At 40.8% G+C, this 120,358-nt stretch overlaps 7 protein-coding genes across 7 annotated transcripts in view; 6 read left to right on the top strand and 1 right to left on the bottom strand.

Annotated features, from left to right (window-relative positions):
• The window catches only part of ESCO2 (establishment of sister chromatid cohesion N-acetyltransferase 2), a 7,322-nt gene extending 5,729 nt beyond the window's left edge, over positions 1–1,593 (bottom strand). The window contains exons 1-2 of the mRNA XM_053459711.1: positions 1,428–1,593; positions 1–413 (exon numbers count right to left, since the gene is read on the bottom strand). The exon at positions 1–413 is cut by the window's left edge and continues 341 nt beyond it. Of these exons, the coding sequence (XP_053315686.1) occupies positions 1–413; positions 1,428–1,480 (466 nt within the window). The 5' untranslated portion in view covers positions 1,481–1,593. The remainder of the gene's footprint in view (positions 414–1,427) is intronic.
• A 5,284-nt stretch (positions 1,594–6,877) lies between these two features.
• Positions 6,878–12,329, top strand: LOC128484182 (taste receptor type 2 member 40-like). Its single transcript, XM_053460501.1, has 2 exons — positions 6,878–7,761; positions 12,257–12,329. Exons 1-2 carry the CDS (start codon positions 6,878–6,880, stop codon positions 12,327–12,329), a joined length of 957 nt encoding a protein of 318 aa, XP_053316476.1.
• A 5,220-nt stretch (positions 12,330–17,549) lies between these two features.
• On the top strand, positions 17,550–18,923 carry LOC128484183 (taste receptor type 2 member 40-like). Its single transcript, XM_053460502.1, has 2 exons — positions 17,550–18,290; positions 18,858–18,923. The coding sequence occupies exons 1-2, from the start codon at positions 17,550–17,552 to the stop codon at positions 18,921–18,923; spliced, it is 807 nt and encodes a 268-aa protein (XP_053316477.1).
• A 26,547-nt stretch (positions 18,924–45,470) lies between these two features.
• LOC128484184 (taste receptor type 2 member 9-like) lies at positions 45,471–46,433 on the top strand. Its single transcript, XM_053460503.1, has one exon. The coding sequence runs from the start codon at positions 45,471–45,473 to the stop codon at positions 46,431–46,433; it is 963 nt and encodes a 320-aa protein (XP_053316478.1).
• Positions 46,434–52,419: 5,986 nt separating this feature from the next.
• Positions 52,420–53,375, top strand: LOC128484185 (taste receptor type 2 member 4-like). The gene is given in 2 exon segments (XM_053460504.1): positions 52,420–52,598; positions 52,688–53,375. Coding segments are annotated over 2 exon segments (867 nt in total).
• A 38,276-nt stretch (positions 53,376–91,651) lies between these two features.
• On the top strand, positions 91,652–92,482 carry LOC128484186 (taste receptor type 2 member 8-like; the record flags this gene model as incomplete). Its single annotated transcript, XM_053460505.1, has 1 exon — positions 91,652–92,482. A coding segment is annotated over one exon (831 nt), but the record flags the coding sequence as incomplete, so codon positions are not given.
• A 9,712-nt stretch (positions 92,483–102,194) lies between these two features.
• Positions 102,195–103,157, top strand: LOC128484187 (taste receptor type 2 member 41-like). Its single transcript, XM_053460506.1, has one exon. It carries the CDS (start codon positions 102,195–102,197, stop codon positions 103,155–103,157), a length of 963 nt encoding a protein of 320 aa, XP_053316481.1.
• Positions 103,158–120,358: the final 17,201 nt, after the last annotated feature.

The raw sequence follows: 120,358 nt of genomic DNA on the forward strand, positions 1-120,358 counted from the left end.
TCACCTCGGGGCTTCTCTTCGGTTTGTCCGGAGAACAGAAGGAACTCTCATCGCTCCTGGACGAGGACAGCCGGCTCTGATTAATGATCTTTCTGTCCAGAGGCGTCACGTACACGCTGTCCTTCTTATAGAAAGAAATCGCCGGGACGGCCGCCTTGAACTCGGACTTCGGCGACGCATCGCAGGTGGTAACTTGGGTCGGGGAAATCAGGAGTTTCCTGGCGGTTCTGGATTTACGAGGAGAAGGCACGAAGTTCTCTTTATCCATCAGGTCCTCCGTGTCTGTGAATCCGCACAAAGGCGAGCGCTTCGCCGAGCTGCTCAGATTACAGCTCCGGGTCGTCAGGGGGGAAGAAACAACGTCGTAATCCACCAATAACTTCTTAGTCGGCGTTCCAAACGCAGATTGTCGCCTAAAGGGGTGAATAAATATAAAAATGTTTAGCGATGAATGTATAGATCAAAATAAAAAGCATGTAACGTGTGCTTATCTGTTCTCGTACACAGGAGCTTGCACTCAAACTCCAGGGTGTATGTTCCGAACCCGATTCTCATACAGCAAGTAGGGTTCTACAAACTCTGACTTACCTAGAACCTGCCGGCAGATCGGCCCCATTCTCCCCATCCAGGCTGCCGTTTTTCCTGCCTCGCTCCTGCTGTAACAGCGCTACAGAATCTGCTGGCGCTATAGAAAAGTAACCTAACACTGGCTTATTACCCCTGGGGTGCTCTAGATTGCAAGCTCGTTGAGCAGGGCTCGCCTCACCCGTTTCTGTAAGTCAAATTGTTATGTTATATACTACTCGTTATGTCCCGTCTGCTCATTGTACAGCACTACAGAATATGATGGCGCTATATAATACAATAAGTGATAATACTGCATGGTGTGTGGATGATGGGACTTACAGTCCTGCTCCACTCCTGAAGGCTCTGGATTTGAAGTACACTAACCTGCTGCTACTGCCTAGGAGACCCCAATCCAGCCCATCTTGATCGGTGTTTTTGTACTGCGATACTGCATGTGGATCAGCTGCCTGGGCTCCAGTGCAAGCCCCGCCCCTTGGACTCCGTTACATAACACACGGGACAGGAAGGAGGGAAAGGCATGTACATTAACCCCTTCCAAGCCCATACTGCATGTGCACAGAAGGGGTTAAAGTAGCATAGAGGGTGTTAACCTCTTTAAGGGCCGGTGCAGAGCACTGTTAACCTTTTCAGAGCCTGTGCAGGGCATGACGTTATGAGTGTTAACCTTTTCAGTGTAAACTACAAAAAAAAAAACACTGTTATACACGGTGGGGGTTAATCGGTTAACCCAATGGGTCCCAGAGACCTGTGCACAGAGGCAGCTAAAGATGCCATTGCCCGGGGCACAATCAGACCTGCAGCAGGGTGCTGTGGAGCGGGTCACCCGGTCCCTCACTCACCCGTCGGAAGCGGCAGAGCTGTGCTTCCTTTTGCGGGGTGTCCTGGAGGCCATACTGCGAAGGGTTGCTGTCTGTCGGTGAAGCGGAATGCACGTCTCCGGTCCCGGTGTATTCCGTCCGCACTGGTTTTGCCGCCACTCTGTTCAAACCTCGGAGGGCTCCCAGCATGCCCTGCGCTAGTGAGCCAACCAATCAGCGCGCGCGCGGGAACCTCGGCCATCAGATTGTTAGAGCGCGCGCATAGCAACAGCGGAGAACTACTTCTCCCATCACGCCTGGCTCGCAGAGTGCCGGTGGGGAATGCTGGGAGATGTAGTCCGGCACAGTCACCTCTCTAACCGAGCACTAGCTAGTACCCTCAAGCTGCTGCGTCATCGGGGATTTCCATTATATGTAAACTTTTACCTACAAGAAATAACCTAAAGAACATTTTTTTTATTCCTAAACGAGGCACACATTGCAAAGAAAGATGCAGGGACTTACTTAGCTTTTATGAGGTGGGGTTTGTTTAGTAAATGGGCCATTTCGTCATGGCTCATTTACTGGTTTCAGGTCAAACTTGAGCAAAAAAGGGGCAACATTTTCTGGTGCTTAAGGTAGACCTTGGAGAAGAAGAGGTCATAATCAAAAACAAGAGTGTCCGAGGCTTAGATGTAATCTAAGAAAGTTTTACTCTATTGAGAGGGTTTTAGATAAAATAGACGAAGCTCCCAGCAGAGGTGGTAGAGGGTAATACAGTGAGGGTATTAAACATGCATAGAATAGGCACGTGGCTTCTGAATTTAAGACAAGACCAACAACTGACTACAGGCAGTCTAGATGGGCTGAATGGGTCTGATGTACTGTGATTTCTTCTCCTTCAGCTTGTGCAAGCCCACTGGAACCTTAAGTATGGAGCCCAGCTGGGATGCTGAACCCAATAGGGACTCTAGGAGTTGCCCGGTTTTATATGAGCTCATAAACAGATCTCTGTGATATAGCCCCATGTTATGGACCAGATACCTGAGGGGATTCAGGAATATCTTGAATGAGCCTGGACTCTACTCAAGTGAAGGCTGCAAGTTGACTTTTTTCATATTTGTTTGTATAGACGTTGGAATACGTTTTTTAGGGATAGCAGAGAGGGGAAATTGCCCTTGTTGTTTGGTATACTCAAAACTCATTGAACCCTCCATCCCCTGTTACCTTACTTGGGAACTCTCTGGGATTCGCGCAGAGTCTCCAAGTGAAGTCACAATGGAGACACTTGTGGGAGCAGTGTTTGAGTCACCCCCCCCCCAAACCATGGTGTTTTCCTGCGTCTGGGGCTAGGCTAGCCCCGCACCCAACGTCAGCGGCACAGCCTACCCATATTCTGAAAAGGGATGTCTCCCAGTTGCTGGAGCCTGGATGTTCCCAGTGTTGGAGAACTTCTATACCTTGGGATTCTAAATTATATAGATATCTTTATCAAGCAGCTCAAGAGAAATCACACAGATGTGATACTCTATACAAAACAAAAATAGATAACAAGGACAAGATGTGTTCCCTCACAAAACAGATAACAAGGACAAGGATGTGTTCCTTCACACCTGGTATACCAGTCGCTGTATTATACAGTATGGGATACTCAATAGCATCTTGCGATTACCTTTCACAAATGCAACTTGATGCCGATCATTGCTGTTTTGAATTTGGAGACCAGCAGTATATACGATCTTTTGCAAGACCTTTTCGAATGCAAAGTATAAGCAAACACTAGTAAGTGCGGCTTTGTATGAACGATCCCAGTGCTGTGATTCAGCATTCTAACCTCTCTATGCATGAGGTTTAACAGATGAGTAAATATTAGTGTATTAGAATGGGAACGCATAAGAAGAGTGTGGGGAGATGTGATAGAAACGTAGAAATACTCAAAGGGATTTAACCCCTTCGCGACCTTTACCTTTGAAGGTCGCTAAATGACCTTTGACGGTCCTGAACCGTCATAAAATTAAATAAGCTTAGAAAGTGATCAACGATCACTTTCTTCGCTTAAACGGCGTTACTGTAATGCCTCGAAGTCGAGGCATTCAGTAACGCCGAGATCGGCATCGGGGGCCATGTCTGGCCCCTCCCCGGGGCGTCAACAGCCGCCATACATTGTATGGCGGCGGACGCCCGTTTTAAAAGCGTTTAGGAGGCGATCAACGATCGCCTCCTAAACTTAAATGGTGTCGCTGGAATGCCCCGATCAGGAGGCATCCAGCGACACCAAACACTTACCTTTGGATGGGCTGTGACCGCTCCGGAGAGCGGTCACAGCCGCAGCTGCCGGTGATCTTCGCCATCAAGCAAGATGGCGGCGGCCCAGGAAAATAAACAATAAAGATAAGAGTTAGCTAGACGGTCTCCAGACCCTCTAGAGAACTCTGGCTCCACTTGCTGGTTGAATACAGGTACTGCATTCAACCATGCAAGTCAATGGAGCCCAGCTTTCTAATCACTATGTGATTAGTAAAATATTCCAAAAAAAAAAAAAATGGAAAAAAAAAAATGTGCTAACATTTAAAAATAATTATGCAGTGATGTCACTAGATGAACCATCCAGTACATTGCAAAATGTGTAAAAAAAATATAAAAAAAGTATTAAAAAAATAAAATAAAAAAATAAAGTTTATTATTTTGAGCAAGTGCTAAAATTTCTCAAAAATCTCAACAAAGAGTTAAAATAAAAGCACTTCAAATACCCAAGGGGTGTCTAATATATAAAAAAATGGCTGATGGGGTAAATTGGAGTGGCCAAGCTCAAAGATAGGGCATAGGTACAGACTGACCAAAATGGAGAAAAAAAGCGCACTTCCCAAATGTGGCATTTTAAATCTCAAACAACCCGACAAACCCATGCATGTGGGGTATCGCTGTACTCAGGAGATGTTCCTGAACACATATTGGGGGGTTGTTTGACAGTGACATATACCAGAACCTGTATATCTATAACTAAAGTACAATTTGTGTGAAAAAAAAAATACTATTACAAAGTTTGACAAAGTGTAGTTCTATAATTGGTGCATGGAAAGGGTTAAAATAACAGCATTTGGAATACCCTGGGGTGTCTAGTTTTCAAAAATATATGGTTTGAATGGGTTAAATTGAGTTAACCCGCTTCAAAGATATTCCAAAGAGGAGATGGAGGCAGAATGACCAAATGACCACCTGGATTACGCATGCCCCAAAAGTAGCCTTTTACCAGCCAAACAATCTGACAAACCCATGCATGTGGGGTATCGCTGTACTCAGGAGATGTTGCTGAACACATATTGGGGGGTTGTTTGACAGTGACATATACCAGGACCTGTATATCTATAACTAAAGTACAATTTGTGTGAAAAAAAAAAATAAAAAAAATTACTATTACAAAGTTTGACAAAGTGTAGTTGTATAATTGGTGCATGGAAAGGGTTAAAATAACAGCATTTGGAATACCCTGGGGTGTCTAGTTTTCAAAAATATATGGTTTGAGGGGGTTAAATTGAGTTAAACGGCTTCAAAGATCTTCTAAAGAGGAGATGGAGGCAGACTGACCAGATTTGTTAAAAAAGATTTGGAAATCATAAAACGCTGCTTGTACTTATTGCCCTATAACTTACAAAAAACAGCAAAAAAACATAAAAACATTGGGTATTTCTAAACTCAGGACAAGTAGTAGAATCTATTTAGCTAGTTTTTTTACTTGCTTTTTTAGGTGAGTAAAAGATTTTTCAAATAAAAGTCATAAAATGTGTTTTTTTTTCAATTTTTCACCATGTTTTTTTTATTTTTTCTATAGTAAATAAGATGATACAATCAAAATAATGGTATCCGAAGAAAGCCCATCTTGTCCTGAAAAAAACAATATATAACTTATGTGGGTACACTAAATGGGTGAGGAGAAAATTACAGCTGAACACAAGCACCACAAAAGTATTAAAACAGCCTCGGTCCCACAGGGTACAAAACGAAAAATGAGCCCGGTCCTTAAGGGGTTAACAAAGTACAGGTGTGAAGTTTATTTCAAAGGAGGAGAAATGTGAGAACACGAGGCAAGAGTCTAAAACTAGAGGGTCAGAGGCTGAGCTGGAATGGAAGGAAGTTTTACTTTACTGAGAAAGTAAAGACTGACTAAAAAAGTTGCATTTATTAAGCAATAAAAATGTCATCTTAGAGGGGATATTATAATGTTGTATAAGTATGTGCGGGGCCGATATAAAGAGTGACCTGTTTATTAACAGAAATGTACAAAGAACAAGAGGTCGTCCTCTGAGACTGGAAGAGCAAAGATTTCATAGGCTATAACGCAAAGGATTCTTTACAGAAAGGTCAATAAGGTTATGGAATCCACTGCCAGGAGAGATAGTTCTATCAGACGCAATGGGTGCCTTCAAAAGGGGTAACAAGCAGAACATACAGGGGTGTAAATGAAAGAACAACTTTGCTGCGTTGATTTTAGTCATGCTTGATAAAGGTCCCTTTGCGGACTAAAATGTTGCTTTTTTTTAACATGCTAAAATAAACTTTCATAAGTTTTAAACTTTTAAGTCCTAGTGTGCACCTACTTATCTTGTATATGCTATTTTGAGCTATGGATGTTTGCACCTGGGCGATTTTCTACTATTATATTTACATTTTTTTGATTTTGGGTGTGCATGAACTCTTGCATTTTTATATATATATATGTATACCCTATGTTGTCTGCTTTTTAGAAATGGGTATTTTTGTGCGTCAGTTTGGGACTGTTTGTTCAATTATACAGGATTTGGGAAAATATAGCTTGTATAAAGTAAGGTGGAATTTCTAATACTAACTTGTGAATGCCAAGAGCAGATGAAGAGCCAATGAAGTATATGTATGTATATATATATAGATATATATATATATATATATAAATATATATAAATGTGTTTCCAAACTCAAGGTAACTGAATTTATCCCCAATAAAATTCCCAATTTCTTGACTTGAAAATGTGAGGAGATATTGATATATGCCCATGTACATAGAACGCTGTCCTTTAAATGAGAAAATTAGAATTGAGGAAAATCTTGTTCTCCTGTACAAGAAAGCCTTTACTCTTAAAGGGGCACTCCAGCCATCATTTGCACTTTAGTGGAAATTATAGGTGGGTGGTCACTTTAAATTTGTGCCCCTCGCAAATATGGATTGTGCAGACCCCATTTCTATTTGCACCCCCCTCCCGCAACTTGTATTCCTCATTGGTGAGGCTTCATGGCAAACTGTAGCGTCCCTTTAAAGGTTTGAGAAGTGTAACATTTACATTTTGACATGCAAAACATTTGTCTCGTTCACACCCTAATCCTAGCTTTGCATTGAAATCTGACGCTCTGTACAAGAGGACCACTTTGAATAGCACACAAAGCTACGTATTAGGGTGCGTTTCTAAACTCAATTTGTGGTAGTTCTTCCAGTGAAGGAATTACAATCAAAGTCGATAATAATGGATTCTCCCCTCCGTGTGGCGTTAATATCGGTGCTGTCCATTGAGTGCATTCTGGGGACAGCATTGAATGCATTTATTGTGACTGTTTGTTTGCTGAAATGGCTGAGATGCAAACGCATGCCAAGCAGCGACAAGATCTTGCTATCTCTCAGCTTGTCCAGAATTTGTCTACAGTGGGCTAACACTTTGCACAATTTCTTGCGTGCTTCCTTACCCGCTTTATACACGCAGGTTCGTTTCAGCAGCATCTTCTTGGTCGTGAGAATGGTCTTCAACTACTCCAGCCTCTGGCTGGCCACTCTGCTGTGTGTGTTTTACTGCGTGAAAATTGCAAACTACAGGTCCGCGATATTCACCTACGTGAAGGGCAGGATCTCTGGACTGGTCCCGTGGCTCATTCTGGCATCTCTGTTCATTTCTTTGACTTCAAGTCTTCCACTTGGATGGTACTCTTTTACCCTTCACGACAAAAATTCAACCCACGGCAACTCGTCGAGCCAAGAAACGTACTTGGTACAGAATTTTACAAATCAGTTCCTTCTGTACTGTTTGCGATCTTCTCTTCCTTTCGTGATATTCTGCGTTGCAGGTTTTCTTTTAATTAAATCTCTGTGGGTGCATACCAGACAGATGAAAAACGGCGTAGCCAGTCTCCAAAATGCAAAGTTGGACGTTCACGCCAGTGTGGTGAAAAGTATGATCTTCTTTTTCTGTCTCTACCTCGTATTTTTCATGGTCATGAATTTGATATTTTCTGGACTGCTGCCAGTGGGAAGCGTGTGGATGGTCCTGTGTTCAATTTTGGTTTCTGCGTATCCATTTCTGCATTCAGCCATGCTCATCTATACCAACAGCAAATTGAAAGAGTCTTTTGGGAATCTGTGTAGCGGTGTTGTTAAACACCTTAACAAAGTTAGACGGAAGTAATTCCAATACTCAACTGCTGTTTGATGCTATTTATTATTATTTTTACTTATTACAATTTACTTCTGGTATCAACATTCTATTGCATTTGTAGTCTGTTTTTTTGTGGATAGCGTAATGCCTCCTCTTTTTTTTTTTTTGGAGTAAGTAAATTACCGTAAGATGATAGGGGTGTACCTGAAAACGCATAGCCCTAAGTACACAATTACAACCTTTTCTTCATCTGAGAAAAGGTGAAGCTGTGCATTGACACAACTCTCAGCCATTCTGTTATAACGACGTGGGAGTTTTATTCCAGTGACTGATGTCCCGCAGGGGGACCTTGGTTTAATTTTAGGCTTAAAATAACATGTAATAAGTTTGTGTGGAAAGTGGAGAAAGGCATTGTTAACATCAAAATGCTGACATCTAGGCAATCACCGCTCTAGATTTGTTTTGGAACCTCTCTAAGAACTAGGTAGGTTTTTGGGGGATAGTTTTTTGCATGCTTGAAGTACCATGTGGATACACAAGACATTTCTATCTTTAGGATGCAACGTAGATACAACAGAAGTCTTTCCACGAAGGGAAAAACTTTACATAATGGGCACACCCGGGAACTCTCTGAGTTTAGCCTGGAGAACTCCGGGAGAAGCACTAGTACCCCGGGTCAGCACCAGAACCCACCAGGTCCCAGGGTCCTGACACCCCCACTCCGTAACCATTTTCCATTTAAATGGTGTTTCCTGCGTTGTCAGTGTTCTAAGAGTTTTGTGGAGGCGGCTCCGTGATGGTTCCTGCAGTGTATGTTCCACTATTATTATTATTATTATCTTTTATTTATATAGCGCCAACAGTTGACGCAGTGCTTCATACAATACATAAATTCAAGGGATATGACAAGACGAGAATTGACAGACTAAGACAAACCGATACATTTGGTGGAGAGAGCCCTGCTCGCAAGCTTACAATCTAGAGGATGGCTTAACATGCACTATTTGGGTTAATGTTATTGCCATATTCCCTATTGTAATAGCAATGAGGACTTTGCATGACCTCTAAATCAATATATAAACAAAAAATGTCCTCCTCAACCTCATGTCCTCTACCAGTTGCCTGGTATAATGAGGGTTCTGCGCAAAATCTTAGCTGTTCCTAGCACTGCACTCTTCTGGACGTCGTTCTTTATGTTGTTCCTAGGATCTGTTGGAGTCGCTCTCTCAGAGGTTTTTTTTCCAGTCACGAGGTGAGATCTTGCATGGAGCCCCAGAACGAGGGAGATTGACAGTTATTTTGTGTTTCTTCCATTTGCGAATAATCGCACCAACTGTTGTCACCTTCTCACCAAGCTGCTTGGCGATGGTCTTATACCCCATTCCAGCCTTGCGTAGCTCTACAATCTTGTCCCTGACATTCTTGGACAGCTCTTTGGTCTTGGCCATGGTGGAGAGTTTGGAATCTGATTGATTGCTTCTATGGACAGGCAACTTTTATTCATGTAACAAGCTGAGATTAGGAGCACTACCTGTAAGAGAGTGCCCCTATTCTCAGCACGTTACCTGTATAAATGACACCTTGGAGCCAGGCATCTTGCTGATTGATAGGGGATCAAATACTTATTTCACTGAGTAAAATGCAAATCACTTTATAACTTATTTGAAATGCGTTATTCTGGCTTTCTTTGTTATTCTGTCTCTCACTGTTCAAATAAACCTACCATTAAAATTATAGACTGATCATGTCTTTGTCAGTGGGCAAATGTACAAAATCAGCAGGGGATCAAATAATTTTTTCCTTCACTGTAGGCATATATAAAACGAGTTGATTCACATGAGGAGGATATCATTTTGCCTCTTTATTTTAATGGTAAAATCTGACCTTGAATATGCGTAGCAACTCTGGGTACAGGTCCTTAACAAGAACGTTACGGAACTAGAAAAGGAAAGGGGTTCTTTACAGTAAGGACAATAAAGGTATGGAATTCATTTCCAAGGGAGGTGGTGCTATGAAAACCAATGAATGCCTTTCAAAAAACATTGTTTTTAGAAAAGCAAAACATGCAGGGCTATAAATTACAGAATAAACGATTAATGAGTTTCTTGATCCAAGGAGAAATTTGATTGCCTTTTTGAGTCAAGAAGGAATTTATCCCCCCCTAGGTGGGAAAATTTGAAAAATAGTTTAATTGTTTTTTTTTGTTGCCTCGCCAATGATGCTGGTGTGTATTTTGCATACCACTTGCTATAACTTTTAACGTTACTCTCGAGATATATTTTTCTACAACTCTCTCCCTTGTGATGAATTAAAGTCTGCAGTACAAATATTTGCCACAAGAGGGAGCTCTGCGCCTACTGCGAATTAGACAGTAAGAGCTACATCCACACTACTGAGAAATATTCATTTTTTTCTGCCCATTTCATTGATTTTAGTAGATAACGAAATATGACAAAATATTATGCAATGTAAGATAGGATTAACCACTCCATTGTATCCTACAGAGAGTTATCCATAGGTGGGACAAGGTCTTTGCAAATGTGAGTTTGATAGCTCAAACTCTGCTGCTGTCTGCCAGTCTCCCCAATCTCTGCTGTCATCCGACAGCGTGCTATGCTCTCCAGTTCCCTGCTCCGTACCTCTAGGTGGCTCCTAAGGCCGAAGCTGCAGCAGACATCAGCAAACAGACACTTCTACACCTACCTACCTATCTGAAAGCAGTAGAGGGACTAGGAAAGGTGAGTGAAGGGACCGCGAATCAGTGTATTTAGTAGGGGAACCACTATAAAGCGCAAATATCTCCAAATCTACAAATATAATTGTCTTAAAAGTATTATATTATGTTTTATATTATGTTTTACTTTTTTTATATAAATATCAAGACCTATATAACATTTTCCTGCTGTGTTCATAATTATTATGCTAATAGGATACAGTCTATATAAACAGAACAGTTACAACTTAATGTAAATCCATACATATGTTGGTAATTTAAATAGTAGATTTGCATCGTAACCCAAGCTCTTCAACAGCAGCGACGTTGGAAACCACAACGACTTTGAGGTGTAAAAAGTGCTGAGCGCACTTTGCATTTTAAACAAAATTTGTTGGTGTAAAGAACAGACCCCACATTTGCAATAGTATCTTTTGCCTCAATGTTGCAAGATTCCTTGAATTTCTAACAAAAAAAATCAAGATAATATATATCATCTTGTAAATGGTTTTTAGGTCCTTGTGTATTGAGTGCATTTTTCAGAACCATGTCAACCTCTGGATCACAAATTGCCAACACATTTCTGGTTATGTGAAGGTAACAATCTTGTAATTAATACCTGGGATTCTCAAGTCTTACGTTCCGTTGGTGCAGTTTTAGTTTGCCAGAATTCAACCAATAATGTATTTTAGGATCACAAAATAAAATCCTCCAGTTACTACAAGGAACCCAATCCAGTGCACTAAAATATGCCCTCAAAAGCTAGTAATCTTGAAACATAGCAACATAGCAATAATTAATGTTGAGGTCCCTAAAAAAAATCTCCCAACAGTTAGAAATTCCCCCTTAATTTTATATCAAGTCCTCATATTTGAAGAGGGCGATTATGTGTAATGATTCCCCAACAGAGCAGCTTGACACTTGTTTCGTCTGTCACCTCGTCATCCAGATTTCCAGGTCTAAAGATGATGATATCATCCAATGCTCTAAAAGTATATCGACTAAACATAAGGAATTGTGTTACTGGTTCAGTAGGTAGAGAAATCTGCTCCCTATCAAAAGTTAATGGGGAAATGTTCTTTGGCAAATAGTCTAGCCTGCTCCGTAATACAAAGTGGCCACTGCCATACCAAACAAAAGGCTCTCTGAGTCATCTAAAATAAGCTGACTGGTTGTCAAGCTCTCCTAAGAGTGAATCAATGGAACATTTGATGTGAAAGAAGTCATACCTACTGATGATCACCCTTGGAGAAGAAGAAAGACCTAGAATTATCATAAAACTGCATATAGTGATCACGTACGTGCATTTGCAATGAAGACGCCACATACATTTAAAAGGACAAAGGTGCGGAGTGCATAATCGTGTCCCTAATATTGTGCGGCAGTGATAAACTGTACACCCATTTGAAGGCGTTGTATAAAACAATAAATAATAATAATATGTACTAAATTCATAATCACATCTTTCAGGTCTATGCCTGCTTTCAGAATGGTCAAGTATCTTTCTTGTCTCGTACGTTCATTGTCTCATGCTCCAATGCTGTATTATTTTGGCTTGTTCTATTTTGGATGAAGGAATTCAGATCTATCACTTTGTAAGGCCAACTTATAGACTTTCTTCAAAGCTCTATTTGGGTATGCATTTAGAAAACGTACCTGTGTATAATTGTAGATTCCTTCTCCCTACTGCTATAACATACAGCAGCAAAATTGTGTTGAAAGAGAGCACACAAAAGGATGCCAATTAAAACATTAGCATTGATTAGCCTTTATCACATTAAAAATAAGAAGTTCTGCGACAAGCCATCGGTTTTATCTGTTGTTAAACAAATATTATAAACGTAGCATATCAAAATTATCATAGCTGATATTTATGACACAGAAGGGTAAAACTAGACTATGGTGTAAGTACCTTTCTGATATGTAATGTAAAAGAAACACAAATACAAAAATATGCCAAAGTAATTGCACTTGTTAGCGCTCATACAAACATTTTGAAAGTCCACATCTCCCAAGGACTATTAACATTTCCAATGTCCAGATTTATCCAATATTTTTAAGAGACAGCTAATGGTGTGGTTGAATGTAACCTATGCTTCCATTCCAGTTCCTTTCTAAGTAGTGGAGTATCCCTTTAATTCCATTATAAATTGCAAGAATACCAAAGTATCATGTTAAAAGAACATTTTCCAATAAGATGTAAACGATAACTCAGAAAGTGTAGAAAGGTAAAGCAACCTTGGATGGATAGGGAGGGCTAATTGCATTTGACCATTTTGTAGTGGAACTCTTAGTCCTAACTAGAGAGAAAAAGATCATTAAAATTTGGCATCCAACAACTGATATTAAATCACATTAGTACATCTAAAAATAATATTTAATTTTCACCTCCGCTACACCTTACATAATTTGCAATGTTCTCGAGATGTTATGCAAAACCTAAAACTAACCATTTTTTTCATTTGCATTGGTATGTTAATAAAGTCGATGATACAGAGTCACGCACATTCTTCAGCATCTGGCATTAAACATCCATAAATAACCAGCCATATTAACTCTTTAATGATCTATGATGTGCCAGGCACGTCACTGAAAAACATATAGTTAAGGACCAATGCCTGGCATGTCATGGGGTTAAAAAGCATAAAAAGCACTAAAAAAAGCTGCAGGGGCCCTGTGTGATCGCTCTCAGGAATGGTCGCATTTGCCATATTCAATATGGCGGGGGCTGGCTGGTTAAAAAGAGCAATCAGCGATATGGTCAGTCGATGTTGCTGAAATGCCTCAATATCGAGGCATTTAGCAACACACACAAAAAAATCAGGGGCCTTGTGTGATTGTCTCTGAGAGCTATCACAAGCACCATAGTGAGACGCATCATTTCACCCTCCTGAGAACTGTGAGCTATGCAGGTCAATAAATAAAAATGTAATAAAAAAAATAAGACCAGGGAACCAGGTAGTTCTATTGTAAAATAAATAAATAATAAAACAAATGTTGACGCTGAATCATCCACAAAATTCTAATGGGATGTAAATAAGTTGAATTGGCGAGCTTGAAAGCTGTCCCAAATAAAACATGAACGCAGGATGACCAGATTTGGAAAAAAAATTTAAATAGCAATATACCACTTGTACTCATTGCCCTACAACTTGTAAAAAAATATAAAAACATAAAAAAATTAGTATTTCAAAACCCATATAGGACAAATATTAGAATATATTTAGCAGGTTTTCCATTAGGTTTTGTAGATGAGTAAAATATTTTTCAAATAAAAGAAAAAGTGTGATTTTATTTTCACCATATTTTCTGGAAAGTCTAAAGAAAGCCCTTCTCGTCCAGTAAAAAGAAACAATATACAATTTGTGTAAATGAGAAAGAAGAAAATTATAGCTAAACACAAACACAGCAGAATCAACAGCCTTGGTCACGAAGCGTACAAAATTAAAAAAAACAACTCAGCCCTTAAGGGGCTAAATGTAAGATATCCTAGGAAATAAAACTGATTTTAGGATTTTAACTACAATGTTCAAAATTGGTTTTTTTTGCCATTGAAATAAATACATTTATTTTAATATTACATTTTGGTTAATGGCTGAAAAGATTCCATAAAAAATCAGCCATTTCCAGCTACAATAATCATTTACAACATTAACCCCATCTGCACTGGATTTCTGATCCATTTTTTTATGTTATTTTAACGAACACAATTTGAAAATCAAGGGCCCATTACGTTTGAACTGTAGTGTACTTATAGAGGTTTGGTCGAATATGTCTATATTCGGAAAGCAAATCTGATACAGACTGTAGAAACAGCATGGTCACATCCTAATGGGTATATTACCTGATTGAAATAATAGATTTGCATTGTAACTAAAGCCTTTTTTTTACAGCAGTGATATTTGAAACCACAAAGGTTTGGAGGTGAAGAAAGGCCTAAGAGCACATTGCATTTTTGCCAAAAAAAAATTGTTGTAAAGACAGACTTTTTAATAGAATCTCTAAAAGAAAACCAAGATAATTCAATTACTCTTGCAATTGTCCGTCATTGTGGATTGAGTGTACTGATTGTTGTTGAATGGATCAAACGTTTGCCTTCCAAGCGCCCAATGAAAATATAGTCAGACCTTTCTTTCACTGCTCCACTACACTGCTTTATTTTCTTTGTATCTTTTATTTTCAAGACTATGTTAATGAAAATGATATGATTTTAGAACTATGTCAGCCTCAGGTTGAAAGGTACAAAAAGCTCCAAACTATACAGTTATAATATTTACATTATTATTAGGGCTGCAACAACTAATCGATAAAATCGATAATAATCGATAATGAAATTCGTTGGCAACGAATTTCATTATCGATTAGTTGAATCGATTATTATCGATTTATAAAATGAGGGTTTTTTCAGAGCTCTGAAAAATCCCCCTCATTATATAATCCGTTTAGTCTGACTCACCGTCTCACAGCAGCAGCTCCTACTTACTCCCCCTCCCTGTAATCACTGTGACAACTGGCCCCGCCCCTTCCTTCTCCAGGCCAGAACCACATGGCTGTGACACTCATCTAACTGTAAGTATATGTATATACCGTATTGGCTCGAATATAGGCCGCACTTTTTTCCCCCACTTTAAGTTTTTAAAGTGGGGGTGCGGCCTATATTCGGGCTCTAGCGCCCGACGCCCGGGACATGCAGTCCCGGGCGCCGGGCAGGCAGCGGGGTTAAGATACAGATCCCCCGCAGCGGTGCAGGGGACCTGCATCCTTCTCCCCGATACGCTCAGACAGCCTCCCCTGCCAGCACTTCCCACGGGGGGGGGGTGCCGGCACGGGAGGTTATCTAAGCGTTTTACCTCTGCCCCCCCCTCCTCGACTTACCGGAGCAGACTCCCGGGTGTCTTGCGGGGCCGGCGGGAGACATTTACGCAATACGCGCATGCAACTTCCGGTACCGGAAGTTGCATACGCGTATTGGTCCCTCGCCGGCCCCGCAAGACACCCGGGAGTCTGCTCCGGTAAGTCGAGGAGGGGGGGGCAGAGGAGGACAGCGACAGCGGCAGCGTATCGCGGGGAGGGAGGACAGCGGCAGCGTATCGCGGGGAGGGAGGACAGCGGCAGCGTATCGCGGGGAGGGAGGACAGCGGCAGCGGATCTCGGGGAGGGAGGACAGCGGCAGCGGATCTCGGGGAGGGAGGACAGCGGCAGCGGATCTCGGGGAGGGAGGACAGCGGCAGCGGATCTCGGGGAGGGAGGACAGTGGCAGCGTATCCCGGGGAGGGAGGACAGTGGCAGCATATCTCGGGGGGGGGGACAGAGTGGCAGCATGTTTTTTTTGGTGCTTTTTTAAAGAAAAAAAACTTTTTCTTTAAAAAAGCACCAAACTTTTAGGGTGCGGCCTATATACGGGGGCGGCCTATATCCGAGCCAATACGGTATATATATATATATATATATATATATATATATAATGTGTATGTGTGTGTATATATATATATATATATATATATATATATATATATATATATGTATGTGTGTGTGTGTGTGTATATATATATATATATGTATATATATATATATATATATATATATATATATGTGTGTATATATGTATGTAATATATATATATATATATATATATTTGGGCTACTGAAAGTTAGGGGAGGTGGGGGTTAATTTAGGGGCAGTTATGGTTAGTGGGGTGTTTAGGGTTAATTTAGGGGCAGTTATGGTTAATTGGGTGTTTAGGGTTAATTTAGGGGCAGTTATGTTAATAGGGTGTTTAGGGTTAATTTAGGAGCAGCTGTGGTTAATGGGGTGTTTGGGGTTAATTTAGGGGATGCTGTGGTTAAGGGGTGTTAAGGGTTAATTTAGGGGCAGTTATGGTTAATGGGGAGTTTAGGGTTAATTTAGGGGAATCTAAATCCTGGGGGCAGTGAAGTGACATATCTGGGGGTATAAGGCATATACAGTATATAAGGCATATGTGGGGAGGGCAGTGTGGCATGTCTGGGGAGGACGGAGTGGTGTATCAGGGTGTATAAGGCATATCTGGGGGTAGAGTGGCATATCTGGGGGTAGAGAAGTGGCATGTCTGGGAGGCAGGGTGGCATGTCTGGGGAGGATGGAGTGGTGTTTCAGGGGGTATATCAGGCGTATCAGGCACAGTGGCATGTGGGGGGTAGAGTGGAGTGGCAGATGTGGGAGGCAGCGTGGAGTGGCAGATGTGGGAGGCAGCGTGGAGTGGCAGATGTGGGAGGCAGCGTGGTGTGGTATATGTGGGAGGCAGCGTGGAGTGCTGTGGTAGGCAGCGTGGCATATGTGGGGGGGCAGCATGGCATGTCTGGGAGGCAGCGTAGCAAGCCTGGGCTCAAATGTGCATATATTGGGGGGCTGGTTGGGAAATAAAGACAAGAAATGTATTATCAAAGTTTTTTTTATTCTGCTGTTTGTATTTAACATCATTTGTTTAGTAAATTATTTTAAATAAATGAAAAATTTACATCCATTTTTTTATCCGATTAATCGATTAATCGAAAAAATAATCGGCCAACTAATCGATTATTAAAATAATCGTTAGTTGCAGCCCTAATTATTATATAGTTGCCATCACATTCGCTTGGTTGGCCCTCTTTTATGTCTAATGTATGGTGGTTGGATAAATATTTATCAGATTTTTAGGAGTCTTAGGACGAAAAATTATGACCTTAGATTGATAGGGAGCGCCATGGGATTTGGCCATATTGGGGTAGAACTCTCAATGCTAACAAGAGAGACAAAGACCATTAAACTTCTATTAAATAAATTTAAATAAATAAATAATATTTAAAGCTAAATAATTTACATTTTTTCACCTCCGCTACACCTCACATAATTTGCAATGTTCTCGAGGAGCAGACATTATGCAAAACCTAAAACTAACTTACCCTTTTTTCATTTGCATCGGGATCTTAATAAAGTTGAGGATACAGAGTCGCGAGCATTCATAAAGTTAACATCCATCAAGAACCGGCCGTATGAATATAAGACAGCCTTGGGGAAAAAAACGATTTTAGGATTCACGCCATGGTTTTCCAAGCTGCCATTTTTTTAACTACTATGCTCGGAATTGAAATTTCCATTGGAATAGCCCTAAATACATTTATTTTAATAACAAGTTTGGGTTTGTGGCTGAAACACCGAAATTTGAAAACTATTGACCTAATCCTCGTATGTCTTGGAATGGCTCGATTTCTTCTACTGATCAGTGGTGCAGTAGGTGTTTCGTCTGTACTAGTTATTCATTGGCTTTATAGACTAAACGGGTTTCTTAAAATATTTTTGGCTTTTGCAGACTTTGCTAACTTCTGCAGCCTCTGGTTTGGAACTTTGCTTTGTGTCTTCTACTGTGTGAAGATCACGAACTATAACCACAGGCTCTTCGTCCAGCTGAAGATGAGCATCTCCAGAATGATTCCCAGGCTCCTGTTGGTATCTGTCGCTTTTTCTTTTGTGTCTGCTCTGCCATTTGGATTGTATGTGTATGAAATGCCCTTCTACAACTCCACAAATATTACCGGCGATGCCAACGAACGACAGGATATTTTGGTGGTCAATTACGTCAAGGGCTCCTTGTTTTACTTAGCAGGAGCGGCGGTACCATTGACTATATTTTGTACCACAATGTACGTTCTAATCAGATCATTAAAGAGCCACCTTGATCATATGAACACTATGAATGCTGGCTTCAGGAACCCTAGGCTTAATGCCCATATAAATGCTATTAAAAGTATGCTGTGTTTCTTGTTCTTTTACCTTATCTCTTTTGTAGGTTCATGCTGCCTGAATCCAAGCATAAAATCCAGGAATAAAATATGGATATCTTTAAGTTACATTTGTTTGAGCTCCTATCCGAGCCTGCACTCTATTGCTTTGATATCGAGCCATAAGAGACTAAATCTGCCCATCCGGAGACTCCTTGGCTGGGTAGTAAAAAAATGTAAATTCTAAATCAGAATCCTGCGTTTGTAACTAACAATGGAGAGAGCTAGTTCAGTCTTTGAGTGAATAGATTAGATTCAAAAGATAACCATGGACTTTATAACAGAGTAACAGAGCAAACTACTATTGTCCAATAAATAGTCTATTAAGATGTAGCTAGCAATTTGAGAATTTAAGTGGCATTTATATATATATATCTGCCAGTATAGATTCAAAATCAGCACCTAAATATATATTTGATGTGTATGTTATGCAAATAAAATTATGAGTTATTGTTCTGAGTCTCTGATTCCTTAAAGTCAACAAAACTTTCACATGGAATATATGCGATGTGTGTAATATGCGATTAAAAAAAATATCTTTGCAAGTAACTTGTTTGTCTTATTTCTTTAGATAAACTGTGCTACTAGTGCGAATATAATGACTGGAAAGCCGACGCTTCTAGTTCACCAAACCTAGTTAATTAAGAAGCCAATATATTTGAACCGCTTGGTGTGTGAAGAACTCCTCTGAGACTCAACAGTACAACAGCGCTCAATGAAAGTGGTAGAATCCAGTATGTGGGTGAAGAGTCAGCACTGTAAACAGGGCAGCCGGGTCTGGTACACGAGAGGTTAATGTTATCAGGATAGCCGAGTCTGGTGCACGAGAGGTTAACGTAATCAGGATAGCCAGGTCTGGTACACGAGAGGTTAACGTAATCAGGATAGCCGGGTCTGGTACACGAGAGGTTAACGTAATCAGGATAGCCGGGTCTGGTACACGAGAGGTTAACGTAATCAGGACAGCCAGGTCTGGTAGACGAGAGGTTAACGTTATCAGGATAGCCAGATCCGGTACATGAGGGGTTAACCGAGGATAAGCAGGGAAAGCATGTCTACTCGGCACAATAACTAAGCACTGATTGAACCTCAGTGCTCAGTTTTTGAATTGCCCGCTAGTAGACACCACGCCCATGGACGTGATGTTACGTGAGCGCATTCCCTGCCAACAGTGTCTTGGAAGACATAACGTTAGGCAAGACGTCTAGCAGAAGGCATGTGAGCAGTGGAGGCAGAAGCGGAGGGAACAGAGGACGCGACGCGGTCCCAGGACCCTGACACCAAGCTATGATTGGCATTTGGCGGTGTTCCCAAAAAATCTGGTTAAGGTTCAAAGTGGGTATATGTGTTAAGCATTCGGAGTCCAATAATTCTAACAGGTGCTGCCTGTTTAGGATCAGCCAATGCGAACTCCACATGAAACAATCTAGGCCAGGATGCGAGAAGTTACATAGAGCAAAAGGAAAAAAAATCTATAGTAAATCATTGCAATGAAAATCCTGCCTCAAATCAGAGGATTCTGTTCTATTTTAGGACAGCTGAAGGAGTGAGGCAACATTTTTTTTAAAGACACTGTTTGTTATTTTTGGGAAATGTCGTGCTGGTCCCACAGCAGTAGCGCAGACTAAAATTTCTAAACTAGTAGCGTGAGGTCCACAGAACCCCTGGGATTTTTAGTTTAAGGAAGTTTTTTCTTATTGTCAGGAAGGTTTATTATATGGATAAGTGGAACAGCTCCCAGCAGAAGTGGTTGATGCTATAAGGCTAGGTTTCCACTTGGGTTTTTGTCCTGCGTTTTTTTTCTTGATGAAAAACGCCAAGAAAACTGCCACTGCATTTTCCTGCGTTTTGGCGTTTTTTCTGGAGTTTTTTTTCTGGCGTTTTAGCCTTCCTGTGGAAATTGCTTTTTTTGACCTTCCGCGTGGCCGGAGCCCAGAAGATCCCAGTTATGCATGTAACAATATTGTGAATACTATAATGGTGCTTTGCCCTAGGTCCTCTTAATGGCATCTGTGCTGGCCCAGCATGCCTTATGCTAGAGAAAATAAAAGGTCCAGTGCTGGGCTAGCACAATTGGTGTTAACATTAGGCAGATTTACAGGACCCAGATGAAGGTGGATTTTGGCCCATCGTTTTCTCTGCAGGTGGCCTCTGGTGAAAGGGAAGGCTGGATGAAAGTTTTTCCAAGGACTCTAAGGCTAGATTTCCACTTGGTTTTTTTTTTTGCTAAAAACGCCCATAAAAATGCCAATAGCGCCACCTGGCGTTTTTTTAGTGAAAAACGGCTGCAGCCAGATGTTAGCTGTTCTTCAATAGGAAATCGCAAAATGCCATTTCCACTTGGCGTTTTTCTGTTTGGCGTTTTTTCAGTCCTCTTTGGCGTTTTTCTGCTTTTTTGGGCTCTGTGGCAGTTTTTCAAAATCGCAGCATGTTGACACTCTGGCGTTTTTTGCAAGAAATCTTGGCGTTTTTCTCCAATAGAAGTCTATGGGAGAGAAAAAACGCCATGAGGCTAGGTTTCCACTTGGGTTTTTGTCCGGCGTTTTTTTCTTGATGAAAAACGCCAAGAAAACTGCCAGTGCATTTACCTGCGTTTTGGCGTTTTTTCTGCAGTTTTTTCTGGCGTTTTAGCCTTTCTGTGGAAATAGCTTTTTTTGACCTTAGGCAGTTTTTCCAGCCTTTACAAGTTAGAAGTTTCACCCAGCTAAAAGGGATTAGGATAAATGGCAAGTATCTGCCCTCTCCTGATGTCATTTCCTTGGTAGAGTTCTACTTAAACTCGCCCCGGCGGACCCTTTTGTCTCTTTTCTGTGGTTTGTAAGGCATGCTTTATTCCGAATGTCTGCTCCTCTAGGAAGATTGGCCCCAAATGATGGTGCAAATTGTTTGCTGTTGCTTTTGGCACGCAGGATCCAGTCGGGTACGTTTGTTTCTTCCCAATGGTGTAAAATTCAATATGAACTTTGTTTTGTGTGAAACTGTTTGTTTCCAGCCTATTTCTCGTAGGACACACAGATACTGGGTCCATCCTCTGCATTGTAACTGTGGAAAAAAACGCCATAAAAAACGCCAAGGCAAAAAACCCACATGGCTTTTTCATGGCGTTTTTTCTCTCCCATAGACTCCTATTGGAGAAAAACGCCAAGATTTTCTTGCAAAAAACGCCAGAGTGTCAACATGCTGCGATTCTGAAAAACTGCCACAGAGCCCAAAAAAGCAGAAAAACGCCAAAGAGGACTGAAAAAACGCCAAACAGAAAAACGCCAAGTGGATATGGCATTGTGCGATTTCCTATTGAAGAACAGCTAACATCTGGCTGCAGCGTTTTTTCACTAAAAAAACGCCGTGTGGCTGAATTGACGTTTTTATGGGCGTTTTTAGCAAAAAAAAAACAAGTGGAAACCTAGCCTAATACAGTAATATAATGTACGGGATAGGCATATGGCTCCTGAATCCAAGACCGATTAATGAACCTTTACATCAGATTAAACAGCCAGATGGGCCGGATGAGTCTGATCTGCTGTAAAATTATCTTTCTTATGTTTCTCTACAAAAAAGGAACCATTTGGGGAACACTTTGCCACCAGGAAGGAACATCTTTCCATAATACCGGGTATTGGAGTTAAACATACACTTCATGTGGAGGGAACAAATTTTATCAAACTAATACTTATATATATATACCGTATTTGCTTAATTATAAGACGAGGTTTTTTTCAGAGTAAATATCAATGAGTTAGGTGATAACATAAGCACTAGCGCTAGGGTCCTGTTGGTGGATTGTGAAAGTGTACACTCAGATGTTAGGGTCAGGTTACAGGATGATGATCAGATTAGGTCACTGGCTACTGGTCACTGGTGAGATTGATCAATTATCAGGGACCTAAAGGATCATTAATTATTGTCTACATAGCATTTTATTGGGTATAAAAATGTTAAAAATTAAATATTGTAAAAAATGTATTGTAAGTGACAAGTTTAGGCAGCTGACATTGGTGAAACTGTACAATAATCAGTGACCTAAAGTATAGTTAGTAATAGTTAATTATGAATTGTATGGTGTTGGTTTTTGCAGGTCAATGCTGTTGGAGGCACATTTTATTTCATCATTCAATAATGGTAGTTCTTAGGAGCAAATCATTGATTTTAATTGGTCCCCACAAGCTTGTGGGAACACAAGCATTAACCATTGAAGGCGTTAACACTGTGTGATCATGCTCATGGAGAGACTAGGCAGCGGGGGAAGGTTGGGGCTGGTCCCCGGTTGAGTGTGGAGACCAAAGAAACTCAGGGCCCTGAAGCTGCCTATGGTAGCTGGAACACAACTGTCGATAAATAGCCGATCGCAGGGCTAAGCCTGCATGACTGCTTATGTTGGAGCATGGGCAGTGATCTCTCAGAGACAACAGAGAAAAATGAGTTAGGAGTAATTATTTCCAAGGCGTTAAAGGTAAGCAGGCAATGCACTTAAAGGCGGGGGGGAGCAGAGAGGGGGTTCTGCCACTTTACAGATTTCTGGTAAGACCTCAGCTAGAATATTGTGTACCGTTTTAAAGACCCCAGAGAGTTCCGAGGAGAGCTACAAATTTGAAAGACTGTGTGATCTCAAAATGTTACGCTTGGTGTAGAAAAGAGAAAGAGGGGGTGAGAAAGAGATATTTAAATACATACAGGGCATATATCAATAGGATGGTCTGTGCCAAGGTCCATAAGGTCAAATGTTTTGAGGGAAGGGCAGAGCATCGTTTTTCAAGAACAGACTAAACCATATTCTAATAGCTAGAAGGATGTTTATTTAATAGTCACCCAAACCACATCATACATATTTGGTTATTATATTTGTAAATAGACATTATGCAAATTTTTTAGCCAATACGTTCCTTTTTGAGTCCACATTTGCATCTTAGGGAACGATAAAGAGCTGCCCGGCTCAGACTATCTACAATGCAGGATCTTTTGGAGGAAACATAACATCTTCCTACAGATTGCAGGATACGAACCATGTATTTCCTAGCTACCATTTTCGTTGGAATTGCTATTATAGAAAATGTCGTCGGCATACTCATCAATACATTAATTGCGGCAATCAATATCATTCGGTGGCTGGAATTGAAAAGGATGCAGTTAATTGATGTGATCCTAACATGGTTGGCATTGTCTCGAGTTCTTCTTCTAATCTTCTTAGGAGCTTTCCAAATTCACCAAAGGCTGTATGTATTCAAGAACATTCTTACATTCCTTATACTTGGTACAATGTTTGCGAACTTCTGCAGCCTCTGGACCGGGACTGTGCTCTGTGTCTTCTACTGCGTGAAGATCACAAACTATAATCACAGCTTATTCCTTCAGCTCAAGGTAAATATCTCTAGAATGGTTTCCAGGTTCCTCTGGGCATCATTGGTCTTTTCTGCCATCTTTACGCTGCCATATGGACTCTATAGATTTGAAACACACTTTAATTCAACAAATGTCAACGGCAGTGTTAATGATCGAACACTAATCAATTACCTTATTGGTGTCGGCATGTATGTTTCAGGAGCTTCTTTACCATTGGTTATATTTTTTGTTGCATTTTCTCTTCTAATCTGGTCGTTGTGGAGTCATGGACGACGCATGAAGTCTATGAGTGTTGGCTTCAGGAATCCTAAACTTGATGCTCATATAAGTGCTGTTAAAAATATGCTATCTTTTTTGTTTTTCTACTTAATATTTTTTGCAGGTACAAACTTACTAACACTTAGCCTACAGCAAGACAACCTGCTGTGGCGCTATTTGTGTTTCATTTGTGCCAGTTCTTACCCAAGCCTTCACTCTGTTGTTTTGGTATCAAACCATAGAGGACTGAAGCAATCCATTTGGAAAATCTTCTCTAGGGCAATGAAAAAAGTCACCTTAAGACGTTAATCTAAACGCTAAAAGATGTTCATCACTTGTCACCCAAACTCCCTGAAAAAATGTATAGAAATGTAAAAAATATTCACGTGGCAGACAAAGATAATCGCCTAACATGGCGGACACGGTGTAGCATTACTCTGGAGACCTGGATACGTCAATTAGCTCTGGTGCCTCCGGTGGCCAAATGCGGAATTACATGAGAATAATTCTCTACTGGTGGTTATTATTATATATTATTATTATTTTAAGCAATCTAAATCAAAACGGCTTTTTTGTATTTGACCTTTGTGAAAACTATTAGACCAATTTCAAGAATTTTCATTGCATCACCGCATTCCGGATTAAGAATCTGAAAATCTTCTAATCGAAATCTCATTGATTAGTGAAAAATATGGGCAGAAATTCAAGACAATGCCTAAGGCAAAAAAAATGAAAAAACATCATCACTGTGTTCCTGATTAAGGATTCAGAAGACAAGGTGGACCGGCATTGACCAAGTTGTGGTCAGGGATATGTTCCTCAGCAACGCCGACTCCGATACCCCTACAACTGAAGGGGATCTTGAAACTCTCTTTAAGAATCTGAGATCTTCAGTCATTTGGAGAATAAGAGAGATTGCATGCTGAATGCTCCAGAAAATGTAAAATATCTTGATGGTAACATTTATTTGCATTGAATTACAGCATCACTAGGAAGGTATTGATCACAGGGGCTGGCGTTGTTATATGAGAAAGTGAGGCATCATACAAGATATTGGAATTGATTAGCTTCGTGGAAAGCAATGAAAATGGTCATTTCTGTAACATGTACATCTTTGAGTTTCTTGATAGAGACTGCACACACAGCAAGTGACACCCTGCCAACTTATCTGCTAGGTCTTCTTTTAAAGCGACAACAATGTCATAGTGTGTTCAAATACCAATAACCAAAGTTATGGAGGGCAAATGTGACGGAAAACCCTTCCATTTAAAATTAAGGGGGTAGTAGAAGCATCATTAAACGCTCATCTACAGACACCAGACAAGCCAGAAGGCCTGTTTTTCCCTCAGAAAGCTCATGATGCTGCCACAAGGGATTCTGGGTAGGCACATGCAAATAAGGTCAACAATGATCACCGTTTGCCTCTATATCCACTTTATACACGGATCCCTTGATTCATTTGAGTGTATTCAAGTAAGTTTAGATACTTTTGAGGGCTGAAATTGCTATTCTTGTTATAGACTAATATAAGCTACTAAATATAGAAATCACAGAAGTGGGATAAAAATGGGAGCTTCAACTGAGATAAGAATAGAGGTCTAGATATTTGAATGCGTTTGATAACTGGGTGGTCCTTTGAAATGTTTTGCCCCTCTTTGCAAATGCCTGGGCGAATTCTTCTGACAAATGGTATACTTACCGCCAGTGAACTCTGTGCAGATCACAGACCACATAACGACAGCGTCCTTACTCATCTCAAATGGAACATTTCCAAACTGGTTCCCAAGTATTTTTTGGCACCGGTGGAATTTTTTGGTCTCCAGTTTGCAATTTAAGCGGTATATGCTCCAGACTCCTGAAACATATACGCAGGAGATGGACATTTAACCCTCCTGAAGCCTCATAATGAAGGAGACCATTGAGGTGAAGGGAATTTTCCAGATAATGCAAGAGGTCAAGATCTTCAGGAAGAAGAATCCCTGAGCCAAATGTACCTGCCTTGTCCTCTGTGTGGCGACTGCAGAAAGTTTTCCAGATCCATGCTTAGCTGGGTCTGGCAGGGAGGCTTAAGGCCATGGGCATTTAATCAAGGCCATCAAAGCCTAGACTGGGCTCAAATCGGGAGCAAGTTTTATTAACTTTATTTGGGGTATTTTTGTTGTAAATAAAATCACAATCTGTCAGAAATATTGTTTGTAGTGAGCCCTACTGTATTTCCCCTACAGTACAGTTATGTAGCTATACATATATTATATATGTTTACACATAAGGGGATTCAACAAAGGTCATCACTTTTATAGAGCGTCGGCAGACTCTAAACTAACGCTAAAATGTACAATAAAAATAATTAACCATAACATAGACACTCTTCAGGGCACGTTTTATATAGAAAGAGAAGATTCAGATATTATTAGAGAAGGAATGAGAGAGAAAATGAGGGTCTACATGGGCGAGGATGATTTGATTTTAACGAGGGTCATGTGGAGAAGTTAATCTTCTGCTTCCTGAAGGGCATGCGCTGTCTACTCATTGCCCGCCAGCTCCAGTGGTGGCTTCGGAGAGGGTGCCAGGAGGTTCTAATTAGGGATGCGCCGATACCAGTTTTTTGAGACCGAGTACAAGTAGCGATACTTTTTGTCAAGTACTCACCGATACCAATTACTGATACTTGTTTTTTTTGGGAGCGGCACCAGGAGGCAGGCAATACGGAGCGACACTGACTCTGGGATCAGTCAGTGAATCAGCATTGGTATAGGAGCTGGGTGGCGAGCGAGCGGCACTTGACTGACACTGACTGCGGCAGCATGCGCTCGCTCAGTCATATAGGCAGGCAGGGCAGGACTGGGACTGAAAAGCAGCCCTGGAAACATTTGGAGAAAGGGGCGTAACTAGAAACCTCAGTGCCCCTGTGCGAGAATCTGTTAAGGCCCCCCCCAACCCATCTATCCCTTTCTCACGATCTACCCTCTCCCTCCCTACCCCTGCTGAGCGCCGGCATATGACGTCATATGCCGACGCTCAGCGTGAAGCGCCGGCACTCGAGACAAACGCCTCACGCTCCTAACACTGCACTCTGGGCAGCGCTGAGGCAGGCGGCAGCGGCGGGGAGCAGAGGCATCCTGGATTTCTGTCAGTCAGGGGGGCCCAAGAGTTGCCAAGCGGTCGTTTTCAGCAACCGCTCAGCACCCCTTGGGCCCCCCTGACTGGCAGAACTCCAGGGCCCGGTCGCAGTCGCAACCCGGTAGTTCCGCCACTGTTTGGAGACCTGCCTCATATAGTTTATCTCGCGATTGAGCTCTTATACCCACACGCACCCCTTATACATACCCGAGTCACACTATTTGCCATACAAATAACTATAAAACATTCTTTTTATCACATTATTTGTATTAAAATGCCAAAAAGCAAAAGTGTTAAAAAGCCCCTAATGAAATACATTACACAGAATGGAATCAAAACATTTGCTACAGCGAACATTTTTAGATGAAAAAGTTCTATTTTATTCAGTGGAACAAAAGAGCGATCACATCATTCTTCACCATATTCTGGTAAAACATATTTCTTCATGTAAACTATTTTTTCATATTTAATAAAAGCTATGATTGAGAAATTCTTGTTTTTTGTTTTTATTTCCTTTTATTTGCCAACCTACTAGTGATGTCCGGATCATGAACGAATCGTTCATTTGATCCGGTTCTTTTTAGTGATCCGGATGAGTCGGTTCACTAGACTGAACGATTCGTTTGTAGCGGTTCAGTCTGTGAATCATCATGCAGCTGTAACCTGATCCTAGAGCTGTGAGTCATCTGCAGAGCACTCTAGGGTCAGGTTACAGCTCATTAATTCTCACAGGAACGATGACTCATAGAGTCAGAGAGTCGTTCGAAGAGTCGAATGAACCGAAGAGTCGAATGAACCGAAGAGTCGAATGAACCGAAGAGTCGAATGAACCGAAGAGTCGAATGATTCGAATCTTACAGGGATCCGGATCTTACAAGGATCCGAATCTTACAGAGATTCGAATCATTCAGAGAATATCACTGATACCATACTTTTATAAATAAATACATTAATAATGTTCACACTGCCCCCAGGATTTAGATTCCCCTGAGTTTGCCCCCCTTTACCTATAACTGCACCTACAGTTAACTTTATTAAATTAATTAAATTAACCCTCAATCATCAGCATAAAATTAACCCTTATACCCCATCAACCATAACTGCCCCTGAAATTAACCGTAAAGATCCCATTAACCATAACGGCCCCTGAAATTAACCCTAAAGACCCCATTAACCATAACGGCCCCTGAAATTAACCCTAATAAATTGGTATGGTTGATGGGGTCTTTAGTGTTAATTTGGGGGCAGTTATGCTTAATGGGGTGTTTAAGGATAATTTAGGGGCAGTTATGCTTAATGGGGTCTTTAGTGTTAATTTAGGGGCAGTTATGCTTAATGAGGTGTTTAGGGTTAATTTGGGGGCAGTTATGCTTAATGGGGTCTTTAGTGTTAATTTAGGGGCATTTATGCTTAATGAGGTGTTTAGGGTTAATTTGGGGGCAGTTATGCTTAATGGGGTGTTTAGGGTTAATTTGGGGGCAGTTATGCTTAATGGGGTCTTTAGTGTTAATTTGGGGGCAGTTATGCTTAATGGGGTCTTTAGTGTTAATTTGGGGGCAGTTATGCTTAATGGGGTCTTTAGTGTTAATTTGGGGGCAGTTATGCTTAATGGGGTGTTTAGGGTTAATTTGGGGGCAGTTATGCTTAATGGGGTGTTTAGGGTTAATTTAGGGGCAGTTATGCTTAATGGGGTGTTTAGGGTTAATTTGGGGGCAGTTATGGTTAATGGGGTGTTAAGGGTTAATTTTAGGGGCAGTCATGGTTGATGGGGTGTTAAGGGTTAATTTTAGGGCAGTCATGGTTGATGGGGTGTTTAGGGTTAATTTAATGGTGAGGGTTAATTTAATTAATTTAATAAAGTTAGCTTAAGGTGCAGTTGCAGGTAAAGGGGAATGTAAATCCTGGGGGCAGTGATTATTAATGTATTTATTTATAACAGTATGGTGATATTATCTGAATGATTAGAATGCCAATGAAGGCAGAGAGTCGTTCAAAGATCCGGATCTTACAATGATCCGGATCTTACAATGATCCGGATCTTACAATGATCCGGATCTTACAGTGATCCGGATCACTGTAAGATTCGGATCCCTGTAAGATCCGAATCTTTGAACGACTCTCTGCCTTCATTGACATCACTGGAGGCAGGGGGGAGGATTCATAATGAAAGGGGCGGGGCCAATCGTTAGTGTGCCTGCACGGAGTTACTGGAAAACAGTAACTCCGTGCAGACACACTGAGTGATCCGAAGATCCGGATCATGAATCGGATCATTTCAGTGAACGAATCGAAATGATCCGATTCACTTTAATGATCCGAACTTCCCATCACTACAACCTACCCCCCCCCCAGTTATGCACACCTGCCCCCAGGCTTGCCACTCTGCCCCCAAAAATGCCTTATACCCCCCTATATGCCACTTTTATATGCCACACTTTTATTCTGGAGGGGGTATAGGGAGCCATTGGTCAGGGTGGCACAGTGGGGCAGTGGACAAAAACCGGTAAAATAAGAAAATTAGTCTGGCAGAGGTGTTCAGATTGGATTTTAATGCTGAAAGGTGTGATATTGGGAGGTAGCAACCATCCAGATGGGAAATCAAAAAGGAATAACTAAGTGTTTTAGTAGTGTTTTGTGTGAAGATGTCTCCCAGTTGGCAGGATTTGGTGAATGACTTGATGTGAGGGGTGGTTGGGAGACCAGAGTGTAAAAAAAAACCAAAACACACACATTAATAAAAAATATTTTATTGTTTATTTTTATCTGATCAATGATTGTGGTCATTGATTATTGATTGGAATCAATGTCAGTGGCCTAAATTGTCACTTACAAGTGACTTGATTTATTATTTTAATTTTTAATGATATTTTCAGTCCTTAGGTCACTGAATAGTCTCACTGATCTTGGGAGGGAAAACTTTCCAGCTTATCTTGTGTGTATCTTTTTGAATTTTACTCTCATGCAAGGAGTCTTAAGAAGCCCCTCATTCTTGCCAGGAACTTTGTATAAAGTCCAAAGTAATTTTTGGTCAAAATTTAGTGTCAAAAATGTATCTTGAAAATGAGGAGAGGTTTTAAGGGTTGGATCTTCGAATAATGCGTGGAGGCGGCTTCTATTCTGAATCAATCTATGGTGATACCTGGGAATTCTCCAAGCTTCGGCCGGAGACTCCGGGAGAAGCGCCACTTCTTCCAGTTCTCTGTGTCAACACCCAAATCATCCAGGTCTTCCTGATCCACTCCACTTCCCCCCCTATTTCTCCCTTAAATGGGGGTGTCGTTGTAAGGGATAATGAAAACCAGTTAAAAATGTAACAATAAACCAATATTGTGAAATAAAAACAAAGACACTTATTTTTGGAATTAACAGGCCGTGGACTTTTATTTAGTTTAACAATACTTATTTTACAATACAAACTTTAACGAAACTCTTGGCCCAAACCCAGAGTTTCACCACCATATAATTTACACGATATATATATATATGTACAATGCCTACCGCCCTAAAAGCCAGTAGACAAACCACCACATAACCAGTTCATTCATCCGCCACAAATGGATATAACTCCCATTTGTGGCCCTACCCCATAAAAGCCACGGCCTGTTCCACCAGATTCTGTAAATCCAGGTTAAAGATGTCGCATCCTATATCCGATAAGTGAACACCATCCTTTCGATACAGACCAGCACATTTACCTTCCAGATCAACATGCCTGAAACTAAGTAACCCTTCCATTGCCATAAACTTTTCCATTGATCTATTTAGCTTCCTCCGTGCTCTCTCTAGCGCTTTAAACTCAGGTCTGGATACCCATATAAACCGAGGAATGATTTCTGACCAGACTAACATTGTGTCCTTAAAAAACCTTTTAAGATTTAACATTAATTCTTTAAAGATTAACAACAATTCAATGGACTTTTGTTTTACCCAAATCGTTTCACCCACAGTGAATAACAATGACATCGGGAATTGGTAACATATTTGCATAGTCTAACAAAATAGCTTCTAATTGACATATGCCTAAACCCCTAATGCCTAACCAATACAACTGAACTTTCTTATTATCAAAACCTAAATTCTCTCCGTGGCTCCGTTGTGCTGCTCTTTTCTGCGCCCAGAAAATGAACGAGTGTCCAACAATCCAAACTATAACTGGACGTTGACCTAAAAGAAATTATTATTAGACACAAACTTATAACAAATGAGGCCTAACATAACCTAAATAACGATTCGAGTTCCACCTCCCAATCTTCTTTATAACAGATTGATCCAAACGTAACATCGCAGCTTCCGTTGCTGCCCCAATACTGAAAGAATGTGATGAATAATCCATATCACCCATCCCTAGTCCTACAAATGACTTTTTAAGCACGCTTCTGAATTGATGAACCAGAACTATGAATCAGCCAATTCCCGCTAACCTTTGGCCTAATGGCATTAAATAATTCTGGGAAAAGAAAAAAAATAGTGTGCCCGCTATGTAGGAGGTGAGAGTCGGTTCTCACCCTATTGAGAGTGTGCCTTGACGTGGCAGATGAGCTTAATTATGCTTTGGCCAATTCATATAACCAAAACCTCTCATTTATATTATGTTTATAGATTTGTTGCCAACTTTATTAGGGTGCGAGGCGCAGACAGTTTTTGTTTTTTGTATACATTGTACAGCCAATACACTGTTTCTTGCAGCATGCTTACACCTGTTTGGTAGGCCTCGTATTACACATTTGTATTATTTGAGCCTGTGACTAGCTTAGCGCACCGACATTTTTTCTTTTCCCTGTTTGCACATATTTGAGGTTGTTGGCTCCTCATCAGTCTGGTTGCAGCTTGTCCCACATATCACGTCCACATGTTGCAAACCAGAACCACCTTTTTTGTTGGCCGCTACCAACTCGCTTATACGAAATGCGCCAAAAAATGCAATTATAAAAGCAGTTTTAAATAGACGCCTCTCAAAATCATCCCAACAAACTTCATGCAAAATATTAACAAGCTTTTCTAATATTTCCAAAGAAATAGGCTTTCTGCTATCAATGCCCCTTTTAAAACCTGCTTTACTAAAAACTCTTTAAATGAAGAATTCTTACCGGCTAGTTTAAAGAAAAATGAAATTCCTAATAAATATCTATGACCCATTCATTTTAAAAACAAATTCCAACGCTAACTCCAACCTATTATCAAATTTATCTATAGTTTTTTCCTCTGCAAAATGACACCAGCATTTCCATGCTTTGGTGTACGCACTCCATGTCCCTTTAGACAAAGATTGAGAAATTAAAGAATTTATCTGGGAGAAGTTAATTCCCAAATACTGCCCGGAACCATCATCCCTTCCTTCTCCGCTTGTGGCGCCAAAATTCCGAAACTCTTGAAATCGAAACATGAAAGGGCATCAGCTATTAGATTCTTTTTGCCAGCGATATGTCTTGCTTTTAACCGTATATTAAATATTAAGCACAAATAAACCAAACGTCTTAAAACATTTATAACCGGTAAGGATTTAGCTTTCAGCGTATTTATTACCCATACCACACCCATATTGTCGCAATGTAAAAGCAATCTTTTATTCCTCCGTTGATCACCCCAACATTCCAGCGCCACAACTACCGGAAATGATTCCAGCAGAACCATATTTCTGGTCCAACCTGCTTGAACCCATTTATCAGGCCGTTTATCCACAGCCCATTTTCCCTGCCAATATATCCCAAAACCTGTAGCACCTGCCGCATCCGTGAAAAATTGCAACTGATCATTGCTAACAAAATCATCCTGCCAAATAGCCACTCCATTAAATTTGTCTAAAAAATAGGTTCCAAACCGCCAAATCTTCCCTAATCTGTTCAGAAACTCTGACTCTATGATAACTTTCTTTTTTACCCGCAATGCCTCTACCAATTAATCTAGAAAACACTCTGCCCATTGGCAAAACCCTTGAAGACGAAATTCAATAAACCTAATAATGATTGAAAACATCTAACCGTAACCTTTTTATAACGTAAAATAAAACGAATCATCCATTTTAATTTTTTAATCTCATCAACTGGTAGTCTGAAAATCATCTTCTCTGTATCTATTTCTAAGCCTAAGAATTGCAATTTAGTAGTTGGATACACTGTCTAATCCGCTGCTAAAGGAACGCCAAAATAATCTGAAATAACCATAAAAGAATTTAGCAACGTCAAACAATTAACTAAGAATAAAAAATCATCAAGATAATGTATAACATGCACTAAATCCGAAACTTGTATAGCTGCCCATTCCAAAAACGAAGAGAGAGCCTCAAAATAAAAAGAAGAAATTACCATAGGTAAACATTTATCGAAATAAAATTCACCATCAAACTGAAAACCCAAAGAACAAAAACAAGACGGGTGAATGGGAAAGAGCCGAAAAGCTGCCTCTATATCCACCTTAGCCAGTAAAGTATTCTTACCCAAATATCTGACCCATTTCAATGCATCATCAAAAGAAGCGGAATGCACTGGGAAATCAAATTCATTGACTTCATCATTCAACGATTCACCTTTTGGGAAAGATAAGTGATGTATTAACCTAAAAGCCCCTGGCTCTTTTTGGGGACCAAACCCAGTGGAGATAGCTTGAAATTAACAAAAGGTGGCACCGAAACTGGGCCTTCAAACCTGCCCAAGCTTAATTCCTTTTTAATTTTTTCTTTAGCCACCTCTTTATTGTCTTCTACTGTTTTCAAATTTTTAACCCAAACACATTCGCTTCTCTCAAGCACCGGTACCTGAAAACCTTCAGCAAAACCTGAAAGAAGCAAATTAGCTTTGCGCTTGTTTGGGTATTTGTCTAAAAAGGGGCGCATTCTTAACCAATTCACTGGCGTCTCCGCTTTTTTGAACCTGTTCTTTTGGCTGATGTCTCCGAAAACACCTTGTAATTCTTTTAAACAGCCCACTAAAGAACCCACCAGCTCATTCAATTTACTTAAATTATCCTTTGGGTACTCACCCCTGCTAGACCCAGCTCTGCCTCTCTCCTGTGCATTGTCCAGATCATCTTGGTGCTGTGAAGGACCGGCTACTGCCAGTCCCAGATGCCCATACCGGTCCTGAAGCATGTCTTCTTCTTCCTCCTGAAGCTGGAACGGCTGCTTGCTCTTTAAATTCGCCCCTCCTCTCTGTGGAGAACGGGAATGGGGTCTTTTCTTCCTGGAAGCCGGCTTTTTGCCTTTGCTTCCGCGTTCCTCGCCTTCCGAAGACTTCAAGCATCTTCTACTGCTTGATCTCCGTGACCTCAGAGCAGGGAAACTTGATGCTCGGTCCAACTCCCGCGATACATCGATCAAATCCCGCGATGGTTCCTGCAGCGGAACTTGATGCTCGGCCCAACTCCCGCGATACATCGATCAAATCCCGCGATGGTTCCTGCAGCATACCCGGAACGACTTCTTCTTCACAGCCGACGAAGCATTGAATAGGATCCTCTTCAGCATGGCGGTCCAGACAGCTCTGCAACCATGCTTCTCCTCCTCTTTCCATCGCTTTTTCTCGGAGTTTTTCAAGGAGAGCTTCCATCTTCGCCTGCGGCTCTCCTGCTCAGCCGAATTATCAGCCTTAAAAAGGTCAGTAGCACAGCCTGCAGTTCGCCTTGTGGCATGAGACGCTGCCATTTCGCACCTTTTGCGCAGCGCGAGGCATACCTAAGCGCTCTCGAGGTGTCCTCGAGACAAAGGCGGCAAAACTAAGCAGCGCGCGCACACCCCGAATTTCTAAGTTATATAACCTAGCAGCTTTTTTTTTTTTTTTTAAACTTCAAGCCTGAACTTTTGAACCCTCCATATAACTAATAGCTGACCTTTCAATGAACCCTAGCTCCTATCCCCACAACTACATGTCGCCCTGTGCTATTTAGGCAGCAGGGCTCTTCAATAATTTAATTGGGGACACACTAGGGCCCTGGCGTCCACGCATCCCAACCATTAAGAAGACTCTGAAAGCTGGTAAGAAACTCAGATGGAGGACTGCAGCCCAAACTAGCAGGAGACAAATCTGGAGAGATGAAAACTTAAAAATACCACAAAAATGTGCAACAAAATGTAAATAAATACAAAATAAAAAGAGAATGATCCTGGGGGGCGGAGCTAGCCGCGGGACAAGATGGTCGTGTAGTCTCACTGCTCTCCCGACAAGCCCTACATAAGCGACTGTTTTAGCACTTTCTTTTGCCCTTCTCTTCCCCACGTCTCGGTCAAGTACCGCAGCATGCCAGGGGGCACTCGCAAATCTTTGAAAAAGTCGTCAGTACCGGATATTTTTCACAGAAAACCGACTTCGCCTGCACTTCCCACGCTCTCTCCATCTGCGCCTTCGGGCTGCGACATGGCTGCGGAGACGGCCTGCTCCAAGCAGGATATTGCGGACATTAAACATCTGGTTCTCACGGTCAAACAAGATATCATCGACCAAATACGGTCTGAGCTGAAAGATCTGCGGAAAGACATCTCTGATATCGGCCACCGCACGGATGCCCTCGAACGCACTCATTCATCCGTCCTGAAGGAACAACACGCGCTGAGATCCGACATTGCCTCTTTACAGCAGGAGTTACAGCTCCTACACGACGCCCAAGAGGATCTTGAAAATCGATCTCGCCGTGAGAATATCCGCGTTCGAGGAGTTCCAGAGACTTACCTGAAGGTTGACGAGGTACTGGCCGTCCTCTTCCAGCAACTCCTCCCTGGCACGCCGATGGAACAGATAGCAATTGAGCGAGCTCATAGGGCTCTGCGCCCCAAACCACTCAACCCGGATAAACCGAGGGACATTATAGTGAAACTTCGAGAATATCCCATCAAAGAGGCCCTCATGAAGGGAGCGAGATCGGCCTCTCCTCGCCTCGGGAATTTGGAGGTACAGTTCTTTTCAGACCTGTCACCTAAAACTTTACTGCGCCGCAGAGACTTCAAGCCTCTAACCGACCACCTTCGCACCCAGGGAGTTTCCTACAGATGGAGGTTTCCATTCGCTCTCCAGGCTACGCATGCTGGTAGGAGCATCACTATCAGGTCGTTAACTGCTGCCGACACGCTGCTGCGAGAATTGGACCTGCCACCTCTCCCTCTTGGCCGTAGGACGCAGCGACGGGAGGCGCCCCTTACCAACCCGGAGGCATGGACGGACCCTTCCGCATCTACCACTGCACGAGCCGCTCCTGCTACTGTCGCTGAATCTGGAGTCGCCGCGACCTGATTTGGTTTGCTTCATCAGTTCCTCACCGTTTGCTGCCGTCTGGACTTTTGTAACCCAGCTCTCTCCGTTTACCAGCCGGTTTGACCTCCTCGTCGCCGTTGGACTTTGTTGTCTCCACCTGGAGGGACTTTCTCCTGCTGTTTCGGCGCTGAGTGTGGCTCGGGGCAGCTAAGTATCTGTTTGCACTCTACACATCCAATGTTTTCTTTTTTGTTATTAACACATGTTTTCATTTTGTTTACCACACGTTTTGTCCCGTGCTACTGTTCTGTTGTGCTGTCTTAGTGCCATTTATTACCGGGAGGTGCACTTTTTCACGGTACACTGATTGTTGCTAGGCAGAGAAGGTTATAGCACTACCTTCTCTTCTTCCTTGCTTGGGCTGTTGGGAGGCCGTTGACTCCCTGCGGTTAGTTACTTACCCTTATAGACCTGTGTGGTCATTCTATTGCCTGTCAGTTGCTTGCCCTGACACTTAGTTGGGGCTAGGCGACACCCGTTGCCAGGTGATAGCCTTGTTACCCATATGTTGTTTTTTTGCCTTTTGTTCTTCTCTTCTCTCTCCTCTATTCTGTTCTCTTCTCTCTCTGCTACTTACCTTTCCCTGTCTTGCCTCTCTCTTGGGGTGGTGATGGCGACCCCTCCTGTGGCCACCGAACACAGTCACTCGGGCTCCGTCCGGTCAGCGTCTCCTCCTCCTCCCTGATGCCAAGACAGTTTAAGATTATCTCTCACAATGTCAGGGGGCTCAACACTCCGCATAAACGGCGGTTGGCGTTCCGCTACTACCAGCAACATCATTGCGATATCATCATGCTTCAGGAAACACATCTCCGTAAATCTTATATCCCGTCACTCTGGCACAAGTCCTTTGGGACGCACTACCATGCGACGCACCCGAGACAAAAAAAGAATGGCGTTAGTATTTTTCTGAGAACCTCTCTAGGATTCCAGCTCGCTGAGACTTTAACAGATAAATGGGGACGATTCCTTGTATTAATAGGGACCCTCTGCAATCACCCTACGGTGCTTTTGAATGTCTACGCGCCTTCCGCAAGTGATGCCTCCTTTTACAACCGACTGTCAGATATCTTATTGCCTTATCGCTCACATCGCATAATTGTGGGGGGTGACTTCAATTCAATATGGGACCCGTTTTTGGACAGGAAGGGCCCTCACATCACGCAATCTGCTTCGCCCAACACGAAACACCTTCGAGATTTTGCCCGCACATCAGCCCTGGTAGATGCTTGGAGATTGCTTCACCCTAAAATGCTCGACTTTTCTTTTTTTTCCAATCCGCACAAATCGTATTCCCGCATTGATTTTATTTTTTTGAGTCAGAACATGGTTACCTCGGGCATGTCTTCCTCAATTCACCCCATCACATGGTCCGACCACGGAGCGGTGGAATGCGTGATTGTCTTTTCTGACGCCGCCTCTACTCGTCGCTCTTGGAGGTTGGATGAATTCTTACTGTCCGATCCCTCTGCGGTGGAGGAAATTCAAAGAGATCTTCGGGAATATTTTCGGTTTAACGAAACTCCCGGAGTAGACCCGTCTCTGATTTGGTCGGCGCATAAGGCTTTCATACGGGGCTCCTTCCTCAAGCTGGCAGCGAGACGTAAGCGTGCACGTCAACTCGAATTGCAGTCGCTCACTGACAAGTTATCCCGTCTGGAAGCCCATCATAAACAGACCTTGTGTGCCTCGACCCTTCGGGACATTATTCAGGTGCGAGGGGAGCTGAACTTACTCCATAGCAAAGCGGTACTTCACTCCCTCAATCTCACGAAGCAAACCTTTTTTGAGAAAGCGAATAAACCGAGCACGATGCTGGCAAGGCCAGAGGAAGACTCAAAATATATCTAAAATTATTGACAGTCGCCAACGAACTTGGGTTAATCCGGTAGATATCGCGGAGCAATTTGCTACTTTCTACAAGTCTCTCTATGATGGCAACAAAGCCCCCATCAATAAGACTGGTCCTACTCATATCTCTGCATTTTTGGATTCAATTTCGCTTCCGCGCCTGTCTGCGGACCACTCTACTATTTTAAGCAGATCTATCACGGAAGCTGAGCTCCTTCGTGCCCTCTCCTCTACCAAAGCCTCTAAGGCGCCGGGTCCTGACGGTTTGCCAGGTTCATATTACAAGAAGTTTTCACCGATCTTGAACTCTCGCCTGCTCACCCTTTTCAATGGCTTTCTGGATGGGCGGCCAATACCCAAGGAGATGCTCGCTGCCAGGATCATTGTGCTCCATAAAGAGGGGAAAGATCCGGCGAACTGCGGGAGCTATCGCCCTATATCGCTTATAAACGCCGACACCAAGCTCTATGCGAAAATTTTGGCGACAAGATTGAGCTCCATTATCTCACCTCTAATCCACCCAGATCAGGTCGGCTTTATACCTCACAGGGAGGCACCGGACAACATCAGGCGAACGCTGGATCTGATTGAGGTGGCGGTTTCGACTAATCAGCCGATGATGCTCCTGGCGTTGGACGCCGAGAAGGGGTTCGACCGCGTCGACTGGCATTATATGTGGGAAGTGTTGCGGTTGTTTGGCTTTGACGGTCGCTTCCTTAGGGGTATTCAAGCATTGTATGACTCCCCGATGGCGACGATTGCTCTCATGGGCTACGAGTCGCTGCCGTTTAATGTGCTTAACGGCACTAGACAAGGCTGCCCGCTGTCGCCTCTCCTGTTCGCTCTCTGCCTTGAGCCACTGGCCATTGCGATTCGGTCTAATCCAGATGTCACAGGAGTGCAGCTTCAGGAACGTCATTACAAACTCAGTCTGTTCGCCGACGATGTCCTTCTTACCGTCACCAACCCTCTCGTCTCCCTTCCAAATTTGTACTCAGTTCTTCACTCCTTCTCCGCAGTTTCGGGCTACAAAGTGAATGACTCTAAGTGTGAGGCTTTAAATGTTAACCTAGACGACCAAGTATTGAACTCTATCACCACCCGCTTTAAGTTTACTTGGAGGCCTGATTCACTCACCTACTTGGGTGTCAAAATCACCAACTCGCCTTTGTCCATGTACCACGCTAATTATACGCCGCTGTTGGCTTCACTACGTGCGGAAATCGTCCAATGGGCCAACTATTCCATCTCTTGGCTCGGGAAAATATATGCAGTCAAAATGAACATTCTCCCCAAGCTCCTGTACTTAGTTCGCACTTTACCTATTCCTATTCGCAGATCTGAATTGGATTCCTTCCAAGCATTTGTGTTGCGCTTTATATGGAACTTTAAACGTGCCAGAATCAACAGACGTACGATGTACATGCCCAAACATAAGGGGGGCCTCAATACCCCTAACTTTTACCTTTATTACTTGGCGGCTAGGATCTTGCAGCTGGAATCGTGGTCCCTTCCGGAAGGCACTCTCCCGTGGGTCGACATCGAACGCAGTTTTGTCTCTCATCGTCAACTACAACATCTACTTTGGGTCGATGTTTCAGCTTTACCTACCGCTTTCTCGTTATTGTCGATGAAGACCTCTCTCGCCATCTGGAGGTCATGCCGTTTTACTTACCAACTCACGAGTGCTACCTCCCCCTTGACTCCTTTGTTTTATAATCCGGCATTCCCGGCGGGACTGCATCCGCGGAGCTTCGGGTGGTGGCTGGAGAAGGGAATTGTGAGATTAGGCCAATTGGTCCATCAGCAGGCTGTCCACTCGTTTGCATTGCTTCGCGAGACACTACAGATTCCACCCTCGGAGATATTTCGCTATCTTCAGATTAGACACTTTCTGCACTCCTGTTTATCGGCACACCGCTTGGCTGCGCCAACTCCATTTGAAAAGCGATTCCTAGCTGGTACACGTCTGAAGCACGCTATATCTACCATCTACGACCACTTCCTTGCGGCACGGTTTGGTGGGCCACCTTCATATAGACACAGATGGCACTTAGACTTAAACACGACCTATGCTAGCGAGGTGTGGGATGAGGCAGCCTCCACCATGCATAAACTTACCGCTTGTACGCTTGTGAAGGAACGACTCTACAAGGTGGTAGCTCATTGGTACCTTTCCCCGTCGCGACTGTCCCGTATATTCCGATCCTCAGATAACACCTGCTTCAGGGGATGTGGTGTTCCGGGTACTTACCTGCATGCGTGGTGGTCCTGTCCGCCCATTCAACTGCTCTGGAGAGACTCCTTTCACCAGCTTTCCCAGGCCTTGGGTCTTACCGTCGTCGGGACTCCGGAGGTCGCCTTATTGGTGATGGACGCCTCAGAGCCGAATTTATCGCGTCATAATCATGATCTCATTCATCGCCTCTGCGCTACGGTTAAGCTAACGATTGCTAGGAAATGGAAGGGGAACCCACCTACCTTAACAGAAGTGCAATCCGCTGTGTGGGACCTCATTGTAATGGAACATTTGACTGCTAAATTGAGAAATAAGATGCCCTCCTTTACCGCCGTCTGGGGACCATGGCTCGCTGTTCACACGGATATTACCGCCCAGTCGGCCCTGCTTTATCTCTAACTAGCCACATGTCTCGTGGAAGTTGCCATCTCCTCCTCCTTCTCTTTTCTCCCTTTTTCTCTATTCATCTTCTAGTTCTGGATCCCTTCCCTCTTTCCCTCCGTCTTTTTCTTTTTTTCTCTTTCTCTTCTTTTTCCCCTTTCTGGTATGATATAAAACGAAAACCCGCTGGGGGGCTCGTCACTACTCCTTCAATGTTTGGGTTACATTGTTTGAACTGACATTACTGCTGCTTATCATTCCTGTACCAACATCATTGTGGCAGTTTATTGTATTCGCTTCTGTGATTCTATACGTATTGCTGTGATGTTACATTGTTGTGATACTCATTTGTAACTCATTGTTTGTATCTCTGTGCGCACTGACGCGCCTCGCAGTGGCTAATAAAAACTGATTTAAAAAAAAAGAGAATGCTCCTAATATATAGCAAATAAAAAAAAATAAAGATAAAAAGAAAACACACGTTATATAACTATAACTAATAATATATATATATATTGTCTGAAACAATAAAAAATATAATTTATATCCAAAACACTCACAAAACAAATCAAGAACAGCCCACAATCGAGGTTCCCACCGTCCGTTAGCACCCCAGAATAAACCGTGTAGCGTATGGAGGTGTAGTTCCTGAAAGGAATCCCCTTGTGGAGGTAGCGTTATTCGCTGGAAGCCGACTATGATACACCGCAGCCAATCAAAACGATGAAAGAGAGGAGCGTTCCTTCGATGAGTGACAATGACACGATAACAAATCTGGACCGCACAAGGTCACAGGAGCAATAAGCTGAGGAACTCCTATAGGTAGGAGCCTAGCAGGGCTGCAGGAAGCTTAAAGAAAAGGGCTGCGTTGGGAACAGATAACCAAAATTCACCGTGGAGGGTGGAGGGGACGCTCAATACTCAATACTGACGGTGTCTGTTATTAGCTGCTAGAGAGAATTGATGGGTTCCTCTGTATGTCGAAAGCTGAGGTCATTGATGATGAAATTGCCCGTCTTTCTGGTGGAATGACGTAATGTCTCAGGAGGGCTGGATTAGAGGGGTTTAAATATACTTCCAGCCCGCCCCACAAACGCAGGCAATGCCTTTTACACGTTCCTCTCCTGCACAATAACGCACTGGCTTCATTTTTATTTTAACCTTACAAACCGAAGGCAATGTCCGTCAGCCTTCAGAAAAAACATCTTCGAAATTTCCTTAAATATTTTCCCGAAAACTAATCCTTTCTAAAATATAAAACTTAAATTCACAGACATCTAAAATAAAGGCAAGTCATATGTATGCACGTGTGTTGCCATCTTGCCCCCCCCCAGTAATCACTATTGGTTTTTCAAATGTTATTGGGTTCTATAATGAAATGAATAGAATGAAAGGTAATAAAATACGGTTTTGCATTCTGCCAGAATGGTAAGGTACAGCCAAGTACGTTGGCATGTCCAGGTACACGCATTGGTAGATTTACCTGCTGTATATGAGATTTCTGGTCCAGACTGGCCCTCTGTCTGAGGTGACTGCATCCATACATAAACAGCACTGTGCAAAACTATTAGGCAGGTGTAATAAAATGCTGTAACGTAAGAATACTTTCATAATAGACATGTTAATAGTTTAATTTTATCATTTAAAAAATTCAAAGTGAGTGAACAGAAGAACAATCAAAATTAAATCAATATTTGGTACGAATGCCCTTTGCCTTCAAAATAACATCAATTCTTCTAGGTACACTAATCAGGGGTTTTAGCATATACCGGTAGTTAGATTTATGATTAAACAATTATATCAAACAGGTACTAATCATCAATTTAAAATGTAGGTTGAAACACAATCATTAACTGAAGCAGAAACAGTTGTGTAGGAGGAATAAAACTGGATGAGGAACATCCAAACTTATCCAACAAGGTGAGGTTGCTGAAGTCTAATGCCAAAAGCCATACGCTATGCCGAGACCGAGCACAGCAACAACACACAAGGTAGTTACACCGCGTCAGCAAGGTCTCTCCTGGGCAGAATTTTCAAGGCAGACACGGATTTCCAGATGTTCTGTCCAAGCTCTTTTGAAGAAGCATAAAGAAACAGGCCATGTTGACGCAGTGGCCGGCCAAGGAAACTTATTGCAGCAGATGAAAGACGCATCATGCTTACACCCCCTTAGCAGTAGGAAGATGTCCAGCAGTGCTACCAGTTCAGCATTAGCAGAAAACATCAGGATACCCATCTACCGGTACACTCATCTATCGTGCAGAGAAGTCTGGTCAGAAGTGATCTTCATTGAGGACTTGTGGCCAGGCCTACACAGAACCAAAGCCAAGCGACTCAACTATTCAATAAAAATAAAGAAGAAATCCTTTGGAGTAAGGAAGGAGACTGAGCCACAGCAGCAGGGCACATGGCATGCACGGGCTGATAGACCATCCAACCATGTAGTACACAACTTCCCCAATATTAGAAGAAAGAACAAGAATCGATCCCCCAGAGTAAGAAAGAACATTGAGCCACAGCAGTCAGCAGAGGCAGGGCACAGGGCAGGCACTGACAGAAACATCCAGCCGCTAGACTGAACCCCTCCAATATTTGGAAAAAGGAGGAAGAATTGGTCCCCTGTTTCATTATTTCATTTGATTATCTACATGTCCTAAAATAAATCATTCGGTTTGTAAGCATCTCCTTCTGGTACAGAATTTGCATGGAATCCAAAATGTTCCAGACATGTTTACTGGCGCATGAACAAAATGCCGCTGTGGCGTGACTTTTGCAAAACTTTTGCTTATGAGTCCTGTCAGTGTTTAATTTGCATCAGTCCAATGGCACAGAACATGGTATATTATCAGAGCTCACTTTCATATTATAACACAAGTATATATGTTGTATATATTGCATAATGTTATGCCCTCTAAGATATCTTTCTCTATAGCTAGGGGTCTCCATTCCTTTTATTAACGTTGGAGCTGAATATGCACTTTATTGAACGCTAGAAAGTCCTTTTTTTAAGACCAAGTGCCCAGACTTGCTCTGCATATTCAAGATGGGGGTCGTACCAATGGCTTATACAGGGATGGTGCCAGGGTTTTTGTCACTAAGTGTTAGAGACCAGGAACCAGATAAAGACAGAAAGTATGATGCAAAACACCTTTATTAATATAAATAAATATATAAAGGTGTTTTGCATCATATATATCACTATATATATTTATATCGTGATCCAACATTGTGACCAACATTGTGATCAGTGAAGTCAGAGTCAAAGCCAGGAGCAAGGAGGTTATAAATACACAGGAATACACGCAGGAAATGCACTTATTAGCAGGAAATGCACTTGGTAGCCAGAAACAACGCAAGGGCGAGGAGGTAATGAGCCATGTTGCCTAAATAGCCTGGACTGAGTAGGAAAGGTGCTGGCAACCAGGTAAGTAACCGTGGCAACTGAGAATGAAAAGGGTTGGTCATTATCAAATCAAGGTGAGTAACCCTGACACACACTACCATAGCCAAAGACACATGTTCACACACTAACATACCCAAACATACATTTTCATTAACATACCCAGACACACATGCTAACATACCTAAAGACACATGTTCACACACTAAAATACCCAGATAAACATGCTATCAATACCGGACATACACACTAACTTAACTAGAACACACTGAAATACTCACATACACTAACATCCCCCACACACAAACATACCAGACACATGACACACTAACATACCCAGACACACACGCACATAATAACACACATATATACACTAACATACACACGCACAAATATACACAAACATACCAGGCACATCACACACAAGCATATCCAGACACACACACACATAATAACATACCCAGACAGGAACTACCCCTAACTAACCCTGGCACACATACATGCAGCTCACTTACCCCAGAAAGCCTCGGGTGATCTCTGATGCAACCCTCTGTGGGGGAGTGGGGCATTTATTCACCAATGTCAGCTGAGTGCTGGCATATGACGCAAAATGCCGGCAGGATTGCAAAGGAGTAGTGAGACAGAGGGCCAGTAAAACCAACAACGCCTGTCCAGGCTACCAGAGGAGGCCTATAGGTATAACCGGCCCTGGCCAAATACAATAGCAAAATTATATTTTCTCTCCCTTCAAATCACTACCCCTTTTATATATATTATGTCGAGCTCAGCGTATTACCGTACCTAGGTGTCATTTGCAAAATGCTTCAATGTGTCGTTAAATGCCATGGCAAGGCCATTAATAACCACATGAAATCGCAGTGGGCCAATGACAGAACTTTAAGGTACTCCAAGTGCCACTTTTGTTTATTTGGAGAATTTTTAACTCTCTGAACTCTATCTTTACGCCATTTTTTCAATCCATGTTGGACCTAAACCTACATCTTTCGATTTATAGAGGAACCTTTTCCGCAGAACTGCCGAGTCTCACGCAATCTAACCTTCACAAAATCTCAACCGAAACCGGCTTCAATATTTGCAAATCCCGATTGACAAGTTGATCAGATCGTAAGCAAAGGACCCGTCTCATTAATCATATTCAGCCGCTGTCAGGTTATTCACGCCACTGCTGTCAATCTTCAATTTGCATTAATCAAAAATGTTTGTCCTAATCAAATAAACTCCCCGTCAGCAGTCTGTATTGGGCAATCAACGCCGTAGGACATATATATATCTGTGCAAAGCATCCAGTGTCTCATTGAGGCTACACTGAAATCCATCTGTGACATAAAGCCCACATAGAAGATGTCGGCAATGGCCACCATGACGCCTACCTCGCTTTGGATGACATTTGATATTATCACAACCATTGAAATTATGGTTGGCTTGGTGGTGAACGCGTTTATTGTCTCAGTGATGGTCATCGACTTCTACGCAGGTAGAAGGCTGAAGCCCTGTGATAAGATCCTGGTGGGCCTTGGTCTCTCCAGAAGCATCTTGGATGGCATGATCCTATATAGAACCTTTAACCGAATCTTTAGCTTTAGTGTTTGCTCAAAATACTTTTGGATTTTTCAGAGCTTTCAGTTATTTTGTGACTTTTCTAGCCTGTGGCTCGCGATGTTGCTGAGCCTTTTTTACTACGTGAAAACCACCATCTTCACGAATCCCATCCTTCTCCGGTTTAAACTAAGGATGCCAGACATTATCCTGCATGCGATTGCAGCATCCTTATTGATTTCTCTTATGTCGGGGTTGCTGTTCGCTTGGACCGGTCGATATAATTCAGATATACTATTTTTTGTCCAAGATCCACAAAAAAACAGAAGTTATGAAATAAACCCAACATCCACGGTTCCGGCATTCTTCTTTGGGCATTTTGTTCCCTTTATAATAACTTCCATTACAACCTCCCTTTTAATTGGAAATATTACCGTTCACGTGAAACGCATTAGAAGCACCATTACGAGCTTCAGCACCCCCAGAGTCGGTGCCCATTTATCCGCCATTCGGTCTGTTTGTTTACTTCATCTCATCACCGTTGTTAATTTGATTGCTACCATTGTTTTCCGATTTTTCCACGGCCACCCTATCGCGAGTTATATTAGCAGCTGCATCGTTAATTTGTATCCGACTTTACATTCTGCGGTTCTTATTTTTGGAAATACAAAACTCAGGAGAGCAATGCTCGAAATCCTCCATCATGCCAAGACGCTCTGCGGAGAACATGCCACCAAACCCAACCTCAACGGAAGGACAGTTTCCTAGGGAACCTCTCCTACGATCCTCGGATAAATTATTCTTCAGTTTTTCATTTTTATTTTTTTTCGGCTGCTAATGTATTCGTTTTTTAAATGATTATTTTCATACCTTATCGTTGATATCTATTAAGTTTATCATTCTAATCAAATACAGTTATTTCTTGAGAAAATGTTCTTGTTTCCAGTAAGTCTACCCAAGCTCCTTATCTGATCAGGATGATATCTTACTTTATATCTTACTATATATTTTATTGTGGATTTTTGGTGAATTGAAAACTTTAGAATATATTTTAAATTCCATCTTAAATGTTTGTGTATTCTGTGAAGTATGAGAGACATTAGTAAAGCAATGTGAGAGGAAGATAAGTCTGGCGGCAGCATTCATGGTGGATTGTAGAGGAGCGAGACGGTTAAGAGGGACACCAGCTAAGACAGATTTACAGTAATCAAGACGGGAGATAATCAGGGCATGGACAAGAGCCTTAGTGGTATGCTGTGTTAGGAAGGGAAGATGAGAAGTCCGGTTTAGTAGAGATTGAGTTTTAAGAAATGGGGAGACATCCAGGTAGAGACAGATGCGAGACGCTAGTTAGTGACACGATCTGAGACAGATTGAAAGCCAAAGGATGAGATGATATATTTACTATAAATTTTTTATAAAAGTTTTAGACTTATTACCTACACCTTTAGTATAAATCCACCTGCGTTGTGTCTTAAAGTAACTTAACCAATTTTAGATAACAAAATGCAACATAAATAAATTGTAATTATTTTTTTTCTTCTCGTCAGTAATTATTCATATTCTGTGCTGCTTGTCTCTGAAAGTTTTCGTTCACTGAACCAGTCACTTTTCAGGTCTTTTGCTGCATTAAAATTCTGGAGGTCAGCGGCAGTTTTTGATTCATTTTCCAGAATTTTGATGTATTGCAAAAAATGGTGTGGTGGTGCTTTTAGGTATTATGGGTGCAGATCATACAGTAAAATATATGCAAATACATAGCTACAGACTATAATTAATTTAAATACCGTATTTGCTCGATTATAAGACAACCCCCCCCAAATTTGAATATTAATTTGGAAAAAAAGAAAGCCTGCATATAAGACGACCCTATAGGAAAAAAGTTTTATCAGTAAATATTATGTTTAAATATTACTGGCTGGAAGAATTTGAATATTAATTTGTATGAGATAAATAAAACATATAAGAATATTTGCCTTTATTCCAGGGTTACTGTGAAAAGCCATTGACTGGTTGAGCAAGAAAAAGGATAATCTCCCTCACATTCTCAAGGATGTGCAGACATTTGCTTTCAATAATTTTTATACCAGTCTAGATAATACATATTTATTATTTTTATCTATTTTTATTTAATTTTTTATTATTACTAACCCGGAGAATGGATGTGGTTTAAGATGATAAATCTCTTTTTTATGTTATGTTTTTTTTTGTTTTTTTTTAGTAAATGTGCTATAAAAAAAAAAAATAGCATCAGTAGCTGAAGTTACGCAAGAGTGAAAAAAAAACAAATAGCAAAACAATAAATAAAAGGAAATAAAATCCAGCGTGGATCTAAGAAGGGCTTCACCTGAATTGAAAGCTACTCATAATCAGAAAGCAAAGAAATAAAAGTGTTAATTATCGTTGGAAGATAAGCTGATACGGAGTGGTTTTAACATGTAAATATTTAGAGCTCGGGCAGTTTGCATTTTATTTTGCATTAAATATTTAAATAACGTCCATTGGAATAAACCAGCCTTCATTACTGGTTGATTCTTTAACCTAAGCAAACGGATCACTGAAGGTGGTGGAAGAACGGCAAGACAACACCAATGGAACAAACACAAATCGCTCGTTCTGCCATGACAGTTGCCTTCATTTCTGGGATTCTAGTGAATATTTTTGTTGTTGCTTTGAATTCCGTTGACTGGTTGAAAGGGGGCGGCAAATAAATGATTCTGACAAGATTATCTTCTCCTTGGTCTTCTCGAGGATGTTCTGGAAATTCCTAGCGGTAATTAACCTTTATATATTGAGCTCTTCACACATCGCTCAGTATTTCAATTTATTTTGTGATGTTTTCTTTTTTTACGCCGGTCTGTGGTTTACAAATTTGCTTTCGGTATTCTGCCTCCTGAAGATTGCGAACTACGGCCACATTCTATTCCTGCATATGAGAAGACAGATATCTCAAAGGCTTTCGATCTTCATAGCTGGTGCCATGCTGACAGCCTTTTGTAAGGCATGTCTGCAGACCTGGGCTATTAACAGGGATCCGCCAGTCAATAACTCGACATATTTCATGACGGAGGAAGTCTGCAGGCAAAGACAACCAAAGACATATCAATTTTCCTTATACTTGGTTCATCGTTGATTCTGCTAATGGCCTTTCTGTGCCGTCACATGAAGAACATAAGGGAAAGCGAGAATGGTTTCAACAGGGAACATCTGAACAATTACTGCGTTTCAATAAAAGCCAATATTTTCGTTTTATTTTGTGGCTTTACTTTAGGCGGAGTATGGATACTTACAAGATATTACAAGAAGTCTTCCTAATTCTACATTCTGGGTATCTGGTCTATGCAATGCCAACATTAAGGCTCCGGTTCCACAGGATGGTTTATCACTGGGTCAAATTTAAGTAACCGAGTGAACATTTTTCAATGATTCAGTTTGTTATATGTTTGCTTTTGTTTTCTTTCATCTTTAATAAGTAACCATAGTTAAGACATATATTTGCATGTCTATTAATCTAATAGATAATCATGATGACTTTCGATATCATGACATGTTAAAAAATAGTACAGTTTTGCAGTGGATACATGGTGAAATTCTTTAGAACTTTGTGTGTCTTATAAACCAAGATGTTGAGATGATCATGATATATAGGAATACATTATGTGCTTTATTTAACAATAAAAAATATATAGGCAGTCTAAACAGTGTTACCTTTTGTGAGTTTATTTGTGTGGAACTAGAGCTGGGGAATGGTCTGCTGAGTTAGGACCTGTCAGAGTACCAAGAATCAGAACGGAGACAGGAATACTAGTTAACACACCTGTATTGGTAAAAAAAAAACGTATGTCAAAAGCATAAAAGTAAGACGAGCCAAGATCAGGACCCGGAACAGGTAGTCACAGACGCCAAGATCAGGAATGGAGAGGTACTCGTAGTCAGGAACAGGCAGGAGTCCGTTAACAGGAATCAGGAACGTCAGCGAAGCCCGGGTCATACGCAGGAATCAATACAAAAACCAGGAAGTGTGCTGATCAGGTGATACCATGAAAGGCCAATGAGCAACTGAATCGGCTCAGCAATTATAGCCACAGCCTGAAGGAAGAGGAGGAGCTAGCTGGGTTCAGAGGCTGTAAAGGGAAGTGGGTGTGGCCTAACAAACAGAAACTATGAGGCAAGCATTGCCTTGTGCTGCCCACCGTCACGTTACTGGTAGAGAGTGCAGAACAAAAATATTAAATATTTTAAATTCAGCCCCGACTGACCTATATATAGAAGCAGAAGCAGCTGGAGAGTGGTCCGTTCGGTGTCGGAAGTAAATTCTCACAGTAGGATTCTGAGAAGTTTGTTAATCTACGACTGGATAACTTTTCTGAGTCGTGAAAAATCCTTAACGGCAGTTTGACTTGGAGAACTTAACTCAGTATCAAGCATCAAATTGGTACTAACGTATGTGGGTACGTAGGCCAAACCTTTTTTCAAGTATTTGAGCATTAGTCAAGTTCTAATCTGATAAAATTGATATCCACCATTTGCTTAAAATTTAGCTGTGGCTTGGGTATGAGCTCTGTGATTGCCATTTCTACTCCCCGATTTAACTCTTTTCCTGGGGAAATGAACATTACTAATTTCTCTTGTACAGCTGTTAGTTGATAATTAAACTTTAAAGACAGGTTAGATGTTTCAAAAGTTTCCTTTCATTTAGTGTAGTTATTTGCTTCTTGTCTTTTATAATACATGATTAAGAAAGGAACACCTATCCAGACCTTGACTCTAAAGTTTTTCAAAATCCTCTCTCTTATTCACTCTCACTCACTTACAGGGGAGAGGACATCATTGAAAGCACAGCCATTTTGCCATGAGTTCACATTAGGGCAAAATAAAGGTGCTTTCGGGGATGTCCTCTCCATCATATTGCCCTAGGTTCAAGTTAGGGCAAAATGACGATGCATTTGAATTTTCAGAATCTCAGGAAGGAGTTCATCAACCATGGGTACGGTATAAAAATCACAGACTCTTAAACACTGAAAGCCGTGAATATCCCCAGAGAAAATCTTCTGAGATATCAGCACCCCCAAAAGAGAGATCGAGTACTATTAGTGGTCACCTACAATCCACAAATGGAAGCCCTACGCAAGATCTCGAGGGAAACATGAGCAATCCTACACACTGACCAAAGATTTCGCACAATATTGCCACATCCCCCACTACTTTCAGTCAAACCTCAAACTATGGATTGTGAGGAGCACCCTTCACAGACAAACAACAAATGGTATCTCTCCCTGCCAACGAAAGAGATGTGAGACCCGTGCACACATCCACAGCACAGATAAAATTCCAGGCTCACACTCGAACCACAAAATCAATGGCTGTTTTATGTTCAAATCATCCAACATGGCGGAGCTCGTTATATGTGCCAAATGCCCAACAGCAACGTATGTTGGAGAAACAGGCCAAGCATTACACAAACTGTTTACTATCCATCAGAATGGACACATTTTGGAGAGCATTTCTGTCAACCTGGTCACATCACACGGTATGTGAAGCTTCTGGTACTCATGGGATTGCTCCGCAGCCAGGGGGAGGGAAAAATATGGAGGTCACAATGATATGCTAGTTCAATCGCTTACTCACTGGCCTCAATAAAGACAGCCAATGTATCCCCCGATATAACCTTACAAATGAATAATCCTCTCACAAACACTGCATTACTGCAACCAACTTATTTCTGCTAACATTTGACCCCTTCATGGATCTGGCATGTGTCAAAAGGTTTTATGGCCCCCATCTAACTTGATCAAAGATGATCTGACTGGACTGTATCTATCCATGTTAGTCCGGTTAATTTACCGCTGAAGAAATTCTCCGCACTCTGTGTTCATTTTACCTTTTTGTTAACCTGTGAACTGCTTTTGTATTTAGGAAATTCTGCTTTAGCTTCGTTAGTGCCGGAGGAAGGGACCTAACAACTTGGCCTTGAAGGCTTGCAATTAACCTCTCAATTAGCCAATAAATGGTATCATTTCAACTATACTTTTCCACGGCTAACACGGTATAAACCTTTTGATCAGAGCAGGCAGTGAAAATCTTCTTTATTCATGTATAAACAGACAACTGGACACGTTCAGTGCTTAATCGTAAGCTGGGTTCAAACTCCCCTCAATGATTTATTTATGCATTATGCAGGGCCATCTCAGCTGCAAGGAGTAGCTCATCGGGGTTTGTCCTTGAAAATGCAGCCGCATCAGAATGGTTTAACTCTCCTTAAAGCTTTCACTTTAGTGAACAGACCCCACTGTGTGGCAACGCAAGGAAAGAAGCAGTAGCTCTGTCTCGATGACCACGGCATATATATAATGACTTATTTTTATACCATCTCGCGTGGCGGACACTTGGATCAGCCAGGACGTTCAGTTAGCTGTTCTACTTTCATGCAGCTTTGTAAGAAGGACCTCCTAAAACAACATTTCCCCCCAGAAGCCCCATCTTGATCTGTTCCCAAAGCTTAAAAGTCAACACAGATTTTAAAAATGTATTCCCAACAATCCGTGTCGCCTAACCAACAAGCAAATAAAAGCGAATCTCACTTCCTGGCATAAAACAAACCGATCCACCGCGGTTTCATTGTGTAAATATTAACAGACGGACCGGTTTGCATTCAAATTTGCATGAAATATTAAAACGGTATAAAATGCCCTACATCGCCTGCAGGTTCTTTATCTGAAGCACACAGAGCAGTGAAATAAGTCAGAAGGCGACGATGTCTCTAACGGGACAGTTGACTTCTGCAGGTGTATCTCTTTTTGGAATGATTTTTACGTCGGGGCTGCTGATGAATATCTTTATCACCTCGGTGAATTTCATCGACTGGTTGAAAAGGAGACAGATTCATGACTCCGACAAAATCCTCTCCTTCTTAACAGTTTCAAGGATGTGGAGGCAAATCTTCGTACTACTCCACATGCTTTTTTTTGTTTTTTTTTAAGATCAATCCCCAATATCTTGTTTTTTTCATTGTCTTCTGTGAGCTTTTCTTTTTTTTATGGCGATTCGTGGTTTCTCACTCTGCTTTCGGTTTTCTACTTTCTGAAAATTTCAAGTTAGAAGCACGTCGTCTTTTTGCTTCTGAGAAGGCTGATATCTCAAAGGCTGACGGGCGCCATCGTTGTGACCATTCTGTTTGTTCTTTGTAAGGCGTGTCTGCAGATGTGGGCTTTTTCCCATGATGTACGTTTCAATAATTCAACACATTTTCAGCCGGATGAACCCTGCCATACGCAGCCAGTGCTACATGGTATCACTTTTGTAGTGGGGAACTGCGGACCTTTCCTTATATTCGGCTCCTCGTTAGTTCTGCTAATCACCTCTCTGTGCCGTCACATGAAGCACATGAGGGCAAGTGACAATGGTTTTAACAGTGAACATGGGAACAGTTATTATGTTGCCATAAAGTCCTTGATCATCTGTTTTCTTATTTTCATGTCATACATTTGCTCCAACGTGGTGATGGTATTTTGTGGGTTTTTACAAGACGCCATATGGATGTACATATCAGAGGAAATGTGCCCAGCTTTACACTCTGGGTATTTGATCTACACAACACCAAGATTAAAGCTGCGGCTCTTGACGATGGTCCAAAACGGGGCAAAATGCGTCATAAGAAGGAAAGGTACTCGGTCGCATTCCAGTAACCAATTGGAGACCATTGCTCAGTGATTCAGTTTGCAACGTCAAAGCTAAAAAAAAGTTTAGTCTAAGGCATATGTTTGCAATGGATTATTAATGTCAGGTTTTTGAAGACGTTGGCAAACGATTTGGGCCAACCTCACCCAATACAAAATCTGATGTCACCTCTTGCTATTAGATTGAAGATGTCAACACACAAGGTTCTAAGCCCACATTTTGCCACTTTAAATATGTCACCTTGAAATATGTCACCAGAAAACAGCTATTGGTGGATATCACTCTGAAAAGGGGTACACAGCCACTTCTAAGGATCTGGGGTTCCACCAAATCAGATCCATATTGACCAAAGAAGGATTGACACAGTAGTAAGTATTCCCATGAGCGTCTGTCCCGACAAAATCTCCCAAAGAGCAAGGCATAAAATCATCCAGGAAGCCACACATGGACCCAAGAACACCATCCAGCTATCCTGAGGTCTCTCTCTTGCCTCAGGACTCATGATTTCACCATCATAAAGACAGTGGAAAATATGGGATATATGGCAGAGAAGCCTGGAGGAAACCATGAAGACCATGAATGTTTGTCTAAAATTTACCAAAAACCACCTGGATGGTCCCCAACAGTTTGGGGGGAAATGGGTGGTTTTATGCCTGAGGAAGAAAAATGATTGCATTCCACATTAAGAACCTTTGCGCTTAAGGTCAGCTATGGTGGAGATAATGTCATGGTTTGGAGATGTTTTGCTGAAACAAGGCAGGACCTGAAAACGAATTCTGCTTTCTGTCAGAACGTTCTACAAGAACATTAGTTGGCCAACCATCCTGGTTAGGAAACAAGAAATGTAGTTTCTGACTGGTTGTCTAGTAATGTAATTGAGATTTTGTGACCTAAATCTTTGGTGGGGCCAGAAATGAACAGATAATGCTTAAAAACCCACAAATGTCACTTCTGCACGTATGAGTAGGTACAAATTTATCTACGGTAAAAAAATTACTACGGCTAAAGGTGTCAAAACCAGTCTAAGGGGCAGTTACCTTTACCACCAGGGCATCCTTTAACACTTTAGCTTTGATACTTTAATTCTGTAATTCTGTAATGTATTCACTAAAGTTTGTTATTAGGTATTTGTGATATAATCGATATTTTTTTCAATTTAAACCAAGTTTATTCTGTATTAAAACGAGTAGAGATAAAAGATTACAACCACTAATTTTCTAGTTAGAAAACCCCCTGTCAGGGTCCACGTACCGGACCCCAACGAAGTCACTCACCTGAGTACGCGCTATCCGCGGGTACCAGATGCAGAGGCGCGCCTCCATCTTCCTCCTCTGCATCCGGCGTGACTGCTAAACTTTATGCGTCCTATTCTCCTGTATTCTCGTGTACCGAACCTGGCTATTCCCTTTGACTTCGCTGACATCCAGAACCCTGACCTTGGCCACTAAACGGCTCTCTCGGATTTCTTGCGTACTGACCCCTGGCTATTGATTCTGGACTACACTGATTTCCGTGACCTTGGCTAACATGTACTGGACTACGCTGCATTTAGTGAACCTGACCCTGTTTATGCTTTCTGAACTCCTCCATCTCACAAACCTTACCCCCCATAATACTCTAATAGGAAGATAAATAGGTTTTATTTAACATTTTTGCTAAATAGTTATAGTTAAGTATAAGAATATGTTTATGGAATGTTAGAGCATAGTAAATGTTTGCTGTGGATACAGGATCATCGTTGTTATTCAATAACCTTTCCTTGTCTTAGAATTACATTATTTAGTCATTTTTTTAAAAAAACAACCTTTTGTGAGTTTGTTGATATTAAACTATTTTGAATTATTGAATTTAGAAATTTTTAATTTAATGGCCGACTGATATATCTTTGAGGACACTTTGTCTGGTGCAGTATTTCTCAAACTAAGGTTGAAACTTGAGGCTCATCCAGACCCAGAGGTCTTCAGATGGCAATCAATAGGACGAGTGGATGTTTGTTAACAAACACTGTACCTTGGACTATCTTGGTTGAAAAAGAGATCTAGTGATCTAGATCTTGAGATCTAGTGCTTACTCTATGTGTCTTAGATTTGTGAATAGTCCCAAACGCGACAAAGTTGGAAGAAGAAAACAACAAATATAGTAAATCCACAAAGTGTGGGAGCTCTGTGGGATCCATAGTCTGACGCTTGTGTAATGTCAGGACTCAGGACCATCTGACTGGGGGAAGGACCCACAATACACAGGGGGCAAAATAACGAAAAGAGAGGCAAACCAAATTAGGAAAACAACAGGAAGTTAGATAAAAAGTGTGGTGTTAAAACAAATATAAAAATATATCACAAAGATATTTAATAAGAGACAAAAAAACAGTAACCTACAATAGAGTGACAGCCCAACAAACAATGCAACGCTTTCCAAGACTAACCTGCAACCAAAAGGCCCAACATAACCCAGCGCACCACCGGTAGTCCCGTCCATGCAGGATGGTGGGCAGAAAGAGACCAACTAAGATTTTGCATTCAACAGGCATATTGAATTACTTGTGTGCCATCGTTAACATATCAAAAGACACGTGATACAGGAAGAGGTCAACTGGCAAAAATATTGACACCAATACTAGTAATGTCACCACAACAGGCGCTCCACTAAGACACAAACAGGATAAAACTTGCGCAAGGATAACCAACAAACCTGTGAAACACCAGTGTGCTAAAAAAGTGTGAACTTGGGTATAAAAAAATATATACCGTAAGGCAGATCCAAAAAATAATAAAGCAAAACAAAATATAAGACAATAGTGCAGTGGGTACTAATCAGTAGTCCTAATAGAGTGAGATAAGATTTCACTCCCGAAATCAGCTCCATGTGAAAGCGTGGAGCAGCGCAACGAGTATAGAGAATCCAAAGACTTGTGGATAAAAGGTATCAAAAAAGCTTTAATAATAGCAGGTAATAAATACAAATAAAAAAAACGGCAGTCCATGGATCCAAGATGCCAGCTGCTGGGGGGAGCGGAGAAGGCGCCTGACGAGAGAGAGCGCTACAGTCTCGTTCACCGTAGAGTAGTAGAAAATGCTCCATCTTCAGCAATAGAGTCAACAACGGAAGCTGGAAAGTGCCAAAATACCAATGCGTTTTGTCATAGAATGGACTTCATCAGGGTAATGTGCCAATGCTTATGAGTCACGGAACCTCCCAATTAACCCCTTAATGACAATTACATCCAGTTAGTGACAATTGATGTGCCAGGACCGTCATGGCTTTAAACGGGTGCAGAAAGCTATATAGGTTTTGCTGTAATTCCTTGATGTTGAGGTATTCAGCAACACTGAGATCGGCATCAGGGGCCATGTCTGGCCCCTCCCCGGGGCGTCAACATCAGCTATACAGTGTATGGCGGCGGACGACCCTTTTAAAAGAGTTTAGGAGGTGATCAATGATAGCGTGGCATTCAGCAACACCGAACTCCCACCCTAGGATGCGCCGTGACCGCTCCAGAGAGCGGTCATAACCGCCACTGCGGGTGATTTTGCCACTCGCAAGATGGTGGAGCGTCCTTTCAAAAAATAAGAGTTGAAAAAGTTTTGATGACGGTCTCTCTAGACCCTCCTGAGAACTCTGGCTCCACTTGCAGGTTAAATACAGGTACTGCATGCAACCATGCAAGTCAATGGAGCCCAGCTTTCTAATCACTATGTGATTAGTAAAAAAAATTAAAACAAAAACAAAAAAAAATAGTTTCAAAAAAAATAGTTTAAAAAAATGGTAACGTAAATTTTTTTTTCCACTGATGTCACCATCAGGGGAACCTTCCATTTCCAAGAAATGAAAAAAAAAAAAAAAAAAAAATAAAATATTTTTATAAGTAAGTCCTAAAATTAGCGCTTTATCTTAAAACACTTCTTGCATGGAAAGAGCTAAAATACTGGCATGTTAAATGCCCATGGGGTGTCTACTTTTAAAAAAATGTATGATTTGATGGGGTAAATTGCATTGGCCAGGTTCAACAATGTCCCTATTACACACGAGGAAGGATGACCATATGTCTAATTTCCAATTTGAGAAATGCACACGTCCTAAATGTGGCCTTTCAGCCCCCAAACAACCCGACAAATCCATGCATGTGGGGTATCACTGTACTCAGAAGATGTTGCTGAACACATATTTGGGTGTTGTGTGACAGTGACATATACCAGGAGCTGTAAATTCATACCTAAATTACAACAAATACACACAAAAAATACTACTGCAAACTTTGACAAAGGCTGGTCGTAAAATGTGTGCATGCAAAGAATACCAGAATTTGAAATACCCTGGGGTGTCTAGTTTTCAAAAATATATGGTTTTATAGGGCACACTGAATTGGCCAGGCTCAAAGATGTACTAAATAGGGCATGGGCACAGGATCACCAAATGTCAAAGTTCAAGATTGAAAAATGTGCATGCCCCAAACGTGGCCCTTTTGCCCCCAGTCAGACAAACCCATGCATGTCGGGTATCGCTGTACTCAGGGGATGTTGCTGAACACCTATTTGGGTGTTGTGTGACACGGACATATACCAGGAGCTATAAATTTATACCTAAAGTACAATGTGTGTGGGAAAAATACACACAAAAAATACTACTGTTAACTTGTTCACAAAGGCTGGTGTGCATGCAAAGAGTTAAAATAATAACATCTAAAATACGCTGTATGGTTTGATGGGGTAAATTGCATTGGATGGCTTCAACAATACCTGAAATAGCACATGGGGGAAGAATTACCAAATTTGGAAAAAATGGTTTAAAAAAGCAAACCACTACTTGTACTTATTGCCCCATAATGTACAGAAAAAAGCAAAAAACATTAAAACATTGGGTATTTCTAAACTCAGGACAAATAGTAGAATCTATCTAGTTTTTTCATTAGATTTTATAGATGAGTAAAAGATTTTTCTCAATTTTTCACCATATTTTATACTTTTTTAATCATAAATGATATGATACAATCAAAACAATGACATCTTATCCTGAAAAAAAACAATGAGCAGCGCAGGAATGTTAATACAAAAAATAAAGTCAGCCATTGTCATGAAGGGGTTAAAGGTATATAGAAAAAGAAGTATAATAATAAACAAATGTATAATAATAAAGGAATATAAAATATAAAATCGGTATTGATGACACAGTGGCAATAATATCAATAGATAAAAAATTTATAATGAAAAATAAAAATAGTAATTGCAAATAAATATAATTAACCCCTTCACGACAAACCATTGGCCATAACGGGTTTAAGGACAACCCATTGTCCTTCAGGGTTTAAATGATACACAGGGTACAAATAAATACTACTACAGTGGATATAAAAAGTCTACACACCCCTGTTAAAATGCCAGGGTCTTGTAATTTTAAAGAATGAGACAAAGATAAATCATGTTAGGACTTTTTCCACCTTTAACGTGACCGATAATGTGAACAGTTCAATCGCAAAACAAACTGAAATCTTTGAGGGTGAAAAAAATAAAACTCACAATAACCTGGTTGCATAAGTGCAACTGGGGCTGTGGCTGTGTTCAAAACTCATGTTAAATAGAAATCATTACACACCTGCCATCCTTTAAAGTGACTCTGATTAACCCCTTCAATCCCCTATGGACATACCGGGACGTCCAAAAAAACGCCTCTCAAGAATCCCTTATGGACGTACTGGTACGTCCATCCCTTCGTTTGACAGCCTGGACTCCCCACTGACAGCAGAAGCCAGCATCGTCTGATGTAACAGCTTCCAGCATGAAAGTCGGAAAGCTGTTACATTTCAAACTGATCGGGTTGCGTCTTCCGGGTTGCGTCACTGCTGACGTAACCCGGAAGGTCATCGGAGGACAGGATATCCCCTGCAGAAGCTGCGATCTCTATGCACATCTGTGAGGACCTGCATAGAGATCACGGTGTGATCGGTGCAGGGGGATCGCGGGGAGGGGAGTGAAAAACCATGTCTCTCACTCCCCCTCCCGTCCTGAAACAGAGAAGGAGGAAAAAAAAACATTATTTATTTAAAAAAATAATAATAAAAAATCATTAAAATAATAATATAAATACTAATAAAAATAATAATGTGAGCTAAGTGATGTCATTGTGACATCACTGGCCTGTTCAGTTCAGTCCCTAGGAGGACCTCTAACCATTTTTGTTTAAAAAAAAATATATAAAAAATACAAAAAAAATTAAAAATAAAAAAATTAAAAAATATAATAAAAAAATAATAATTATAAAACCTTACTGTCACGTACCCGGCAGGGAGATCCTCCGGATCCCCTGGTCGGCAACCGCAGCCGCCACGAGGTAGGGGGAGACCCTCCGCCTCAGCACAGCAACCACAGCCGCTACAAGGGAGAGGACTCCCTGCCTCCTCACAGCAGACGCAGCCGCCGCGAAGAAGGGGGAGACCTCCGCTTCTGCACAGCAGACGCAGCTGCTGCGAAGAAGGGGGAGACCCCCCGCTTCTGCACAGCGGGGACAGCCGCTGCCACAACAAGAGAGACCTACCTCATCCTGTTCTGGTGTCCGGACACGTTCTTCTTCACGCCACCTAGTGGCGCCTGCAGATACTACATCGACCTATATTGGGAGATTACGTGATCGCCACACACAAGATGGCCGCGCAGGAAGTGACGTAACGGCAGTTTGAAAATATTGGCGGGAAATCCCTAATCTCCTGGGCCTATTTAAGAGACACTCTAACACTCAGACATTGCCTTCTGATGGTCGTGCCTATCTCGGTAGTGCCTATCCCGGTACGTGTTCCAGTTGTTTTCCTGTGATTTGACCTCGGCTATTCCTCGACATCTCTGCTCTCCGGTATCCTGACCTCGGCTATTCCCACGACGTTCCTGCTCTCCAGTATCCTGACCTCGGCTCTGGACCATTCCTTTCCAGTCCTACCTGACTTCGGTGTCTCCTTCTTACGCTGTGCCGTGACACTTACATCCCATTGCCCTAGCATAACATCTAGCCAGTATAACCCTCCTGCCCCCGTTCACAACCCCCAAACCCGTTAAGCCATAGGCATAAAAATTATACAAATAATGTACACCTTATAGTATGTTCCCTGGTGCTGAGAAAGTCTGGAAAAGTCTATATAAATCAGGTATTTCTGAAATCAGGACACCTGAATTGATAATCTTGGAGGGGATTTTCCATCACTTTACCTAATTTTGTGAGGATTCAGAGGGAAAATGTAAAAAATATTAGGTTTTTTTTCTAATTTTCACTTGTTTTTACTAAATTTCTCTTTATAAATTTTCAGCTAATCATCCAACTATGGTATCAAAAGAAAGCTCTATCTCTCCTTGAAAAAACAATATATAGTTTACATGGGTACACTATTCACAGGAAAAGAGAATCATCGCTGAACCGACATAGCGCAAAAATGGCAAAATTGCTCTGGGACTTGAGGTACCAAAAACCCCTGGGATTGAAGGGGTTAATCACAAATAAAGTCCAGCTGTTCTAGTCGGATTTACCTGACATTTGCTTAGTTGCATCTTGCAAAAGCCATGGTCCTTCAGAGAGCTTCCAAAGCATCAGAGGGATTTCATTGTTGAAAGATATCGGTCAGGAGAAGGGGACACAAGAATTTCATCAATTTCACATCATCAAGTGGAGACAACACGGCACAACAGAGACATTACCAAGAACTGGACGTCCCTCCAAAACTGATGAAAAGACGAGAAGAAAACTGGTCAGGGAGGCTTACAAGAGGCCTAATGCAACATTAAAGGAACTGCAGGGATTTCTGGCAAGTACTGGCCGTGTGCTGCACGTGACAACAATCTCCCGTATTTCTTCATATGAATGGGCTATGGGGTAGGGTGGCAAGACGAAGCCTTTTCTTACAAAGAAAAACATCCAAGCCCGGCTGAAGTTTCCAAAAACAAACATCAAGTCCCCCAAAAGCACGTGGGAAAATGTGTTATTAAAGGTGGGAAAAGTTCTGACATGATTCATCTTTGTCCCATTCTTTAACATCACAAGAACCTGGCATTTTAACAGGGGTGTGTAGACTTTTTATATCCGCTGTAAGTGTGACTATATACAATATCTTATTATAAAAAAAAAGCTTTAAGAGGAAAATTTTTATTTAAACCTAAAGGGATTTAATTTTAAAACCCTGCATAGTGTCTGAATTTGAATGTGTACAGTAGTGACCAAGGTCTAGTGCTGCACGCTAGATGTTTTTTTATGTATTTATGTATTAACACTGAACAAGATCCCCTAAGAACTCAAATATTCAACATTTAGAGGGGAAATACTCCTATTAATATTTCTAATCACTCACCTATTTTTGATCTGCGCAGTACTAGACCCTGGATACTAATTATATATCCTTGTCTAGTGTAGTGTCCTCAATGCTATATTCTGCTTTGGGATTTTTATGTCCCAGGTGCATTATTTTACACTTATTAACATTAAACTCTTGACCATTCTTCTAATTTACTGACATCATTTGCCATTTGCTTTGTTCCTCCTGGGATGTGTAGCCTGTTGCAAACCTGTGCATCGTGGGTACAAACACATACCATACCATACCTTCTGTAATATCACTAATAAAATAAAGTATTCTATGGAGGACAGTGTCAAATGCCTTACTGAAATCTTGGTATATATACTGCTCCTTCCGGGTCTATTATCTTAGTTACCTACTCAAAAAAAAAAAAAAGTTTGACAGGATCTTCCTGTGAATGTGTGTGAGCATAGATTTGTATGTGTAAGTGCATGTTAATGTGTGTTAGTGAGTATGTGTGCCTGTGTGAAGAATCATGAGAAGAATCATGTGGAGCGTTGCCATCTGGTCAGTGCATGATCTGCTCTGTAGGAAGCCTGCCTGCTCATCTCGTAGCTGAGGATCGACGGCGTCCTTCATTCATTCATTATATAGTTTTCATGTTGGAACTGCCAGTTTATACATGTTATTAGCTGCAAAATCAAGACCCTATTCATTCACTATAGAGGTGAAAAGGAAAACTAGCAAAGAGAAAGGCACTCACACTTTTAGATGTATCACTTTTTAATGAGCTTCTGCTGTGGCAGTGACTGGCTCTAACACCAATTAGATGTTTTCCTTTGATCATATGAACACTATGATGTGATTATGAGGCAAGTTTGTTAAATCTGGACATGCATCTGAGCAGATCATTTTTTGGATTTGTGTTCTGGGAGTTGAAGGGGTTACTTCTTTTAGCCAGTTGTCTCGCATCACTGTAAACTTCATGATAGTGCGGCTCCCACTGAACTCAAACGTATTTGCTCTGATATTAGACAATGTTTTCAGTAGAACTGTTCAGGTCATTCTAGGTGACACAGAGAAGGACACAAATACTTATGCAAAAAAAGGTTTTCACCGTTGTGTCAATATTGTTAATTTTACTTCCTAACACGGAATGATTACATGAAATATATTTTACTTTAAAATCGTTTGAGTTGATGTCATTTGCATCATATTTGAATTATGCTTTGCATGAGATGTTTACTTTACCCACTAAAAGAAAGAACTGACTCAATTAACAACAGAACGAAGACAGAGGATAGTGAGAAGCTGACGATGCAGAGCCAAGCTGGTAGCACCATTTTTGTAAGCATTTCTCTCGGTGGAATTGCTTTTCTCATGGCGCTGCTGATAAATGCTTTTATTATTGGGGTGAATTTAACCGACTGGTGGAGAGGGAGGCAGATCAAGGCGGCAGATACAATTCTGTTCTCTGTATCATTCTCAAGGATGGTTTTCCAATGCTTCTCATTCTTCGATGTGTGCTCCCAAACAATTTTACAATTCTCTCAGAATTCCTATATTGCTGTTGTGTTTTTTGAAATCGTCTCTTTTTACAGCAGTCTGTGGTTTGTAACATTGCTTTCTGTGTTCTACTTCTTGACAATCGCCAACCACAAGCACAGACTCTTTTTGTATCTAAAAATGATGATTTCCCAAAGGGTGCTGAACTTCATTGCCGTGGCCGTGTTGCTAGCATTTTGTAGCACTGGTCTGCATGCCTGGTCAGTTAGTGGTGAATTAACTGGAGGAAATTCAACATTGGATATGCCGAAAAACAAGACACACAATTATATAGGAACATATACAATTATCTTCATACTGGGAAATTGCGCACCATTTATTATATACAATGCTGCATTCATCCTGTTAGTTAACTCTCTGTATCATCACATGAAGCAGATGAGAAATATGGGCAATGGTTTTACCTCCAACCACCTGAAGAGCTATTATGTTGCCATCAAGACGTTGGCTACCTGCTTTCTCATTTATGGTTTACACATTGGCTGTAATCTCTTCTTTATAATTTCCAGCTCTGTAATTCACCAGATTTGGATTCGCATTCTGACAAGTACCTTCCCTTCTCTACATTCTGCCTACCTGATCTATTTAACTCCCAAACTAAGGCAGCGGTTCTCCACGATGCTCCCCTGCAGGATAAGAAGAGGAGACACAGGTCCAAACTCAGATGGGCGTCTGGAAACCATCGCCTAGCAATGTCATCTCTGCTGAATAAACGCCACCTTTCACGTGTGAGTTGAATGTGATAACCACTACACTACAGAAACCACCTTGTCCGTGTCTTACAAGTAAAGGTGCTGAAAACACTCAACAGTCTCATGTTTTGAAAAGAGGGTGTGATGTATAACCAAAGGATAAGCAAATTCACTTCTCGCAAGAGGGCTACAACAGTCTGACGTTTTCACCTGTTTCCCAGAATCTCACTAACGAGTAGACTTTGGTTGTCCCTCTTTTCCAGGAATCTTTCTAGGGACCTAAAACAACGTGCAGAACTTGACTCGAAGTGAATACCCTCACGGAGACCGATATGTGGAGTGGAATTTGGAAAAAATGTTTCTGCCCAGTTCCGAGTTGAGTTTTTTCCATTTCTGCCAACGACATATTTGCTACATTTGACCGTTGCTGACGACCAACTTTGCAGAGGACCCGTGCATGTAGACTGATCAAAATCAACTTTCTCATACTGATCTTTTTTTTTTTACTTCAAATATCTTAAAACATGTATTGTTAGGAAACACTATGTTAAGTCTATTGAGATCTATTTAGAGAGTCGTTATTGTAATTTGTTGTATTACATTGTAAAATTAGATATAGGTTGAGAATTATTTTACATTAAGAAATAATAAATCAATGGTTTGACTTATTGTGATAACATTTTGTTTAATGCTGGCGCACTTGGTACATTAAAACAATTAAAAAAGAACTTTCCTGAAATGTTTGTCATAATTACCGCTTATTTATTCTATGAACCAGCAGTGGAAAGACAAATGGATGGCATTAAATTATTAACAGGCATGAAATCCTGGTAGGGAATATATTTTATTGGATTAAGTGCTCGTAGGTGGCTGTTTCTTCCTTGCAACTCAAAAAATGTATATAATTGGTGTAATCTGGTACGTTGTGGGATTACCAGATTACACCAATTAACCCTTCACTCCAAGTAGTGACTTTTAATAATTTATTAATTCCATCCAAATTGTGTAGTCATCCATCCTGGAACATTGCTGGTCCAGTTGTGTTTCTGGAACAAATGCATATGGAAAGGTCTCATAGAATCCAGTATAAGAAGATGAGAAATACTGGTCTGTGGCGTACAACATTGCTTTTAGTATTCTGTCTTCTGAAGATTGCATGTTATCTTTTTGCATGTGAGAAGACTGATATCTCAAAGGCTGCTAAGCTTTATAGATGTACCTACCCTAATAAACTTTTGCAAGACATTTACTGCCTAGTGATGCTGGTTGACTGCTTGTGTAGAGTGTGCCCTATCAAGCCCAATCGTTTCTTCCTGATTTGTTCCTCTGCTGTGAGTTGGCAAATTCTTTCCCAAAGATTGGTGTTGCTGATGTTTTCTGACCAGCGGGTCTGGAGAATCCTTCTGAGGCAGCTTTTGATAAAGGTCTGGAGCTTACTGATGATTGTTTTGGTTGTCCTCCAAGTTTCAGCTCCATGCAGAACGACTGACTTCACATTGGAATTGAACAGTCAAATGTTTGATACCAAAGATAGCTCCCTGGGGCTTCAGATGTTCTGAATGTTCTTTGAAGTCTACATCGGTGCCATCCTAATTGTTGATGATGCTGTCCAGGCAGCGAAGGACTGCACTTCTTCCAGGGGGCTTCCATTCAGGTCATAGCCAAAGGGGTTTATCTTCAGGTCTTCACCTTGGTCTTCACCTTGTGTATGTTGAGACCAACCTGTGATTACATGGCTGTCACAGCATTGGTCTTCTCTAGCATCTGCTGTTTGCTGTGAGAAAGGAGCGCAAGGTCATTGAACTGGGTCCACAAGGTCCTATGGATATTATTTATGTGCTCACTGGCAGATGTCTTCATAATCCAATCAATGGCGAGGAGGAAGAGAAGCATGCTTGTCTGACTCCAGTTCACACCTGGAAGCTGTCAGTGAGTTGCCCTTGATGGATCACTTTCCAGGACATTCTGTCAAATGGGTTCTTGATCAGAGTGGATGGAATAGTGTTGAAGGAGGTTCCAGAGAGTCTCTTGATCCACGCTATCAAACGCCTTCTCATTGTCGACAAAGTTGACATACAATGAGAAGTATAATGTGGAGCGTTGCCATTTAGTCAGTGCATGATCTTCTCTGTAGGAAGCCTAACTGCTCATCTCGTAGCTGAAGATCGATGGTGTCCTTCATTCTTTCTAGGAGGACCTGATAGGAGACCTTCCCTGGTAGTGAGAGGGTAGATAATGAGAAGGGGGGAAGGTAGATGGTGAGAAAGGGGAGAGGGTAGATAGTGAGAAGGGAAGGAGATCGGAAGATAGTGAGAAGGAGAGGAGATGGGGTAGATAGTGAGAAGGGGAGAAGAGGGGGTAGATAGTGAGAAGGAGGAGAGGGGGTAGATAGTGAAAAGGGGCAGAGGGTATAGATAGTGAAAAAAGGGATGAGAGGGGATAGATAGTGAGAAGAGGGGGTAGATAGTGAGAAGGGGTAGAATATTGAAATACATAAAAAGTTAGAATACGTGAGAGAATGAAGGAATTAATGTGTGGACACATTGTGTAAATGAGTGAGAAAATGAATTAATGTGTGGAAGGATTGTGTGAATGAGTGAAAGAATGAAATAAGGTGTGGATGCATTGTGTGAATGAGTGAGAGTATAAATTAATGTGTGGATGAATTGTGTGAATGAGTGAGAGAATGAAAGAATCAATGTGTGGATTCATTGTGTGAACGAGTGAGACTATAAATTAATGTGTGGATGAACTGTGTGAATGAGTGAGAGAATGAAAGAATCAATGTGTGGATTCATTGTGTGAATGAGTGAGAGTATCAACTAATGTGTGGATGAATTGTGTGAATGAGTGAGAGTATGAAGTAATGAATTTGTGAGAATGCACTAATGAATATGTGTAAAGCTGGGTTTGTGTGTTAATGTGTTCTATACCTGCTATGCTATGTTTCCATAATTAATGATGTATACCCACAAATATAGGACTTATTCAGGGCTATACATGCAAGTGCTGTTTCATGTGTTTTTATAAAATGTATATCTGAACTACAGGGAGTAAGTAAAAGTGGAATCAGTGGCATCCTTTTTTTTTTGTGGAGCCGAGGAAGCACCGATTAAGCGGGGGAGAGAAAAGTGCCCAAAGCAGTCGCTTGGCTCCCCTCACTGTCCTCCACGAGGCTGCTAGCTCGGTCGCAGAATATGACGTCATATACCAGCGTTCAGCAGCGAAGCAGCTCGCATTGCGGCAGAACAGCAAGACAGAGGCCTCACACTCCCACCGCAGGACTTCTGACAGGTAAGTGAACTACAAAGGGGGGGGGTAGATACTGAGAAGTGGAGGAGAGGGGTAGACAGTGAGAAGGGGGAGAGGGTGTAGATAGTGAGAAAGGGGGAGGGGGGTAGATAGTGATAAAAGGGAGGAGAGACAGTTAGTGAGAAAGGGAGTAGAAAGAATACTCAAAAAATTAAAGAGAATGAGTGAGAGAATGAATCTCACATGCATTGTGTGAATGAGTGAGAAAATTAATGAATAAATGTGTATATGAATTGTGTGAATGAGTGAGAGTATGCATAAATCTGTGTATGAATCGTGTGAATGAATGAATTAAGGTATACATGAATTGTCTAAATGAGTGAGAGTATGAATTAACATGTGGATGAATTGTGTGAATGTGTGGGAGAATTCATGAATTTGTGAGAAGCCATTAATGAATATGTGTAAATGATTTGTGTGAAATATACCCTCTATACCCTCAGTGCTGAGTTTCCATGTGATTTACACAGTTGATCTATACATGCAATGCTATGTTTCCATACATTATTATTCTATACCTGCAAATTCGATCTATACCTTCAGTGCTGAGTTCACATGTGAATTTAATTTGATCTATACATGCAAGTGCTGTTTCATGTGTTGTTTATTTGATCTATACCTGGACTACAGGGAGTAAGTAAAAGAGGGGTATAGCTTAGTAAATGAGGGGACAAAAGGGACTCTGGGGATGATTACAGGGGACAGGACCTCTCAAAGTCACTGTAGGGTCAGAAGGAGGGAAGACTGCACTGACTCTCACTGTCTTCCCCTAATCTGCAGTCAGTGTGGCAAATATTTTTTGTTGGTGCGGGAGTGGAGGAGTGATTGCATGCAAGGGAGCGTGGAGTGGGGCCCAAGGAAGTTTGTGTGACTGTGTGTGTAATGTCTGGTAATAGAGGAGTTAGTTCTCTGAATCTGCTCATGTCTGGTAATAGAGGGGTTAATACTCTGAATCTGCTCAAGTCTGGTAATAGAGGGGTTAATACTCTGAATCTGCTCAAGTCTGTAATGCAGCATGGAAATTTGAGCTCTGATGTATATTTTGTGTATTATAGCATTTTCTGAAAATTTGCATGTTAGGAAAATAAATCTTGAACAGAAAAATGGTTACATAGTTATTAAGTATAACCTTTCTGAGAGACTGACTGGGTTCTGGTTGTTTTCTGTAAAAAAAAAAAGAAAAAACAATTAGCAAATTATAAATATATACATAAGTATAAGAATAACAAGTGTCCTGAAGGCTAAATATTTGGCTCAATTCAATGACCCTTCAGCACCTTGATTGCTGTTCATGGTTGATGTAAATGCTCAGATACGATTCAACTCTTTATCTAGACCCCAAACAGCAATCTTGGGTTCCAGACATAATGAATAGAATCCAAAATCTTCTAAGAGATTCAACGGGGTGGACAGAGTGTTTGGTTTAAATACATTTTTATACATCCATACCAGACCAAAAAAATCTTCTTGAATCCAGATTTATACCTTTCCACGTCACCATGGGAACCATGCCTATCTTTAATGATATGCCACAGAATTAGGGGTTACATAAAGTTATTTATTACACTCCACTTATAGTCACTTCCATAGCGGTAGCTTTTTTATTTAGCCATTTATTGCCACTTGCAAAAATTGGATTCTATTTGTTATATTTACTGTATATTCTATAGTTTTCATGTTGGAACTGCCAGTTTATACATATTATTAGCTGCAAAAACAAAACAACCCTATTCATTCACTATAGAGGTGAAAAGACATCAAATGGAACATCAGCAAAGAGAAAGGCACTCACACTTTTAGATGTATTCCTTTTTAATGAGCTTCTGCTGTGGCAGTGACCGGCTCTAACACCAATTAGATGTTTTCCTTTGATCATATGAACACTATGCTGTGATTATCAGGCAAGTTTGTTAAATCTGGACATGCATCTGAGCAGATAATTTTTTGGATTTGTGTTCTGGGAGTTGAAGGGGTTACTTCTTTTAGCCAGTTGTCTCTCATCACTGTAAACTTCATGATAGTGCGGCTCCCACTGAACTCAAACGTATTTGCTCTGATACTAGACAATGTTTTCAGTAGAACTGTTCAGGTCATTCTAGGTGACACAGAGAAGGACACCAATACTTATGCAAAACAGAATTTTCACCGTTGTGTCAATGTTGTTAATATTACTTCCTAACACAGAACGATTACATTCAATATATTTTACTTTAAAATCGTTGGAGTTGATGTCATTTGCATCATATTTGAATTATGCTTTGCATGAGACGTTTACTTTACCCACTAAAAGAAAGAACTGACTCAATTAACAACAGAACGAAGACAGAGGATAGCGAGAAGCTGACGATGCAGAGCCAAGCTGGTAGCACCATTTTTGTAAGCATTTCTCTCGGTGGAATTGCTTTTATCATGGGGCTGCTGCTAAATGCTTTTATTGTTGGGGTGAATTTAACCGACTGGTGGAGAGGGAGGCAGATCAAGGCGGCAGATACAATTCTGTTCTCTGTATCATTCTCAAGGATGGTTTCCCAAAGCTTCTCATTCTTCGATGTGTGCTCCGAAACAAGTTTACAATTCTCTCTCAATTCCATTATTGCTGTTGGGTTTTTTGAAGTCCTCTCTTTTTACAGCGGTCTGTGGTTTGTAACATTGCTTTCTGTGTTCTACTTCTTGACAATCGCCAACCACAAGCACAGACTCTTTTTGTATCTAAAAATGATGATTTCCCAAAGGGTGCTGAACTTCATTGCTGTGGCCGTGTTGCTAGCATTTTGTAACACTGGTCTGCATGTCTGGTCAGTTAATGGTGAATTAACTGAAGGAAATTCAACATTGGATATGTCGATAAACAAGACGCACAATAATAGAAGAAGATATACATTTACAATTGTCTTCATAATGGGAAATTGTGCACCATTTATTATATACAATGCTGCGTTCATCCTGCTAGTTAACTCTCTGTATCATCACATGAAGCAGATGAGAAATATGGGCAGTGGTTTTACCTCCAACCACCTGAAGAGCTATTATGTTGCCATCAAGACCTTGGCTACCTGCTTTCTCATTTATGGTTTACACATTGGCTGTAATCTCTTCTTTATAATTTATGACTGTAATTCACCAGATTTGGATTCGCATTGTGACAAGTACCGTCCCTTCTCTACATTCTGCCTACCTGATCTATTTAACTCCCAAACTAAGGCAGCGGTTCTCCACGATGCTCCCCTGCAGGATAAGAAGAGGAGACACAGGTCCAAACTCAGATGGGCGTCTGGAAACCATCGCCTAGCAATGTCATCTCTGCTGAATAAACGCCACCTTTCACGTGTGAGTTGAATGTGATAACCACTACACTACAGAAACCACCTTGTCCGTGTCTTACAAGTAAAGGTGCTGAAAACACTCAACAGTCTCATGTTTTGAAAAGAGGGTGTGATGTATAACCAAAGGATAAGCAAATTCACTTCTTGCAAGAGGGCTACAACAGTCTGACGTTTTCACCTGTTTCCCAGAATCTCACTAATGAGTAGACTTTGGTTGTCCCTCTTTTCCAGGAATCTTTCTAGGGACCTAAAACAACGTGCAGAACTTGACTCGAAGTGAATACGCTCACGGAGACCGATATGTGGAGTGGAATTTGGAAAAAATGTTTCTGCCCAGTTCCGAGTTGAGTTTTTTCCATTTCTGCCAACTACATATTTGCTACGTTTGACCGTTGCTGACGACCAACTATGCAGAGGACCCGTGCATGTAGACTGATCAAAATCAACTTTCTCATACTGATCTTTTTTTTTTACTTCAAATATCTTAAAACATGTATTGTTAGGAAACACTATGTTAAGTCTATTGAGATCTATTAAAGAGTCGTTATTGTAATTTGTTGTATTACATTGTGAAATTAGATTTAGGTTGAGAACTATTTTACATTAAGAAATAATAAATCAATGGTTTGACTTATTGTGATAACATTTTGTTTAATGCTGGCGCACTTGGTACATTAAAACAATTAAAAAAGAACTTTCCTGAAATGTTTGTCATAATTACCGCTTATTTATTCTATGAACCAGCAGTGGAAAGACAAATGGATGGCATTAAATTATTAACAGGCATGAAATCCTGGTAGGGAATATATTTTATTGGATTAAGTGCTCGTAGGTGGCTGTTTCTTCATTGCAACTCAAAAAATGTATATAATTGGTGTAATCTGGTACGTTGTGGGATTACCAGATTACACCAATTAACCCTTCACTCCAAGTAGTGACTTTTAATAATTTATTAATTCCATCCAAATTGTGTAGTCATCCATCCTGGAACATTGCCGGTCCAGTTGTGTTTCTGGAACAAATGCATATGGAAAGGTCTCATAGAATCCAGTATAAGAAGATGAGAAATACTGGTCTGTGGCGTACAACATTGCTTTTAGTATTCTATCTTCTGAAGATTGCATGTTATCTTTTTGCATGTGAGAAGACTGATATCTCAAAGGCTGCTAAGCTTTATAGATGTACCTACCCTAATAAACTTTTGCAAGACATTTACTGCCTAGTGATGCTGGTTGACTGCTTGTGTAGAGTGTGCCCTATCAAGCCCAATCGTTTCTTCCTGATTTGTTCCTCTGCTGTGAGTTGGCAAATTCTTTCCCAAAGATTGGTGTTGCTGATGTTTTCTGACCAGCGGGTCTGGAGAATCCTTCTGAGGCAGCTTTTGATAAAGGTCTGGAGCTTACTGATGATTGTTTTGGTTGTCCTCCAAGTTTCAGCTCCATGCAGAACGACTGACTTCACATTGGAATTGAACAGTCAAATGTTTGATACCAAAGATAGCTCCCTGGGGCTTCAGATGTTCTGAATGTTCTTTGAAGTCTACATCGGTGCCATCCTAATTGTTGATGATGCTGTCCAGGCAGCGAAGGACTGCACTTCTTCCAGGGGGCTTCCATTCAGGTCATAGCCAAAGGGGTTTATCTTCAGGTCTTCACCTTGGTCTTCACCTTGTGTATGTTGAGACCAACCTGTGATTACATGGCTGTCACAGCATTGGTCTTCTCTAGCATCTGCTGTTTGCTGTGAGAAAGGAGCGCAAGGTCATTGAACTGGGTCCACAAGGTCCTATGGATATTATTTATGTGCTCACTGGCAGATGTCTTCATAATCCAATCAATGGCGAGGAGGAAGAAAAGCATGCTTGTCTGACTCCAGTTCACACCTGGAAGCTGTCAGTGAGTTGCCCTTGATGGATCACTTTCCAGGACATTCTGTCAAATGGGTTCTTGATCAGAGTGGATGGAATAGTGTTGAAGGAGGTTCCAGAGAGTCTCTTGATCCACGCTATCAAACGCCTTCTCATTGTCGACAAAGTTGACATACAATGAGAAGTATAATGTGGAGCGTTGCCATTTAGTCAGTGCATGATCTTCTCTGTAGGAAGCCTAACTGCTCATCTCGTAGCTGAAGATCAATGGTGTCCTTCATTCTTTCTAGGAGGACCTGATAGGAGACCTTCCCTGGTAGTGAGAGGGTAGATAATGAGAAGGGGGAGAAGGTAGATGGTGAGAAAGGGGAGAGGGTAGATAGGGAGAAGGGAAGGAGATCGGAAGATAGTGAGAAGGAGAGGAGATGGGGTAGATAGTGAGAAGGGGAGGAGAGGGGGTAGATAGTGAGAAGGAGGAGAGGGGGTAGATAGTGAGAAGGGGCAGAGGGTATAGATAGTGAAAAAAGGGATGAGAGGGGATAGATAGTGAGAAGAGGGGGTAGATAGTGAGAAGGGGTAGAATATTGAAATACATAAAAAGTTAGAATAAGTGAGAGAATGAAGGAATTAATGTGTGGACACATTGTGTAAATGAGTGAGAAAATGAATTAATGTGTGGAAGGATTGTGTGAATGAGTGAAAGAATGAAATAAGGTGTGGATGCATTGTGTGAATGAGTGAGAGTATAAATTAATGTGTGGATGAATTGTGTGAATGAGTGAGAGAATGAAAGAATCAATGTGTGGATTCATTGTGTGAACGAGTGAGACTATAAATTAATGTGTGGATGAACTGTGTGAATGAGTGAGAGAATGAAAGAATCAATGTGTGGATTCATTGTGTGAATGAGTGAGAGTATCAACTAATGTGTGGATGAATTGTGTGAATGAGTGAGAGTATGAAGTAATGAATTTGTGAGAATTCACTAATGAATATGTGTAAAGCTGGGTTTGTGTGTTAATGTGTTCTATACCTGCTATGCTATGTTTCCATAATTAATGATGTATACCCACAAATATAGGACTTATTCAGGGCTATACATGCAAGTGCTGTTTCATGTGTTTTTATAAAATGTATATCTGAACTACAGGGAGTAAGTAAAAGTGGAATCAGTGGCATCCTTATTTTTGTGGAGCCGAGGGAGCACTGATTAAGCGGAGGAGAGAAAAGGGCCCAAAGCAGTCGCTTGGCTCCCCTCACTAGCTCGGTCGCGGAATATGACGTCATATACCGGCGTTCAGCAGCGAAGCAGCTCGCATTGCGCCAGAACAGTGAGACAGAGGCCTCGCACTCCCACCGCAGGACTTCTGAAAGGTAAGTGAAAGGGGGGGAGAGTGTAGATACTGAGAAGTGGAGGAGAGGGGTAAAACAGTGAGAAGGGGGAGAGGGGGTAGATAATGAGAAAGGGGGAGAGGGGGTAGAGGTAGTTAGTGAGAAAGGGAGTAGAAAGAATACTCAAAAAATTAAAGAGAATGAGTGAGAGAATGAATCTCACATGCATTGTGTGAATGAGTGAGAAAATTAATGAATAAATGTGTGTATGAATTGTGTGAATGAGTGAAAGTATGCATAAATCTGTGTATGAATTGTGTGAATGAATGAATTAAGGTATACCTGAATTGTCTAAATGAGTGAGAGTATGAATTAACATGTGGATGAATTGTGTGAATGTGTGGGAGAATTAATGAATTTGTGAGAATCCATTAATGAATATGTGTAAATGAGTTGTGTGAAATATACCCTCTATACCCTCAGTGCTGAGTTTCCATGTGATTTACACAGTTGATCTATACATGCAATGCTATGTTTCCATACATTATTATTCTATACCTGCAAATTCGATCTATACCTTCAGTGCTGAGTTCACATGTGAATTTAATTTGATCTATACATGCAAGTGCTGTTTCATGTGTTGTTTATTTGATCTATACCTGGACTACAGGGAGTAAGTAAAAGAGGGGTATAGCTTAGTAAATGAGGGGACAAAAGGGACTCTGGGGATGATTACAGGGGAAAGGACCTCTCAAAGTCACTGTAGGGTCAGAAGGAGGGAATACTGCACTGACTCTCACTGTCTTCCCCTAATCTGCAGTGAGTGTGGCAAATATTTTTTGTTGGTGCGGGAGTGGAGGGAGTGATTGCATGCTAGGGAGCGTGGAGTGGGGCCCAAGGAAGTTTGTGTGACTGTGTGTGTAATGTCTGGTAATAGAGGAGTTAGTTCTCTGAATCTGCTCATGTCTGGTAATAGAGGGGTTAATACTCTGAATCTGCTCACGTCTGGTAATAGAGGGGTTAATACTCTGAATCTGCTCAAGTCTGTAATGCAGCATGGAAATCTGAGCTCCGATGTATATTTTGTGTATTATAGCATTTTCTGAAAATTTGCATGTTAGGAAAATAAATCTTGAACAGAAAAATGGTTACATAGTTATTAAGTATAACCTTTCTGAGAGACTGACTGGATTCTGGTTGTTTTCTGTAAAAAAAAAAAAAAGAAAAAACAATTAGCAAATTATAAATATATACATAAGTATAAGAATAACAAGTGTCCTGAAGGCTAAATATTTGGCTCAATTCAATGACCCTTCAGCACCTTGATTGCTGTTCATGGTTGATGTAAATGCTCAGATACGATTCAACTCTTTATCTAGACCCCAAACAGCGATCTTGAGTTCGAGACATAATGAATAGAATCCAAAATCTTCTAAGAGATTCAACGGGGTGGACAGAGTGTTTGGTTTAAATACATTTTTATACATCCATTCCAGACCAAAAAAATCTTCCTGAATCCAGATATATACCTTTCCACGTCACCATGGGAACCATGCCTATCTTTAATGATATGCCACAGAATTAGGGGTTACATAAAGTTATTTATTACACTCCACTTATAGTCACTTCCATAGCGGTAGCTTTTTTATTTAGCCATTTATTGCCACTTTCACTGCAAAATTGGATTCTATTTGTTATATTTACTGTATATTCTATAGTTTTCATGTTGGAACTGCCAGTTTATACATATTATTAGCTGCAAAAACAAAACAACCCTATTCATTCACTATAGAGGTGAAAAGACATCAAATGGAACATCAGCAAAGAGAAAGGCACTCACACTTTTAGATGTATCAGTTTTTAATGAGCTTCTGCTGTGGCAGTGACTGGCTCTAACACCAATTAGATGTTTTCCTTTGATCATATGAACACTATGATGTGATTATGAGGCAAGTTTGTTAAATCTGGACATGCATCTGAGCAGATAATTTTTTGGATTTGTGTTCTGGGAGTTGAAGGGGTTACTTCTTTTAGCCAGTTGTCTCTCATCACTGTAAACTTCATGATAGTGCGGCTCCCATTGAACTCAAACGTATTTGCTCTGATACTAGACAATGTTTTCAGTAGAACTGTTCAGGTCATTCTAGGTGACACAGAGAAGGACACAAATACTTATGCAAAAAAGGGTTTTCACCGTTGTGTCAATATTGTTAATTTTACTTCCTAATACAGAATGATTACATTAAATATATTTTACTTTAAAATCGTTTGAGTTGGTGTCATTTGCATCATATTTGAATTATGCTTTGCATGAGATGTTTACTTTGCCCACTAAAAGAAAGAACTGACTCAATTAACAACAGAACGAAGACAGAGGATAGTGAGAAGCTGACGATGCAGAGCCAAGCTGGTAGCACCATTTTTGTAAGCATTTCTCTCGGTGGAATTGCTTTTCTCATGGCGCTGCTGATAAATGCTTTTATTATTGGGGTGAATTTAACCGACTGGTGGAGAGGGAGGCAGATCAAGGCGGCAGATACAATTCTGTTCTCTGTATCATTCTCAAGGATGGTTTCCCAAAGCTTCTCATTCTTCGATGTGTGCTCCCAAACAATTTTACAATTCTCTCAGAATTCCTATATTGCTGTTGTGTTTTTTGAAGTCCTCTCTTTTTACAGCAGTCTGTGGTTTGTAACATTGCTTTCTGTGTTCTACTTCTTGACAATCGCCAACCACAAGCACAGACTCTTTTTGTATCTAAAAATGATGATTTCCCAAAGGGTGCTGAACTTCATTGCCGTGGCCGTGTTGCTAGCATTTTGTAGCACTGGTCTGCATGTCTGGTCAGTTAGTGGTGAATTAACTGGACGAAAATCAACATTGGATATGCCGAAAAACAAGACACACAATTATATAGGAACATATACAATTATCTTCATACTGGGAAATTGCGCACCATTTATTATATACAATGCTGCATTAATCCTGTTAGTTAACTCTCTGTATCATCACATGAAGTAGATGAGAAATATGGGCAATGGTTTTACCTCCAACCACCTGAAGAGCTACTATGTTGCCATCAAGACCTTGGCTACCTGCTTTCTCATTTTTGGCTTACACATTGGCTGTAATCTCTTCTTTATAATTTAAAGCTCTGTAATTCCCCAGATTTGGATTCGCATTCTGACAAGTACCGTCCCTTCTCTACATTCTGCCTACCTGATCTATTTAACTCCCAAACTAAGGCAGCGGTTCTCCACGATGCTCCCCTGCAGGATAAGAAGAGGAGACACAGGTCCAAACTCAGATGGGCGTCTGGAAACCATCGCCTAGCAATGTCATCTCTGCTGAATAAACGCCACCTTTCACGTGTGAGTTGAATGTGATAACCACTACACTACAGAAACCACCTTGTCCGTGTCTTACAAGTGAAGGTGCTGAAAACACTCAACAGTCTCATGTTCTGAAAAGAGGGTGTGATGTATAACCAAAGGATAAGCAAATTCACTTCTCGCAAGAGGGCTACAACAGTCTGACGTTTTCACCCAGAAACTCACTAACGAGTAGACTTTGGTTGTCCTTCTTTTCCAGGAATCTTTCTAGGGACCTAAAACAACATGTAGAACTTGACTCGAAGTGAATACGCTCATGGAGACTGATATGTGGAGTGGAATTTGGAAAAAAAAGCTTGTTTCTGTCCGGTTTCAGGTCTGTTTTTTCCATTTCTGCCAACTACATATTTGCTAAATTTGACCTTTGCTGACGACCAACTATGCAGAGGACCCGTGCATGTAGACTGATCAAAATGCATTATCAGCTTTCTCATACTGCTTCAAATAGCTTAAAACATGTATTGTTAGGAAACACTATGTTAAGTCTATTGAGATCTATTTATAGAGAGTCGTTATTGTAATTTGTTGTATTACATTGTAAAATTAGATTTAAATCGAGTACAATTTAGGTTGAGAATTGTTTTACATTAAGAAATAATAAATCAATGGTTTGACTTATTGTGATGACATTTTGTTTAATGCTGGTGCCCTTGGTACATTAAAACAATTAAAAAAAGAACTTTCCTGAAATGGTTGTCGTAATTACTGCTTATTTATTCCATCAACCAGCAGTGGAAAGCAGAATGGATGGCATTAAATTATTAAGAAGCATGAAATCCTGGTGGGGAATAAATTTTATTGGATTAAGTGCTCGTAGGTGGCTGTTTCTTTATTGCAACGCAAAAAAATAATATAATTGGTGTAATCTAGTATCTTGTGGGTTAGAGTCAACGGTCAACCCTTCAATCCAAGTTGTGACTCTAATTAATAATCCTTATGTTTTATCACTTATTAATTCTATCCAAATTGTGTAATAGTCATCCATCCTGGAGCATTGCTGGTCCAGTTGTGTTTCCAGAAAAAATGTATATGGAAAGGTCTTATAGAATCCAGTATGAGAAGAAGAGGAACTGTAGCTATGTACAGTATATAAGCATTTCGGCTGATCTGGTTTATGTGGCATAGGGGAGGTGGTCAGGTATCCAAGAAAATGCTAAGAAAGCACATGATTTTCACGAGGTGATGGAATAGTTATAGCAAGTAACACATAACACAGAAAAGGTGAAGGTCTCAGGTAAGACTATATAGCCTATCACCAGCAGATGGTCTTCATGTGAAGGGAGCTATGGGTTAATATGCCTACAGCTTGTTATAATGTCTTCCACCACGTTGACTAACAAGGGTCTATTCTATCCCATTAATTTATAGCACCAATTTATATTATGTTAACATTAACCCCTTCAATCCCCTATGGACGTACTGGGACGTCGAAAAAACACCCATTAGGAAACCCCTATGGACGTACCGGTACGTCCAGCCCTTCGTGCAGCGTCAGGGACACACTTCGTTTGACAGCCTGGACTCCCCACTGACAGCAGAAGCCGGTATCACCGGCTTTCTGCTGTCCGATCTGATGTAACAGCTTCCAGCATGAAAGCCGGAAAGCTGTTACATTTCAAACTGCGCAATCGGGCAGTCCCTTCCGGGTTGCGTCACTGCTGACGTAACCCGTAAGTTCATCGGAGGACAGGATATGCCCTGCAGGGGATATCCTGTTCTCCGATGAGGCACAGACGCTGCGATGTCTCTCACTCCCCCCCGTCCTGAAACAGAAAAGCAGGAAAAAAAATGTTTATTCATTTAAAAATAATAATAAAAAATCATTAAAATATTAATATAAATAATAATAATGTGAGCTGTGAGCTGTGATGTTATTGTGACATCACTGGCATGTTCAGGAGGTCCCTAAGAGGACCTCTAACCATTTGTGTGGTTGTGTGTAAAAAAAAAATATATATATATATAAAAAAATATATATATATATAAAAAAGATAATAAACAAAAAATTAAAAAACCTTACATCCCATTGCCCTAGCATAACATCTAGCCAGTATAACCCTCCTGCCCCGTTCACACCCCCAAACCCGTTAAGCCATAGGCATAAAAATTATACAAAAAATGTACACCTTATAGTATGCTCCCTGGTGCTGGGAAAGTCTGGAAAATCTATAAAAATCAGGTATTTCTGAAATCAGGACACCTGAATTGATAAACTTGGAGAGGATTTTCCATCACTTTACCTAATTTTGTGAGGATTCAGATGGAAAATTTTAATTTTCGCTAGTTCTTACTAAATTTTTCATTCAAAATTTTCTGCTAATCATCCAACTATGGTATCAAAAGAAAGCTCTATCTCTCCTTGAAAAAACAATATATAGTTTACATGGGTACACTATTCACAGGAAAAGAGAATCATCGCTGAACCGACATAGCGCAAAAATGGCAAAATTGCTCTGGGCTTTGAGGTACCAAAAACCCCTGGGATTGAAGGGGTTAAAATGTTAATATACAATTTCCCAATAAAATGACCATGTGTTAAGACATACTAAAGGAAAAGATATTACATTCTATTAGGGAGTTCAGAAGGAAGGTAAAGGGTTTTTTCAGAGACAATGACTTCATTTTAGTGATAGCGATGTTAAAAAGTTAGTGGCTTTATATGAGAATGGTTTGTAAGCTTGTCTGAATGTGGGTTTTTAGAAATGTATTAAAATACGTGTGAGGAACCAGCGACCCATCAGCATGGAAGGTTGTTTGCTTGTCCATGCCATCGCCTGAAGTTCTCTGTGGTCGCTGGGATTCATGTCTCCCCATGTTCTATTTTTTTGTTTGTCATGAGCCAATACCGCCAGTATCGCAAACTGCGGCGGCGGCAGCATCCCTGGACTTCAGTTTGGGGGAAATTTAGTGTTCGGTACCCAGGGCCAGCCTGGGAATTAAATCTAGCACTGGAAAGAATTGAATACCAGCCCCGTATTTCATGGTAGCATTTTTGGTCACACTGCACATGTCGGGTTCTGGACAAACCCTGCACTTTGACTCCAACTGGGTGTCTGCCAGTCCGTGCCGTGCTGGATTTGACGTCAATACACACAGTGACTCCCACCTATTTTGCTCCTGTAGCTTCATTTAAGACCGGCCCCAGGGGAGGTGGTCTGCAGGGAAATCTTCCGGTATCCCAGTAGGTCAGTCTGGGCCTGCCTGTACCTCGGGGCTGGATATGTGCCAATGATCTCTTCCTTGATGTTGAATGGTGCTGCTGTAGGTAAAACGTGATTCCAGAAGGCCAAAGCCCCCTCCTCCTTTGGGAAAAAAAAATGTCGTTCCAAAAAAAAAAAAAAGCCCTCAAATTTCCTTTCAACGAAACGGTCAGAAAACAAAGTTTGTTCTCCGAAAACAAATGCGGCAAAAGCAAAACTGAAATTTTGTCTGAATTGACTTTGAAGCCTACAGGTTAGTAATATTATTAATATTTATCGATTTATCCCGCCCTTTGTATCGTACACCACCGCACAAAAGGGGTAAACAGGAAGTAGCAAGTAGTCCATCAACAAAATGTGAACTTACAGAAACAAAACATGAGGATGGTCTTTCTCAAATGAACAATTTACAATTATCCTTCTTAGTTTCCATATTTTGTGGAAAGTTGTGGCGGGACTCGATGGAGTCCTAGCCAGGCTGCAATGACTTTAATGTCTGGAAACTGGAAAATAAAATACTTTACCTAGGGATCGTTGGCAGACTGGTGGGCCCCAGAAGATTAATATCTTAAGACAGAAATTTAAAGTTGCAGGTACTCTGAAACCCTCACAAGCAACATGCATTTTAGAGAATATGCAAGCTGTGTTACGAGTGTCAATCGATAAGAACATTCAAATCTATTCATCTCAATCCTGCCTAATCAATAAGCAAATAAAAAGAGAGGCTTATTTCCTCACAGAAAACAAATTGAAACCCAGAGATTTTATTGAGGAAATATTAATGTCCGGAATGGTTTGCATTTTGTTTTGCATGAGATATTTAAATGGTATCCGCTGGGATAAAATAGCTGACATCCCAAGCAGGTTCTTCATCTTAAGCAGACGATCACCGGGAATAGTTTGGAGAGAACCGTATCAATGGGCAAAGATCATTTTTTTGCAGCCATTATCTTTAGTTCGGGGGTACTGCTGAACATTTTTATCGCCGCTGTGAATTCCATTGACTGGTTCAAAGGGAGGCAGATTACTGATTCCAACAAAATTCTCTACTCTCTGGCAGTTTCAAGGATATGTAAGACGTTTTTTGCAATATTCAACATATTTCTGCATACATTTTTTCGTGCAGATTTGAAATATATGTTTTTTACAACTATGCTTTGTGAGCTTTTCTTTTTTTACGCCGGTCTGTGGTTTATAACCTTGCTTTCGGTTTTCTGTTTTGTGAAAATTGCCAACTACAGGCACCATCTCTTTTTGTCCATGAGAAGACTGATGTCTCAAAGGCTGCTGAGTTTCATAGCGGCGGCCATACTCATAGCCTTTTGTAAGGCGTTTCTGTATATCTGGGTCCATTTCGATGATCCACGTGGTAATAACTCAACACAATACTTTCCGGCAGGAAACACCAGCAATTCTAGACCTTTAAACATAGGTGACGTTGTTCATATAGTGAGCAACGCTGTACCTTTTCTTATATTCAGCGCGGCATCGGTTCTGCTGATCATCTCTCTGTGCCGTCAAATAAAGCGAATGAGCGGAAGAGACGGTGGTTTCACAACCAACCTGAACAGTTACTATGTTGCCATTAAATCCATGGCCATTTGCTTCCTGATTTACGGTTTATTCATCAGCACCAACATTGTCTTTGTATTTTATGACTATTCTGTAGATGTCATTTTGATTTACATACTATGGGAAGTCTTCCCAAACATACACGCCGGGTACCTGATCTACGCAACGCCCAAGCTGAGGCAGCGTTTCTCTGAGATGCTCCATCGTGGGGGGAATTGCTTGACAAGAAGAAGGGTTATTAGCTCAAACTCAGCTAGCCGCCTGGAGACCGTCGTCCAATAATTAACCCCTTAATGACAAAGCCTATACATGTACGGGCTCAAAATTCATTGTTTTCAATGGGTTTAGGGACCGCCCATTGTCCTTAAGGGGTTAAACTCACTGTTTCTTTGTAAACAGTTGGTCATTTCTGTTGCCTTTGTAAATAACTAAATTCAATTACTATAAATAACTATAGCTTGCATTTTTTTCATTAAGTATCACTTTTCAATTATTTTTTAAATACTTTGTTGAAGGCTAAGGGACGGTTTTACTTGAATTATCTAATCAATTTCCTATCCGGATGGTTTCACCCCACCCATTCAAAGACTTCCTGAACCAATCAACCAAAATCAGGAATCTAACAGTTAGGGAGAGATAACATTATCCCCTCTCCCCATTATTGTGCATTATTGTTTTCAGAGCCTATGTTACAGCCGGTTTTTCACAGTCATTGAGTTTTTGAAGAGTTAACTTACTCTTTGGCTGCAGCCTAAATGCACGTTGGGCAAAAATATGTAAAATTTCAAAACAGAAAGCCAATCCAAAAGCTTATGAGTATACCTATGTAACGACAAGAGATTACAACATTTGTCATGCTCAATGACTAGCTGGCAAATAACTGGAGGTGTTAGTAAGCTTTATGGGAGAAGCAAGCCGACTATCCAATAAGACTGGTTTCTGTGTGTTCCAAGAGAGAGGAGGAGCTCTGAAGACGGGTGAGGAGCTGGGCAGGGGAGGAACTTGGTGGAGCCGTGAAAGCTGGGGAGAGTAAGTAGGTCCCATGAGGTTCTGTTTTTATGAGGCTCTGAAGTCTGTAGCAGAGCCGGACTGAAAGCCTCTACCAGAGAAGGATTTGCAGAGGCTGGAGAGAAATCAGAAGAAACAGTCTGTTTAGTGATGGAAATTAATCAACGAGCCAGCATTCAAGTATCGCTCCGCACCAAAGGAGCGCAGCACCAGCTAGAGAGTCAAGGTGCAGGTCTCAGCATGAGCAAGGAGACCGTTGGCAGAAGGCTTGCCATCCTGGCAGAGAGCCAAAAGTCATCAGCAGCAAGTATCTTTCCTTTAAACACAGAAAGGCTATTGGTCGAGTTCCGTCTGCAGGTGGTTATACTTGGTTTCATTAGGGAAAGGAAATGTGGAAATGTGAGCTTCGATGTATATTTCATGTAAAAGAATTTGCATGTTAGTAAAATAAATCTAAGAGAAAACTGGTTACAAATAGCAAAGTATAAATATATACATAAGTATGAGAATAACAAGTGTCTGAAGGCTAAATATTCGGCTCGATTCAATGACCCTTTGGCACCTTAATGGTTGGTATAAATGCTCAGTTATGATTCAACACCGTGACTTAACACCAAACAGAGATCGTGGCTTCTAGACATAATGAATAGAATATAACATCTTCTAAGAGATTCAATGAGGTAGGTGAAGTTAAAATAAAAAAGGATACAGAAAATCCAGAAAAGAATCTTCCTAAATCCACATTTAAACCTTTCCACGTCGCCATGCAGACTAAACCTTAGTTAACTTATTTGTCACATAACTAGAGATTACACAAAGTTATTTATTACCACACTCCATTCACTGCCACTTTCACCGCAATATTAACTGTATATATGTCCTGTATAGTTTATATGTTATATTTCAGAACTCTCAGTTGATACATGTTATGAGCTGCAAAACCAAAACAACCCCATTTACTTAACACAGGGGTGAAAAGACATCGGAAGAAATATCGGCAAAGAGAAAGGGACTCACACTTTTAGATGTATCACATTTTAATGAGCTTCTGCTGTGGCAGTGACCGGCTCTAAAACCAATGAAAAGTTTCCCTTTGACCTTATTGGGTGAGCAGTGGTTTGGACACAGAATGGGCACGCGCTAGGCTGTGATTATGAGGCAAGTTTGTTAAACGTGTTGGGAGTTGAAGGGGTTACCTTTTTAAGCCAATTGTCTTTCATCGCCATAAACTTCACGATAGTGCTGCTCCCACCGGACTCGGTTCATTCTAGGTGACACAGATAGAAGCACATCAACATTTATGCAAAACATTCACCGTTGTGTCACTGTTGTTATTTCCGAATATGAAACGATTACATGAAATATATTTTACTTTAAAATCGTTTGAGTTGGTGTCATTTGCATCATATTTGAAATATACTTTGCATGAGATGTTTACTTTACCCACTAAAAGAAAGAACTGACTCAATTAACAACAGAACGAAGACAGAGGATAGCGAGAAGCTGACGATGCAGAGCCAAGCTGGTAGCAGCATTTTTGTAAGCATTTCTCTCGGTGGAATTGCTTTTCTATTGGCGCTGCTGATAAATGCTTTTATTATTGGGGTGAATTTAACCGACTGGTGGAGAGGGAGGCAGATCAAGGCGGCAGATACAATTCTGTTCTCTGTATCATTTTCAAGGATGGTTTTCCAATGCTTCTCATTCTCCGACGTGTATCCCCAAATATTTTTACAATTCTCTCTGAATTCGATTATTGCTGTTGGGTTTTTTGAAGTCCTCTCTTTTTACAGCAGTCTGTGGTTTGTAACATTGCTTTCTGTGTTCTACTTCTTGACAATCGCCAACCACAGGCACAGACTCTTTTTGCATCTAAAAATGATGATTTCCCAAAGAGTGCTGAACTTCATCGCCGTGGCCGTGTTGCTAGCATTTTGTAGCACTGGTCTGCATGCCTGGTCACTAAGTGGTCAATTAACTGGAGGAAATTCAACACTGAACATTTTGATAAAGAAAGAATGCAATTATAAAAGAAGATATACATTTACAATTGTCTTCATACTGGGAAATTGTGGACCCTTCGTTATATACAATGCTGCGTTCATCCTGTTAGTTAACTCTCTGTATCATCACATGAAGCAGATGAGAAATATGGGCAATGGTTTTACCTCCAGCCACCTGAAGAGCTATTATGTTGCCATCAAGGCCTTGGCTACCTGCTTTCTCATTTATGGCTTACACATTGGCTGTAATATCGTCTTTATAATTTGTGGCTCTGTAATTGACCAGACTTGGATCCACATAGTGATAAATATCTTCCCTTCTCTACATTCTGCCTACCTGATCTATTTAACTTCCAAGTTACGGCAGCGTTTCTTCAAGATGCTCCCCTGTAGGGTGAACTGTTTGATTACAAGAGGAGATGCAGGTCCAAACTCAGATGGCCGTCCGTAAACCATTGTTTAGCATCTCCGATGAGCAAGCACAACCTTTCAAGTGTAAGTTGAGTGTCATCATGACTACACTACAGAAGGAACTTCACCCGTGTGTTACTGAAAACTGTCAGACATCTTCTTACATCATGAAGGTGCTGAAAACACTCAACAGCCTCATGTTTTAAATTCAGCAGGATTTAAGAGAGCAAAACTGTTCTACAGGGGGTGTGAAGTATAACCAGAAGCTACCCAAATTCAATTCTTGCAACAAACTAGCTAGTTAGCCTTCTAGTTAATTTAGGTCTAACTATTTAACAGAATCTCGCTAAGGAGTAGACTTTGGTTGTACGGAGTACACTTGTGGAGGCTCATATATATATATATATATATGCGGAGTGGAATTAGGAAGAAAGGCTTTTTTATGTCCGGTTGAAGGTCTGTTTTCTCCAGTTCTACCAACTACATCTTCGCTACCATTGGACTGGGCCAACTATGCAAAGGACCAGTGCGTGTAGACTACAGTATAACATTTCTCATACTGATCATTATTTTTTCTTTCACATATATATATATATAAGAAATATTATTGTTTAGGGAACGCTGTGATTATTCTATAGAGACCTACTTAGAAAGGCTGGATTGCAATTTGTTAATCTATTGTGTTACATCGTAAAAATTAGATAATTAAATATAATTTAGGTTAAGAACCATCACTACCTTGTGTTGTTTTTTTTTTGAGAATGTAATCAAGTTTAATGCTGAAGCGATTGGCACGTTGTAAACATTAAAAAACAGCTTTCATGAAATAGTTGTCCTGATTATGACCTCTTCGGCCTGTGACCCAGCAGTGGAAAGAGAATGAATTGAGTGGCCGTTAGCGGTCAGGTCTGCTTCTGGAACAAATGTACACAAAAAGGTCTGTGGATATGTGTATCAGTATGTGGGCTGATCCAGGTAATAAGGCAATGAAATCACGATTACCACTATATAAGGAACCCAGGTGATAGAAAACCAGGATAGTGATCGAACAAAACACATAACACAGAAAAAATTACATTCTGGTCAGATTATTGAGTCGGCATTAAGACACTGTAGGGGTAGGTAACGTGTATTCCCCATGTTGACATACAATGACCTGTTACATGATTATATCTATATCTATCTATCTATCTATCTATCTATCTATATATATATATATAACATTTTAATGTAAACATAGAATTTGGTTATAAAAAGCAGAGGGTTCTGTTCTTGTTATCGTATGATTTATTAAGAGGTTGAGAGATAATGAGACTGAGGATGACATGCTGCTTGGCAGGCAATTTTTTTTAGTAAGCTTTTAATGTTTGAATAAGTGCCAGAAGTATAACCAGCAACCCTCAGCAAGGAAGGCTGCTCATCTGCCCGTGCCACCGCCGAGAGGCTCTGTGGTCACTGGAAATCCTGTCATCCCTGAACCTGAGCTTAGAAGACACTTCACACAAACTGGGGAAGAGAAATCCTGGAATTACTTGAAATTTGAAGTGGAGGCTACAGACGAACACTGGGGTTCTTAGACTGCTAAACGATCTAAGGGTCCCCCTGGCCAGCCTCCCCAAAAAGGGTATCACCTCCCAAACTGCAAGTCTGTCCCTTCACCCACAATGTGTGGTGTTGTACCAGCTCCTGTCGCTTCATCTGATGTTGAGTCCCTCAAAATATCTCATTGTGGCTTCTAATTGGGTCATAAGACAGAGGGAGGACCGGGAAAGTCCTGTTAAGACATCCGGAGGCTGACCTTATTGTGGAGGGCTACCTTCAGGAACCCTGGAATTCAAACCAGTGACACGCCACCCTGGAAGGGTCTATGGTTCCTGGAATACCTATGTCCCATATCAACTATGTCTGTAGTCAGGGGCCTGTGTATACTGGGACTGCTCCCATCTACCCATAAAAAGTCACCTGGAGAGCACACCAGAATTGTGAAATAGTAAAGTAAAAATAAAGAGTATGTAGAGGTACTGCTGATATTAAGGTTATCTGCCCACAGAACCCTCATAAAAGCCAGATCTAATCATAATTACACAGCGCACTCTCACAAATTTAAAAATGAAAACATTATTAATTAGCCATGAATGTGTCGACGTACATTTTGGCCCTTGGAAGGCTGAACAAAATAAAACCCACCCGACAAGTACACTTCATAAGACAGTATAATAAATGACGTATTCCCTTATTCATCAGATATTAGTCAGCAGTATACATCCAAGTAAGGTAAGAGCGTTTTGCTTTTTCACCTTGAAATAATATACAGGGCCTCTAATTGCACAATGATAAAAAAAGGTTGTTCTCTATTTTATCATGATGATATTTGAACTAAGAAATTGCCGTAAACAAAAAACACAGGGGAACACTGATAATACCTGATAGGTACACCATTTTAATAATGGCTTTGAAACTCAAGTAACAAAATAACAGGGACTGATATAAAGTTTTCACCACCAAATAAAAAAAACATGGTGACGCTGAGGACTTAAGGTGAGTATAACCTGCCTGGTTTCTTACCAATGGGTAGGCCGGGTCCCATCTCCCAAGAGGGTCACCAGAGGATTGTGGAAGATATTGAGGATATGGAGAACATCGATCAGCTAGAAGATCACCTCCCGTTATGAAAAGGCTACAATCATCAGGGGAGGGCTGGCACCTTCTAAGCCAGGCGCAGGTACAGCTGAGTGGATTTTTGGACTGGTCCAGGGGTCGGTTGCCAGGGGCGGGCTGGGCCGTGGGGCAGGGGGGCAATTGCAATTGCTCCTTGGAGACTGCCACGGCGTTGCTAAGAAACGTCTCCAGGTCGCTGTCTGTGTAAGCCACGTTCATAGCGGCGCCGCTCAGCACGTAGGACGGACGCACCACGCAGGGGTATCCGACCTTGTTACAGAACTGGACCGCGGACTGCGGGAAGAGACTGACGTTAAAACCGGCAAGCGCAGAGGGGTGGGAAGCGGTGGCGGGGGACACGGTACCTGCATGTCGGACAGCTCCTTCCACTGCGGTTGGCTGATCCCGATGGTGTCCAGCTTGCGGGAGAACTTGAAGCGGTTCTCGGCGGAGTCGATGGCCTCGGGGGAGGTGCCCAGCACGCGGCACTGCTGGCGGTGCAGGGACATGGCAATGTTGTTTGGCAGCCGCCCTAAATCCGGGCCAGTGGGCCGGACGGACGACCAGCAGACGAGCATTCAATGCGGCTGCGGCCGCAAAGTTAAAAACTAAGCGGCCGTGAGCAGGATTGAATGCGGCCGTCATGCGTACCTGGCGGGGGGGAGGGGGCGGTCCGCCCCGGTTGCCGCTCATCTGAGGGGTGCCACCATGCCGGCACGCCTTCAGAAACGATGCGCGCAGCAACTGTGGCTGTGCCCCGGGACTTGATGTCAAATCCCGGCGCACAACACTGAAGCCACGCCCACCGTCTTCCGCGCTCAGTGCACAGGACAGGAAGAAGAAGAAGAAGAAGAGGAGGAAAAGTGAGAGTGAAAGAAGAAAAGGTAGGAGAGAGTGGATTAGTAAGTGTGTGAGAGTGATGGGTGTTATGCTGAATGTAAGTGTGTGAGAGTGATGGGTGTTATGCTGAATGTAAGTGTGTGAGAGTGATGGGTGTTATGCTGAATGTAAGTGTGTGAGAGTGATGGGTGTTATGCTGAATGTTTGTGAATGAGGGTTCCAGATAGCATGGATGTGTAAGTGTTGGGGGATAGCTTGGCATAGGGAGTCCGTAATCACATTCCTTTCATGCCCAGATTCCAGCATGTAGTGGCTGCCTAGGCATGATAGGAGTGTTATTGCTGTTATTACTTATTTTTTGGTCCAGCTTCGGTGTGTTAACACTTTTATTGGACAGAATAATTTAATGACAGTATTAATATATATATAATTGCAAACAGCAATCACACTCCTATCATGCTAAGTCAGCCAGCACATGCTAGAACCTGGGCATGATAGGATTGTGATTGTTGTTATATATATGTGTATATATATTGATTTTTTGTCTAATTTTGGTGTTACTTTTAATAAAGTATTTTAAAGTTTTTTGTTTTTTTTTTCAGTTTTGGCCAAGTGAATGCTGAATTTTTTGTTTCAGTCCAGAATTTTCATTTCGGTGCATCCCTACTATATACTATGCCAGTCACTAAAGTGGTAAGCCTACACTCTTTTATTTTCCAACCTGCCCCCCAGTTATGCATATCTGCCCCCAGGCTTGTCACTCTGCCCCATAAATGCCTTAAACCCCCTATATGCCACTGTGCCCCATGATATGCCTTTTAACCCTCTAAATGCCTCTGTGCCCCATGGTATGCCTTTTAACCCTCTATATGCCACTGTGCCCCAGAAATGCCTTATACCCCTATTTGCCACTCTGGCATTAAGGGGTTAAAAGCCATATTATGAGGAAGAGTGGCATATAGGGATCTATAAGGCACTTCAGGAGGCAGAGTGGCGTATAGAGGGTTAAAAGGCATTTCTGGAGGCAGAGTGGCATTAAGGGTGTTAAAAGACATGTAGAGGTGTACGCGATTCGTAGGCAACTTCCGCTGCAGCCGGGAGGAGGTGCGGTTAGCAGCGGGGGTTGTCTGTGTCTATCGCGCAGACCTTCCCCGACTGTCAGAGAGAATTCCCCGGTGAGGAAAACTCTGATCTGGATTTTAATACTGCCAAACACAAAAAGGTGTTCAAATATTGAGCCACAGAGTGAAAAGAGGAATTGGTGACTGAGATTATGGGTCTGCCAGGTGGGTTCACCATATCTTTGTGAATTTTGGGTAAACTGGACTTTTGGGCTTAGTTCTCTTCAATAAAGGTGACCGTAATGTCTGTAAAGCAATAAAAAGATCACCCTACTAATTGCTAGTATGGTCTACTAGGAGACCCTCATAACATTGCTCAACCATTGATTGGATCAACGCTTATTTTTTATATTGCCCATAGACCAAAAAGACAATTATTCCAGCCTTGTCTGCAGGTTTAATTCTTTGTTATAACTCCACAATTCTAGTATGGCGCTATACTGATTCATTTGTTGGAGAGACAAATAGTCACTTCAATTTTGGAAGCTTAACTCATCATCCCAGCAACTCTTGTTGGAGCATTGTTTCTTCGCCCATGTTCTTTCCCGATGTTTGCATCATGCTAATTCTGTGTTTTGGCTAATTTTAGGTTAACAATTGTGGGTTAAATGTTCCAGTAGTTTGGAGACTGGGGAAAAAGTAGACAGGGTGGCAGTTAGATGAGGATGCAGAAATTAAGGAAAGTTTCTTTAACGTGGGAAGGATTACAACATGTTTAATCCCTTTACGACCAGTGACGTGCCAAGTACATCATGAAAAAACATCCATAGAGGACCAGTGATGTGCCTGGTATGTCATGGGTAAAAAAATGCCCCCTGCAATTGCAGGGGCACTGCCACTGCTGTCTGCCTAGAAGTACGGGCAAACAAACAGCGGTAAAAGAGCTCCCTCCAGGCCTTTGATCACTGCCACAGAAGTGATAATGCAGGCTGAATCTCGTAAGTGTGAAGACCAGCCTTGACCCTGCTCTGCTGCTCAAACGCTCCATGAGAGCTATTGTGCAGAGTTAGCCCTTTTAATGACGCAATCCCATCTATGACACAATTAAGACATTTTAGGTCTCAGAACTTGGCTTGAGGCAGGCCGGTAGGTAGTGATCTGACTAGTTGCGGAACTTTGTCTACTATAGCCTTAGACTTCTTAAGCTCCATCTTTAGACACAGAACTGGCAAAAGCAAGGAGTTTCAGATCAACCACATGGCAGCACACTGGGGAATAGTCAGGTTAGCAACTGAGTCTGTGGAATGGGCTAGCGGCAACAGAGATCATACATAAGAGACAAAAAAATCACACCAAAAAGAGTCCAGATAATCAGTATCAATGTGGCACAAAAAGGCAAACCAGGAGTCCAAACCAGAAAACCAGGGGTCTGAATCAGAGAATAAAATATGATACAAAATCCACAAAAGCGACAATCAAAAAATTTACGAGAAAAGTGTAAAGAAACAAAACAATAAAAAATCAAATAAAAATTGCTATCTGAGAAGCACATTTCTCATAATCAAATTGTTAAACAAATAAAAGTTACATTTATACGCAGTGGTTTTATTCTGTAGAGATTAATGACCGGATCGGTTTGCATTATTTTGCATGAGATATTTAAATAGAATCCACGATAATAAAATAGCCTACATCACCGGTTGGTCCTCTAAACTAAGCAAACGGTTTGCTTGAACGAGCAAGAAAACAAAAATGATGGAATTCATATGTTTTATTATTTCTATTATAATAACAATTCTGCTGAATATTTTTGTTGTTGCTGTGAACTTCGTTGACTGGTGGAAGAGGCGGAAAATGAATGATTCGGACAAAATCATCTGCTCACTGGCCTTCTCAAGGATATCTTGGAAATTCTCCTTTGTTGTCACATATCATTGGTTCGATAGTTCTTCTAACAAAATGTATCTCTATGTCTTTTTGCATATTTTCTTTCTTTACATCGGTCTGTGGTTTACAACGCTGCTGTCGGTTTTCTATTTCTTGAAGATCGCAAACGACAGACACGTTCTCTTTCTGTATATGAGAAGAGTGATATCTCAGAGGCTGCTGGGATTCATAGTTGTGGCCACGCTGATCGCCGTTTGTAACGCATCTCTGTATACCTGGGCTCTTTACAATGATGAACGTGCCAAGAACTCAACGTATAGTCTGACTGAAGAATTCTGCAGTCGTGAAAAGCCAGAGTTACATGAAATTTTCTTCATAGTGGGAAACTGTGGACCTTTCCTTATACTCAGCTTCTCATCGATTCTGCTAATCACTTCTTTGTGCCGTCACATGAAGAACATGAGAAGTTTCTCCACTAACCATCTGAATAGTTACCACGCTGCAATAAAGTCCATGGTCATCTGTTTCTTCATCTACATGCTTTACGTCGGCTTCAATATTTTAATTCTTTGTGTCAGTTCAATAAATAGTTTACTCCTGTACGCCTTACAGAACATCTTTCCGGTTCTACACACTGGGTACCTGATCTGCTCAATGACAAAATTACGACTACAGTTCACTAAGATGGTCCAATGTGGGACAAACTGTCTCAGGAGAAGAACCGGCACGGGATCCAATGCCAGTAACTGAACAGAGACCATCATTCTCAGAATGAAATGATAAATATAAGGAGTTAAAACATTATGTGTTTGCCGTGGATACAGTGGGAAGTCTCATTTAGAATTTAAGAATTACTTGTGTGTGTCTTTAATATTAAAGCTTACGTTTTGCTCAGGAATTATATATCAATAATTATGTGCTTTCATCAAAAAAAATATGGATGCCGAGCCTAAACCGGGTAAACCTTTGTGAGTTTATCAATGTTGAATTATTTCTACACGTGATATTACGACCTCTCTATCCTGTGATTTGAGGACATTCTTTCTTGTGCTTGTGTAATGGGACCAGGGGTTCTTTAAAACCAATGGAATTCCAAAAAATAAGTTCTATTGGCCATATTAGTTAATTGGTTTGTATTGTATTTAATATTTGTACATTGTTTCGATGGCAGCTTGGAAATGTATTGGCGACGAAGGGGGAAATTTTCCTTGTAACACTAATTATCACAACTCTGTAATGTATTTATTTTTTCCCTTCCTTTTGGATAGACTTACCTTATGTTATGCGATATTGTGACGGTGTATAATTTTGCCTCAATAAAATGTTACAATAAAAGTTGACAAAGACTGGCCTAATGATTACCCTTTACGTGTTGTATTCCCAATTAATTAAAAAATCCCTGACTGTGACTGAGCATGTACATAGTAGAATTGAACAGCCTCCGAGAAGAAGCGATAGAGGCTAAAACAGTGAGGGTTAGAGTAAAGAGAAGTATGCCTATGAGATAATTAATGATTATCACTGTTACTACCTCATGGTAAATACAGAAATTTTACACCCCCAAAAGAAGCTCAAAAACAGGACTGGTGTGTCCTCATGGAACACCAACAAATGAGGCTCGCCAGGAAAAACCTTGGGTTTATATGCTCAGGGTGGACTTTTTCCCCCTGGAGTTTATCCAGAGATGTAGCTTCTCCACTAAGAGCCTTAAAAGTGTTAGCTCCTCGGTCTTACAGCAGGTAGGGCTTCAGTGCTACCGACGGAGGCATCAGAGGGATGGAATATAGTGAGGTGACGTCCGTAGTAAGCCAGACATAGTATGGCTGCCAGACTACTTCTGTAAGTTGGCCTAAAAGATGTTTCTTATTCCTTATATAGCCTGTAAGTGACTTCATAAGATGTTGTATATGGTAATTGATAAACTGAGATAGACCTTCACCAAGAGACTCATAACCTGATATGATCAGACGTCCCGAGGGATGGTTGAGCGCTTATGGATTTTAGGGAGACGATCGAATAATACAATAATATTCCCTACCCAAAATCACAACACACCCTCTTTCGTCTGCACTGCATATCGCAATACTTTTATTATCTTGGAGGTTTTCTTTAAAGGTTTTTGTTGTTGTGCAGTTGAATTCATAGTGTTTTTTCTTTTACCTTTTCTACGTCTTTCCTCCAAGAATAAAAGTCCTTGTTCATCAACATTTTGGAACAAAGTGACACTATGTAGACTTGGTTGGGCAAACTTGGATTTCCTTTAGAAAATATCTCTGCCCCCAGAAAAAACAACAACTCACGTGGTCCTATATGTAAAGATTTAACAGTAGTAATGACACACTTGGATAAACTGAAATATAATAAAGCATAATATTATAGTCACTCATAGGGAAAAAACAAATGCTAATTTTTCTAACTTCCCGTCTGGACATCGTATCTATGTTTATTCGAGAAAGAAAGAAACATCTTAACTATTTCACAACTTTTTTCTCAGGTTATATTCTTCATTACTCACAGCTTAAATCAGGTTTTAACCCCTTAAGGACAATGGGCAGTCCCTAAACCCATTGGAAACAATGCATTTTCAGCCCGTACATGGGCTTTGTCATTAAGGGGTTAAGTTACCTTCTTCAGAGTTTTTCAATTATGTAAATATTAGAAATTCTATTAAAACCATGGATGTTGCGGTGAGTGCTATGATTGAACAATTCCTACAGAAACATCCTAAAAAAATGCCATTTAACATTAACAACAAAAACCTAGCAAAAAACCTGGGGAAATGCATTCTTATAGGTAAAGAGAATTACGCACAATTTAACATTAGATCTTTTTCAAAATAATGTATCTGACTCCACCTAAAATGCGTAAAATTCAGCTAAATATCTTAACATTATACTGGAAGATGGAACCATTTTGCATATGTGGTGGGTGTGCTCCCCTTTAATGCACAAGAAAATATGACATATGTTTTAGATGGTATTTGTTAATTTAAAGAAAAATGAACTCCTCAATACATGTTTACTCTCAGACTTCCCCACGTGTAGCTGGGAACAGAGATGTTTAATTACTTGTATTTTGGTGGCCCCCAAAACTTTGTATTGCAAGAAAATGTAAAAGTCAGTGATAAGATGTGATTTCAGATGCGCTATCAATTTAGAATGGAGGATGGCTTCTACAAGTCAAAAGGTAAAAATAAGAACATATGGGTCCCTTGGAATTGATTTACACCGACAGATAACATCGACTCAAGCCTGAAAAGAGAAATTCAGAAAAAATGAGAAATTGTTTAAATTAATATTTTATTCATTTTTACCCCACCATGGGAACATTTACCAACTACCCCATTCACACCTGAGACCTTGGAGTCACATGACACCGAGGAGGGTTAATGGCTAATTGGGCCCAATTTGGACATGTGTTGGGTTATATTTGAGGGGCTAATGGCTGTGTGTTGAGTTAAATTTGAGGGGTTAATGGCTGTGTGTTGGGTTATATTTGAGGGGCTAATGGCTGTGTGTTGAGTTATATTTGAGGGGTTAATGGCTGTGTGTTGGGTTATATTTGAGGGGTTAATGGCTGTGTGTTGGGTTATATTTGAGGGGCTAATGGCTGTGTGTTGAGTTATATTTGAGGGGTTAATGGCTGTGTGTTGGGTTATATTTGAGGGGTTAATGGCTGTGTGTTGAGTTATATTTGAGGGGACAGTAAAGTTACTCTGTTATACAGGCCATACACTCACTATGTTACATTGTAGCAGAGAGTCATTTTTTCAGTGTTATCACATGAACAGATTACAAAATTGTGAGGGGTGTACTCACTTTTGTGAGATACTGTATATTATATATTTGTATTATTTGTTATTTGTATGTTTTTATTGTTTAAAAAGGAAAATACTAACAACACAAATAGGAATTAAGGGGTTAGTTAAGTTAAGGGTTAACTCAACTAGCCAGGCCTTGCTGAAGTTCCATGCCTTTGCAGGGTATGCAACTTTGTTTGAGTTTTATTTTTGGAGTTTCAAGCGAGGGCATGCAAAGGCATACATGTTCAATGAGAACTTGCATGTCCTCACCTGAACCTTTAAAAAGAGAATTTATTCCACAATACAATAAGTAAATAATAAACATTGTTTTTAAAAAAGAAATGGTCAGTCAACATGACTTCTTCTTAACCAAGTGGGTGAGGTGCAATTATTACACCCTCCTTCCCTTGTTATCTGCATGGTGGGCCGGAGGTAATTAAGTTAACCCAGGGATATATTGCCTAAATATATCCCCCTCACCCCGATGCCCCAGCTCAGAGAGATAGGGTTAAAATTAATCTATAGTCTGCACAGACCCTATGCTGTGCCTCCCCCTTACCTTTAATCATCTGTCTTGAGGATGAAGGGTTAATAAAAGTTTAAAGCATTTCGGGAGTCTGTCTAGGGTCTATTTGGAGGGGCATGTGCCGAATCTGACATCTCTCTCCCTCCCTCCAACCATGCTGGTGGATTAGAGGAGCAAAGTGAACTAGGGGTTAAACTGCTGCAAAGCTTCTTTGGAGGGCACAGACATAAGGTAGGATAAATGAGGTCCACCCAAGCATACTTTATGTGCCCTTGGATGTGGCAAAAAAATCTTTGAAGCTATGGATTCATTTTTATCCCCCAAAACAAAAAATCCATCTTCAATGGCTGTAGATTTTCAAGCTGCACTGAATTCTCAATTGCCTTGAATGTGACCGGACAGGGCTGAAGTAGATCAGATGAGAGAATACTGAAAGCAAGTTGATCACAAAAAACTAGGTAATAAGAAAAAATATTATTACTAGTGCTAATTAATACGTGCACTTTACAAACTAAGGTTTTTAGACCCCTAACACTGCAATAATGATTAAACCTATGGCCTATGGTAAGTCGAGACTTGGAATGTAATAGTTCTAGTACCTTATTTGTTTTTTTTAGATACAGGCTGTGATATTAATTTTACTTGTAAATGCCAAACGAATACAATCATTTTGCATCATCATTTGGGCAAATGTTTGCATTTCAGTTTGCATCGGGGATTTGCAATATTATTAACTGTGAAGATAAAACACCCTCTAAATTAGTCAATTAATACAGTACGTTCCCCTGAAGAAACCAAAAAACGTGACCACACTTTTTGCTTTGTCTCGAGTTGACTTTGCGGCAGGGATCATAAATACAGTTCTTGTTGCTGTGAATTTAGTTGTCTGGTTGAGAGAGAAGCAGATAAACTCTTCAGACGAAATCATGTTCTCCATGTGATTTGAAGAGCCTGCGTCCAGCTCACCTCCATGTTTGACATCCATTCCTTTACATTCTTTTAGAGCTATCTGAATTTTCATGTCATGAACACTAATTTTGCCTTTTGTAGGATTCTGTTCAACTACTCCAATCTCTGTTGTCTGTTGTCTACTTTCTGATGATTTCAAATTACAAAAATACTTTCTTTTTGGCAGTTGAGGGCTTGCAGCTCCTCGCCCAGGGGCCAGTTAAATACAAGTGGCCCTTTGTCAATTCCAACTCACGTAAGCGCTGGCAGACACATCTACACATTCACACTAGGACACATACACACAGGATGCACATCTAGAGAACTACTTGTACACAGCGCTAAGACAAGGTGAATGCATGGGGTACATATGGCCCAGGTGGCAGGAAGCAGAGGAGAGAGAGAGGCACGAGCAGGCGCTGAAAACTTTCTCATGAACAAGTGGCCTGTTCATGAAAAAGTTTTCTGTCTCGGTCAGGGTGCCTCCGCTTGATACTCATAACATCATATCCCGGTGCTCAGCAGTGAAGCTGTGAGCACCTCGTTGGAGCAACGAGACAGACGGCTCACTCTCCCACCACAGGACGTCAACAACGTAAATGAATAAGAAAAGAGGAAAGGGCAAAATAGTGAGAAAGAGGGGAAATAGTGAAAAATGGGGGAGAGATAATGAGGAAGGGATAAAAGGTGTCACTTCCTCTGTGTGCAGTCTAAGTCTTGGGCAAGTCCTGTGTGCAATCTGGCTGCTGCGGCAAGTCCTTTGGATGTAACTTGGGTGCTAAGGAAGTCCTGTGGTATTTTTCCGCTTGTTTTTTTGGTCCTAACATGCACATATAATTAAAAAGTGATATAAATATACTGACACGAAAGAGTTATACTGTACCATCATCAGTGTCTGGCCCAGAATATAGTGATGGGCATTATACTGTACCACCGTCAAGTCTGGCACAGTATATTGTGATCGGGAGATATGCCATACCAACGTCTGTGTCTTGCTATAATCATAAGAGATACACTGTACAACCCTCAGTTTCTGGATCATTATATAACAATAGGAGTTATACTGTTGTGATGGTTGTGGTGATATACATATATATATATATATAAAGGCTGGGGCTCTTTTTTACTAAACAGAGTTCCCCAACCTAACTGCGTTTGGACGACTTATCCATTACCAACAAAATAGGATACATGTAGTAACAGCACTCAGTAATTTAGCAGCTCTCCCCTGCTCTCAGGGAGCCAAATGGTCTCCCTCTGCTCAGATCAGGAGGCTATTTAACTGCCTCTCCCACTAATTAGTGAATGCTGGTGAGTACTAATGAGAGTGTGCTGGAATCCCCTGACTGGATTCCCACCCGCTGTTCCTCTGCTGCTCATAAACTGTGGAGTGGAGCACTGACCTGCCCTGCTCCCCAAGTGCTCCACCCCAGGGACCCCAAAACACACAATTTACCATGGAAGCACAATTCCAAGATCTCCCAAAAAAGCCACCCTCCAAAATATAAGGGGATATATACACCTCCTCCATTATTATCCTATGCTTTCTGTCACAGTGTGTCTACATATGTGTGTCAGAGTGTGTTGGAGGGGCAGGGGGCAAAGAAGGCACGGACAAGTTGTTTGAGGCCAATGATGGCAAAGACAAGCTGGTTAAAAGCAGTGATAGCACAGAGTAGCTGTTTGGGGCAAAGATGGCACAGACCAGCTTTATGGGGACACTGACAAGCTAGGGGCAAAAATGGCACATCAGGCTGTTTTGGGGTTAGGATGCCCTCACATGCTGTTTGGGGCAAATGTGGCGTTCAAAAGCTGTTTAGGGCAAATGTGGCACCGTTATTTGGTAAAGTTGGGGGACCTGGAGGCAACATGAACATAATTTTCTGGATAATTAATTTTTCAATACTTTATTCCTATTTTTTTGTTGGTATCACTTGGGGCTGTTTTTTTTTTTTTACTGGCCTTGTCAAAGTGACCCTTTTACTACACCTGAAGTCACCTCACCCGTTGGGCAGCCTGGTTCACATATATTAATTATTTATACTTTATTTATTTCATTTATATAGAGCCATCACTTTTCTTGTGCTAACACACAAACACTTATACATACACTCTCACTCTAACATACATACATACATACATACGTACGTACGTACATACATACATACGTACATATATGCTCAATCTAGGGCTGCAACAACTAATCGATAAAATCGATAATAATCGATAATGAAATTCGTTGGCAACGAATTTCATTATCGATTAGTTGAATCGATTATTATCGATTATAAAATGAGGGTTTTTTCAGAGCAAACGCTCTGAAAAATCCCCCTCATTATATAATAGTTTAGTCTGACTCACCGTCTCACAGCAGCAGCTCCTACTTACTCCCCCTCCCTGTAATCACTGTGACAACTGGCCCCGCCCCTTCATTCTCCCAGAGGGCCAGAACCACATGGCTGTGACACTCATCTAACTGTAAGTATAAAATTAATATTTGGGCTACTGAAAGTTAGGGGAGGTGGGGGTTAATTTAGGGGCAGTTATGGTAAATGGGGTGTTTAGGGTTAATTTAGGGGCAGTTATGGTTAATGGGGTGTTTAGGGGCAGCTATGGTTAATGGGGTGTTTAGGGACAGGTATGGTTAATAGGGTGTTTAGGGTTACTTTAGGGGCAGCTGTGGTTAATGGGGTGTTTAGGGTTAATTTAGGGGCAGCTGTGGTTAATGGGGTGTTTAGGGTTAATTTAGGAACAGCTGTGGTTAATGGGGTGTTTGGGGTTAATTTGAGGCAGTTGTGGTTAATGGTGTGTTTAGGGTTAATTTAGGGGCTGTTGTGGTTGACAGGGTCTTTAGGGTTAATTTAGGGGATGCTGTGGTTAATGGGGTGTTTAGGGTTAATTTAGGGTAGTTGTTTTGATGGGGTATTTAGAGTTAATTTAGGGGTAGTTATGGTTAATGGGGTGTTTAGGGTTAATTTAGGGTAGTTGTTTTGATGGGGTATTTAGAGTTAATTTAGGGGTAGTTATGGTTAATGGGGTGTTTAGGGTTAATTTAATGATGAGGACTGAGGGTTAATTTAATAAAGTTAACTTCAGGTGCAGTTAGAGATAAAGGGGGGCAGACTAAGGGGAATCTAAATCCTGGGGGCAGTGAAGATTAACCCAGTACTTATTTATAAAAGTATGGTGTCAGTGTGCTGTGAACGGGTCTGTGACTCTATGAGGGGACTATGAGATATCTGGGGGGTATAAGGCATATCTGGGGAGGACGGAGTGACATATCTGGGGGTATAAGGCATATACATTATATAAGGCATATGTGGGGAGGGCAGGGCAGTGTGGCATGTCTGGGGAGGATGGAGTGGTGTATCAGGGTGTATAAGGCATATCTGGGGCCACAGTGGCATATCTGGGGGTGGAGTGGAGTGGCATATGTGGGGAGGGCAGTGTGGCATGTCTGGGGAGGATGGAGTGGTGTATCAGGGGGTATAAGGCGTATCAGGCACAGTGGCATATGTGGGGGTGGAGTGGTATATGTGGGAGGCAGCGTGGAGTGGTATATGTGGGAGGCAGCGTGGAGTGGCATATGTGGGAGGCAGCGTGGAGTGGCATATGTGGGAGGCAGCGTGGAGTGGCATATGTGGGAGGCAGCGTGGAGTGGCATATGTGGGAGGCAGCGTGGCATATGTGGGAGGCAGCGTGGAGTGGCATATGTGGGAGGCAGCGTGGAGTGGCATATGTGGGAGGCAGCGTGGAGTGGCATATGTGGGAGGCAGCGTGGAATGGCATATGTGGGAGGCAGCGTGGAGTGGCATATGTGGGAGGCAGCGTGGAGTGGCATATGTGGGAGGCAGCGTGGTATATGTGGGAGGCAGCGTGGAGTGGCATATGTGGGAGGCAGCGTGGAGTGGCATATGTGGGAGGCAGCGTGGAATGGCATATGTGGGAGGCAGCGTGGAATGGCATATGTGGGAGGCAGCGTGGAATGGCATATGTGGGAGGCAGCGTGGAGTGGCATATGTGGGAGGCAGCGTGGTATATGTGGGAGGCAGCGTGGAGTGGCATATGTGGGAGGCAGCGTGGAGTGGCATATGTGGGAGGCAGCGTGGAGTGGCATATGTGGGAGGCAGCGTGGAATGGCATATGTGGGAGGCAGCGTGGAATGGCATATGTGGGAGGCAGCGTGGAATGGCATATGTGGGAGGCAGCGTGGAGTGGCAGATGTGGGAGGCAGCGTGGAATGGCATATGTGGGAGGCAGCGTGGAGTGGCATATGTGGGAGGCAGCGTGGCATGTCTGGGAGGCAGCGTGGAGTGGCATATGTGGGAGGCAGCGTGGCATGTCTGGGAGGCAGCATGGCAAGCTTGGGCTCAAATGTGCATCAATTGGGGGGGCTGGTTGGGAAATAAAGACAAGAGATGCATTTTATCAAAGTTTTTTTTATTCTGCTGTTTGTATTTAACATCATTTGTTTATTAAATTATTTTAAATAAATGAAAAATTTACATTCATTTTTTTTATCCGATTAATCGATTAATCGACAAAATAATCGGCCAACTAATCGATTATGAAAATAATCGTTAGTTGCAGCCCTAGCTCAATCATTCCTTCCCTAGCCCTCTCCCTCCCCTTACTTAACTTTCTTACTTCACCTGCAGCTGCAGCTTAAGTTCTGGCCTCACTTTCATTAGGGGGTCACGTAACCTCACTTAACGTGACCCCGCTGCCTTCCTGCTTTCCAGGCCTGTCCAAAACTGTTTACAAAGGGCCATAAATACACCGAAAATGCATGTTTCCTAGCATGCGTTAATTGGAAATAGTAAGTGGTGTTTTCTAATACACATGATATATAGATGAAGTAAACCATATGGTAAATAAATACATCATAAAGCTTCTAAATTCCACTCCATAACTCTTACGCTGGAAATTATGACCTCATAATAGAATAGTTACCCCTTTGGAAAAAAAATGAATCTATATTAAGTGATAAGCGATACATGTAAATGAAACCTCATCGATGTTCTACCATCTCCGCCGTCATTTGGATAACTATTGCTATAAAAGATTTGCCTATGAATTTGAATGAAAGATCTAAACCGCATACTGTGGGCATCAAACACCCTTTAAAGGTCCAAAACCGGAGCAGGCAATTCCACACATCTGTGATCTGTGATCGTGCTATTAAGATGATCAGTTTTCAGGAACTAAAATACGTCTCGGAAGACAACAAGGCAGGTCTAGGTGTGTTCGGAGTTGTCGTTATTTTGGGGTTGATGGTAAACGCATTTATTGTCGCCGTGAATCTCCTTGACTGGATCAAACAGAAGCAAGTTAAGCCTTCCGAAAAAACGATGGTCATGATCGCGACCTCAAGGCTGTGCTTTCATTGTGTCTCCGCGCTGGACATCTACCACACCATACACATCGAGCAAAGTCCGATCATGGATGCCGGTGACTACATAGACTTTTCTATGTTATTCTTCAATTACTCCAGTCTTTGGTACGTCAGTTTGTTGGCTGCTGTCTTCTGTTTAAAGATCGCCAACTACAGTAATGCCCTGTTTGTGGGGGTGAAAACCATCATTTTGCGAAGGTTTTCACTCTTTATCGTTGCCGCCGCGGTGATATCTTTTTTAAGCGTGGCTTTGTTCATGTGGGCTGACGATCTCCATGTGGTTTCCAAAAATCACCCGTATGCCCACCAGTTAAACGGAACGCGTAACTGGGGTGAGGCGTATACCCTGGCGGGGATTTTTATCCTGGGGTATTTGGGACCGTTCTCGATATACAGTTTTTCGTTTTATCTGTTCGTCACGTCTCTGTGTCTCCACATGAATCAGATGAGGAGTAACAGCAATGGTTTTTCAACGCGTCGCCAGGACGGTTACTACGCCGCCATCAAAGCGGTAACCGTGTGTTTCGCCATTTATTGCTTAAGCATCGGAAGCAATATTTTTCATTTTTTTTACTACTCCAGAATTGACATTTTAAAGGTGAATACTTGGATAAATACTTGGCCGATCCTTCATTCAATTTACCTGATCTACAGAGATAATAAGCTAAGGCAGAGATTACAGGCAATGCTTCGGTGCCTAATACCTAGAAGAGGGATTCGACCTTTGGGTAGCGAGCTGGACACCATAGCCTGAGTTACTTCTGCATGCGCAATCTAATATTGGCTTCTTTGAATGACAATTCTCCCTTTTTTGCTATGTTTTGCTAAAAATGCCTATATAAATGACTATATGTTTTAGTTTTAAATACGTTGTGCTATAGTATGTCATAGCATGAATCAACGCGGATCTAACCGCGCCTCTTATGTATGGGTGACGTCTTAAGCATTAATCGCATATGTTTCAATAAAAAATATTAAATATTGTATGGGCTATCCTTTGTCATTTGTGAATTATGGCACAATTATCATTAATAACACAATTATCATTGTGAATAATATGTTAAATATTAATTAATTAATAAATAAATAACATAATTATCATTGTGAATAATATGTTAAATATTATTTATAAATATAATCTAAATTGTTAATGTGATAAAAAAGGCAAAACCAATATTCTATCACATACACAAAATTCTGGGGCTTTTAATTAGGGTAGGATCACACCCGCAATCTGAATGTAACCATTTATCTCCTAAATATCTCTATGATCTGTGCAGTTAAAATAAATAATGAGACGTTAAATTCAGCATATTATCGATCGGTTATCAGGTATGAATCACTGGCTTTTGGATCCAACACGTTGAAGAATGTGACAGGCGAAGCAGCACACGGCATAAACATCTCCGATTTATGAGAAAGATACCACGTTCTATGAACAGCCTGCGTTAACATCAAAGCAGTTCATTTCCAGTCCACTCGGCAACACCAAATGATAAAAATAATAATAATAAAGGCAATAATTAGAGTGATAACTAAATCTCACTATATTAGTCTGTAGCAATTATACTACTAATACGACAAAGTACTCAGATATATATATATATGTATCATTAGTCAGATTTTTAACCCCTTAAGGACAATGGGCAGTCCCTAAACCCATTGAAAACAATGCATTTTGACATTAAGGGGTTAATAGATGGCAACAATGTCAAACTTCAGAAAAATACCTCTTACATCATTTCCGTTATCACGTCAGGTTATAAGCTGCGGTCTCATAAGCCGTCATATACAATAATGAAATATGTTATTTCCCCAAAGAAGGGGTTAACTCTTCTGTATCCTAGCAGTCAAAATTCACCTCTTTTCAGAATAATAAACACCATTATATTTACCGCCGCTTGTTGCTGTGGTCCAACTTTTCCCCGTAGATATAAATCCAGGTTCAGTGGAAAAATGAAGTGGAAAGAAAAATAACATTCTTCAAATTAGGCAATCCCTATAAAATTGGAATTCGCCAGGAGAAGATAGTAAATACGAAGATTATTAGATAATCAAAGTAATTATGAGTAAAATTATGGTCCAAAATCTCGAAACCCCAAATCAATTATTTTTCCCGCTCCTGGCTTTGTCTAAACGTTTAAAGACTATGCTTATTACCATAATCTCCACCTATTGAATGAAATCCTCCAATCAGAATTCTGGATTTTACTCATTGTAATTAGAGATTTCATAGAATATTTGCACCAATTTTATTTCCATTATTCAGCGTTGAGAGACTCTCCAGTCTAAGGAATAATTTTAAGAAAGCATCTGGTGTTTACCTCGTGACCAAACAGTATATCTCTTTAAAAGAATACATTTTCAGTCAAATTGTTTTCAATGGCCTCGCAACCAGTGGAGTCTACATTCGTAGAGATAAGTAGTTTCTACCCCTTAAAATATCTCATACTATTGAAAGTAATCATTTAGTTAATTAGGAAAGACTTGCTGAAGGAGCCTTTTTTTCATAAAAACTTCTTTGTTCTCAATATATATATATAGAGAAAATCCTTTATATGAGTTAAAGAAAACAAGATGGTTCTGACTCCATTTTGTGTTGGTGTAATATGTTAAAATATACGACACTTTCTTCCCAGCCTAAAATATCTGACAAAATGCATTCTTTTTAAACAATATCACTTCTTTAGTGAATTTTATCCATGGTAAACTTTTTATGTCCCTCCTCTCAGATATAATAGACGAAATGCTGCTTAAAGGGACAGCATCACAAAGTCTTAATCAGACCACAAAGATGCCCCTGAAATATTACAGAGGTGTCTATTTGGACTCGCTGCATTTTGATTACATTGACGATTATTGAGCAAATAAGAAAATGTTCTCTGTGAGAGCTGAATTTCTTAGTAAAAAGGGGACTGGAGCCTCAAGTGTTTTTCTTGGCCAGCCCCAAATGGGGACTCTGAGGCTGAAGTTTACTTCCACCCCATGTCTCTGGGCTGCATGCTGCATCTTGCAGCGCCAGACTCAAGGCTGCCATTACAGCCTTGGAAATCCATGCAGCTGGCATGGGGAGTGTGAACCGGACTGAGGTATGGGGGAAGGGAGAGCTGGGAGATGGGATGTAGAAGAGGACTAGGAGGGAAGTGAGCCATTAAGGAGGAGGAGATGGAGAGTGTGTATGTGTGTGTATATGTATGTATGTATTTGTTAGTGTGCTAATGGTGTTAGAGTACCTCAAACCATACCCCTTCTGCCCATAACACTCTGCCCCATATGTCTAACCAAGTCCTCAGTTTTTAGTGAGGTTGGGGTACCCAACACCTTCCCACAGATCACTGCTTAAAGATGGGGTTGAGGTTTTAATCTGATCTGTCTGCTGATCCCTCTCTCCTTTGCTTTCTGCCACACAAGCTCCTTGCTCCTGAGCTCCTCTCATGGCATGCACACAGGCATAGGCTATATATTAGCACCGCTTTGATTGGCTCACTGTGAGCTCCATCAGCCTATCACATCAGCCCGTCTCTCACAACACACACACACACACACACAGGCACTGAGTGAAACTGTGTGTGTGCACTGACTTAATTGGCTCACTGTGAGGTCCACCAGCCTATCACAGCAGCCTGCCTCTGACAGCATGCACACAGCTACACACTGAGACTATATGTTAGCACCACTTTGATTGGCTCACTGTGAGGTCCATTAGCCTATCACAGCAGCCTGCCTGTCACAGCACTCATGTATGCAGAGAGGGAAGATGTATGTATGCCCTGCTTTGATTGGTTCACAATGAGCTCCATCAGCCAATCACAGCAGAGTTGATACAACCTGACTCAGTCTCTGCAGGGCAAAAGACACACCAGGCCGGACAGGGACTGCAGGGACTGGGGGGCAGTTTATGGGCCGTTACCTTAATGATAATGTCTAATATTTAGCTAAATAATTTACACAAATAATACATGGGAACTATTAATAATACAATAAATAATAAATTGTACTTTTTATTATAATTAATATAATCAGTAGCTACTGGAAACATATTGTGACTGTGAAAGGCTGCATATTTCAAAAACACACTGTCCGCGCGGGCCTGATTGACAAGGTTATACATAGAGGTCCAGGCTCTACGGAGGTCGCCTACATAGAATTGTACCATCTGTCATTATTAGACTGTGCGTCCAATATATTCAATACTGTAGGCAGGCAACTACAGTATTGAAACTACCATATAATCATATTAAAGTGATTAAACATGATGTTTCATCCACAAAAAAACAAACATATTTGCACTCTCTGGTATGTTACGCTACGCAAGCCTTTGAGACTTCAGAGGTCTCTCCTTCTTATGGTAACTTCCATCTGAAGAAGAGAAGAAAGCTTTTGTCATTTGACATCTTCAGTGTTGGCCCAATAAAAGCCATCAACGAAAGAATCTCTTAGGCAAATACGGCTATTATTATTAGTATTAAATCTCACTGATTTAAACTATACATTATACAGGGCATGACAGATTTGTCTTTATACATTTATTTCACTATGATGTATTTAATATTGTAAAAAGAGAATATGGACAAAATACCATATGACAGGAGCGATAATCCTCAAGATTCAAGCAAAAATGCTAACTACTCTGAGCAAGAATAAATTAAACTGTTTATAGTTCCTGTGTACGTTTCGGCCATGCATTTAGCCGGCATCAGGGTATATATATATATCGGGATAAGGCTCTTCTAAATTGCTTGGGGTCCCTAAAAGCGTTTCCTGAATGCAGGAGAAAACTCTAAATTAAATAAGATACTGGAAAACCTTGTTTTTTTGTGTACCTAATAAGAACAGAATTTTTCCAGCGTATTCTGTATGATTTCTGTGATTTCTAGGATATAGTATATTGTGTTACAGTATATGGCCAAAAGTATTGGGACACCTGACCATTCCACCAACAGGGGCTTTGATGACATCACATTCTAAATACATAGACATTAATATGAAGTTGGTTCCCCCTTTCGCAACTATAACAGCTTCCATTCTTCTGGGACGACTTTCCATAAGATTTTGGGGAGTTTCTGTGGAATTTTTGCCCATTCATCCGGTAGAATATTTGTGAGTTCAGGCACTGATGTTGGACGAGACGCCCGACTCACAATCTCCATTCCAGTTCATCCCAAAGGTGTTGGATGGGGTTGAGGTCAGGCCTCTGTACGGCCGGTCAAGTTCTTCCACCCCAAACTCATCCAACCATGTTTTGTGCGCTGGGGCACAGTCAGGCTGGAATAGAAAATGGTCTTCCCCAAACTTTTCCCCAAAAGTTGGAAGCAGAGCATTGTCCAAAATGTATTGGTGCTGAAGCATTAACATTCCCTGGAAGTAAGGGACCCCAAACCTTCAGTAATTGAAAGGTATGTCCCAATACTTTTGTCCATACTCCCCTCCCATATACTCTTTCACAAAGAGACCTCTGGGGCTAGCCACCCCGTACATACAACAAGCCCCACTCCCATATGTGGGCGTCATCTCAGATATTTCGATAATAATTATTCGGAATCCACTTGGCATTCCTTGCAAAAGAAATGTGCATTCGTCAACAAATCACAGCGTCTCGAAACAGACATTGAAATTCAGTGAATAAGAAAATGCATATTAACCCAAGAGAAAATGGAGTCTTCAGTTGAAGTTGATACCTTAAGATTCCATCTGACCTCTTAGGTCCTGAAAACTCTCTTAGTTAAAGTGACCTTAGAGGTAAAGGGCAACCCAGTGTTTCTTATAATCCAAGATCAAATGTATTACAAGGGCTATCACTTCCTCGTTTGCATAGATACTGAAATCCTAGAATGCTTTGCATTATAATTTGCGTTAGATATTTCAATACCAGCCACTGGAATAAAGCACTCTTTGCAGATCTTCTTAGATCTCTTACAACTGCTGGTTTAACAAGACTATCTCCTAAAAAGAGCGCAAAGATGGTGTTGCTGGAACCCATGAAGAAACAGCCACATGATGTCATATCTTTTCCGGCACCTGTGATTTTGCTTATCATCGGGCTCACGGCAAACGGGTTTATCGTTTCGGTGTACCACGTTGAGTGGTTCAAGAGGAGGGAGATTTTGGTTTTTGATAAAGTTGTGTATTTCCTGGCGATTTCCAGGATCTGCTTCCAGTCCACGACCATGTTGTATGTATGTAAGACCATATTTGCAGAAGACCCTCTGAAGCCCAGCGTTCTGTACTTTATCCTTGACTTTTGCATGTGTTTATTCAACTTCACCAATCTCTGGCTCTTGACGTTGCTTTCGGTTCTGTTTTTCTTTAAGATTGCCAACTACAGCCATGCCCTCTTCTTGCGTCTGAAGATGCTCGTTTCCCAAAAGATACTGGTTTTCGTGATGTCCATTTTGCTGATATCGTTTTGTAAAGTTCTCCTGTTTATGTGGAACGATTACAAGGAAGGAATACTTCTCAAGAACTCAACGCGTACCCCAAGAAACGAGACCTGGAATCCCATGATGAAAAAGTCAAAGCTGGTCACTTTTATACTGGGTAATTGCGGACCTTTGATCATATACTGGGCCTCGGTTGTTCTGTTGCTCGTATCTTTGTGCCGGCACATGAGGCAGATGAGAAGCGCGGACAATGGTTTTACAGCAAGCAGTCTGGACAGCTATTACGTGGCCATCAAATCGTTGGTTGCCTGTTTCTTCCTTTATAGCTTCCATGTCGGAAGCAATCTTTTTGTTGTGATCTGTTACTTGTCCTTGAACGTTAATGTTGTCAACATTTTGTTGAACGCTTTCCCGACCATACACTCTGCTTTATTGATCTGTAGGACCCCTAGGCTAAAGCAACCTTTCTTTAACATCCTCCAGTGCGGGACAAAATGCTTAAATAGAAAGGCTGAACACGGGGTACATATCTGACTGCAGGACAATAATAATAATAATAATAATAATAAATTAAATGCTCACGTTTAGTTTTAACTTGTTTCATCTGGAGGTTGTAGACTAGTCCAGTCATAGACTGTTGAGATAATATTATATATATATATATATATATATATATATATATATATAGTCCATATTAGAGTTGTCCATTTGCATATAGTTTTTAACAAATATTTCCTAATTCGTGCAATTGTATGTACAAGTGACTCCTAAAGAAACAGACGTAAATGAATGAAAAAGATTAATTTTGTTTCCAACTAAAAAGAAATGTGTTCTCCAAAAACAATAGTTTTTTGTGACCTTACTATATATATATATAAACTGAAAAACTAAAAACTAAAAACACCCAAAAAACACGTGTAAGGTGATGGTAAAAGAATAGGAACCAAAAAATACTTCTCTAATGTATCACTGCCGCAGCCCAACCAAAACGCTCCTCTCGGCGTTCAAACACGTAACCAGCAAAATTCGGGGCGCATGTGTACATAGAAAAAAGAAATAATCTGATAGTGTAATATTGTCAAAAACAATAAGATATGTAGAAGGTGTAAAATGCACTCACAAACAGTGCCAGCACAACAGGCTCGTCTGAGGTATGAAGACTGTTCTTTATTCTTTAAAATCTCTAAGAGCATAAAATAAAGAAAACAACCATATGGTGCAGTATCTTCCTTAATAGTATGTGCGCAAGTTAAAAAAGCACTTACAGGATGGTTGAGTTCAAGTCGCTATTCAAAATAAATGTCCATTGAAGTGGATCAGGAACATGCAGATTAAAAACTTCTCAACGCGTTTCGCCGCTCATTGGGCTTCCTCAGGAGAAATAAATATCAATTGATGTAATCCGCAATCGTGGTGAGTAAAAATAGAATAAAACTTGATTGTCGCCGTCCGCTTTAAATGTCCTCCAGAATGCTTTTAGTCACGGTGCATGTTGGGAAAAAACGTCATCACTTCCTTGAGTCGTATCCTAGCAACGGATCAAGCTCCTCACAGTGTCACGGTGCATGTTGGGAAAAAACGTCATCACTTCCTTGCGTCGTATCCTAGCAACGGATCAAGCTCCTCACAGTGTCACGGTGCATGTTGGGAAAAAACGTCATCACTTCCTTGCGTCGTATCCTAGCAACGGATGAAGCTTCTTCTTTCTTCTTTCTTCTTCCCTGGATGGGCGTGGTTTACATTCAGATGATGCGTCAATGGTGGGCGTTTTTCGGTCTTCTGTGTATGACGAGGTGTATCCAGGCAACGTATACGCTGAGGCAGTTCTCGGCTTGATCTCTTTTCAGGAGCTGGATGTCGGAGCTTATGGAAAATGATTCTGTGAGCTATATTGGAGATCCAAGCTCATGAAGGTATAAAGGAGGTAAAGGACGGGAAAAAAATATATAATTATGTTCACAGCTCAAAAAACGAGTGAAAAAATAAATGTGAGAGATATAGGTCATATAATATGTGTGGATAAATAATTTTTTTTTTTTTTTTTTTTTTTTTTTTTTTTTTTTATAAAAAAAAAAAATATATATAAAAAAAATAAAAAAATTCAGTTAACATATGTTAAAAAACTGGAACCAAAAGGATATATATAAGGTACCAAAAAAAATATGTATATAAAGGAGAATATATATATATATATATACATGTATAAACATATATCTGAGTGGAAGTGTACAAAACATTAGTAAAAGGACAAAGTCGAAGTACAGGGATTGTTTCTTACTGATGATCCAGTTTGAAATATAGTGGAAATAAAATATAATGTGAAGCAAGGCTAGACTCATATAAAAGTAATGATATCCAGATCTGTATTAAGGCCATCTTTTTTGTATGTTTGGAAATTGAAAATCCATTGTGTTTCTTTTTTTGAAAGTGTAGAAATGATGTTGCCTCCTCTCCAGTGTACCGTTACTGAATCTATCCCTATAATTTGAAAATTCGGTAATGAAAAAGAGCTACATGTATTACAGTGTCTGGGGACACTGTGTTTGATGTTGTTGTTACGGATCCCTCCTAAGTGTTCAAGCGCTCTAACCTTCAGTTCTCTCGTGGTTCTGCCAATATATTGCTTTCCACATGTGCATTGTAGCAAATATATAACATTTTTAGTGTTACAGTGTATAAAGTTTTTGATGATGTATTCTTTTCCAGTGTTTGTACAGGTGAATGATGTTGTTTTCTTTGGTTGTGTATAGCAAGTCTTACAGACTTTGCAATGGCCACAACGATGGAAACCAGGAGGTTTTGTGGCAAGAAAATGTTTATTTATTTTTTCTATGGGTGGGAGAGCGCTAGGAGCCAATAGTGTTTTTAAATTTGCCAGCTTTTTATAAATAATCTTTGGTTTATTTGGGAGGTGTTTTCGTAACACCGTATCTTCAAGGAGTATGGGCCAACATTTGTTGATGGCCCTTTTAATAGCTGGAGCCTGATCATTAAATTGTGTAATAAACGAGAAGTCAAAATCTTCTCTATTTTTCTGTTTTTTATTATTACGTACAAGATCCTCCCTTTTAATTTTATGGACAGCCTCTAGACTATTGGTAAGTAGGTCATTTGGATATTTCTTTTCACTGAATTTACTCAGAAGATGATTACTTTGTTCCAGGAAATCTTGATCCTTAGTACAATTTCTGCGAATCCTAGTAATTTGTCCCTTTGGGATGTTTTTTATCCAGTTAGGGTGATGTCGACTAGAAAAGTGTATAAATCCATTTCCATCCGTAGGTTTGAAGAATGTTTTTGTGTTGATTGTATTATTTTCGACGAACAATGTGAGATCGAGGAAATCTATATGGGATTTGCTTATGCAAGAGGTGAATTTTAGATTATATTCATTATTGTTTAGATATGTAATGAATTCCAATAGACGTTCTTCCCGTCCGTTCCATATAATAAGGACATCATAAGAAATTGTCCAATGACCCTACAAAAACCTTTAAAATTCAATTAAAACAACTTTTACAAGATGGTTTTGATAACAAAATACTCAACAAAAACGAATTCCATTTTTTAGATAATAAATTTCCCAAAATACCAATCTTTTACTTTCTCCCTAAGATTCACAAAAATCTAAAGAAGCCCCCCGGACGCCCTATCATTAGTGGGATTGACTCCCTCACTAATAACGTTTCACAATACGTGGATACTTTTCTACAACCTTTAGTGTCACTAAACCGTTCACACATTAAAGACACCACACATATCTTACAAATTCTGGAAGAAGTAACATGGTCTACAGATTATATATGGGCTACAGTTGATGTGGCCTCACTATATACGGTAATACCTCATGAGTTGGGTATAGAAACAATAAAAAAGGCAATAATAGAGGATAAAAAAATCAACTCTCTTCAGAACGATTTCATAATTAATTGTATAAGATTCATTCTTACACACAACTATTTTTCGTTTGATGGTAACTTCTTCCTCCAGACATGCGGGACAGCTATGGGAACCAGATTCGCGCCGAGTTACGCAAATCTCTATGTGGCAGATTGGGAAGCAAACCACATTTGGAACAACAACCCTTTCGGCGCGAATCTGGTTCTCTGGAAGAGATATATAGATGATGTCCTTATTATATGGAACGGACGGGAAGAACGTCTATTGGAATTCATTACATATCTAAACAATAATGAATATAATCTAAAATTCACCTCTTGCATAAGCAAATCCCATATAGATTTCCTCGATCTCACATTGTTCGTCGAAAATAATACAATCAACACAAAAACATTCTTCAAACCTACGGATGGAAATGGATTTATACACTTTTCTAGTCGACATCACCCTAACTGGATAAAAAACATCCCAAAGGGACAAATTACTAGGATTCGCAGAAATTGTACTAAGGATCAAGATTTCCTGGAACAAAGTAATCATCTTCTGAGTAAATTCAGTGAAAAGAAATATCCAAATGACCTACTTACCAATAGTCTAGAGGCTGTCCATAAAATTAAAAGGGAGGATCTTGTACGTAATAATAAAAAACAGAAAAATAGAGAAGATTTTGACTTCTCGTTTATTACACAATTTAATGATCAGGCTCCAGCTATTAAAAGGGCCATCAACAAATGTTGGCCCATACTCCTTGAAGATACGGTGTTACGAAAACACCTCCCAAATAAACCAAAGATTATTTATAAAAAGCTGGCAAATTTAAAAACACTATTGGCTCCTAGCGCTCTCCCACCCATAGAAAAAATAAATAAACATTTTCTTGCCACAAAACCTCCTGGTTTCCATCGTTGTGGCCATTGCAAAGTCTGTAAGACTTGCTATACACAACCAAAGAAAACAACATCATTCACCTGTACAAACACTGGAAAAGAATACATCATCAAAAACTTTATACACTGTAACACTAAAAATGTTATATATTTGCTACAATGCACATGTGGAAAGCAATATATTGGCAGAACCACGAGAGAACTGAAGGTTAGAGCGCTTGAACACTTAGGAGGGATCCGTAACAACAACATCAAACACAGTGTCCCCAGACACTGTAATACATGTAGCTCTTTTTCATTACCGAATTTTCAAATTATAGGGATAGATTCAGTAACGGTACACTGGAGAGGAGGCAACATCATTTCTACACTTTCAAAAAAAGAAACACAATGGATTTTCAATTTCCAAACATACAAAAAAGATGGCCTTAATACAGATCTGGATATCATTACTTTTATATGAGTCTAGCCTTGCTTCACATTATATTTTATTTCCACTATATTTCAAACTGGATCATCAGTAAGAAACAATCCCTGTACTTCGACTTTGTCCTTTTACTAATGTTTTGTACACTTCCACTCAGATATATGTTTATACATGTATATATATATATATATATTCTCCTTTATATACATATTTTTTTTGGTACCTTATATATATCCTTTTGGTTCCAGTTTTTTAACATATGTTAACTGAATTTTTTTATTTTTTTTATATATATTTTTTTTTTTTTTATAAAAAAAAAAAAAAAAAAAAAAAAAAAAAAAAAAAAAAAAATTATTTATCCACACATATTATATGACCTATATCTCTCACATTTATTTTTTCACTCGTTTTTTGAGCTGTGAACATAATTATATATTTTTTTCCCGTCCTTTACCTCCTTTATACCTTCATGAGCTTGGATCTCCAATATAGCTCACAGAATCATTTTCCATAAGCTCCGACATCCAGCTCCTGAAAAGAGATCAAGCCGAGAACTGCCTCAGCGTATACGTTGCCTGGATACACCTCGTCATACACAGAAGACCGAAAAACGCCCACCATTGACGCATCATCTGAATGTAAACCACGCCCATCCAGGGAAGAAGAAAGAAGAAAGAAGAAGCTTCATCCGTTGCTAGGATACGACGCAAGGAAGTGATGACGTTTTTTCCCAACATGCACCGTGACACTGTGAGGAGCTTGATCCGTTGCTAGGATACGACGCAAGGAAGTGATGACGTTTTTTCCCAACATGCACCGTGACACTGTGAGGAGCTTGATCCGTTGCTAGGATACGACTCAAGGAAGTGATGACGTTTTTTCCCAACATGCACCGTGACTAAAAGCATTCTGGAGGACATTTAAAGCGGACGGCGACAATCAAGTTTTATTCTATTTTTACTCACCACGATTGCGGATTACATCAATTGATATTTATTTCTCCTGAGGAAGCCCAATGAGCGGCGAAACGCGTTGAGAAGTTTTTAATCTGCATGTTCCTGATCCACTTCAATGGACATTTATTTTGAATAGCGACTTGAATTCAACCATCCTGTAAGTGCTTTTTTAACTTGCGCACATACTATTAAGGAAGATACTGCACCATATGGTTGTTTTCTTTATTTTATGCTCTTAGAGATTTTAAAGAATAAAGAACAGTCTTCATACCTCAGACGAGCCTGTTGTGCTGGCACTGTTTGTGAGTGCATTTTACACCTTCTACATATCTTATTGTTTTTGACAATATTACACTATCAGATTATTTCTTTTTTCTATGTACACATGCGCCCCGAATTTTGCTGGTTATATATATATATATATTATATTGAGAGCTGTGTATAAAAAGTAAATGTAGTGCAAACTTGTGCAGTCATTATAGGAACTGTTTACAGTGACACTTGTTTAGCATATAATGTATCGTTTGCTTAGGTTTTGGGGCGTAAGTTTTATTTGTAGAGTGTTTGTAGGGGTAATTTAAATTTGTGATGATGTTATTATTGCATTGTTGAGTTGTACTCTATGTGTGCCTCGTAGACAGCCGTGTGCCTTATTGTCTTATAATGTTTGATGTATCAAAGGACGATCTTAAATAAAGTAATGATTGTGTTTGAGTATTTGTGTATGTATATTGATAAATATGTCGTATATGGCCATTCATGTCTGTCTTGGGCCCATTCATGTCTGTCTTGGGGCCATTGCGAGCACCATCTGGCAATGTTGGATTAAGACCCTCTGGGGGGCACTTATTAGCAAGCTGCCATGTGGACAGGATGAAGTATGTTGCTCAGGCATACTGTTTACTAAAGCACTGAAGGCCCCTAGGCATACGCCTAGACATAGGCACATAGCACATGGGGGCAGAAAGACCAGATTTGGAAAAAAATGGTTTTGAAATAGCAAAACGCTACTTGTAATTATTGCATAATAACTTGCAAAACAACCTAAAAACATTGACTATTTAAAATAGTACAATCTATTTAGCAGGGTTTTTATTAGTTTTTTTAGATGAGTAAAAGATTTTTCAAATAAAAGAAATGTTTTTTTAATTTTTCATCATATAGTTTTTTTTTTATAGGAAATTAGATCTGAAGAAAGCCCTTCTTGTCCTGAAAAAAACAATAAGGGGTTAAATTAATGTGGTCATTTGGGGAGATATAATATGCAATGAGTGTGAGAGTAATGAGGTACAAATAATGGTGGTATTTTATTTTCCCGAGAGCTGCTGCACAATGGAAATAAAATAACAACAAAATCAGAAAATATATAATTATTATAATTTTAATATAATAAAACACAAAATAATAACAATAACAACTATAATAATAATAATAATGTTGTATGTGAGTAAGTGGCATGCAGCATTTTGAACTGCTCGATGCAATACAATGGTGGCTGTTATATGATATGGTGATATATAACATGCTGGATCTTCATCACGTGACTTCATTCATTCATTATCATAGATTGTAATAATTCCCTTTTGAATAAATCCTTTGAATAAATCCTTAACATTGGCAGATCATGCCCAGGTTCTGAGTTTCATAATTACTATGGTGGTCATCATGACCCAAGGCCAGAGCCCCCAGCTCCACTTCTCCCTTTGCAGCCACCATTGTTACTTCTAAGCACTCTCCCTATTAAGAACTCATGCTATGGAGAACTGTCTGGGAACAGCATGCTATGGAGCCTAGTCCTCAACAGGAAAAGCCCGGTGGGATGCTGGCCAAAATGCCTTGAAGTACCAGGGCTGCTCCATCATAACTAGTCCAAGCCATGATCCTCAACAGTGAGAGTGTGTCACTTGGTTAGATCAGATATCTCTCTTGTAACTGGCCCATTGAGCAATGGTGCCGTTGAGTAGCCTTGGCCCATTGAGCAATGGTGCCGTTGAGTAGCCTGATTGAACAATAAGGCAATATGCACCTTATGACAGAAGAGCCTACACCCCACCCTGACCTGCTGCCCTAGGCTGAGTAACCCTGGACCAGAATGCACATCTGATGGTGGGTGATCTGTTGGGTACCCCAACCAGCCTTGTCTCTTGAGAGTCAACCACAGGCATAGCAAAGGCAAACATACAACTCTTTATTATTACCCTTGTCTTTCACACTGTTAACAGCTACTGTCGCACCTTGTAGTATTGTCCTGGTTTGGCCAAGTGAGATAAAGATCTAGTAGCATCACCCATCTTGGTGGACTTTTGAAACCACTTCTTGGTGGGTTTTAATTCAGTAAAGGGTTGTCTCATTTATAAGGTAAGCGAGTGTAGACAGACTGTTCCGTGCGCTGAGGTTGGGTAATTCGACCTGGGAAGTTGGGAAGTCATTGAGCATCGAGTCACTGTTAAAAAAATATTATGCCATCAAGTCCAATAAACTTTCCAGCTATCTAACTTTCCATTTGCATAAATCTATTTGCAGACTTCCTCGGCCAGCATTTCATTTTGCATTCCTAATAAATATTTGTTTTTAATATGGGGCCGCGCCATCGCCAGATCTTCATGCCAACCCTCATTCTTTGCATCTCTTGACCTTTGAATACCGCGTTGAATCCGTATTAATATATTTAGCCCTTGGCAGTTTTGTTTTACATGCGTGTGTCACCTGATGAGACGAATGCAATAAATCCAGATTTGATATCGTGGATTTAGTTATTCATTTGTCACCAATGCATTGTAATAATTTTAGAGAGAAAGATCACAAAAATCTATTTTTTTTTAATTCTGTACCAATTCTGTAGAATTTTTGAGGATAACTATGTAGCACGGTAATGTTCTATCTAGAGAGAGAGAGAGAGAGAGAGAGAGAGAGAGAGAGAGAGAGAAAAGCATCAGGAATTGAAGTCCTCTTTTCCTTCCAGTATGATCCAGTATGTGTTAACGTGTCTTACATCAATGTGAATTGTCATTTACTGTCACTACCTCTGTTTGTAACAGCGCTATGGAACCTGCTGGCCCTATATAAACTTCTGGTAACTCCTCCCCCAACAGGAAGCATACTTTAGTATGCTTCTTGTACATGCTCAGTAGAACTTCCATTCTAGTCTAATCTGAATGTCCTGCTAGCACACATGTGATTGGTTACTCCTTCGGTTTACTTGCTGGATCCAGGAGAGGAAGCCCGTGCTAGTCCTACGTAAGAAAGAAGTTTTGTTTTTTCATTCTAATAACTAAACAGCTCCAAACAAGTAATAAAATAGATTAGAGTCCACGAAAAATCGACTCCAACGTTCTTTAGAAATACATTTTTGAGAGGTAGGCTTGGTAGGTAAGGGGCAGGAGCTGACATTTTGCTATGGAAGCCATAGGAAGCTAATGGAGGAATTGCCGATGAAGAGTGAGTGGGAGAGTGAGATCAGTCTGACAGTGGTGTTTCGAATGGATTGCAGCGGTGAAGAGAAGGTCCCGTTAGTAGGAAGTTACAGTAGTCCAGAACGGATATCACAGGGTATCACGAGTATTTTAGTAGCGTTTTATGTGGAGAAGGGATAGATTCAAGAGATATTTTACATGTGAATGCAGCAGGATTTGGTGAGTGAATGTGAGGGGTGAGGGGTGAAGGAGGGAATGGTGTCTGATGTGAGAAAAAGAACTTGGTCTGTTGGGTAGATTGCGGAATTCTCATCTTCGATAGAGATATCAGGTGTTGAGGATAGAGGAGATAAAGGAATAACCAGTAGCTCAATCTTTCACATAGTGAGACCATTCAAGTGGGTGACCTAGAACTGAGGCCTAAAGCTCCAATATAGGGTGTGAGAGGACACGAACGGGTGCTACAGAAAGAGACACTAACGGTGAGGTGAGAGATGCTCCAAGAAAGAGCTGTGTGACCGTATGAGGACCAGGAGGGTGAGTAGGGAGAAGGTCTTTTTTAGTGGAGAGGAGATCTGTAGTCATCTTGGTGAGGTCTGTCTCAGTAGAGTGTTGGGGATGGAAATGCATCCCAACATTTCAAATGTGAAAAGAGACACTTTCTGGGGGCGTGGTTAGAGGTGTGGCTTGGGGCGGGTTTTTTTGCTGGGTAATTTAGAAGGAGAATGATGGGGTTTATTTACCTTGTTTGATTTATAAAGCCATTTCAAGCTGTTTCTATACACATTATCAGGGATTTTAGGGTCATAGAACCCTGTAATACCCTCATACCCAGCAAACATTCTGACCTCCTAGAAAAGAAGGAAGGAAAAAGAAGCACAAGGATTTGGTCTGAAAGAGTGAGTATCCATCATAAACAAAGACCCAAGGCGGTATGGAGTTACGTTATATGGAGGATACAGCTCTAAACTAGGCTGGTGTGGCATATTTGCCTTGGGTGAGGGCAATTTTTATGTTTGTTTCCGAATGCTCTGGATATTATTGGGTAGATACTGCTTGTAGATGCAGATGTTGCCCACTAGTGGAGCCATGCAGCCCTGAGAATTAGATAGGGGGGTCTGTATTATTTGTACATGAACGAAAAAACATATTCCACGGAGTTACTATTCTTTCTTTTTAGTGCTTGCACATAAGGGGTCAGCAGAAAGGACTACAGATTAGGGAGGAAGAGACGGCTTATAGGCGGAATGAAGAAACATGACATTAATTAGGAGAGGCCACCATGAAACTGATGTCAAAGTATTCTTACCTAGTATCCACTGCCAGAATAACAGAGTATCCTTACTCAGCATCTACTGCCAGAGTATAACAACAGAGTATCCTTGCTCAACACCCACTGCCAGAGTATAATAACAGAGTATCCTTACTCAACATCCACTGCCAGAGTATAATAACAGAGTATCCTTACTCAGCATCTACTGCCAGAGTATAATAACAGAGTATCCTTACTCAACATCCACTGCCAGAGTATAATAACAGAGTATCCTTACTCAGCATCTACTGCCAGAGTATAACAACAGAGTATCCTTGCTCAACACCCACTGCCAGAGTATAATAACAGAGTATCCTTACTCAACATCCACTGCCAGAGTATAACAACAGAGTATCCTTGCTCAACACCCACTGCCAGAGTATAATAACAGAGTATCCTTACTCAACATCCACTGCCAGAGTATAATAACAGAGTATCCTTACTCAACACCCACTGCCAGAGTATAATAACAGAGTATCCTTACTCAACATCCACTGCCAGAGTATAATAACAGAGTATCCTTACTCAACATCCACTGCCAGAGTATAATAACAGAGTATCCTTACTCAACACCCACTGCCAGAGTATAATAACAGAGTATCCTTACTCAACATCCACTGCCAGAGTATAATAACAGAGTATCCTTACTCAACATCCACTGCCAGAGTATAATAACAGAG

Source organism: Spea bombifrons, chromosome 3 (genome assembly GCF_027358695.1).
Source record: "Spea bombifrons isolate aSpeBom1 chromosome 3, aSpeBom1.2.pri, whole genome shotgun sequence".
NCBI lineage: Eukaryota > Metazoa > Chordata > Amphibia > Anura > Pelobatidae > Spea > Spea bombifrons.

Coding starts and splice junctions, on each gene's coding strand:
- LOC128484182 (XM_053460501.1), top strand. CDS start 6,878: ATGGATTCTCCCCTCCGTGTGGCGTTAATATCGGTGCTGTCCATTGAG. Junction 7,762..12,256: donor AAAGAGTCTTTTGGGAATCT/GTGTAGCGGTGT, acceptor AGCATTGATTAG/CCTTTATCACATTAAAAATA.
- LOC128484183 (XM_053460502.1), top strand. CDS start 17,550: ATGGTTTTCCAAGCTGCCATTTTTTTAACTACTATGCTCGGAATTGAA. Junction 18,291..18,857: donor TCTTTTACCTTATCTCTTTT/GTAGGTTCATGC, acceptor TTATTTCTTTAG/ATAAACTGTGCTACTAGTGC.
- LOC128484184 (XM_053460503.1), top strand. CDS start 45,471: ATGTCGGCAATGGCCACCATGACGCCTACCTCGCTTTGGATGACATTT.
- LOC128484187 (XM_053460506.1), top strand. CDS start 102,195: ATGATCAGTTTTCAGGAACTAAAATACGTCTCGGAAGACAACAAGGCA.